The sequence below is a fragment of the Ammodytes marinus genome (assembly GCF_949987685.1).
Source record: "Ammodytes marinus genome assembly, chromosome: 7".
NCBI classification, from domain to species: Eukaryota; Metazoa; Chordata; class Actinopteri; order Uranoscopiformes; family Ammodytidae; genus Ammodytes; species Ammodytes marinus.
In genome coordinates, this window is record NC_137211.1 from 17,193,077 (window position 1) to 17,309,152 (window position 116,076).

Consider the following 116,076-nt stretch of genomic DNA (forward strand, 5'->3'; position numbering starts at 1 on the left):
TTTATATTATTGCTGTGCAAAGCTGTCTTCTAATCTTTAATTCGAACCAAACATTTCAGAATTCAGCGCCTCCTCGTCCTCCATGTTAGTAGAGGTAACACTTGTCGCTTGTAGCTTATACTGTTGCATCCTAGAACGTAAATTGTGTGTAATGGCAGCTCATGACTGTTTACCGCAGGGAATCAGCTGTTTTGTCCAGGATTTTTTTCCTCCCGTGCACAACTTGTTGAATTGACTATAGTTCATTTTTGAAGTTTGTCAAGTTTCACTCTACCATGACTCACTTCAAGCCCGTATGATTTACGAAACAGAAGGGACAGGGAAATACAAGGCTTTGAATAGGACCATATGGCTGAATGAGAGTTCACAGAGAGACATTGTCAGGGTTTAGATGGTTTAAACCCCTGAGCCATGACCGTGATCTGGGCTGCCATTGAGAGTGGAAAAAAGACCCTCTGCGTTTGTCTCTCTCTCGCTGCTGTTTATGCTTCTGTTGTTTGCCTCTGACTGTCAATCTGTCACTGTGACTGCGAATGTGGAGGAATCAGCCAGGGCTCCCCCTTGACCCTGCCAAAACCCTTTATCACCCATCCATCAATATATCTGTCCCTTCATCCATCGTTCTATCCATCCATCCATCAAGCCAGCCATTCCTTCACGTTTCTCCCACCGGGTTTCGAATGTTTCTCTCTTCACTTTCATTGAGCACCTCCCTCCACCCCCCTCCACTCTGGTCGCCACAGAAACGGCTGATTCAGTAAGGGTGGGTGGGTGCCTCAGCGCTCTTGCTGCTCTGCCCCATGCGGTGCTTTCACAGTACATTTCTGCTTCTGTGCTGCTTTTATGGCACTGACATGTTGACAGGTGCAGGTGGCTCAGTCAAATGTTATTCAATCGTATCAACTATACAAAGGCTTTTAGTTGGGTTCCCTCAAAGGACATGTTCCGTATTTAGAGTAGCAGAGTTATTTATGTTCAGTTTTTCTTCTGACAATGGTGCAAACAACAGGGAACCTCTTCAGTGCCCACTGACAAATCTCTGGTGCTGAGAGATTTCTGGTAAAGGTTTACTGTACAGACTTAATTTAGGTTTTTGACGAAAATGCCGTTGTCTTGACTGGACTATTAAATAGGTGTTGGCTTGATCCTTAGACATTAAGAGTCTATCTTTGCTTAACTATATATGACACTTGGGTCAGAGCCACACTGTGTGTTTAGAGACTACACCGAGGTGATTAATAATTTAATATACCATGACCAAGTCATTTAATAATAGATATGCTATGACCTTTCTCTTACATAAGGGTGGGGAAGCAGAATTAGAGTGACGGTGTACAGGGGTTGGAAGAATAGAAAGAACTGAAAAGACCATTCTTGGATAAATTACCCCCTTCTCAACCATGCATTACAGTCCACCTCCCACTCCAAAAAATAGTGGGCGCCAGAAAAAAAGATTTGCATCTGTTTTTACAGAAGATTGGATTTTTTTTTTGGGGGGGGGGGGGGGGGGGTTTATCCATTTTGTTGCATTTTCTTTAGGACACCTCTGGTTGCCATGGTGATGGTTTGTACAGTAGCTTTAAACAAACACCACCTTTTAGAAAGGCTTACGAGCAGGAAATGAAACCTGTGCTGCACCGCAGTCAATCCCAAGTAAGACCCCATGAGCTCGTCCTGCAGTGACTGATTAAATTAAAGTGGGAATTTGTATTAGCTGAGGAGGCACTGGTGAGGAACATCTCAGTCTAAATTGTAGATCAAAAACACATTATAGATCAAAGACTATATATATATATATATATATATATATATATATATATATATATATATATATATATCTATATATATAAGTCGTTGATCCATAATGTCTTTCAATGGCATGCTATCTTTAACAAATAAGCAGTTGTAAAAAGATACATGCAGTTGATGTACTCGACCATTCATTTGTTTAAACAGAAATTTAGAGTAGGGTCAAAGTAAACAATATTGATATTATTGACTTGCTCAAAACATATCTGATTTCATCTTATTTAAGGACAATGTATTCGATAATGTGTGCTCTCTTTGTTTTGATTTTATAAAAAGAAAATTTGTGAACATGAAGCTATAAATGTAGGCAGGCTGCAGTGGTTGTTGTACCCTGCAGTGTTCAGCCATTACATTCAGCGATGACGCAGCCCTAGACTCATACAGCACACTGCAGACTCGTCACAAGACACAGCCAGAACAAAGACACACTGTCATCTAAGAGAAAAATGCAACATGGAAGATGACACAAAAGTAGCCTTCTCACTGTATGCACTACAGGACTGTACACTGTGAGAGAGTGCGACTCTGAGTGGCTCCCACAGCTGTTGGACAGTGTCTTCAAATACAGCTGGACGCCTCAGGTGGGACACTCTGAGATAACTCTGGGGTCAGTGTGTATATACCTCGACTATTCCCAAAATCATATAAACATGTGAAGTTGCAAATTAGGAGTAGGAGTTCACGGATAACTACAACAATAACATCAGGCACTTTGAAGAGATTTCAGCCTTATACTTGATGTTTCAACAAGACTCTAACAAAACCGCAAAGGTAAGTTTATAAAAGATGGATCAGACACGAGGGCACATGATTTGGGGAAAATATCTCATCAAGATTTATCTGACGAATATTGCGATTGGAATAACGATATATAAGTTTGTTTTCAAGTTGAGAGAGAGAGACTAACCAATCGTAAGATGCAGCCTAGGGGCGAAAACGCTGAAGCCTGGTCCATTGAATTAGTCAGGTAATATTTACATCTTTGTGGTCAATATGTATAGGAAAATATGGTGTTTGCAGAAAGCTAATCTTCAACTCAAAGTCGTCATTTTGTGTAACATGGTGTATTGTAAATTCTAGCTCTGTCCACTTTTTTCCTACATTCCACTTATAGAAGTGGGATGGCAACTTGACTGAAGCATGTGCGGTTAGGAACCAGGTACTCTGTTTTGATGGGAGTTACCTCAGGGTACCAGGGTAACTATTAGTTTGTACTAAACTGTATTAGAGCATTATTAGTGTCATTGGACTTTTTGGCCATACACTCTTCAGCAGAGACCATTTTTCTATACTACAAATGTTACATTGGGATGAAGTTGTAAAACTAAGTAGTAACAGTAGTAGTAATAGTAGGTGTTTCAATTCCAGACCTGGTTGTGAAGAAAGAAAGAAAATTAGCTATGGAATTCACGACTCATCAAAATCATTCTCTTCTGCTTTGGTGAGCAGATTAATGACCATATAGGGCATTTCTTCCTTTTATTGAATTTGCTCTATAACAATCAGCAACCACCAAGATAGATTTTTCCAATAAGCTCTCTCTGTCTTTTAACTGAACTGCTCTGGTGAAGGATTTCTCTAATAAATGTGTATTTAAATGAATAATGAGTGCTGATAACTCCTTTGTTAATCTTGGCTGTGGAACATAGAGTCAAGCTCTTTTATAATGTGTGCGGTTCAGATGGCCTGATTTGATTTCCACATGGAGTGAAAGGTGAATGTTTGGTCTCCAACTGGTTGTTATCACAATCAAGCTCCTGTTGAAGTGGATCCTGTTTGATTCCCTGCGGGGTGGCTCCTGATGAATAATGTTGTCTCCCAAGTGCCATATCACAGACCCATTAATTGGTGAGAATGATCCAATCATTAACTTGCTCATCAAGGCATATTGCAGCCCTGAGACCACTGTGACTCGAACGTTGCAAACTTGTGTAATTGTTGCCAAACCAGGGTCGTGGTCCTGTCTGCAACATTATTCATTACCTCAACGTCCTGACTCACTTTGGTTCTTTAAAGATTCCCTGGCACTTAGTGTAAGGGTGTTCCTGCGCTAACCTCGCTGTTCCGGGCCAAAAATTCCCATCTGGACCCACTCTTCCTGCCATCTGCTGCTCTTCTCTCTTATTGGCCAATCTCTTTGACAGCTGTGAGGCCTCTTGTCAAAATGGCCCCGGCACACTTTTTCTTGGACGAAAAAGAAGAAAGGAAGGATAGAGGAGGAGGCCACGGAGGGATGGCTGTTTACAAAGATCAGGATTTACACTTTGGCACTGTGGCTCTGTGCGTCTCAGCAATTTACAACCAATCTCTGTGTGGCCGAGAAATTGCTGACTTGCTTACAACAGGGATCACTCATAGAACAATATGCAGTTTATGCTTACTCAGATAAAGACTGAATCAGAAGTGCCTGAAATTAAAAGTAACATCAAGAGAGGAGAGAGGTGTGAATTAGTCTGTCGTAGTGCAGGTGTATAGATTATTGTCAGGGGACACAGCCTGGCGAAAACGCTGTGGCTGGTGTTGGTGTTGATTCCCTGTGCCTGTTTGGCCTCAAACACTGATTTATTTGAGGAAAGTTAACTTTAGGGGAATCATCTGTGTTGCTGCTGTGCCCTGAGGTTTAGTACTCACTCTATCCTCATACTAATGGCATCATTACTGGGCTTCTGAAATAGCATTTTCCTCACCAAAATGTGCAAGCACGCAGGAAAACACACACACACACACACACACAGTGCATCACACATTCAGATGTACACACACATACTCAAAGATGTGCATAAATTACCTAAGAAAACCATGCTTTATCAGATAATGTAAGAAATGTGTGGATATATTTAATATTACAAATGACATGAACTATTTAAACCAAGAGAACTGAGATTTCACCATCTGTTAACATAAGCAAAATGTTCAAAATAACTACCTGCTAAATTGGGAATCCTTCCACTTTTGAAGTGACGTTATTTTGTAAGACGTTTCACAGCTGCATCACATATATTTCTTAATATAGTCAAGGTGCTTGTAGCTTGTATGGTCTTGATAAGATACAATAAACAATCAATCAAGCAGACTTTATTTCTATAGCACTACTTGAACAATAAAATAACACTTTTTAATGCAATATAATTATTCTATATAACATCTGGAAGGTGTGTGCCCGTTATCCAAATCAAAATGAAATGTAGCCTACCAATTGGAAATATGGCGCTGGCAGACCTGAATCAGGTCACAGAGAAACAAAGGGACAAGGATGAATAAATAAGCAGCTGGAAAGAACTGAGCGTCACCTGTCGACCTGGATCCAAATCAAGCAAGGATCTTTGCGCCTCGTATGTGCAGCATTATGAGCTGGATACTATCAAACCGTATCAAACACATGCTTAAACTTTCTGTTGTCTCCTGTTCTTAGTAGAGCATTTTAAACGGCACGCTGCAACGTGGAAGATGAAGGGGAGGAGTTTGGCGACAATCTGTTGCTAGCGCGATACTCATTGTCTATATCCGGTTAGCCAGACTATGAAATAATCAAAATTTCAACTATTCAAAATATAGTTGTTTGTTTCAAATACTCATAGATGCGAGGGCAAATGGATGGAATTCAAAATCCAAGCGGCCCTCGCAAATTCCTTGTTTGTGTGAATTTACCTGCATAAACCTTTTCTGAAGTGCCACAGGGATGTGAAAAGAATGAGAGTGGGACTGTACCGTAACAGCGCAGAAAAACATTTGGGCACTTGTATGTGTGTATGTGTCAGTCTGTCCTTTGAATAACTAGCCAACCCTTCATCTGGGGCCGTATTCACAAAACATTTTAAGGCTAAGAGTAGGTCCTAACGTGCTGATTTAGGAGTAACTCTCAAAAATAAGGGGCGTTTCACTCCTAATTTTAGGACTCCTAACTTTTTAAGATAAGTGTAATTCACAAAGCATTTTAGCGCTAAAACTAGCTCCTAAATCTATGAAAAGCTAGGAGTCCTCGAGAGGACTCCTAAGTCACTAAGAGTAAATCACAGACACTCATTTGATGGTGTTTTGGAGAGATTTAATGCTAGTGAGCTTTACAAAAGGTACCTTAATAGCTGTAAGGGTTTAATGATCTTAGTAAAGCTATGTTTAGAAAGTATAGACACATTTATATTTATTATATTTATATAAAAAATTATGTATTAAGTTCCTTTTCCTGCAGTTGCTTTGGGTTTACTATGCACTGAAAGTTACTGTTGGTGTCACGTTTGGGTTTAATTTGTTACTAGAGTAGGCCCATATGTGGCGCTTCCAACTCCTCCATTCCACAGGTCCGCTACTGTATAGTTGCGTGTCTCGCCTTTTTCCTTCCGCATGCACTTTACGATTTCGCCAGTTGTTGTTTCTAAATTGCGAATTTCCTGGTTTGTCGCTGTCTGACTATTGCGGCATAGTCCGCCGTTGAGGGAAATACAGTGAGAGTGCATGGCGTGCAGCTGTTCAATGAGGATATTTTTTCCGATTCAAATCATTGTAACATTTTAAATTAATAGACCTATGTGGCGCTATTGTAGGTTAATTGTGAACGAATGTGTGGGAAACCCTGCAGTATCTTGGTTTCATGTTAAATCAGTGTCACTTGTCATTAATTGTATATAAAAACTCTTCACTTTAATACAGCGACACGGTATGGATATCTCCACAGTGTTTCTATCATAAACTCACTCTTAGCGCTCATTCCCTCTCAGCCAATCACTGTGGGCATAGAAGGTATGAACATGACATCATCCATAGCAACAGGGTCAACACCGCCCTCTATTCTCAGTTTAGGAGTTCCTCCCATTCCTTAGTAAAAGTTGATCTTATCAGCTTTGTGAATAGGTTTTAAGAAATTACTCCTTACTAAGAACTTTTAGTGCTCCTTAGGAGTACTCTTAGCGCTAAGATAAAATGTTTTGTGAATACGGCCCCTGATCTACATCACACTTGACGGGTGAATTGCTAAGGACACAAGGGAGTGCAGTGCAGAGTGTGAAGTTGTTTGGATCAGCATTTCTGTAGACAACTGCAAAAAATTACTCTAGCCAGACATTGTGATAGGATAGTGCCCTGCTATACCATAACAGCTCGCATGGATGAGCATCTTGTGATCAAAGCGGCATCACAGGCACATGAAAATAGGACTAGATGAAAGGTTCACCAAAGTTGTAACAATCCCTCCTAAAGGGGACATGGATTTCCATTGCACATTTCATGGTGACCAATATAGAAGTTGGTGAGATCCTTCACTTGAAACCACAACTGTCGGTCGTATGGTGGCACAAGAGGAAAATGGATTATAGATTATGAAATGGAAAAATGATAAAAAAAATACTTCATCAATCGAGTAGATGACATGTAAAGTTTTTTCAGTCTGGACCAATACTTCCATCCTAAGAGCGTTCCCAAAAAGTTTTCCAAACCACTCTGCCAAGAGTTATCCTTTCTTTCGGGGAAAGTGTTGGAGCGATTTCTGGTGATAATTTAAGTTGAATTAATATCCTAACGAGGCATTGTCTTTATTTATGTAAATGGTTTGTCGCAACACCCCAGAGATGATTTACAAAAGGGCAACAATGCCTGCTTGATCCATTTAATCTTACATCCCCATGACGCTGCAGTGGAATTACTTTGTAGACCAAATTCCTCTTATGAGAACTCTGCATCACTCTAAACGGCTTTGACGAGATGAGAATATGACGCACACAAAGCTGTTAACTATTACACCTCCTTTGAGAAAACCACACACACACACAGTCAAATACTTCTAACCAACAGATCCTCTCCATCGCTGCACCACCTGCCTCTCATCAACCCCCTCAGCAAGCAGACTAAGATCTCTGTTAATCCACTTGTCTTAACCCATTGCATACCAACTACAGGGCTCATGAGTATAGAAAGGTTCTCGCAGCCTATGCACTCTAGGGCTGGCTCGAATACCATTTTTCAGGCTTCGAATATTCGTTGGTTTTTCCGAGCGAATATTCGAACATTCGTTCCAGAAAAACACACCATCAAAAACAACATAAAAAAAAAAAAAAAAAATATAGCCTATTAAAAAAAATGTTTTTTAATTTTTTTTTTTTAAAACGTTAATAATCCCTATATACTCCCTGGAACCAATTTTGACAGTATCTGCATATTTTGTTGAAGATTTACGCGCTCGGAGGTGAAGTAATGGATGCGCTATGACACTTAGTGATGTAATATCCTCCTAAATGAGCAATACTACTACTACTACTACTACTACAATATTACTAACTTTTATATCCAAATATAAAATTATTTGATGACATTATATTGCAGTACTAGCTTCTTGCAAAAAAAAAATTTGAAAAAAAAAAATTAAAAAAAAAAAAAAAAAAAAAAAAAAAAAAAAAACGAAGCTCCGAATACTAATTTAAGCTCCGAATACTAATTTTCCGAACGAGTATCCGAATATTCGAATAATTCGGGCCAGCCCTAATGCACTCCCTGTATGCCTCTCCCTCTTTCACACATAGGTATTATATTGTTTTTTTTCCTCTATAAAGGACATAGGTTAGTGGACTTTGTAAAGTCAGGCACATTGAGAATATATCCATTAGTGTATGTATAGTACTATTGTACAAATTTTAGCTCTCAACTTCTCCATTTTATGCTACATTCTTATTCTACTCTACATCTCAGAGGGAAATATTACACTTTTTTATCTGACTACAATAGTTAGTTAGTTAGTTAGTTAGTTAGTTAGTTAGTTAGTTAGTTAGTTAGTTACCGGTATTTGTGTTCTGTCTGGGCAGCCGCCTGAACTATACAACTCTGCGGGATTCTTCCAAACTGACCACTGTATAGATATAAAGTCCCATGCACGCCCATCTACAAACCAATGAATGTCCAGTGGGTTGATTCATATTTCACTTGAAAGCAAAGAATAGAAAAAAGTCTAAATGAATGCAAATTTGTGTCTCTACACCATAATTCATCCCTTGACACCTCAGATGTAGTTGTTGATCTTTTGGAGGGGCCTGACTCTCAGTTGGGAACCACTGGACTCAACAACTTTAATAAGGAAAATTCACCTCGACAAGTATTACCCATCAAATAATGTTATATATGATGATGTATTAGTCAAAGTGTTACTTTAAGTGCATTGCTATGGTAACTTTACTTAAGTGAACGACGTAATTGGAGATCAGTGTCTGAAAACATCCCTAAACTATGACTATAATTGGGTCCTTTTTATTGATTCTTTGCCCGCTCCACAGGCAGGGGAATTTACAAAGGTGGGAGAGTTATGGGAGTAATTTTTCTGGCGACCAGATGACCACCAGGGGAGACCCAGGACCAAAGGTAATTGAATTTCAGGTTTCCCTATTCTGGGCCTGCTGTACGGTGTCATGCATGGCCTGCATAGAGTGTCATAACGAGCAGGCCCTAAATCTTCCAAGAGTGACAATGCAGAAGCTAGCTAAGAACCACGTACCCTTTAACAGGTGTGATTAATAGCAATTGTTGGTGCGATTTTTTTTTATGTATACTATATATATAGGGGAGAGTGGCCTAAGTTGTGCCACTTTTTACTCAAAGTGACTTTAAAGTGAGGCCTTGACAGTAAAGTCCCCAACTCAAATATATACATATATTTCAGGGTGTTGTGCATACCTGGCAATAAAAACTTTGGATCTGGAATAAACTGTTGAAGAAATATAGCTTTCGGAAAAAAAAGTTGTCTTGTGGCACAACTTGCCCCCGGTGTGGTGTAAGTTGTGCCATTGGAGAAAATACCATGGGGTAAATTGTGCCATTGATATATATCTCATAAACTGTAATGCAAGACAAATCCATTTGACAATCACTTATTTAAGGTTTATTTAAAGTAAATAAAGTAAATATTTTACAAAGATTGAAGGTCAATTTTCTTAAACAAGGCCTAGCAGAGGTGGTTTTGCCTGCAAAGCTAACAATGACAAAGTCACCATCATCATCTTTCTGGACATCTGAACTCTTGTCAGTGTTGTCGTTGGAATTGAGATGTCAGTCTCTTCTGAGCTACTGTAGACAATCACTTTCTTTTGGTGACCAGCGTATACAGCCATGCCAATGGCACAACTCTCAGAAAGGTACTTTGCACTAGCTGCTCCGCCCTTGTAGAACCAACTGCCACCTGGCATATGCGATTCCCTCTCCATTTCTGCCTTTAAATCATGGCTCAAAACCTATATGTACACCCTGGTTTTTCCTCCCCATTAACTATCTTACCTCTGCACTACTATCTTTGTTCATATGTGGATGTCTGGGCTTTATGTCTTTTATTTTGGTTATTGTTATTTTACCTACTGAATGCACTATGTAAAGCACTCTGGACAGTGCAAACTGTTATAAATTTGCTTTTATAAATACATTTTACTTACTTACTTACTTATAACTCATGTGTCAAATGTTTTCAAACGTGTCTATAATTGTTCAGACACAGTAATCAAAAAACCTTGATCATGGAAATTTTACTTTGAAAGGCAAAAAACAGTTTTTTTATCTTAAATGTGCTTATATCTTATTCCAAGTTTCTCCCTTCTTTACAGGGTGAGTTTAATGGATGGCTCTTCTGAAATATGTGGTCACATTTCCAATTTCTTCTATGGTTTTCTAGAAACAAGGGGTGGCACAACTTGCCCACCGGCACAACTTTGGCCACTCTCCCCTACAGTATGTAAGAATGGACCTCGTGTGGATTTTTGCCCAGGACAGCTGCAGTTGAATTTGTAACCTTGCAACTTCAAGGATGATTGTTTTCCATTTGTAGTTCAGTCAGAACACAGATTTCTCCCCTTGGATCCCTTGTCTCCACACGTCCATTTTTATCCTTTTATCCTTTTTCTGTTGCTCTACATTATCTCCTTCTCACTTTCTGTCTTTTTATCCCCCCAAATCTTTCTCCAGGATCTACCCTCTATTAAGCTACTTAATATATTTATTTCTATTTTCTAGCTTGGTAGCAGCACTTATCAAATAATGAGTGGATGTCATAATTGCTCCTTTTATTTCACCTTGGCTCAGCCTACCTCTCTCTCTCTCTCTCTCTCTCTCTCTCTCTCTCTCTCTCTCTCTCTCTCTCTCTCTCTATCTCAAACACACACACAGACTCACGCACACAGTCGTCATCCCTGGTGCTGTGCCGTAACCCATTTAGGTGTGACATCTTGTCATTGCCCTTCAGCTGCAGACACTCATTGCTAATGGCCAGCCCATTTTTCTCATTAGTTAATTATGTTTTGTGATAAAGTCTACAGTGTTGAGCTGTTAGCTAAATGGCTTTCAGGCTAATGGTAACGGATCACCTCTGTACACAGACCAAAATTGGCCCTTTTTTTCTCTTTTTTCTTGTTGCATTGTCATGGCCATCGATTGCTCATGTCTGCATTCTTCACTTAGCCCCACATTTCTTGGTGAACTCTTTCCACAGCATCCTACTGCAGGGTGACTGAGGTCAGAGGGCATTACATAGTCTATATGTAAGCATGCACTCACCGGTAGCTGCTGAGTATCATTTTCCTCTCAGCTTGTTTTCCTGTGAGGCAGGTGTAAATGTTTCACAGATTTTAGTCTGTCCATAGGGAAATCCAGCAGCAACTACAGACTGTAACATAAAATTCGTTCCTTTCAGAAACTGTATCTGGCTTTGACTAAATCTATTAAGATCTGATCGATTTGTCCCATCTTATTGTCTGCCTCCTTTGTACTGTCACAGTCAATTTATTTGTCTTTGTTCGCTTTTGAAACGACTCTGGCGTGAGTCATTGCTTGTCCATTGTTGATTTAGTCGCTGCACAAAAGCTCTGGTTTTCAAAAAAGGCTTCAACTATGACGGAGGGTATCAAATGAATCAAGCCTTCAGTTGTTACTCTTTCCACTCTTTTGAATTTTGGGTTGGTACACAACCCTAAATTGTCAGTATGTGATTCATTAAAGCTCCCATATTATACACTTTTCGTACTATTATACACCATATTATATGGTCTTAGTGGTCCCTAATACGTTTTTCTTTAATTGTTTGCTGAAAAAAACTTTCAGATAATTTATTGTACTATGCTGATGTTCAGCTAATCTCACAATGGCCTATTTTTTAAAAAGAGCTGCAGCTCCCCTCGTAAATATACAATCTTTGAGCTGCCCCTGTCCGGAAGCGAAGCCAGATACGCCTCGCCCTCTGTCTGTCAGGGCCGTGGACCAATAAGTAATAGGGGTGTGGGCTGCACAGTGGAAGCTTCTGGCTTTCCAGTTTGTGAGGTCAGAAACTGGGAGAATTCTGACTGGAGTATATTGAGGGGGAGGGGTGGGGGTTTCAGAAAAGGGGAAAGTGAGAAAAGGAGAGATTGTTATTTTTTTTATATTTTGGCAGTCTCTAGGCACACCGTGGACGCATGGATATGTTGGAACACATTTGAAAAGTGCATTTAGCATAATATGGGACCTTTAAAGTCAAGGCTTCAGTGGCAAACAGATTGATGGTGGATTTTCCACAGTACAGTTTTATTTCAGTGCAAATTGAGATACATATCCTGTGCTCTTTTTCTAGGTCACAATGCTGGCTGAACTCGTGGTTTTGAAGCTGTATTTAAAACATCACCAAGCCCAATTCAAACTTGGATCCATCTGCTGTTCATTAGAAAATGGCGTGAATACTTAGGAAGAGATTTGCTCCGTTATACGATGTACCACTCTTAATACTCAATCATGCTACCTACAATCAATGCTGCAATACCAATACCGTGCAGGATCAGTGCCTCAGACAGCTCGACTGCAGACTGAACACCAAAAGGCGTCAACTTTGTATGCACAGCACTTAATACATACATGGAGACCAGTACATGCTTCCCATATGGCAGCATCCACACATTTATCAGCCCTACAGCGTTTGAGGCCAGTTTGCCGTCAATAAGATCGAAATTATGGAAATATATTTAGATTTATAACATAATGTCTAGAGAGAGTGGAGAGATTTTGAAATTCGCACAGAGCTGTCACATTGTAGCCTAGCTGGTATCAGTCATTGGCATCAGACAAATACCAAATTTTTCATGTAAGTTCCTCTCAGGATCATACAGAATTTGCACTGCAGTATTGTATCGTGCTAACTGCACATGCATTAAAGCCACTACGAGTAACATGGCACGTTGGCGTCCCCTTTGGACAAAAGCGGTAGTATTTTTACGACGCCCGCTGTCGCAAAGCTGTTTTCTAGCTCGTGCCAGGCGTGCAAGTGTGAACTGAGAAGGGCGCAATATAGTGCATGTCCGTGTGTTGAAAGTGTGAGGACTCTTTTCGGCTCCGTGAGAGTGGTTTTGACACTGCATCAACTAATGCCAGTCAGTGCTACACACACCTGATTACAATGAGTTGATGCAGCAGCGTCACCTAACTACTCTCTCTCACGGAGCTGAAAGAGTACGTGTCCTCACAAAAAGCGAGTGAACGAGAGACGGCAGTTAGTATGGATCACGATGAGGTAATGTGTTTGTGTTGTTGATGTAAATAATGACTATTTCAGATAATGGTTATCTGATGATGGTGAAGCAAAGCAAACTTTGTGTTAGTACCAACCGCTCATTCATTTAGGAGTAAACACTGCAGTCTAGTTTCGCTCTCGTGAAATTGTATACACGTTGCTTGGCAACGCCCTCGTCCCGCCCGTAGCCTATATCACTCTCCCTTTTAGCTTTTCTTCATTGCATTCTCTTTTTTTTGTTTGATGGTTCAGCCCCGTTATCAGTCATTATGACGACAAATAACTGGCTCAAACAAGGCTCCCGCTCCCCTTCCCTCACCTGGGGAGGGATAGGCTTCTCAAATCGCGTTGCAGCGCCACACTGAAATCTGCGACCAATACGGATATGTGACCATAGAGCCTGCACGAGCGAACCGAAAATCGGACTGGGTGTGCGACCAGACCGAAAGCATTTTATGATTATCAGAGGAAACATGGCTGTTTAAAAGATATTTAAATGTTACTCGTAGCCGCTTTAATTTAGTTTTTTAGAGTTTATCAAAGAGGCAGACTGTCCTCCAAAAGAAAAATGTCAGCATCAGTCATTTCAGTAAGTGCCTTAAAAAACAGCATTTGTTTTTGTTCGAGTGACAAAGCCATCTAGCAGCCAAACAAATTACGACAGGACAAAGGAGGAATCAGGTGAAGCGACAAAGTCTGCTTAGAGAAAAGGTCGGGCTGGATGGCTGAGTCAACATGTAAATGTGTTTTGTTGTTTAAATTAGGAGAGAAAACCCCACATGTTACCTTATTTACAATAAGTGGACGAAAGGAGGAAGTCATTTGAGTCAAATATGCACCAGTTTTAGAGCCATTAGGTAACTCAAATGGTTCATAAGAACATAATGTAGACCTTTCTCAACAGGTTAAACTGCAAAACATAAACATGAAAACATAGTGCTTTACTTCGACCATAAAACAAGGCAATGACTTTGCCATTGCTCAAACCCTGGAATTTTGTCGAAATAATGGAGCAATCTGTCCAAACAAGAAGCAATTTAATGAGGTTCAAGCCCTTTTCCCTCACAGCATCAAGATGGCTTAGGAATGCTACAGTACGCCGAGGCTTTCAGTGCTATAACTGATAAAGTGTTGTTGCATCACAGGAAAAAAGATCGGCCCTATGTGTTCAACTCCTCTCTGCTGTGATGTTTCATGTGAAGAGAGCAGTGGGAGGACGTGTAAAAATGCATAGCAACAGCCTCTTTCTTTCCTGTTCCCTCTCTCTTTCTTTCACACACACTTGCACCACATAGGCCCTTAAACACACACGCGTATACATGTGCACACACAGTCAAATGAATACACGCCTGCACAGATATGGCACACATGTACCCCCAAAACACACAGGGCTCCGTGGAATAATAATGGCCTCATATTAAAGATCACACCCTCAGGCAAATGATGTAAATGTTGTCACACAACAGGAATTAGCCGGAGTTTGTGAATCACCAGCCACAGTCGAGGGAAAAGAAGCGGCACCGCTGCCCGCCCCATCTGCCCTCCTTACACAGGTCATAGGATCGGTCTGGAAACTGAAACTGCTGTGTGTGTGTCTCTCTGTTGCCATTTTGGTCCCTCCTGAGGCAGCTCACTGCCCCCTCAGCCTTGCCTGTCATCATACCTGATCACGCCTGTCTGTCAAGATCATTTGAAAAAGAAATTACACCAACGATGGGGAAAGTCTTAGGAACTCAGGCAGATACCCATTCCCCTCACAGAGATTCAGGATGGTGCCTGACTGTGCAGCGGCGTTGAGTGCGATTTGCCAGTTGAAACCCTGCAATTCTATTTCAGGCCATCCCACACACTGTGGGAGAGGAGCAAAAAATGTGTCACCATTTAATTACAGCTTTTTCAGGCCCTTTTGAAATTGTGTGCGTCTGTAGGTAAGACATTCCTACTTTGGATTTCAGGAGCACACCTCCAGCAATTATCCCATCAGGGACATAGACAGTAGTGTGTGTGGGGTCCCTATATGCGTGTCCTTTAATTGGTTTGATTTAAGCAATTTTGGTTCATTTGCCTGTACTTTTGGTATCCATAGCTTCTGCATGTGAAAAATGTGTCCTACCAGCTTTTTGATGAAAACATGACGTGAGACGACCAATTTGAGTGTGTGCTATGTTCCCAATTATATCACCAGTAATGTTACCCACACTGAGCGTTTCCTCAGTCTGTTCTGCCAGCTGAACCGCAGAGCTCTATTCCTATAGGGTCAACCCCTTTCAATTAATTTCTTGTTAGTCCTGATCCAAATAAGCTGCGGTAAGAATTTAATCCTCATAACTGGATTATGAGCTGATTGTTGCTACAAGAGAGCGTGTTTGTTATTGAAATGAGGGGTTACATAATTCTGGATCTGATGGTGCCTTGACAGCCAATCAGAATTGACCACTTTCATGAACATGTGTCTTGCTGTGAGAATCTGAATCTTGTTTTTTGATTTCCAGCTTCAAATGGTAGACGAGATCTAACAGCGTATTGGCTGTTTTTCATGAGTGTCCTTGATAAAGAGTTTCTTCCCAGACCTCTGAGCCATTTAACACACAAACACACACACACCTCTCTTTCTGTCCACTTTAAGAATAAATAAAAACAAGATGGAGGAATGAAGGACATTGAAATCGCTTGATATATTGTAATTTGAAAATAAAAAATCCATTTCTTCTTCAAAGTGAGAACTTCACTTATTTTATCTTCCATCCTCCTGTAAAACATGATACATGCACACATATAAACTGCTTTGTCGTCTCCTGCATTTGTATTCATTAAGACAAACTAATAATAATTTCCTGTGGTGTCTCTTGTTCTGTAGCTATTCTATCGTTTAGTTTTTTCTTTTCATTACTCATGAAATGTCTGAGAGTTGGGTTACTGTATTTAGTCCACCCCTTCGACTCAATGGCGACCGTCTCCTGTGCCATTAACCTGTAGAGAAGGTTATGCTGTGCCCTGCTGCGTGAGATAATGCTACCGTTGTTGGGGCATAGAAAGGCACTTTGATTGGGAGGTGTGTGTGTGTGTGTGTGTGTGTGTGTGTCACTCTATAACCCTTTATTATTAATCAGGGATTACTGTGAGTTCAGCAGGGGAGGGGAAATGGGTTGACATTTAAGGCTGAAGTCCAGAAGGGCAGGCTCAGCTTTAGTGGAGCAGTAGGTTACTGTTTCACTCCTGCCCACAATGCTTTGTTTTTCTCACTGTGAACAAACATCCCAATGATTTGTGAATGGACATCACGTCATGGCTTATTACAAAAGGAATATCATCCATTCTTGTTACCTCGAGATTTGTCACATCACTTTCTGTTTGTGGTTGGCGGTATGTATTGAACAAGCTTTGCCCAGAATGTCCATCCAAAACTGTACCCGCTGAACCATTTGAAAGCCAATTGCATCTGAAAGAGGATATTCAGATTTCAAATATCTGTTGTCCTGTAAAATTGATCAGTCTATGTACTGTATGTAAGTGATAAGCGATATGAGCTAAAAAAAATGAGATGGAAAATGGATTTCAGGGCATATCAGTGTAATCAATCGGTTTGTTTTATAAAAGCAGAACTATAATCTGATATATATCCATATCCTCTTGTTCCACTTCTCAACACCTCAAAGCTTTATTTGTCAAAGTGAAAAGCATAATTAGCATTACCATTTTGAAGTGCTCTTAGAATAAGGGACACAAATAGGAGCATGTTTAAATACAAAGGTAATCATTTATGCACTCTAAAAAAAAATCGTTTTCAAACTTGTATACTTGGATTGCAATGACTTAGAACTATTTCCTAAATGACTGAGTAAATGAATGTGGCCTGGCTAAAGAGGACACAAAGGACAATACATTACTGGACATTAAAAACTTCCACTTGGATTTTTCAGTGATTGACCTTTTATGTGCTTTGTTGTATCATGTGTATTCGTCTGCAACTTAATGTTGGGAGCCTACGTTTAACCTCTACATACACACACATTGTTGCATAGTGAGCAGAAAATGTATTTTGGTATAAAGAAATCCTCAAACCCACCCAACTGTGCTCTGGCTTTAATATTCCATCGGATGTGCGGAGTCTGTGAGAAAGTGGTGCTTCTGAAAGTGGTAAAGTGCTGCCATTACTATCACAGGCCAGTGAGTAACATGTTTTTGAATCCGTTCCATCTGATGTTACAGTAGTTGCTTCCTAGTTGAGTTAACATTTTAACAGCAAGCATACAACAATCCTCAACGTTTGTAGTTTGTGACGTTGCTGAATTAGCATTAAGCTAAGCAAAGGATGATAAATTACTGTGTGTTGGAACAATTATGCAACAGAGGGTTTGTTTACAGTGAAATACAGTAAATGCCTACATACAGCTCTGAGATTAGGGGAAAATCAACAACCCGTTGTGACTATTTTAGTATCCACTTTAGTTCCGGTTTTTGTTTATGAAAGCAGACGCAGGAGTGAATACATTTAATATAGTAAAATGGTGTTTTGCAATTAAAAGCCGCCTGTACTATTAAATCACATACAAAGCACTAGTTGACTAGAAATATAAATGAAAAGCCTAATAAGCACGTCTGCTTTATCTCCATTGTTGTGTTGTGTGAGAGGAGGAATTGTAAATGTAAAGCACCAGGAAAATGTTAAGCGAAAGACATAATAAATACTGCTGCCATACAGTATACTATATAGTGGTAATGGATCGGGAGAGGGAACGCCGGCTTTGTATTGGTTTTGCTGTCATGGAGAGCCTATCGGTGGTTTTGATTGGTATCTTTCTCACTGTGAACAGTTAATAGAGCCTTGGTCAGGCTCTGTGCTTCAGCCGAGCACCTCCTCTCATGTCAGCTTTTACATAAATAAGAGCTTTTTCTCTCCATCACTGCCTCTCCTTCTCTTTTCTCTCATGCATGCCCACACAGAGGCACATGAGGATGGGAGGAGGGAGGAGGGCGGTGGGTGAAGCATGACACGTGAAAAAGGAAAATTGTTGCTCTTAACACTGCATCCACAGCCCTCTTTATCTATTGTTTCTCAATATTTCTGTATCTCTCCTTCTGTTTCCAGATACCGTATGTATTCAAGATGATTTTCTTGGACTGAAATCTGAGCTGAGCCTCCTCTCTTTGTTCTCTGAATTATGATATGAAATATGATCTTCTCTCCTTCGGCACAGAGATGTTGATTATTAATCTCGGTTCATTTATGTGTAAATTAAGACACTGCTAATTGGATCTAACTGAAGGAGAGGCAAATTATGGGAAAACGAAATTCAGATGTTGGTTTATGATCTGCAAAACATGTTGTGCCTAAAGCATGTAGGCCTACATTATCTATTAACACTGCCATTGTGTGTAAGAAAATGACACTAAAAGGAAGAATCCTTCCCTGACGCAGATGCTGCTTGAGAGAAAAAACGTATTGCCGGTCTCTGTCTGCTTGTGTCTCATTGTCATCAATAAAATTATACATTTCTTCAGACGCTAGTAAATGGATGTTGTTCAAGACTTTGCACACCAATCGGTTGCCACGGCAACTTCCAACTGACCTACAGTTGGCTGACTGCTGCCTCACAGAGGTATGCTTTGGACGAGTTGTCTTCCTCTCCTACTAGTCACTGCACTGTGCTAAAATTGTCATCATCCTTGTCAGAGGAGTCATCTTATAAGTTTATATTCCCAGAATGAAGCTAATATTTGATTGTGATAATTTAAGAGGTTTCAAGTAGGCACAGATGAATGAAATACACTGACCTAAAAAGCGAGGTGCTCTGAAAGCAGCAGGGCCCCCTTCAAAAAGGGTGAGAGAGAGATAAAACACTGTGTCTATAAAAATACTCTTTCCCGTTGGAAGTCACCATGTTTTATTGTTATTCAACATTACAAAGCAGATTTAATTACGCTTTTTTTGACACTGTCAAAATGAAAACAGATCTCTACAAAGTGATCTTAATTATTCATAGCCTACACGTACAGAATACATTTGTCACCCAATTTCAGAGTACTCCCTGGTGCAGCAAGAATCTTTTTGAAACCATAAAATTAAAAACTCAGGTGATGGATACCAGAAAATTGATAATTTACTGGACATCCATTTTAAGTCCAGTTAAATCAATAATTAGAAAAAAAATGTGGCACAGTCGTAACATGCACAAGCAGAATGTGACAGTGCAACAAGGGGACGATTGAGGGAGACCACCGAGAGACAGTTAACCGGGCGCTCCGCCAGTGGTTTTATGGGAGAGTAAAAAAAGGAGAGACACACTCACTTTAACACTAAACTGTAATCCAATAAATCTTATATATAAAACGTATTATTGTCAATCCAGACTTTGGATGTTGAATCAGTGTGGGAATGTGACAAGACATGAGCAGAGCATTAGCATAGTCAGTCAATATTCACATTTTGCTGTAATCATTTTGATGGGATTATTCTTGCCCACACTATGACCCCATCAATCATCGTCACATCACAATGAAAACTTGCTCAAAATAAAAAAATACAAGAAGATTTTCGTCTCCTGAAGGGACGTATCAAATAACTCTCGCTAGGTAATGACATGTGAGCCACAAAGGGGCACCCAGAAAGACACCTTTATATGCTAAAGATGCTAATTAGGACATGGTTTAAAGGTCGAATATTGAAAAGCAAATGGAAGAAATGCCAAGATAGATATTTCGGCTTCATGTTCAGCAGAGATTCAGCAGCTTTTTATTCCAGCTCATCAGTCCTCGAGGTGGTTTCACCGATGTGTTTCTCCTATATCTTGTTGTAAGTATATTGATTTGTTGGAAAGAGTATAATCTCTTTGTCCTGCAAGGTACATGATTGCCCTCGTCTGCTGTAGACCTTTGCCCACTGTTGATAACAAGACCCTGGACTTTCTCAGTTGGGCTCAATAATACCAAGCTCACCCCTTAGGTTTTTCAACATCTTACATTCTGATAAAGAAATATATTTAGTTGAGGGCGTTAGATAAAATAATTTAATTAATGTCATTGAAGTAGTGCCCCAGTCCTTCCCCTACCCTTTATTTTTATAACATAATTAAGGAACATTCAAACATGAATTAACATCAATGGAGCAAAGTCTTCTTTGGACTTAAAACATTTCACATTTAAGAATACTATCATGGTTTAAAGGAAGAAAACTGGTACATACTTTACTATAAAATACTAATACTAGGGCCACAATTATGTTCTGTTAAGATGTTTTGACTAAAACATATTATTGTGGCTGCATGAACAATCATTTTCTTTCAGGAAGTCAAACAAACAAAAATGTAGAGAGCCCTGAAGTGTTTCTTTTGTCCCCGAATATATTCTCACTTCTTTCTGAAACATGAATTAGCCAAAAGTATGCCTCCTCCAGGAATCAGAAGTTCACAAGTTGTCTCTTCTCTCAATCAAGTTGCTGGGGAAGAACAGAGGAGTGTGTTATGACATACGACTGGGCCGGGCGAGTGTGTATTGCATCAAAGAGTCACACACTTATCTTCTTCTGAGACTACTTATTACATTGAATTGATTTGACACTAATGCTGTGTCTTTTTTTAACATGCACAGTGGAAACTTACAGTACATCTTAATAAGTAGGGTGAGAAGGGACTGTTACTCGAAGCACTGGTGCAACACAGCGATTCCCTCGGCTAAACAATGTGTGTGAAGGGGACTGGCGTGATTTCACTTCCAACACAACAACCAATCTACTACTTGAGTATTTTGTATTACTAGATTTTGTAGGTAATCTATCGTACTAAACACATAACAAAGAAAGTAGTGGACTCCTGCAGGTGGAACTTGTTACATTAACTAGGGTTCAATTTCATTGAAGTGACCCTCTACATGTACCAATACCATGTCCCCAGCCATTATAGCTGCGATTTGTTACACATGGGACTTTGTGTCAAAATGTCTTCCATGAAAAAGGCCTAAAGAAAACCGAACTTCATGGCCATACACCTTCATTAATCATTAATCATACATTTATTCAATTGAATCCACTCTGACAGTAAGGAATATTCACACCTTCTTTCCTGGAGTTGAGTTGAGAATGAGATTTTCTCTGTGGGTAGAAGCAGCTTGAGCTTAGCACAAACACTGGAAGCAGTAGGGGAAACAGCTCCACCAAATGCACCATTCCAACATCTAGCAGTCGTATGTACACATTTTAACTTGAGTATTCAACACTTGTAAACAAGGAAAACAAGAAGTTGTTGCATAACGAGCAGTGCACATATACAGACTGTAGCCACTTCTTAATGAACAACAACTGGGTCAGTGAGAAAAAGTATTTTCACACTTGTCTATATCTGAACCCAACCTTGCTGATACCTAATTTTGTCTAGCTTGTTAGCGTGCAAGATCCAAAATGCAAATAGGGGAATTTTGGAGCTGCTGAAGTCATATTTTTGCTCTTTAAAAAGGATGCTATTTTTCCGCTTTATTTCTTTCTTTATGCTATGCAAGGCTAAACAAATCTCTTTACTAAGTGTTCAGTACTTACATGAACTTATCTTCAACACTAAATCCTTAAGCCGGACTGAACATACTGAAGTAGTTGACATTTAGGGAAATAAGTAGTTTATTCTTGGCCAGGCGCAGTAACTTTCTTAGAGTCATATCTTCACTGTGAAATAGGGCTGTAGGATCTGTGGACAATTTTTCATCGCAACTTACATTTTTCTGACAGAAATTGCAACTTCAATTTGATTTGTGATATCATTTTCTAAAGTCAAGCTTCAGTTCAATATTCAGTAAGTCGCTGAGTCGGTGAGTGTTAATAGATATTATTTCTTTAGCAAAATAGTGTGTTGCTTTTGTTGCCTCTCTGAGCCAAGCCCTTTAATACGGAGTACTAGTCGCATACTAGACTCTGAAATAGTAGTTTGATTACTAGACTGGGCTGGTGTCATAATTGCAATTTACTTTTTGGCTCCCTAAACTGCTCAATGTTACTTCATGCCATTTTTCTGCAACCAGAATGTAACATTTTCCTTGTACTTCTGCTGTTTGTTGGTTGATTTCAATATGATATTGATTAATCGTTCAGCACCTGTTTTTTAAGAGATGTGTTTGGAGGATTTTGGTGACTTTTGACATGAGGTTTCTGTTTCCTGGTTTTTGGTCTTTATGCTAAGCTAAGTTAACCAGCTGCTCGCTGTAGTATCATATTTCACGTACAGAGATGAGTGCAATCAATCTTCCCATCTAGCTAGTTCTCCAACTAAATAGAACGATACAAATCAGCAAAATGGTCATTAAAGGCATACTATGCGAACTCCAGCGAACGTTTGTTTATACTAACCGTGGCAGTAGATATTCAGATATTTCCCAAAATATTTGACGAATAAATCAACACATCGGGTGAACTTTATCACCATTAAAACTATGCATTTAAAAACAATGCCAGCATCCTTAGAACTCAAACGGATTGACTGTGAAATGTATATCAATGCTAGAATGAACATTAGATTTCAGTTTTCAGTTAGTTCCTTCAGCAGCTCACTGATCTGATTTCATATTGCCAACACATATTACTTTTGAACTGATGTCTAGGCGGCGCAACAGGCTACTACAGGTTTCTCAGCATGCAGGCCCACTCTCACTCAGCCTCCCTACACTAATGACGAACCGCTTCGGGCCAGGCTAGAGGCGTAAGGTTACATACCTGTGATCACTCCTCACAAAGGAATCAGCAGCACCCATCTTAGAGAGATAAACAGTACTCAGCTCTACTTGGATGGAGGCTGACTCACTGGCTCATTCTGTGGAAATGTCTGCTGTTTCTTGGGCACTGCTTAAGCTCTGTTTTGTCTGTGAATTCTTATCTGCTGTTGAAAATGGTGTTGCTGTCTGAAACTGCCCGAAAAAGACCTGTCTCGTGGGTTATGAGAAATCATTTTGGATCCGAAATGTCAAGGCCTGTTCACACGTTCTCACCGACTATCGCACAGTTATGTTTTTGTCAGTGGATTGCTCCGACCTTGATACATGACCTACAGATACAGAGAAAGCGTCTCAACTGATATCTTAGTTTTCTCTCCTGGCATCTCCACATTGGTCAGATTGTGCTCTGGTAACGTTTCACAACATCAGCAAGTTCAATAGTTATTACAGATTATGAAAATGTATATTTATATTAGATTCTGACATTGTTAGAAACCATTTTAATTTCCTTTCCATTTTGCTCCGATTGACTCTAATATCTCTGCACTCAACAGCATTCAAAATAACAAGATGTGAGATGCAAACATAACTCATTATTGTTCTTGTTGTTGGCTGACTAGATATTGTAGTTGCCTGTGAAATTAGTTGGATTACGGCTTCATACTTCAGTGGTGGGGGCCATACCTGGTTCAGTTAATTATTCATGTGTTAGTGCTGTGTGCAGCTGTTCCTCTCTCAAACAGTAAGGAAGAGGAGAGGACAGGGTTGATCTCAGATTGAATGCAGAAGCAGCGATCTCTGCTGATAATGTAAAAAGTGCAAAATTATATATATATTTTTTTCTTATTATTATTAAGTGCTTTGATTGCATTTAGGCTGGTAAAAACCATTCCTATTTTCAAGCTCAGGGGATGTTGATAGTGTCCGTCGGTCCACCGCTTCGGTCCAGACTAATATCTTAATTGCTATTGAGTGGATTGACATGACATTTTGTGAAGACATTTCTGTTTCACGGGTTGAATTGAATTCTATGATCCCTTGAACCTTTCTTCTATCACTATTTATCAAGTCAAAATTTCATTCAGTTTTCCAATGCTTTTTATGACTAATGTTAGCATGCCAGGACACTGAACTACGGTGCGTGTTGACATTAGCATTTTGCTCAATGCTGTACCTGCAACTACTATATACCGTTTCACAGAGCTTTTAACATGGACTGTAAAATGTTTTAAAAGTGTATCTTGTTTTGACACACCTTGCCTGATTTTACGGATCTGTACTATTGCTGGTTTTCTCGCTGTTAAATTTAAAAGTATGGTTCATAACATTCCTTTTTTATGTAGACCTGGCACATATAATGTTTACCACTGGGTAATCAAAATCTGCAAATTCAACCTTGAATATGGTTAGGAAGAATACTTAGCCTTGCATTGCTATCTCATGTTTTTTCTTTCTTTGCCTAATCTCCTATTCTTTTTTTAGTTAAATTTCCCTTCACTACATCCTTCTCACTCTTTTTTCTGTTTTTCTCCACAGGAATAGCTGTGTCCACTGAAGCAGTTTGTGTAGAGGAGCATGTTGTGACAGCCATGTCTCTGGAGATGGAGAAGACCATCACCAAGCTGATGTACGACTTCCAGAGGAACTCCACCTCTGATGATGACTCTGGATGTGCACTAGAGGAATACGTCTGGGTCCCCCCTGGCCTCAGTCCTGAGCAGGTACACGAGCTTCCAGTCACGGATATTCAACTCGCACATTACTCGACACCCCTTTCACGCACAAGTGTTTTATTAACTAATGGGTTTTTTTCCAGCATAGCCAGAGACCATATCAATGTGAACAGATTTGGTCATAACAATGCAATTATTTGGACGATAAAGTATCCATGGCACTGTCCTTGTTATTATCCTCAGATAAAGAATTAACTCAATCTTAAATCATTATTGTTTTGAAATCCTCTTCATGCTGTTTTAGTCTCTTTGGCTGGGAGGGCTGGGGGGAAAGGGAAGGGCAGGGATGACATACAAATCACTGGGACATCACTGTCAGGCGTTTCATAGAGGAATAATTGCAAGGAGATTTTTCAATTGTCAGTGTTTAAGCTGAAACGTTGTAGGAACCAAGTTCACGGTGAGGCAGAATGACAACCATGAACCATGATGAAAAGGAACCACAGAATGATTAGCTGATTGCATTGTCTGAAGAACAGATGTGAAGCAATGAATGAATTAAGCAAGTGTTGTCTGTATTAATCTGTAATCAAAATATGCAAATTTTGTATATGATGTACAGGGTAGCGTTTATCCAGGTTGAGGTCACATTTCTCATGAAGCAATAAGGAAAAATATGACAGAAACATGTTACTTAAGAACTCTTAACCTATCGTCATTGCTCCAATTATTGACGCTTTTAGTATGCTAAGCCTCAATATGTTTTGTATTGTAATGTATCTTTGCAAATTTAAACCCAGAGGAATTAGAGTTATTTGAGTCAGTGAAGGTTTGCATGAAACTAATTGGAAATATGTGGGAATGTGTTTATGCATCCAGGTTCCATAATTCTCTGTCTGCACTCATTTGCAGTTTAAGTGCCTTTTAATTGCATGCATGACCAAGCTAATGCAATCGATGGTGCACATCCAGAGGAAGATATTTCTACATATTTCTTTTAATTGTTGTCAGTTGTTTTCATGAGTTTCTACATGGGTTAAAGACAGCTCTGTTCAAATATATTGAATATAAATAAAGTGTCTATGTTTAGCCAGGGCAGAACTCTCATGCAACAGGCCTCCCAGGGCTCTGTTAACAGTTGACAGGTCAGGCTGATAACAGTTATTTTCTCCAGTCAGCCATCTTGACAGGATGCTGAAAGAGGCTGAAGCCTTTCTCATCCAACACGGAGTCCAGGCAATTGTAGCCACTTGTTTTTAATGGACGTGCTTGTAATGATTTTTAAGCTTGTCACTTCAGTTTTGTCACATCTCGATGAAATTGATGTGACAGACATTTTTTCAGGGAAAATCATAGTTTCTCGTAGTACGTTTCATTGAGCTGTCATAACACATAATCTTGACTTCATTGCCTTCAACAAAAGGTTAATCGAATCAGGATTTTCTATTTGATTAATTAATTAATTGAATCAATTGATAATGAAAATAACGTGAAGTTGTATGCTAATTCAGTTCCCCATGTATGAGTTAAAAAACACAGAAGAGCTGTTGAGGAAAGCTTGATGTGTTGACAAGTAGGCAACAGAGGGAAATGAAAATGAATATTCAGTGATGTGCTAGTAGTTGTCCTTTTTAGCTTAAAACGTGTCTCCTCTCTTTATTTAAAGGATCAGATTCTAGAGAAAAGTTTGTCACTTCAAATTACCCTTACTTTCAATTCTACATAAGCCTTAGTGTCACCCTCCATGACGTAGAACAAACCAGTGTATGGGTCACTGAGAATCTGAGGGGAAGCACTCAGAGGCATCTTCCTTGGCCTCTCACTCTCCACCCCACTGATTATGTAAATGTGCAACTTTGCAAAATAGATCTTAATGCTGCACTGAGCACTAGACCACTTTTAGTCAAATGCTGTTTTGCCAAAAATCAGAGACAAGTGACAAGATTGCTTCATCTTTTGATTGCTTACTTCAGCAATCAAGGTTTTTCTCTATTTCATCACCGGTGCTCATGCAAATGGGTACAAAGTCCTACTGCATCATGAATTGTATCTGCAATACCATTATGGGTAACTGAGATCTCCTTTAAGAACTTTGAATGATACTAGTTGATGACATTGTAAAGAATATGATGCTGTTCAAGGTTGTCTGCGGCAGCAGGACCCAGCTCATTGTGCCATACATTTTAAATTCCAGATACTAATTTCCAAGGGCAGCGAGGATGGAAGGCAAAGCCAAAAAAAACAAATTATATTGGCATGTAGACCACGATAGATTAATTTAAAATGCCAGGTTAACCTGGTGGAGATTTGTGTATCTGGGGTTGCATTTTTGAGATAATTTTGGCTGTGATTGTCCCCTAGCCATAAAATTTGGTAAGGAGGTGTGTTTTACAATGAAGTTGGGATATTCTGAGTTTCATCCATATCTACTTAATTTTGACTGTGTGAGATGTTTTTGTTACACTGGGACCGTTAACTACACGATTTGTACCATTGACTTCCATTATAATGACATTTTTTGACCCCCCCCCCCCCCCCCTTAAAATTAAAGTGAAAAATAATTTTGACTGTAATTTCCCATTTCTCTGTAGTAAACTTGATAAACTTACGTAAAAACAAGGTCAATAAAAAAAATGCCCCATTTTAGCCCCCCCCCCCCCACTAACCTCTATGGTGACCCTTTACAACAAATTGGCATCCTTGTATAATTCATGGCTGCAAACCAATAAAAAAAATAAAAAAATACAATAAAATGGTTTTGATGTGTAGTTAGTGAACACATCTTTTAGTCAGAATGGTTGAAGTGAAAAAATATTTTCCAGGAGTCAGTCTGTGTGAACTCAAATCACATAAACTGAAATCCTTGTGTAAAAAGATGCCATTTCGTAAACTCATAAAAAGCCATAAAACCAGTATTTTTGATTCCTTGGCAATGGCAAGATAAAATCAGAATTTATATAATTTTTTGCATTAATTTTGAAGGTAAGGCATCACATTTTAGGTTTTAACTAATTTCTAGTTGATTTATTCATTTCATATGGTCTCAAACCGAGGAACAAACATGCCAAATGACACAAACGAGAAAAAAATTGAAATTTTCATATTTTCTGTCAAACTTCAGGATTACTAGCCACTGTGACAAAAAATCTAAAGAAAAATGTCAAAGGTGTTCTGATATGGATAGTATGGACTAATGTCTGCATGTCCATGACAAAATAAGATCGTGTGTGTATGTGTGTGTGTGTGGGGGGGTGTGTGTGTTTGCATGTGTCATACGATATTAGGGCTGCAAATCTGTACCCCTTGTAATTTCTCTCCTCTCATACACACACACAAGCACACTTTCACACACACACACATGCACTTACACATGCACACACACACACACAGACACATACACACACACTCACACACTAAAAAAAAAAAAAAAAAAAGCTGTTATTTTGTAGTTTTAGTGAATGGTTTTCATCATAAAAATTCATATTTTGATGATAAAAGAGGTGATAAAATGGGTAAATTTTACTATTCTCTTTCATTTTACCCAATTGCATTGTGTTTTCTGCAGTAATATGGGAAATCAGAGGCAAAAAAAATTTTCACTTTAATTTAAAGGCGGGTTGCCAAAAAGTTTTGTTATAATGTAAGTCAATGGTAGAAATCTAACTTTTTTTATTCAATTTGACATTATACAAAAAGTAATAATGCCCCAAATTCAATTTTCTCACCTATTGTTCAGATGGGTGAGCCGGTGATACTAATGATAATCAAAGTTAAAAAAAATATTTGAATATTGAATTTTAGTGTATTTTTCAAAAAAGCGGTTGGTGGTATATGATCGAAATTGGCATCTAAAGGGTTCATTTTTAATTGCGATTAATTAAATCATGACATAGATTGAACAGCAACCCCTTCATGAAAAATATGGAAAAAGAAATTGTGAAAAAATATTGATCTTTCATCATTTTAATGCAATTTAAAGGTCAAAATACACAAAATGTATTTAACGGTCCCAGTGTAACTTTTTTATTCAATCTGACATTAAACAAAAAGTAATAATGCACCAAATTCAATTTTCTCACCTATTGTTCAGATGGGTGAGCCGGTGATACTAATAATAATCAAAGTTAAAAAAAAGATTTGAATATTGAATTTTTGTGTATTTTTCATTAAAGCGGTTGGTGGTATATGATCAAAACTGGCATCTAAAGGGTTAATTTTTAATTGTGATTAATGAAATAATGACACAGATTGAACAACAACCCCTTCGTGAAAAATATGGAAAAAAAAATTGTGAAAAAATATTGATCTTTCATAATTTTAATGCAATTTAAAGGTCAAAATACACAAAATGTACTTAACGGTCCCAGTGTAACTTTTTTATTCAATCTGACATTAAACAAAAAGTAATAATGCACCAAATATAATTTTCTCACCTATCATTCAGATGGGTGAGCCGGTGATACTAATAATAATCAAAGTTTAATAAAAAAGTTGAATATTGAATTTTAGTGTATTTTTCAAAAAAGCGGTTGGTGGTATATGATCGAAATTGGCATCTAAAGGGTTAATTTTTATTTGTGATTTATTAAATAACGGTCCCAGTGTAACTTTTTTTTAATAGGGCATAAGGGTTAATTTTGGGGGGGGGATGTCAGAATGAATTATTTAAATAATAATAATAAGGTAAATTAAGTAAACTAGCCACCTTTAACTCAGCATAATGGAAACATAATGATGTATTTAGTGCTATGTAATTTATCTGTATACATAATATGTGGCAGATCAATATTTTTGTTTTAATAATGGATCACATATCTAGGCCTATTTGTATGTAAAAGGTTCTCTCTTGCTGTTTTAATCAGCGCGGTTTTCTGCAGCAGCAGGCAGCATTTTTCAGTGGGAAAGCTTTAATAAACCAACTGTAAAAGATGTGCCCAACACCAAAAGGCAGAAGGAAAAGGTAAGTGGAGCATTTAGAGCCAGATGTTAATTATGGGATTGGTGGAGACCAAAAAGTGAGCTGAAAGGAAAATAAAGGTAGCCAGAAGCACAACAATGAATGCTTTCTAACAAGTTCACCATATCATCTTTATGTCAATGTTGTTTACAGTTTATTTTAATTTATTCCAAGTGGCCGAACAATCAGTTGGTTTAATCTAATCTGGTGTTTGTTTCAGGTGCATCAGTATTATAACTCCTTACCAGAAGAGAAGGTCCCCTATATAAACAGCCCTGGAGAGCAATATCGCATTAAACAACTTCTTCATCAGTTGCCACCACATGACAATGAGGTAATCACGCAGTATATTTCAAATGTATTCAATTGATCTTGTTTATGTATTAACTTCCAGTAGGTTTTTATGGTTAAGCCTAATAATGAACCACATTGCTCAGGTGCGTTATTGTAACGCGCTGGATGAGGAGGAGAAACGAGAGCTGAAGATCTTCAGCAATCAACGGAAAAAGGACAGCTTGGGCAGAGGCAATGTACGTCCATTCCCTCTTACCATCACTGGGGCCATCTGTGACAAGGTAAAACAACAACCAACCTGTCCTTCCTTTTGCCCTCTCATCATCAATTTGACTCATTGAAAATGCCAATGGCCAAACAAACAACTATTAAGGCTTTTTTCGGTCTAAAGGAGTAACATTTTCTGTTCTGTCGGTGTAATTCAGCCCACGTTTTTCATATTTAAAAAAATAGAATGATGAAGCACATAGTATAAAGAAGAAAACATTTCTCTCTTGAAAAGACAATAGTAACTTCAAGTGCCATTTTCCCCGATCTCCGTATCTTAATTTCTATGTTTCCCCACCCCTATTTTGTCTCCCCTGTCCTCTCGTCTATTTTCTTTTCCTTTGAGTCTTTGCTCTCCTTTTCTACCCTTCCTTCTTTTCCCCTCTCCTACAGTGCGGTGGTCAAATAAATGGCGGGGACCTTGTGGTTTTTGCTGCGAGGGCAGGTCATGGAAAATGCTGGCACCCTCATTGCTTTGTCTGCAGCATGTGTGAGGAACTATTGGTGGATCTCATCTACTTCTACCAGGATGGCAAAATCCACTGTGGCCGGCACCATGCCGAGAGGATGAAACCCCGCTGCTGTGCCTGTGATGAGGTGCGCTTATCTGGGCCTGGAGCCCTTCAGGGTTGGAAATGGCAGAATGGTTCATAGCTTAGAGACTTAAATGTGGTTGAATCTGGTCTGTAGAGAAAAGTTGTCTCAGTAAGCCTGTTTGTTTTCTAACTATAATGTGTGCCAAGCAGGCCTGGGATTACAATAATAATAACCACCTTCTGCACTCATTGAAGCTGGTAGTATTTGTTTATTTTAATTATGATAGAAAGCATAAGTCCAGGTGTCAGTTTTTATTCATCCAGTTTGGCATTTTTATTGAACTATTTATTTGATTTTTATCACATTAATCAGATAATCAAATGGTCTGATGACACACCAAAATGTATGCAAGCTGGTAATATTGGAGGATAGTAAAAAAAAAGTGTACAACATATTCAAGGGCATTGGTTACCAACCTGGAGTGACTCCTTTGTGGGAGAGGTTGAAGAGATGATGAACATGGTAGTAAAGACTAAATATAGTTCTCCTTCACAAACCAATACTTGTTTTTTTCAGACTTTTCTTCTCACAACAACTCACCAACATCAACATGTTTCAGGGTGTAAGAAGAAGACATTCCTTAATTGTAATGGTGCATGGGGCAAAGAGAGTGAGAACCACATAGTGTTCTGAAAATGATAATGTGCCAATGATGGAGCCATGGGGTACCCCGTACATCATTGTATTAATAAAGATGGGCTAAAGCTGTAAAACTAGTTTAAAAGCAGTGAAAACCCATCAATTATTTTACATTAATTCTTGACCTCCTTTCAAAGTCATATAATCTCTGTGGAATATGCTTGCTGAATGTGTCACACAGATAATCTTTGCTGATGAATGCACTGAGGCCGAGGGCAGGCACTGGCACATGAAGCACTTCCGTTGCTATGAGTGTGCGAACACCCTCGGCGGCCAGCGCTACATTATGAAGGATGGACGGCCACACTGCTGCAACTGCTTCGAGTCCCTTTATGCAGAGTACTGTGACGCATGTGGAGAACACATAGGTACATGGTTCCTGCTTTTTCTTATTGGTGCTTTATGAACTCGAGCATATATGAACTGCTACCAAAACTAGGGCTGTCAAATTAACGCGTTAATTTCGATTAATTAATCACAGAAAAATTAACGTAGATTAATCGCACTTCTATAATGCCCTTTGACCCGGTGCAAAAGTGGTGCGCAGCTGCACCGAGCTGCACCTGTAGCTTGCATACACAGCCCGCACGGGTGAAAGGGAGAAAAGTAAAGAGAGAAGCAGGGGAAAGGGCGGGGCCGAGGGCTATGGACGGTTTATGGGATGCTTCGGGCAAATAAGCATGAAGGTAGGAAGACATCTTACTTTATTCTCTGCAGTGTCTGTGCATTATTGATTTAGTGGGTGCAACAATGTAGGTTCAAAAGTATCGCTCAATCTTCCTCCGTGTGTCTCAATTTTGTTTGCTAGCTGTCTCGTCTCCCGCGTAAACGGACACCCGCCCCGTGTGTGTGTGTGTGTGTGTGTGTGTGTGTGTGTGTGTGTGTGTGTGTGTGTGTGTGTGTGTGTGTGTGTGTGTGTGTGTGTGTGTGTGTGTGTGTGTGTGTGTGTGTGTGTGTGTGTGTGTGTGTGTGTGTGTGTGTGTGTGTATGTCAATATTTTTGCCTATGAGTACGACGATGGTGAATGAATCGGCATAGGCATCTGTGGCAGTGCAGCGCTGTCTGTTGTGGAGACAGAAGTTACGAGAGACGGAGAGAGAGAGAGAGAGAGAGAAACAAACTGTACTAGCAGGCTATACAGCTATTTATAAACAGGTATAAAAGTGTCATAAAAGTATGCGGTTAATTTAGATTAATTATCACAGAGCCTGTAATTAATTTGATAAATTTTTTTAATCGCTTGTCAGCCCTAACCAAAACACATGGATGTATTTTTCATGTAAGAAACAAGTCATTTAGGTTGCGTTCCGAATCGCATACTCATTCTTTTTTATATTCTACATACTACATCCGACGATAAAAATAATCTAGTTAGGATGCAGTAGGCATACTATTGGGACATACTATACTCTCTTATTTCATCATAACATTGCGCCTTGATCTTGCCTCTTGCTTTTATATCCGTCGCATCCCCGTTTGTTTTCATATGGAGGCTTCGTCGATGTGACGTCACTTCACGTGCGCAATGGATTGTGGGTCAGAATCGCCCAAATAGGATGCAGTTTTCAACACTAACAATCTTGGCCGCATGAAGTAGGACATCCGGGTACTTCTAACCATCCTAAATCTGGCCACAAGAATCGGGACATCCTAAATCTTTTTTCTACATACTATATAGTAGAAAGTATGCGATTCGGAACGCAACCGTATTGTAAGTGTGGGTGCTATAAGCCCTCTGAGCCTTGTGTGCCACAGCTGTGGAGAGGTGGAGTCAGAGCAGTGAGATGTGGATGGTTATTATTATCATCCCAAGCTCCAGTAACAGTAAAAGATAGTGTTTCAGAGGATGCTCCCATGTTGTATCCAGATGGGGAATGTTAAAGATGATTACTTCCTCTAGCTCGGGAGCTTGGCTGGTGAAATGTGTTTGTGTTATCTTTCAAATCAAGTGATCATGCATGGGTACAGCATCACAAATGTTTTCCCAAAGGAAGAAAGCTGTGTTATATTAAATGTTTCTCTCCATTCGAGCACAAAGAGGCATACATATATATATTTATTTATTTATTTATTTATTTTTTATTTTTTTGAGTTTGACCTAATGGCTAATGGCTCAAATCAGATTGGGCTGTGTTCATAAGGTGCACAGATATATACAGTATCTCACAAAAGTGAGTACACCCCTTACATTTCTTCACATTTTTCTTTATATCTTTCCATGGGACAACACTGAAGAAATGACACTTTGATACAATGTAAAGTAGTCAGTGTACAGCTTGTATAACAGTGTAAATTTACTGTCCCCTCAAAATAACTCGACACACAGCCATTAATGTCTAAACTGCTGGCAACAAAAGTGAGTACACCCCTTAGAAAAAATTTACAAATCGGGCCCAAAGTGTAAATATTTTGTGTGGCCACCATTATTTTCCAGCACTGCCTTAACCCTCTTGGGCATGTAGTTCACTAGAGCTTCACAGGTTGCAACTGGAACCCTCTTCCACCCATTTATGACAGCATCACAGAGCTGGTGGATATTAAAGACCTTGCGCTCCTCCACCTTCTGTTTGAGGATGCCCCAAAGATGCTCAATAGGGTTTAGGTCTGGAGACATGCTTGGCCAGGCCATAACCTTTACCCTCAGCTTTTTTAGCAAGCCACTGGTCATCTTGGAGGTGTGTTTGGGGTCGTTATCATGTTGCAATACCACCCTGCGGCCCAGTTTACGAAGGTTGAGTGCACGTGGTCAGCGTCGTACACAGAGGTTGGCTTTGGAAAATAGACGTATGAGTGCTGCCAGCATTGCTGAAGGGCTTGAAGGGGTGGGGGGTCAACCTGTCAGTGCTCAGACCATACGCCGCACTCTGCATCATACTGGTCTGCATGGCTGTCATCCCAGAAGGAAGCCTATTCTAAAGATGATGCACAAGAAACCCCACAAAAAGTTTTGCTGAAGACAAACAGACTACGGCTTACTTACTTAACAGACATGGATTACTGCAACCATGTCCTGTGGTCTGATGAGACCAAAATACATTTATTTGGTTCAGATGGTGTTAAGAGTGTGGAGCGGCAACCAGGTGAGGAGTACAAAGACAAGTGTGTCTTGCCTAGAGTCAAGCATGGTGTTTGGAGTGTCATGGTCTGGGGCTGCATGAGTGCTGCCAGCACTGGGGATCTACAGTTCATTGAATTCTAACATGTACTGTGACATACTGAAGCAGAGCATGATCCCCTCCCTTCATAAACTGGGCCGCAGGGCAGTACTGCAACATGATAACGACCCCAAACACACCTCCGAACGACCACTGGCTTGCTAAAGAAGCTGAGGGTAAAGGTTATGGACTGGCCAAGCATGTCTCCAGTCTTAAACCCTATTGAGCATCTTTGGGGCATCCTCAAACGGGAGATGGAGGAGCGCAAGGACTCTAATATCCACCAGCTCCTTGATGTCGTCATGAATGGGTAGAAGAGGGTTCCAGTTGCAACCTGTGAAGCTCTAGTGAACTACATGCCCAAGAGGGTTAAGGCAGTGATAGAAAATAATGATGGCAAAACAAAATATTGACACTTTGGGCCCAATTTGGACATTTTTTCTTAGGGGTGTACTCACTTTTGTTGCCAACAGTTTAGACATTAATGGCTGTGTGTCGAGTTATTTTGAGGGGACAGTAAATTTACACTGTTATACAAGCTGTACACTGACTACTTGACATTGTCTCAAAGTGTCATTTATTCAGTGTTGTCGCATGGAAAGATATAATGAAATATTTGAAGAAATGTTAGGGGTGTACTCACTTTTGTGAGATACTGTATATATATATATATATATATATATATATAAATATATATATCCCCAATCCTGTATTTACAAACAATATTGTTTCAGGTATGTTATGTTAAGTCTATGTTTTTCCAATCTTACCAAAGGCATTGACCAAGGCCAGATGACGTATGATGGACAACACTGGCACGCAACTGAGGAATGCTTTTGCTGTGCCCGTTGCAAGCGCTCTCTGCTTGGCCGCCCCTTTCTACCAAAGCAGGGGCAGATCTTCTGCTCACGGTCCTGCAGCACCGGACAGGTGGGAAACCCTAAAATACTCTAACGATATACATGAATTCTTAGATAAAATAGGGGAAATCCATACATATATTAAACAATATTACTTTTTATGCAACCAATCAGGATCCAGATGAGTCTGACTCCTCAGATTCGGCCTTCCAAAGCGCTCGTTCCCGTGAATCCCGCCACAGCACCAAGATTGGGAAAAAGGAGCGTAGGAATGTGGAGCAGGATCGGCGTAGTGCAGAGGCCCGCCAGTCAGCTCCTCCCCCCATGCCTGACCGTCTGTCTGCAGACAGTGATCCGCTCTCCGGTCAAATGGACCGTTTAAGCCTCTCGTCCAGCCAGACCCCGAGCAGGACACCTAACCGCACACCCAGTCGCACTCCGAGCCGTGCCCCGAGCCTTAACCAGGTGTGGATGAGCCGCGACGACCCCTACGTCCCTGCTGCCTATGAGGGACCCCAGCTGGAACCCTCCCCGACTCCAGCACCTACACATCTGCTGGCTCAGTGTAACCTCAGACAGGGCTACAATCCCAATGCAAGCGCTCATCCTCCAGCTCAGAGTCCTGCCATCACAGGGAAGAGGCCTGATTCTTGGGGGAAGGAACCAGGCAATGCCAAGAGGACCCCTATGGCTGCTATGAGGGGGCAATCTTTCAATGACAACTGGACCCAACACAACCAGGATGAGTTCAGGCCCAACAAGCTACGCACCCAGATGAGCTTCAATGAGATGTCCAGCCAGAACCACGGCTTCTCTGACAAGAGGAGCATCAGCTTGCATGGATTCCAGAGAGAAGGCAGACCGCCACTGACCAGGAGGAACCCCATCAATGCCATGAGCTTCAATGAGCCCCTCACTCCTCTAGAGCAGACTCCTCGTGGATCCATGGACTCTCTCACTATCTCCAATGCTACAGGTATTATACAGTCTACAGTTATGTAAATGATAGAATATCATATTATGGCAAGTTACATAAAAATGTGACATGTGATTTATGGTTTTTACAGGTCACTCGCTGGATGGGGTCAGTAAGCGACAAGAGCATTTGTCTAGGTTCTCCATGCCCGACCTAAGTAAAGACTCAGGTGTGAATGTGTCTGAAAAGAGCAACATCGGAACCCTCAGCTCCTCAGTCCAGTTCCACAGCACAGAGTCGCTGTCCTCTTCTCGCCCCTGCAACAATAACATGTACACGCCGCTGGGAGTCGGCTACCCTCTTCAGTACTGGGACGGCCCGCAGCCACAGGGCTACAACAGCCAAGGTCGTGTTGGGGTGATGGGCAGCAATGGGAACCTGCGGATGGCTCCGATGAGCGACAGAATGCCTCGCCGGCGCATCAATGGGCAGGAGCCCGCGTCGTCGCAGCAACAGCAGCCTCAACCAAGACGACGCAAACACCACCGCGGGAACCACGGTAACGGGCAGCACCGCAGTGGCCGCCACCACAAACGCTCTCGCCGCTCCCGCTCTGACAATGCCCTGCATCTGGTGGCCGACCGGCCGGCACAAATGGTAGAGCTGCCCTACCGTCGCGTCCAGGAGGATTACGATCGCTTCCCCTCCGGCAATGCTGCTCGGGAGCTGTTCGGCCAGGAGCCCGGCGGAGGGTACAGACAGCAGCCCCAGCGGCCCTGCCCCCGTACCACCTCTGATCTCACCCTGCATAATGCTGGCTGGCAGCCTGTGAGCCTGGGTGGGCCACACTGGGGCGAAGGACATGTGGAGGCCACCGACCCCTGGTGCTCCAGCTGCTCCTCTTCCTCCGAGTCTGAGGGAGAAGAGGCTTACTTCCTGGGCGAGCCAATCCCTCGACCCGTGCAGCTCTGCTACATCAACAACGAGGAGCTGCGCCATCGCTACAGCCCCTCTGGAGTAGGCGGCCATCACAGACCTCTGCACGGACCAATTCATGGCCAGCTGCACACCCGCCAAAGGAGGAAGAGCAAAAACTGCATCATTTCCTAGATTTAGAGCAAAGAGATGGTGAGGGATGATCAGGAGAGTGAAAGTAAGAGAGAGAGAGATAGGGAGAGAGGTTAGGAGACTGTTAAAGCAAGAGAGAGGTGGAACAGAGGACGTGGGAAGGTGAGAGTGAGAACGTTGACAGTGAGAGTGAATTACCGTTTGTGTGTGTGTGTGTGTGTGTGTGTGTGTGTGTGTGTGTGTGTGTGTGTGTGTGTGTGTGTGTGTGTGTGTGTGTGTGTGTGTGTGTGTGTGTGTGTGTGTGTGTGTGTGTGTGTGTGTGTGTGTGTGTGTGTGTGTGTGTGTGTGTGTGTGTGTGTGTTGGGGTTGAAGAGAAAAGGCCTATTTTTTGTGCTTGTAAGCTTACACAACTCTCCACTGGGTAGCGTTTGTGTACACCTACACAGGATGATCTAATCATATGAGGAAGCTCAGTTGGCTTACACAATAGAAATGTTTACAATGATTGAGATCAACTCCTCTGATGGTACAAGGAAGCACTGATGAATTTGACTACTAAATATAATGTGGTCAAGGTAAATAACATGTTTGTGGGTGCCCATGTGTGTGTTCATGTTTCAGGAGATTGAATAATTCCTTTACAGATTGAAAGGGGAAGTGGAACTGGTCAAACTGCAGTGATAAGACTGTCCATGTCATGCAGATCAGTGATGAAACTTCTATTTTATTTGGACAAACCAGATATCGTGTTGGGATAGCTTAAGTTAAGTGCTAGATTCCAAGCTATGTCATTGTTTACCTCAGTGGAATCCAAATGCTGCTGGATTATGGTGTTGGTTCACTAGCCCTGTTCTCACCTTGTACAAATAGTTAGTTTAACTTTGTGCTCTGCATAGCCAGCTCTCCATGCTTTACCAAGGACAGAGTGCCAGACAGCCTCTGCTCCTTGACCATTCAGGCACAGTAACGTCAGGTATGGTCCCGTTTTCTCTTCTGCTACATGCTTTGTTTTTTGGGAGTTACTTATAGATGATTAAGAATGATAATAATAATGCTACCAATAATAATAATAATAATGCAAATAATAATTATGATAATATTAAAAATAATACCTGTTAAGTGTATATATAGTAATAAACTTAATAAAGTAATGGATGTAGTAATGTAAATGTTATGTACATATGGTCTTAAATATTTATATATTTTGTAACTAAAGAATCATTATTTGTATAACATGTAGACATAGGGAGACTTGCATGTCAATTTGTTGTTGTCTCATTGAAAATAAAGTCACTTATAATCTATAAATTGTACTGATTGGTAAGTGAAACATAGGCTGTGCTCCAGATCCAATAATGTATTCTATTTCTAAGTAAAGTTTAAGTATGTAAATGCGTTAGGTAAAGTGACCAAAATAAAATAAACCAAAAGGCACCATTACTTTGAACACACTATGCATTATGATTAAGGAAAATATAATACTGAAAATCTGACAAATATTACCAGTGTTTTGATTTGCGATAATATTGAATTAGGTGGCTCAGAAAATGTTAACTGCATTAATATACACAATGTCTTTATCAAGGCAGAGTGTATGGCCTTTTTTGCATCACTGTGCCTTTGTGAGCCCTTTTCTTAGGGAGGAACAATCGCAAATGACGGAAAAAGTTATTTTTTTCTTTTCTAGACTGGGCTTGAGTATCACTACCTTTACTAGTATCGACTCTATTGCCATGCACTTGTCATCGTACGTTTTCAAGTGCTGATATTTTTGTGGGCGTTGCCTTGTGATCTGGTGACTGTTCCACAACAGTCCTTACACAATATCTTCTTTTGTTGCACATTGGACATCTCAAACCAAGCAAAATGGAGAATCTGCTCACCGGTGCAAAAAATGGTGCAAAAAATGACTAAACGCAAGTACAGCTGAGGCTAAACCCTAAACAACACTGTGTGGTCTTGTCGCCTAGTGACCCATGAATACATATCCTGCTACTGGATTTTGTCTTAGAATTGCAGCCATGAATAAATCACTGACAATATTTAACCACACAATTTATATGTTGTAAACAAAATTAAAATATCAAAAAGGTAACGATCATAAATTAGGCCGTCAGATGCCAAACAAACATTTTGGACTTCTTCAAAAGGACACTTAATACAAAACAATCAAGAGTATTTTGTTTTTTACTTCACATTCTCAAAATTAGAAGCAGTATCAAACGTCCAAATCACGTTCAAAGTTTTCTTCTAATTTTTCCTCACCATGAGGCCGAGCCCAGAAGGGGACTTTGTCCAAGCAGCAGACATTAATGTGCGAGCTTATTGCTTCATCTGAAAAAAACAAAAGCAGTGTTCAATCAACTGGAATACAATTATCAACAACTATTAACAGAAGGATCAACGCTAAGAACAAGGAAGGTGTGTCTGATTAGTGAGACAGCTCCCTGGAATCGTAGTCCTCAATAAACTTCTCCATGGCCTCCACACAGCGCTTGCCAATGTCTCGTAGGTTCTCTTGCAGCGAGGACTGGATGGGAACCTCCAAGGACTGATCCTTTGCTATCAGCATCTTTGCTACGAGGCCGAACATGTCACATTCCTCATAGTACACCTGGAAAACACATACACACATCTTTGGTTTTAGGGCAAATAGCTCCAAGAGCGTTGTGCATGGATATAGACAAACAAAAAGAGATAGCAGAAGAGTATAAGGGGGAAAGGAAGACAGCACAACAAATAAGTGGGAAGTCTGGGCATGTTTTCACAATGACCACTGAATGGATTTTCAAGCCGAAGAGAAGCTCACATACAAACTGTTGATAAGTATTGTTTAAAGAGCTGGTGGACATTTTTGTATCAGCTTCTAGTTGCCAGAATGCCTTTTCTCATAATGCCTCGATAATTCTGCAAACATGGCGATATGAGAAAAGGAGCAAGGGGCCATCTTTTACATCAAGTGGGTGTCAAACACACGTGCAAATGATAAGTAGAGCCGCATGTGATGTCACATTGAGGATGGTATTAAAGAACATGTTGGAGCCTCTCGTGATGGAGTTGACCCTGGATAAACAGCCTCACTTCATGTTTTTGCTCGATTATAAATCAAAAGAATAAAACCATCAATGACATGCAACAGGCGATGAATAAGACCTTCTTTGTCGGGCAACGGCAAAGAGAAGATGACACTCAAGTTGCCTTGGGCTCAGGGTATCAAAGCTAATGTTTAGACTACAGAAAACATATTTTCCTCATGTGTCATGGCCCCCAGCCCTTGCCAAGATATGTCACTGTCTTTAATCATATTAGCTTCTCTCTCATATCTCCTCTATCTGTTTAGAACTAACCGCCCTTCTCAGGAAGTGTGAGTACGTCTGTGTAAATGATGAAGCTCCTCTACCTCATCGATCTCTTTCCTCTTCTGTTGGATGGCTCGGTCTCGTGCCACTGCCGGGCTGACAGTTGAAGGGATCTCCCGGTCTCTGCTTCGCTCCCTTTCGCTGCTCCTGGTCCCCTTTGGATCTCTCTCCCTGCTTTGGTTCCTTTCGCTGTGACCGGTCTGCAAAAAAACAAGAAAGAAAAGACAAGAGTTGGCCTGTAGTAATAGGACAGATGGTCAAAGACATGGGCACAAACACGCAACGACGACTGAGCTGCTTATGACTAAAGTGAAGTTCCATATGTCTTTTAACACTGATGCAAGGGAATTATATGAGCTAAGAAATTGAATACGATCTAATTGAAAAACATGACAAATCAAAAAGGGGTGTTAAATAGCAAAAGTAAAAGCGGTACCACTGTCAAATAAGTCAATTTACAAAGGATTGGTATATTGTAGCAAAAGTGTTTTTATTATTTGTACACATAACGTGTTAGGGATCATCTGATGAACTCAAATAATTATCACCAAATTGCAGTTCCTCTTAGCTCTAAAATGGATCATCTTTCAGCTCATTGTTTTGGTTCACTCTCGCTGCTTTCAGTGTTGTTTCTGAATGAAACAGTGAAAAACACACTGTACACTACCTGCCAGTGATGCCGGTAACGCGTTACTTGGTACTAAGTTACTAAGTAAAAAGAGGCCCGATGCCGGCCTCTTTTTTCAGTAACGAGTAATCTAACGCGTTACTATCTCCAAACCAGTAATCAGATTAAAGATACCATACTTTTCGGACTATAAGCCGCGACTTTTTCCCAATTTTTCGACCCTGTTATTACACAGCACAGTATATGTTCTGTAGCTACTAGGGATGGGCGTTAGTAATCGAGTACTCTTCGTTTCAAATGAACTCGATTGGTGGATGAGGAAAATCGTTTTTTTTTTTTTTTTTTATGTTTGTAGCCTTAAGGCCGGCCGGCGGGCCGCCCCTATTTTAAAATGTTATATACGTGTACAAAAAGTTGAACAAAATTAAATATTTTGATGCAAGTGCAATAAACTGAGCGTTGTGTCAAAAAGCAAATGCAAATAACTGCCACCTCCGTGCCACCGCAGCGCAGCAGCCTGTGTTCTCCACAGCACCGCGGAGCTGAACACGGTCTCTCCTTTCTCCAGAACATTGTCAGGAATATAACTGTCCAATTATTTCAAAGCAAATGATAAAATTACGTTTATAAAAAGGGGAGATGACACCTGTTACTCTCAGTTAGTAATGAGTAGCCTAGACTCCAGGTGAGCATGCAAGGTGCTCTCCGCTTGGAAAGAAAAGTAAAGAAGAAGCAAGGCTTACTTCAGGCACATTCGCTCCGAGCCAACAACAGTTAAGAAGCCTTCAATAGGGAATATGGGGATAAGATTAAAAAACCGACCGGTGTAACGTTCCGTTAATGAGGAATTAGTCGCGGTAATTAATCACGGACACGGAGTGAGCATTACGCGGTTGGATCTGACCGCGTAATGCTCACTCCGTTGAATCTGCTTTGGTGAGTTATTTATATGTATTTAAATTGTAGGGCAATCATTTAATATTATTTGCTGCCCTTCTTATTTTAAATGGTGACTTAGGCTATTTTTTTGTTACAACTACAGCCCATGCTTTTTTTCTCCCCAACGCAGACCTACTCGATCGGATTAAATTATGACCCGTCTATTTAATTACTTTCAGTGAGGAAAATGTGTTTTAAACTTGTGGGAATAAATCCTTAATATCATATGGCAACTGTGACTGTTTGACAATAAGCATTGAGCGCTTTATTGTGGTGAACCGTTGTTCTGCAGACAGATGCGTTGCGTTCTAAAAATAGAAAAAAGTCTAACGGGGAATCGATTGATCCTCGAGGAATGCAAGCAATCACACGAGTAGTGAAAACACTCGTGCCCATCCCTAGTAGCCATTGCACTAAATGGTAACACTTGAATACGTTATGCAAATATGCAACTTGTTTGTTGAAATGTTAATAAATGGGAGCTTCCTCAAGCAGCCATCTCTTTCCCGACAATCCCCTATGTGCACAAATTCTTACATATGGTAATTAAACATTATAACACCTGCGGCTTATAGTCCAGTGCGGCTTATAGTGCGGAAAATACGGTACTCATCAAAGTCACTGTGCGTTACTTTTTCTGTCATTTTCCTTAGTAAAACATTTTACATAACTGCACAAATGACTGCGATTTAATGTAAATAAATGTGCGCGCAAGTGTCTCTAAACGCTCCAACTGCGGAGTAAGGAATAACTAGTAATCAGATTACTTTTTCAAAGTAACTGTGGCAACATTGCGACCTGCCCAGTGTAGACGGACACAGCTGGAAACTATCTGCGAACTAAGAGGTTCATATGGCTGCTTTAAGAGCCATGTATTTCCCTCAGGAGCTGGAAGGTGAACGATGAATAGCCTATTAGTGGCAGCCCTTATTTCTACCATGTATGGTATATTGCATAACCGAAAATGGCATTTCATCCAAAATATCTTAATCTTCAAATGTGTTTATTTGCGACCAATTGTCAGAAAGCTCTCTTAAAAATCATATCACAATAACAATGTTCTGACTATTTTTGAAAGAAAATGTGATGAGGAAAATTTTTTCATGATAAAATGGAAAAGGAGAAGAGGAATAGCAAAGCATGTTTTCTGCTCGAGAACTTACAGTGAACTGCATGTCCTTGTCTCTGCTGGAATTAGACCTTGGTAAGAAAGGCCTAGTTGCTGGAAAACAGACAAACCACAAGGTCAACACAACAACATGGGAATTTATCAGTACTATCTGACACAAACGGATACATGTTACAGAGCCTCTTTCTTGTATTTACAATACCTATAGGCAGATACAGTATCAATGCTTCCTAATTGTTTTTTTCAAGTATCGCTAAAAAGCAATAAATGTTAAGACAGAATCTGCTATATTTGGGAATTGTGCCTCTCACATGTTGGACTGCAGCATTCTACAAGATACTTTTGTTGTGGCTCATTATATACTGCTAGCTAGTATTTCTCTCCATCTCTCACTCTCATATACACACAAATAAGGTATGAGTCACCAACATCGCACCATCACTCAGGCACACAAAAAAACATGTTCCACACTCACACATGCACACACACACACCTCCACAGTGCTGCAGTGTGCACACACATACAGTTGACTGAGTGCAAGAGAAGATAAAAGCATACAGTAACCAACGACTCAGTCGGTAGAAAAACAACATGCCATACCGCTTCATAACAGGAAAATAAGATCAACAAAAACACAGACTTCACAGTTAGTTTAAACAAATTAATTTTATTTCAATACTCTTCCGACTCCCAATTGATGAGGTTATTCACCACTATCTAATGCATCTACCTGTCACTAAATTACACACTACATGAGCCCTCTACTCTTTAATGGCTGGCCTACTCTTAATAACACTGTGAGAGCGCTGGCATAATCCACCTATTGTATCCAGGAAAGGCTCCTTAGTGATCTACATTATGTAACACTGATGTGTTGCTACCAGAGTGTGACTAACCACCAGATACCACGATGAGCAAATGCCCTTTCTAATGCAAAGTGTTGGTGAAAATGTGCATGCGTCTGCCTCTGCTTGCTCTCGCTGCCACCCAATGGTTGTTCAATAAAGTGCACGAAGATGCCGTATACATAGCTTGTAAAGCACATAATTTAAATATGCTGTACATGAGTGTTTACACAAAGAAGGTTGCAGCTTTACATCAACATTGTATTGCGTTTATAATGTATGTTAATGTAACTGACAGCTTTTCAGGCTGTGGTCTGAATTAAACTGTATCACAGTGTTCATGTTTCTCTGTCGAAGCATGTTAACATTCAGGATGTGTGCCAGTCTTACCATTATTGAGTTTTGGAGGTGAACACCCTTCAGCGCTCTCTCTCGACTTCTCTCGCTCTCGCTCCCTCTCCCTCGGTTCATTGTGGTGAATTTTAGGATGGAAATACTCTTTCCGGTGGAAGTTTGCCCGTGGGTTAAAGTGGTGGTACTTATGGTTACTAAAGCCAGGTTTGTAGTATGAGTGGTGGGGGTGGTCGTCCCTTCTAAAACTGCATGACGGGAGAGAGGTGGTGGGGGGAAAATTCAATTCAATTTCATTATCAATATCAATATGTTGCAGGTAAAGAGTTCCCTTCTCTCCCCCAGTCAATCTTACCTGGGTCTGTAGAATCGCGCTCCGAACATGGGTTTGTGGGAGCTGGTCAGCCACGCCCTCGGCCTGGATGGACTTCGCACTCTCCTGATCACCCTCTTCTCATCCTGAACAGACAGGGGTCAACAAATTATATCAGCACATTGTATCATCACTTAAAAAAGTGGTCACATTGAGCCGAAACATCTGAGAACAGAAGCTATACCTGAGAGGCAGACGCAGGGCTGTCCGCGGGCCTCTTGTCAACGGGCTCAGCACTGTGCTCCTTGTGACGCAACACAGGGCCCTAAATGAGGAAAGCACACTGTTAAACAGGCATTATGCTCCTGCAGGTACAGGCAGTGTCTGATATTTTCAGTGGATAAGAACAATCCTTTGCAACTATTTATATGATCAATTCAAATCCTTTTTTTAGACATTGTTTAAGCAAAATCAGCATACACACCACAATGTTCCAGCTTTCCTGTTTGTCAGACAAATCAAAAATAGTATTTTCACTTTGTCATTTTTTCTTACATTTGATAAACTAAATGAAAAGGAGATTGAGCAACAATGGGACCTGTGTCTGTTAAAAGAGTTTGATTGATTGTCAGAGTTGCAGCCCAAAGAAAAATACAAATAATGCTGACACATTGTTATTGTCTGTATAGCCTAGTCCTCAAAAGAACACCGAATTTTCATACCGTAAGTAAGGTGTGGTAATATGCAAAACTAGCCTAGCCTAGGCTGAACCACTGTCCTGTGTGTGCTGCTTACTGATAAAGCACCACACGTCGGTCACTGTTAGCCTAGATCTGTATAGTGTGTGTGTGTGTGTGTGTGTGTGTGTGTGTGTGTGTGTGTGTGTGTGTGTGTGTGTGTGTGTGTGTGTGTGTGTGTGTGTGTGTGTGTGTGTGTGTGTGTGTGTGTGTGTGTGTGTGTGTGTGTGTGTGTGTGTGTGTGTGTGTGTGTGTGTGTGTGTGTGTGTGTGTGTGTGTGTGTGTGTGTGTGTGTGTGTGTCATCAGAAGTAGCAGCTACTCAATGCGTTTGAATATACTGTCCTTTTTCATCATATTTTATGATAATGTAAAAGTTCTTGTAGGCTAGTTAATCATTCCGCTGAATCGAAAGTAGGCTAAACTAGATATGTTTGACACCTGACCTTCGCTCTGTCACATGGAGTTGATAGTTGATTCCAGCAAATCTGTTTTTTGTTTTGTTTGTCTAATACCTTGCTTTGATGGGTGTCCTGCGGCGATGTGTGATCCATTTCCGTCTCTGTGCAGCGTGGTTTGTTCTGTTTGACTTTAGTTATCTCCCTCTTACGAGTCCAACAGACCAGGAAGCGCGTGCGAACTATCGAATAACTCTCTTGGGAGCATCCGAAGAGGGAAATCTTTACATTGTTTGTATCTGTCACTGTTGCCTCCCTGTACCGATATGTTCTTTAAAGTTTAGCCCTGGATATGTAGCCTAATGCTGTGCACAGACAGCCTTCAGTTCCCTCTAGTCCAAGCAGCAGGAAAAAAAACAACCCAACTTCGGTTTCACTTCCCTTTTCTACGGTCACCCAATCAGGTTCAGCCGGCGATCAAAAAGCCTTACCAAAAACGAGAAAAGATTTTCAAGCTTTCTCACTGTAACGCGCAGGCGCACCGTGTCACCAGCTGTCACCTGCTTTTTACACCTTTGCTTTACAGTCAAGTCGAGTCAAGACGGTCGCGACAGCACATGAGTGTGGTTTGACCAAATGATGGCGCACTTCGTCGACAATTGGGAGTAGGCTAAAGGAACTGAAAAGTAGGGGAGAGTGGTTCATGTGTAAATTCTTTTTGCAATAATAGCCTACAGTCTAGGGACCATCATCAAACCCCAGTTTGTAAACATTTGGTTCTGTTTTACAATAGGTCTAGCCTACTTCCATTATTTTGAAACGGCCTTACCAATGCTGAATTTTTTAGTGCACTATGGAAAATACTGTATGCCTATAAATAATTTCCTTATTAAGGGTCATTTGTTCACATGGACTATGATAGTCTTTCAGAGGTGATACAATTCAGACAATAGGCCTACTGTATGTTTTCCAACATTTTAGATTACAATGCACTAAAGGACTTTTGTCTTCTCTCCAAAGCTTGAAGTCCCCTTCAATTTCATATAATAAGCACACTCAAATAATTTAAATAAGAAAATGTCACCCAAACATTAACAGAGTATCCTTCTTTATACATCAGTTCCACTTTGCTCTAAACATCATAAATATATAACCTTTTTTACTAATCCACAACTTTAGGCTACATCTTGCTCATGGCTCTGTTCCAAAGTCAAAATAGAGCCAAAGACAATTCTGTAGCTCTGGCCTTTTAATCATCGGGTGCTGATCATTTAGGGGAAGTTAAGTGATTAAACTAACATTTGAACACAGTTTTGTAGATGACAGATGTTTGCGATGCAGCATTTCAGCAGTGAGACTTAATGGTGCAGTTTATTTACATGTGTTTACAGTATATAGCAAGAGTTTGTGTTAAACCAGATATAAATTGTCGGTAAAGTCAACTCTTTAGTGTGAATAAAAAAATCCAGAGTCTGCTTTAATTCCAGTGACTCTCAGGTGGAACCTGAAGAGAAAAACATTTTTGTTTTCCAGGTGCGACGAATGACACTGTGAGTACAAAGAAAAGCTGAGGTCATCACATACTGACATCCCTCCCATAGCTTAAGTGTTCCTCACTCCACCCACCGACTACACCTGTTACACCCTCCTCCCACAGAGAGAGAGAGAGAGAGAGAGAGAGAGAGAGAGAAAGTATTATTAAAACCAGGCTACTCTAAAATGAGTTTATTCTTGTACTCTCTCTTTCCAGCCGGTGTAAGAATCAAAACATTCAACAGAGGCCCCTTTGGCAAGGTAATCCTGAAACAAACATACAATAGTGAATCTTCCATGTATTTGTATGTTTGAAGACTCCCTGTTCTGCTCTTTCTGCTGTTTGTGTTGAGGGGTTGAGAACTTGTCGGAGCAGTTTTTGTTTCTTGTCGGGTCAGTTTTTTACTAATTGTCCCGTGTGAATGTTGGGCTGTCCCTTTTGGATATGCCACGAGGCATGAAGGAGAGTTCTGCTGAGATTAGAATGTAGTTTTATTGGTTTAATTTAGTAAAAGAAAAAGAAAAGAAAAAAAGAGGCCAGGGGGCATAATTAGATGCAAAGAAAGCCTTAAACTTACATGTGCAATGCAGCTGTTCTCACTTATGCCCAGTTGTGTTAAAGGTATTTTCTCTGGTATTGCATACCTCTTAGGACGGGGACAAAATGTAACAACTCAGGGTAGGGCAACAAAATATGATGTACACAGAAGGTTGTCACCTTTTAAGTCTCAGTTGTCTTTAGTACGTCTTCTTTGAATGTGTTTATTTTACTTTGTGACAAAGGATTTTTCTTCACAGTATCACCCCTGAAATCATCAATGCATCATTCAACACCCTGAGTGCCAGCTAAGTTTAAAGTACGAGTTTGACTGCAACGAAAAGACATGAGGTAAGTGTAAACTTCCTTGTAGCATCCTTAAAGGATGAGGCTGCAAGTATTCTCAATTGTTGCTATTGTCAACAAATGGCATGAAAAGTACCAAAACCAACTACATGTCTTAGCTTGTCTATTAATACTTCCCTATCCTGTCTGTGTTGCTGAGCACTTGGCTCATTAATGAAGATGTCAGTCTTTATAAAAAAGGGCAAATACACTCAGCTGTCAGTTTATTAGTTGCACCTAGCCAAAACAAGCACAGTCAACAAAGCTGCAACAAATCATACCTTCATCAAGGTTGAAATGATTGTGCACTTGAACATTGCAACAGAAAGTTGTTTTTGTTGTTTCTACCAGCGTACAACAAAACAGTTGAGTCCACGGATCTCTAAAGCAGTACAGTTAATCTGTATTTAAACCTTAGTGATGGTTAGCTTTATTTCAGGACTTGTATTAGTCTGTTACTTTCTTTTCTCGTCATTTCTGAACTGCTTGGTTTTATTTTAGAAAATGTTATTCAAACTTGAGTAAAGAGTTCAATATCTTGGACTATTTCACAGCTTGTGGGTAGCCTATTTATGACAGCATGATGATATAAATACAATGCCCATGTTCATTGTAATGGAGGACAATATCAACCTGTGCAACTGTGTGGCTCATTTGATTGGTTTTTGGAAAATAGTTTTTGGAGATTTATGGCAAGATGAAATAAGCGATGTCAAGCTTTGGCTACAATTCATTGTTGGTTTTTGGTCTTTTAATTTGTTGACGATGAGAACAAGTTACAATACCACCAGACTTATCCTTACTGTCAGAGTGCATCGATAGCCTTGAGATGCGTTAATGTAATGCGCTCATGTTTCCCCAAGGGTGCAAACTACCTCAAGAGCTCAAATTCGACAGGAGTTTGGGCTTCGATGCCAGACACTTGCAGCAAATAACACCAAGGGCTTTAAGCAGGAGTTTGAGGTAACTATTCTGTTTTATTTAATAATCGAACTTGAATAAGATGTTTGGTTATTTAAGCTAGAAGTGTTTTTCATGTGTGCTTATGTCTTTGACTCTGTGAAGGAGCTAAATTATGTCGGCAAAGACCTCCCCACCAGAGCGGGGGACATGGAGGCCAACAAAGAAAAGAACAGATACCCCTACATATTGCCATGTAAGTCATAGTAGGACAGCATCACAGCAAGTACGTTTGGAAATGTACGAGTCAGCTCTAATTTCCTGACTTTGTGTTGCTACAGATGACCACTGTAGGGTGAGGCTGTCCGTTCAAAACTCCAATCCACACTCTGACTACATCAACGCAAATTTTGTGCCTGTAAGAACTCATTCACTTCCTCAGCCAAATGTATATTGTCTTCCTGCTTTACCACCGCTGCATCCATCAGGCCATTGTTAATGACTGTGCGTCTGCATCAAGGGCGGAGGATCAGAAAGAGACTTCATCTGCACCCAGGGTCCTTTGCAGAACACAATGGCAGACTTCTGGAGGATGGTGTGGGAACAAAACGTCAGGATAATTGTCATGGTGACGGCTCTGAGACACAAGGACATAGTAATAAAGACATATTCAGTTTTCGTGTGTGTGTGTGTGTCAGTGTCAGCTGCATAATAATCTATATTTTCCTTTTATTTTCCTATTTGAAAGGAATTGTTAGTTATTTTGGAGAAATTAGCTGCATTATTTTTTTATTGCCTAAAGTTAGAGGAGAAGATTGATCCAACTTCAATGTCTGTGACTGAATTTTATCTAAGCTTAAATACTGAAAATTTGGGGGAAGCGGCTAGCCTGGATCGAAACTTTCTAACTAATTCTAATTGCCCAAGTGAACAACATGTGTCAAGTCTAGGTACGAATTCTGACTCTTGTCCATCTGAATCCAAGAAACTCAAACTGTTCCTTTTAATAAGGAAAGCAAATTCCTTATGATTCCTTACATGTATGTGTGCAGGTGATGTGTGATAAGTACTGGCCACTGGAGCAAGGGAAGGTTTATCATGGACTGATCCAAGTGACGACAGTGAGTCGCAAACAAGGTCCAGATTATTTTATGACCACCATTAACCTCAGACAGGTGAGCAAAAACATACATCTATCCTCCATGTTGACTGACCGAACACATAATTAAAGAAAGTCTTTGTGGTTGGAATTAAAGCAAACTGTTTTTGTTTCAGAGGGACTGTCCAACGGACAGGATAATCACACACTACTACTACCCAACCTGGCCTGATCGCGGAGTCCCAGACTCATCTTCCCTCTGTGTCTTTACTGAGCTAGTGCGGCAGCATTTGGGAGCTATTCCTCGCCTGGGGCCGGTCGTGGTGCACTGCAGGTCAGACCTTTGACCTACAGTAGGCCTTACCTTACCTTACTTCCATGTCTAGACAGCCATTACTAGGTTATGTCAAAGATGTGTCCCCTTTAACGTTTTCAATCAGATGACACTTGAGAAAGCTTTGTTCATGTGTTTTAGTGCTGGTGTTGGTCGATCAGGGACATTTGTGACGTTGCTGTGGCTGATGCAGCTGTGTACAAGGGGCATCCGGCCTGATATCCGGGCTGCTGTGGAGGACCTACGGCTACATCGAATGTGGATGGTCCAGACTCTGGTCAGTCTGACACTCACTTTGAATGGTGGAAGAAGTATTGAGATGTTACTTTATAGAACAACAAACAATAAGAAAGCCCTCAATTTAAAGTAAAAGTTTTGCATTATAGCCTACATTTTAATATTTAATTTCCAAATTATTAGCATAAAATGTACTGCGAGCAAAGGTAAAATAACTTGTAATGCAAAATTTCAACTGAAAATTATTACTGATAAAATTAAGATTAAGCAGCATTTTAACTTAACAAATGTTTTACTTTATGTAGGCTACTCCTGGGAAGTTTAATCCACAGTATAAAAGTGGTAGATATTTTATATTTCATAAACTGGTATGTTTTGTGTAAAACATATTTATAGCTATCGGATAAATATAGTGGAATAAATAGTGAAACATATTTCTATAAAAGTAAGAAATACTCCAATATAGAACAAGTTTCTCAAATTGCCGTACAATGCTTTAGGAAATGCACTTTCTTTCCACCACTGCTCATCTTCACAGGATCATCAGACATTTTTTAAATTTGATAATACATAAAATAAAATATATTTAGTTAACTTAACCATGTTCCTATTTAGACTGTTGTATCAAAGTGTACTTTTACTATTTGGTATAAATGTGATGTTAAACCATCCTCATTCCCTTGTGTTTCTACTCAGGAGCAGTACATATTTGTTCATCAGTGTCTTCTACAGTGGCTCAGTGGAGGAGGCTCAGCAGGGTGAGGATCAAGAAAATAAGCTCCCAGTGTGCACCACTGCACTCCAAATTCAATTTGGGCACAGGCAGCGCATTATTAGTCATGGTAATGTATTCTGACAATTTAATTAGGCGTCTTCTCTTTCCCAGCATCCAACAAACTCAAGGAGCCAGTTCAAATATTAACCAGCGCGTTCAGGATCAACCCCACAGCTCGTCAGCAGGGAGGAGGGGACATAACCATCGTAGACGGACACATCCACCTGATCAACCACAGACCACAATGCAGCAGCGTTTACACCCTGGGAACCTGCTGAGAAGGTTACTGCCTACCTCATCACCCTTTAATCCAGGCTAACACACTTCCTGAACTCACATACAGCGTAGCTGTTTAATAAAACAAGCAAGAGGAAGGAGAAGAACTTCAGAACTGTATGTTCTGTACGATGACAGGCCCGCAGGCAGAAAACTGGCCTGACAACATGCAAATACCTGCTGGAAGAGAAACCACACGCAGCAGTTCGTATTACAAGGGGGATATATTAAGGCAAGAACCTGCTGTTCAGGTCAGACCTGCCCCACCACTTGAATTACTGACAATGAGCTTCATAAAAACAATGAGTAAGCTGCAGTTATGCATGCAGTTAAATACTGAGGCTGCACAAATGCAAATCCCAGTCAGGTCAAACTCAGCTACCAAATATATTTGGATGATTCATTGTTTTTTGTAACTTTGTTTGCCTCCATTACTGATGAAGTGATGTTGCGAGATGACATTTATTTTCATTTATGAAAAAATAAATGCAGGATGCATGTGCAGAATTGATAGCAGACTTGCTAGAAAGGCAGACACATGGTATAGTGGCTGTACAAAAAAGGTCATGTTTCAAAAACACACAGGCACTGCCATTCTCCTCAGATGACTGAAACCCTTTACAGTACATGAAGGAGCTATGAGTATTATACATTATAGAACATTACGGGCTAACCCAATTTTTAGAGTCTTTCATGTTGTGTAAATAAACATGTACGATACAATATATTCCTCTCTGGGTGAGTTTTGGGGGGTTGATGGTCAGAAAAGACAGAATGGAGGATCCAGCATACTTCACCCCACCTTTTGCCACGTCTCCATCCCTCGACAAGTGCTAGTGGCTGCAGTTGGGAGTGGCGACGCTATATTGCAACAAAGTCCATGTCCTGACTCGATTAAATGCCGAGTTAATCCGACCAAGTAGCATTCACTAACAAGCGTGTCATCTCCACAGTTCAGGTGTGTTCCGTGTGCCGACTCAGCTCAAGACAGACAAGAGTGAAATACAAAGAAGGGGGGTGGGGGGCGACTTCACAAAACTTGAAAATGAGCCTTAACACTACGCTTGGCTAATTAATGCAGTCTTGATACCACTGAGGTATTCATTGTATTTAACCGTGGCCAAGGCATATGATGAGAAAAAAGAGCAACAAAGAGGGACGTCTATGAAAAGCAGCATAGCGCATCACCGGTGAAAATATATACGACGTATATTACAGATTAAAACAAAAGGGAAAGGGATATTAACAATTGTTCTGGACTATTCGTACAAAGAATAAACTGTTAAAATAACATTTAAATTAAGATTAGACACTACATCCTTTGGCCAAACAAAAATAACTTGGTGGTAAAGTTGAGAGACTGTCAAATTATTAGACAAATTATGATCCGCATTGGTTGTCTGTGTATTTACAGTCCGTGTGTGTGTGTGTGTGTGTGTGTGTGTGTGTGTGTGTGTGTGTGTGTGTAAGATATGCTGACACATAATATAAACATATACATGCCACCCTTTAAGACCACAAGAGGGTGTGAGAGAATAGAAAACTACGGATAATGAGCAATCGAAGGCTGGGTGACGGGAAAGAGGAAGAGTCTAGTCAATTTATGCTTCTCCTCCAGTGCAACTAGTGCACGCTCTCCGACATGGAAATTACTTCCTGGATTTCGCGGACGGCGAGGATGCGGGCGAGCATCTGCTCCAGCTGTTCTTTTGTGATTGGTTGAGTTGAGTACCAGATGGGGCTGTTTGGAGCCACCACGGGCTCGGGAGTCAGGTAGAAGGTGTCGTTGCGACCTTTAGCGCTCTGCGGACTGACAAAAAAAACACAGCGTGAGCACATTTTCAGGATGTCAAAGTAACAGTTTTAGTCCAACTCTGAAAAAAACACAATTGAATTAAATACTCTTCTACAAATGAGTGAGAGGATTGGTGGAAAAGTGTGTTCTCATATCAAATTTGTGTCAGAATGAACGATGCCCTTTACTTCCTACTATTCACATCAACCAATGGCAACTAATTAGCTTCCATGAATGGCCTTGGTCTTTGATTTATGGTGTGTTTTTATTGTTTAATTATTTGCCTTTATTCGTGGGCATAATGTTAAGACGCAGAAAACACAAAAATCCTTCAGTTTTGTTGAGGAGAAAAATAGTGTGTCCTTGTTTGTCAGTTGCCTAGCAACAGTGGTTCACAATTTAGACCACTTGGACACAGTGCACCTTTTTTCAAACGCATCCCATGCCAATAATATAAAAACACAAGTTATATTTAGAACATAATTGATAAACCCAACCTTGGGCAAAGTGAAATACACTGCATGATGGCACAAAGAGGCATTTTACCTTATTTGCAGACAAATTAAAGCCACTATGAGTAACGTCGAAATACACTGCACGTTGGCGTCCCCTTTGGACAAAAGTAATTTTACGACGCCCGCTGTCGCAGAGCTGTTTTCTAGCTCGTGCCAGGCGTGAGTGTGAACTGAGAAGGGCGCAATATAGTGCATGTCCGTGTGTTGAAAGTGTGAGGACTCTTTTCGGCTCCGTGAGAGTGGTTTTGACACTGCATCAACTAATGCCAGTCAGTGCTACACACACCTGATTGCAAAGAGTTGATGCAGCAGCGTCACCTAACTACTCTCTCTCACGGAGCTGAAAGATTACGTGTCCTCACAGAAAGTGAATGAACGAGAGACGGCAGTTAGTATGGATCACAATGAGGTAATGTGTTTGTGTTGTTGATAATGACTATTTTAGATGATGGTTATCTGATGATGGTGAAGCAAAGCAAACTTTGTTAGTACCAACCGCTCATTCATTTAGGAATAAACACTGCAGTCTAGTTCGCTCTCGTGAAATTGTATACACGTTGCTTGGCAACGCCCTCGTCCCGCCCGTAGCCTATATCACTCTCCCTTTTAGCTTTTCTTCATTGCATTCTCTTTTTTTTCTTTGATGGTTCAGCCCCGTTATCAGTCATTATGACGAAAAATAACTCAAACAAGGCTCCCGCTCCCCTTCCCTCACCTGGAGGGATAGGCTTTTCAAATCGCGTTGCTGCTCCACACTGAAATCTGCGACCAATACGGATATGTGACCATAGAGTATGGGCAGAGATTTGTGTCAGTAGAACTTGAATTCGAATTGATAGAACTTGAATTTGAATTGATCAACTTGAATAGGAATTGATCAACCTGCATTTGAATTATTGATACTTGAATTCGAATTTATACACTTGAATATGAATTATCCATTTGAATTTGAATTAATTGTACTTGAATCTGAATTTTATTTACTTGAATCTGAATCAGTTAATATTCCAAATGACTTTCAAATAAAAATTCAAAATTCAAGTTTTCAAATTCAAGTAGAAAAAATTCAAGTAGAAAAAATTCAAGTAGAAAAAATTCAAGTAGAAAAAATTCAAGTAGAAAAAATTCAAGTAAAAATGTGCACATCCGGTTTCTTTGAGGAAGAGCAATCGAGTGCAGATCTCTGATCCTAGGCTACAGCGTCTGGCCGGTGACCGTTATTTAACGTTCAGGAAATATAAAGTCATACATTAATTTGTTTAATCATCGTCTGTGTTTTTGACCTCTTGTTTTATAATCAGACGTGTCAGATGAATCGACACATTTATTGTGATTTTTTATTATTCTTCTGCAGCTGCAGTTGGTGCTGAAAATAAATTGCAAACTGCGCACTTACAGATGCCACCTCAGGCTTAATATTCACCATTTGCTTAGCTCTATTGATAATAATAAAGAGAAGCTTTATTTAAACACTGTCCGTGACGGTGGTGATTGATTCATTGTAACTTTGTTTGCTAGATAGAATCTCACAGAGGGAAGCGGCTGTCTCCCCTCACATTATGCCTACATGTTCTCTATAGGCACGCAGTCAGTCTTGCGACACAGCGCTGTGTTCTAATTAAAACCCGACAGGAATAAGTTGGCTACAATTGCCCCGCACGGCCGCCGAATAGTCGAATCTCTGGACTGAAAAGGCAGATGTGGTGGGGGGCGGCCGCTTGTAGGTTCGCTCGGTCGAGAAGGCGACTGCGCCGGGCATCACTGAGCTTCTCCCCGCGGGGAGAGTCAGCGAGTCGGGCAGGGCTGGAGCGGCTCTGCCCCCAGCTACGGCGCATGAACCACCGGGGAACATAGGACCCTTTTTTGGAAAAACGGGGAACATAGGACCCTTTTTTTAAAAAGGCAGTTGTACTGCCATGCAAGCCGCACATAGAGGCTTGGCGAGCCGCGCTATGAGTAACGCTGCTATAAACGATGCCCTTTGAAACCCAATAGGTCTAGGCCTAATTTATTTCAACTGTTCGAGATCTGACAACTGTACGTGCAGTCATGCATAAACACTTAGGCTACAATAAATAGGCGTGAAGATAAATACCTAACAATAGGCTATTAGAATTAGGCTACTAAGTGAAATGAGTGATGACAGTCAGATAGGCTAGTGGAGACTGACAGCTGAGTGCTGTCTGATAAGCCGGACAGAGAGCGTCGGAGGAATCCTCCGTCTCTAAACATGTGAAAAAATTAATAAATAATCAATTAGCTTATCTATAAATAAGTTTGCCATGTTACTGTTTATTGTATTTAGGATTTTAGCTCATTTGGACGCTGTTTGACCGTCTGTTTTCATTGATATAGCTTATTGGCGATATTATAACTACTTTAAGTTTCATTACTGAAACGTGATTAGTGTTCTAAAAGATACTTCGATTATAAAACAAGAGGTCAAAAACACAGACGATGATTAAACAAATTAATGTATGACTTTATATTTCCTGAACGTTAAATAACGGTCACCGGCCAGACGCTGTAGCCTAGGATCAGAGATCTGCACTCGATTGCTCTTCCTCAAAGAAACCGGATGTGCACATTTTTACTTGAATTTTTTCAACTTGAATTTTTTCTACTTGAATTTTTTCTACTTGAATTTTTTCTACTTGAATTTTTTCTACTTGAATTTGAAAACTTGAATTTTGAATTTTTATTTGAAAGTCATTTGGAATATTAACTGATTCAGATTCAAGTAAATAAAATTCAGATTCAAGTACAATTAATTCAAATTCAAATGGATAATTCATATTCAAGTGTATAAATTCGAATTCAAGTATCAATAATTCAAATGCAGGTTGATCAATTCCTATTCAAGTCGATCAATTCAAATTCAAGTTCTATCAATTCGATTTCAAGTTCTACTGACACAAATCTCTGCCCATAATAGAGCCTGCACGAGTGAACCGAAAATCGGACTGGGTGTGCGACCAGACCAAAAGCAGTAATAAAAACTATATAAAAACGTCTTTCTTTGCACTGATGGTCTCGTTTGCTGTTAAAGGTAATTTATGATTATCAGAGGAAACATGAGGCTGTTTAAAAGATATTTAAATGTTACTCGTAGCCGCTATAATGTGCTCCCTATTGTTTAATGTTTACCATTTGAAGAGGTAGAAATCGTAGAGCTTGATGGGGCATCGCAGCGGGTTTTCAGGGTCCTCCATCTGCTCTGAGTACATGTCATCAGTGACTGTGCAAACAAATATGACAAGATGTAAGTGTTATTTATCCTGAAATAGTAGATGTTTGTTTTGTTGATGAGTTTTCCAAATAATAATAATACTAAATAAATAAAGGGTGTTTTCCTGTCAGACTGTTACCTTTCTGTCCTATGAACCTCTCAGTTGACTTTAGATATCGAATGCTGGTGCTTTTGTCTTTGGGGTTGTTGGGACTCTTCCTGGTGTGTCTCAGCACCTTAGAAAAGGCCACTTTTAGATGCTGATCGACTGTTCTCAGCTGGAAATACCTGTTCAAAAGACATACAGTTTATACATTGACTGATCTGATCAGTGTGTCGATTGGTAGCCAAAGCTCTGTAAGAGAAAACCAGCACAACTCACTTGGTGTTGAAGAACATTAAAGTTGTTAGCAGCGTTGAGGGAGAATGAGCGCCCAGCTGTTTACCTTCCCACAGCATCTCCTCTGTAACATGACTGGGGATAATATAACCTGGTAGAAGGGGTAAAGAGCAGAGTATGGTGACCATGACAGTTTATTAAATTGGGTAAACAACATTTATAAGGAATCAAATCATCACTTGCGCCGTAAACACACTGGACATGGAAGCGCCACAAAGCGTGCAAAACGCTCCGAAAATCATTTGGTTGGCAACACTGGGAGCGAATTTCACAGTGCCACTCGACTCAAAAAGGGCTTGTCTTACCATGCGTTAGTAACAACCTCGTTAATTTACAATTTGTGTTTGTATTTTTAATTACTGTGCATGTTTCTCCACACCCATGGCATCTAGTTTTGATATTTTTTTAACAAGTTATTTTTTCTCACCGTTTCCTAGTTCCTGCTTCAATTAACACATAAAAACCTAAATAACGTGTTTGTTTGTCCAGTTTAAATGGGGTCTCTGGCCAATTCGAATGCAGCTTGTGGAGAAAATAGAGCAGATGCAGCGTGAGGAGTGCTGCGCGGCTTGTCCGGTGTGGCTGGTCAGATCTGTCGAGAGGGGTGCCGAAGTGAAACTGCCTGAGCTTCAAAGCGCTTTGCTTCACTTCCGTGTCCAGTGTGTTTCCTTCGTTAGTGTTTAATCAATGGCAATAGGGCCTTTGAGCTGATCATTACACAGCCATGACTTTGCTGTTCTCCAGCATTATAGCAGACAGTCAGCAGCTTCAATTCATATTTACAACGACAATGTGTTAGCAAGTAAAAGGAGATTTTCATTTTGTACTCATTTGCAGATTTGGCTCTGAGGAATTACTGTTAATCAAAACCATTTTAGATAATGTATTCTTATTGCGGAGCTATCAAACTAATTTAACACATTTTAATATTAGCTTGTGATGGGCTAAACTTCCACAAATGTAAATATCAGATTGTATTCAGCACAATGTATCAGAGATAAAAGTTTGTAAATTAAAATTAAAATTTAAGGAGGAACATGCTTTGGAAGTCTACAGGTTTGGAAAACAACTTTTGTCCACACCTAGCGGATGAACAGATGGTCTCCAAGGCTCCAAGATCTGGTGCAGACTGTGAGCGAAGCGAGTGTAGTACTGATCCGAGAATACGTCATCAACGCGACCATTATCAAACAGATACTGCAGTGAAAAAGAAAGATGCGGTCAGTCAGTCTTTGAATTAAGTCACAACAACAGAGATGGAATGCAGGTCGAATGGAGAGTCTCTAGTTGTCTGCATAGTGTGAGCTTACCTTTTGTATGCATAGAAATACATAGTAGAGGACATCAGAATCATAAGACTCTCCTTCCAACCCCCGAGCATCTGTTGTCATCAAAGAGAGGCCCATGCAGAGCTCGGCTACCGCACAGGACACCAAGTCCTCCTGGAAACGCAGTGCCTGGCGCCCTAAAAGCCACACACAAACAGATACATATCACTGACTGGTCCGATAGATAGACACAGAGAAGATCAAATAATGGCAAAACATATGTACGTCAACAACAAAATATTGCTTTTGACGCTGTAATCAATATCGCACTTACGGCCAATTGGGGCCAGTTTATTGCTGTCAGATTTTTCCAATTCCAAGTTTTTCCGCTGAGCCCAAATCCGCCACACTTCCAGTCCCTCCTCTGGCTTCAGTGTGGCCGGCAGAAGCAGCTCCTGCACCTGCACTTGGTGCTGGCCTTGGCCATCAACCTCTGTTACCACTGTATGACCCTGCACAGACACAAACAAGGTTACCTCAAGCAATCCAGAAATACAGCAGGTAATCTGACCATGTATCAAAGACCATGACAAAGACAACTAATGTTATTACCTGCAGCTGTCCGTCCTGCCCTGTCAGCCCATGTGTGTGCAGCACCTGCTGCTGTGGATCCCATATTAGTGACTGTGTTGCGTTTGGATATCCCTGCACAGCTACTGGGATGTGGATGTTTCCGTTCATGAGCTGGGCGGGGAACAGCGTGTTTGCAGACAGCGTGTGCACCACTTCTTCTTGGCCCCCCATTACTCCAGAGCTAGTGATGCTTGAAACGGCCTGCGCTGTTTGACTCTGACTGCCGACGTTTTTCAGCTTGTCGCTGTCAACTGTGACATGAGTCGGCATGGTGGTCATTGTCGTAGTGTTTGCCCCAGACACCTGGACCGTTCCATAGGCCTCCTGGGGGATGGCGATGTGCGTGACCTGCTCTCGACCACCGGAGCCGGCAGGAGCGGAGTAGACGGGGATTGTCCAGGTTTCCCCCGTGGGGCTGGTGATGGTGCCCGTAGCGCTGTACAGGTGGGAGCTGTCCACGGTGAGGAGGTCCGGCCGCAGGGACACGTAGCTCTGCTGCTGGCCCTGGCCCTGAGGGATAGCCAGGACGGTGGCTACCTGCTGACCGGGCAGGGCGTAGGACACGGTGATGGGCATGTCCACCTTTCTCTTCTTGGCCGGCTGGAGGACCCCTGCTCCCTGTGACGTGGTTCCCAGTATCCTCCTCTCCATGCCTTCCTGCTGCTGCGTGGGAGAGAGGGCCCCCACCGTCTGGATTTGGATCTGCTGTCCTCCTGCAACGGCTGCCACCAACTGGGCTTGCAGCTGAAACACACAGGGAGGGAGGGATGATCATTTGTAACTAAATTCAGATTCAGAAGAAGGCTTGACATGCAATAAATGGTAGCCTATGCCCTGTGACATGCATTCGCTCTCTGCATGTCAATATATTTGGCCAACCAGATGTGGCCTACAAGAAGATGTTTTGCTTATGTGAACAATAAAATGATTACAAAATAAAACCATGTTGTTCAAATGGAAATTTCTTTTTTTTTAGTGTCTACATAGGCTACTTATGCCTCGTTTCCACCGAGTAGAGCGGGTCGGATCGGAGCGGAGCGGTTCGGTCCGGGTAGTTTGGCTTTTCATTTGCCAACAGTTGGGTAGGGTACGGTTTAAGCGCACCTAACCGCTCTGAGCCGCTCCTAATCTCAGTACTCCTCCGTAGGGGTACTAGCCGCCTGAAAGGGTGCCTAAAAGGCGGAGCAACACACTGCCGTCATTTGATTGGTCGAAAGAATCATTTCCGCCATGTGTAGTCATCTCGGCAAGAGTGAAGATAGTCTTGTGTTTTGGCGAAAATGTGAGCACAGCTCTGTTTATTGTGTGGTGTTTTTCCTCGTCAATAAATTAATCAGTTGGTTACACCGTGTCCCATAGTCACGTAGCTGCCGCAGCCAGCACTGTTCGCTCACTGTCTCTATGAGTTGCGCCGAGCCGTCTCTGTGTGTTTACGCCATAGATAGTAGGCTAGTAAATACACGCTCACAACAACACGGGGGGAATAAATAAAGAAGCGGCTGGTTTGAATCATTTCCGCCGTGTGTAGTCACCTCGGCTAGAGTGAAGAGAGTTTTGGCGAAAATGAGAGCGCAGCACTGTTTATTGTGTGGTGTTTTTCCTCGTCATTAAATTAATCAGTTGGCTACACTGTGTCCCACTGCTACGATGTCACGTAGCTACCGCAGCCAGCGCTGTTCGCTCACTGTTGCACCGAGCCGTCTCTGTGCTCACAACAACACAGGGGGAATAAATAAAGAAGCGGTTGGTTTGACCAAGCAAAAACAAGAGACCACAGTTGTTCCACAGCCTGATAGTTTGACCCACATTCTGGCGGCGGCTATCGCAGTCCAGCCTAAACCCCGCCCTACCAGTAAGGGTAGGGTCGGCGGTGGAAACAACACCGAGATTCTTAAAAGTGAGCTGTCCCGCTCTGAGCCGCTCTGAGCCGCTCCGATCCGACCCGCTCTACTCGGTGGAAACGAGGCATTAGTGTCTGGGGTCTATCTGGGCAGTGAACTCGTAGCAGAGAGACATTAACACTGTAAGAATGTTGTTTTTTTATCGCAGGCTATAACATGATTGCAATATTTGCCAATGTTATCGCATGTTTTCCTGATATCCTGCAGCCTTACTCTCACCAACATCAAGATTTGCTAATCCGCCATGATGTTCAGTGTGTGTCTATGCCAAAGCGTACCTGTTGGTGCTGCTCCTCCGTAAGTTCCCCAGGTTGAATTAGCTGTGCGGTAGTCACACCTTGAAGCTGTTGATGGGAGCCAGAGGGCAATTGGAGGACATGACCCAGCATCTGAGCATGCTGCTGGCCCCCGATCTGAACCTGAAAATAGAGACAATAGTCCAGATTTAGTGGATCAACCAGGTTAAGTGATAAATATAACAGAGTTAGAATCAAAAGAGGTTCAAACCTGCACTATCTCATGCTCTGTATTCTGTTGCACAGACTGCTGCTGAGACGCCGACTCCTGCATTTGTTGCTGCTGCGGCTGGACCTGCACCTGAACCTGCCAGTGGAAAATATTGTCTGTCAGAGAGATTAATTTCAAAGAGAGACCTCTTTAAAGCTATAGTGCGTTACTTCTGTTGCCCCCATGAGGAATACAGAGGAATTACAACAACACTGTTGGCGCATCTACATAAGGTCAGCCTTTGGTGATCGCATGGATTTGATTCCTTCTGCTATATCTCCAGGGTTTATTTTTAGCAGTAAAAATCAACAACAGAAAAAGTTTGTAGGCAATTATTAAGCTCCTGCGCCAGTGTACCGGGCGACACTAGTTTTTAAAACGCAGCCATACTGAGTAATAAAGAGAGTTTTGTGGAGTAGATTGGCTTAATCGACCTTGTGTTAACTCATTTGGCAATGGCTTGAATAACCTATATTCAGTTATATGAAAAAGTTAGGCACTATAGCTTTAACAGATGGCGTGAGATGATTCAGTTCACCGACTTACCGGACAAGCCAGTTCCAGCAATGACCCTGCCACCTCCGTGCTGTCTGTGTAGATGCAGTTGGCCTCTTGTTGGTAGACCATAGTGGTGGTGGTGGTCGTAGTATCTCCGCTTTGCTGGCTGAACTCCTGCAGGGCGTCTGGACCCTTGCTGGCCAAGGACTCCAGGAACTCCTTCATGCGATGCTGAGGGATGCTCCGAGCTTTCTGCCTCACGAGCTCCTCATAGGAGCCCGAACCATCCAGAGAGTTATTCATTGCTGCTGAAAATGTCGTCTTCTTCTTCTAGGGGGGGATCTGAGGAATGATGAGATTACTTTGAGATTGTTTTGCATGCACACATTATCCACATTTTCTCTGTATGTATCGATAACGAGTAGCTCGAAAACACATAAATAACACTGTGAAAACGTTTTCAAATAAGAAAAAGACATGGTGTTTTAAGTTACAATGAAAGCACAATAAGCGCTGCGGTGACATCATTGAAACTTTTGTTGATCAGCAGATGACTGTCCAGTTGCAACACAGACGGATGGTAATACGAAAGGGTTAATTCTAGATGAGTGAGTACGAGCAGGGACAAAAGCGCGGCCACTTTCCAAATCCGATGTAGTCTTCAGAGCAGCGGTGAAAAGCGCTGCATAATGAAACCGTGCCAGTTTAACACATTGATTGTGTGCAAGGTGTAATGGCTATAATAGCTAATATATCCGCTGATTACACAACAAGCTACGTTAGCCAGGTACACGGCTAATTAGCCGCGTGTTGTTTGCAAATACTGGTGCGTTCCAGACACGTCGCATGTGGAAAATTATCCAGTCGTAATGTCCGATTTCCGACCTCAAAATCGGGGTAAATGGATGTGCTCCGGTTCACTAGCAGGAACTCCGACTTTAAACGGCGTTATAGTCGTATTTTCCAAGGAGGTAGGAAAAAATACGACTTCCCAGTTGTCTGGAACGCACCCCCAGCATCCGTAGCTGTGTTTGCCGGTGTAACGATTGCGTGCAAAAACAACAACAACGCAAAAGCAACGCAGCATGAAAAGAAAGAAAAGCAAACTGGAGTAACCCTTGTCTCCAGTCGGTAACGTTGCACGGACTACATTTTTTCTGTTATCTCCAGAGCTAGCATGCTAACTTTAGCATGCGCGTTAGCTACCTCTTGCTCTCTCGGGCCGAGCCGCCCACAAGCACTCCTCTTTCAACGGACAGAGAAGCGAGCCGCTTCTGACGTTTATCTGCAGGTTATTTATTCTTTATTTTTTCGTTATTTTAGTTGGATGGCTTTCTGTAGTTTTTTTTTTCTTTTTCTAAACCACTCATATTTCGCTGGGCGCCATCTTACAACAGCTCCGCTAGACCAATAAGCGAGCGAGTTGGACCTATGACGTGCTGTCGCGTTATTGATATCGCGATAGCTGATGCTTGTAGGACAGTTCGTTAAAGGCGACACACACGGGCAAAGTAGCCTGCAAGATCAGGTAGATGCCAGTCCTCCTTAAAACCCGGTTTTGCTAGACAGACGCTCCTAGTGGTTCACTGGCTTCTGATTCTTTTAAGGTGGTCCTGAAGAGATGCTATGAATATCTGGATGGTACTCGGAAAGCTTTGGGCTGCTGAGGGTTAATTCCCACTCAATATACTTCAGCGTGGTCTTCATGTGTATACAGCATAGATAGCATATAAAACACTGCTTTCCGTTTGGATCCGATATTTACAACTTTGAATGGCTCTTTCTTTATTTTTATACATTTCGTTGTTTCAATTATCAATATTGGGAATATCACTACTTAAAAGATATCCCTCCCTTTTCTTAATTGGACAATGGAACATTTAATTGACTTTACAGAACTTTGAGTTTGTTTTGTGCATTGTTGTGCGTGTATCATTTTAAAAAGGGTAAAGTGGTGAAGGTATATCTTTCTAATTCATATTAATAGCAATAAGATATCCAGGCTAGTTTGCAATCTAAAAAAAAAACATGCAATTTAGTTGTTTTTGCACCAATGCATAGATTCATTTTTGACCAGTACTTGTCCAATATCATTTATCCTTTCAATATTTGACTGATTGCAGATGCAGATAATATCACTTAACAAAAAAGTCAAGTAAGCCACAGAAAGCAATGTTGAAAAATATATTAATTATTTCCTTGGAAATTTTACATTATCCATTTATTTAAATAACATAATTTGACTGGGTTCAAAAGGTATTACTTGTCTGAGTGAAATCATCAGTGAATATCTCTACCAGTTAGGTAATCACACACATAACCAATTACCATCAACCACCCCTAGTTTTAGGATTGTGTTAGGACTTTAAGGTATTAACAAAGACATTGCAGTTTTAAGTTGTATTATTTATTCTTGTCTCCTATCAAAAAGGACCCATTTGCACCATTCGGAGTCTTAGAAAAAAACATGGTGTTTGGCATTAATTTGCCACTTTTGTAAGTCATGTTTGGCATTTGAGAGCATCCCCTACGTGTAAGACCAGCTTAGAGCAGATATTGAGATAACATACCAGAGGAACTTTTTGAACAATGAACACAGTTGCATACATTGAACAACTAGGAAACACGGTAATTTCAGATCATCTTAGCTGAGGTAAAACTAGGATGCCTAAGTAAAGTTATACTGCAGTATTTTTTTGAAGTCTAATCTTTTAGTCAGTCTCAGCCTAAGCAGTCAGAGCTCTTGCTGATATTACACAGTAATTGATGCAAACAACTTGGACATGTATCTGGGCTCATGGGAAGCAGCAAGTGTGGCTTGATCTCAGTCAATCAGATCTTCCCAGGGTCTTCCTTGAGGGTGACCGTTCTGTTGAAGACAAGCTGTGGGGAAAAGAAAGATTACGTTAACCCTAAAACTTTCTTATAGGAGCTTAATAAGCATGTGTAATAAAGAACAGTTTCAGTATAAATAACTTATACTGTACAACAGTACAAGTTGTTTTGTCTTAATGTACCTTGTCTGCGGTGCTGTCGGGGTCCATGGAGAAGTAACCAACTCTCTCAAACTGGAACTTGTCAAACACTTTTGCTCCCTTGACTGAAATATCTACTAAGGCACTGCTGATCTTCTGCAGGGAATTCTAAATGACAAAAAGGACAAATACATGAGACAATCACTAAGCACAATGAAATATATTTCAGTTCATCCAAACAGGCCTTCTGTCAAAGGAGTTCAGAGGTACTCACAGGGTTGATGTCACTGAGGAAGCCATTGGGCACTTCAGATGGATCCTCAGGATGTTTGTGCATGAACCTACAAAGACAGTGAGGAACATTTGATTAAGTGAGTTTTCTACATATGAGTGTTGGTTGAGTATGACAGTAGGTGGTTTCTCTTTGTGACTTACAGTCTTTCATAGAGGCGTACTTCGCACACCAGCGGCTCACTGACCCAGTGGATGAAGGCCTTTGGTTTCTCTGCAGACTCAGAACTGCTACAGTTCACTTCCAGTTCTACCACTTTACCCTGAGCATCCTGAGAGACAAGGTGGAGGTCAGCAGGGCATGTTGTAAGGCGGTAGGTAAAAAGACAGTATTTTACATAGCTCTGGTAAACTATCAAACATAACTTTGACTTCATTAAATGGGAAATGGACAGGGGGCATAATTTCTAGTCCTGCCTGATTCTCTCCACACCTGGAGAAAAACATCTTTGAATCATCTGTAGTCTTACCTTGATGATCTTCTGGACTGAGATGACATACCCAGCATGCCTTAGACCTACAGGCTGTTCTGGGGTCAGGCGCTTGTAGCCCTTTTCCATCACCTGAAAAAGCAGTTATCATCATTATCTCCTGTCAATAATCCAAACAAATTTACAAAAACGGTAAGGCAGAGGTATTTATTTAGTTTTTTTCTCTCTTACCTCTCTGAAGTCACTTTGTTCGATGAAGACTGTGCGCGTTAATGGAACCGTGTGGCTGCCCTTGGCCTCAATGGCAGGAAAGTTTGGTACTCGTATTTCTGACTGAAACAGAAGAGGAGGACATCAGGATGACTAAGCGCCCACGATGTTAAATATCATGTCAAAGACGGAACAAGAGAAGAGGAGAGAAGTTTAATGTATAATTTCTGCGTAAATTGGGTTTAAAACCTTTGAGTTCTCTGGAAGGTTAGTTATGGTGACTTTGAGTGGTTCCAGCACGGCCATGGCTCTGGGCGCTGTGTCGTTCAGCACGTCCCTCACACATGACTCCAGAAGGTGGGGCTCCATCGTTGTCTGGGATACTGTGACTCCAACCTGCCAGCAGAGGAATCATTATATTACACAGCAGCTGCATCCTTATACATGCATTAGGGAATTCAATACCGAATGTTCATCCATCTATTCTGCATACCCGTGCGCAAAAGTTGTTAATTGCCACTGATGGGAAACCTCTTCTCCTAAGCGCAGTCAAAGTGAAGAGTCGGGGATCATCCCAGTCGCTGTAATAAAGAAAGATTTCCTCTACAGTTACAAAGACAGCTCAAAAGGACTTGTGATAAAGACTGTAATATTGTAATGTTATTCAAATGAATAACTAATAGAATGGCAACTTGGCAAAAATAAATGCTATTTCACCTGACAACGTTGCTCTCTACCAGTTTGATGATTTTCCTTTTGGACACAACAGTGTAGGTGAGGTTTAGGCGCCCATATTCCCACTGAACGGGGCAATACACATCCAGAGCGTTACACAGCCAGAAATATGATGAACGCCTGTCACAGAAACAAAGAGAACCAAAAAAGGTTTGCGTTTGTATTTCTCCAAGAAAATAGGACACAGCTGAACTACAAAAGATCAACAAAGAAGTTGCGTATACCTGGCCTGGAACTCTTTGGTACACAGTGAGTGTGTGATATTTTCAATAGAGTCACACAGACAGTGGGTATAGTCATAAGTAGGATAGATGCACCTGCAGAGAAATATAAGAAGCAAGTGTAAGTACAAGACAGCTTGTTGTGATACGGATATTGTATAGAAATTAAACTAAAAAAGTAAAACAGTTCAGGTTTTCATACCATTCATCTCCTGTCCGATGATGCGTCGTGTATTTGATTCGGTATGCCACGGGGTCCATCTTCCCATCCTCCATGACCATCTTCATCCTAAGTGTAGCCTCTCCTTCTGCAAACAGGCCCTTCTTCATCCTCTCAAACAACACCAGGGACTCCTCAATGGGCCGCTCCCTCCAGGGTGATGGAGGAACGTTATGGCCCTTCAGTTCCTCTCCTTTCTGGTGGCACACATACGCATGACCCCTGAAGAAAGGCAAGGGGGGGGGGGTGTTCAAACACCATCCACTGGCTTGTGAAAAACTGGCCAACACGTACACATAGCTGCTATGCTCACCTGCGAACCAGATCCACAGCGAGGTCGTAGAGTTGCTGAAAGTTGTCCGATGCGTGTGTGACAGCGTAAGGTTCGTAGCCTGTGTAATACAGAATCATTGATCAGAAACTATCTTTATGATGGTAGAGTTTACCAGACAACACGAGCAACAAATCAAAGTGCTGTAAATGATCAGGTTTCAAACTCACCAAGCCACTCCACCATGTCCTTAATAGCAGTGAAGTATTTCTCCTCTTCTTTCTCTGGATTGGTGTCATCGTACCTCAAGAAACAAATTCCGTTGTTTGCCTACAGGAAGAGACAAGGTTTAGAGGAAACAGCTGAACGAAAGATGAGCTTAATATGAGGTAGTGATAAAGGACAGAAGGAGCCGTACCTTTGCATAGCCAAAATTGAAGTTAATGGCTTTGGCATGTCCAATATGTAGGATGCCGTTGGGCTCAGGAGGAAAACGAGTACGGATCTAAACGGAAATTCAAAAGGTTAAAACATCTATATACATATATAATTTACAGAATCAAGTGTTTCTTCTGCATGGTAAAGTGTGTACCTGTGCCCCAGTGATCTCGAGGTGCTTTTTAAGCAAGTTCATTGTGTTTGGTGTGACCACGTAGCCCTCAGTTTTATAGTTCTCACCTGGATGATGGAAGGATGAAAAAACAAAGTGAGAAAATTATTTGAATTTTTTTTACATCAAGCATGAAGCTAAAAAGAACAACCGGTGTAAGTAGAACTTGGCATAGAGCCATAGACCATACTTGACCATATAAAAAAGTAAAACATTTACAAGTCAAGATTATCCTGGCTTTAATAATGGGAGGCCATACCTTCAACCATGGTGACAGGTTAAGCATTTAGAAATGATTGGAAGGATGAGGGATTATCACCAGACACAATTTAAATGAAATAATGAAATCAACATGGGAGGTAATTTTTTATTTTTTTAAATCACTTATGTGAAAGTATTCCCGATAATCCCGATTATGGAAATTGGCAATAAAAAGCTATTCCTCCCATCATGAACGTGATCTTATTGTTCAGGTGACCACTTCTCACCTGGTTTATGGAACTTCAGTGCCTCTCCTCTGAGCTGCTCCATTAGCGACTTTCCCTCTCCAGTCATCACATCACCTAAACAACCAACACACAGTCTTTAAAAAAAATAAACAATACATTTGACAAGAACAAACCATTTATTTGACTGCTGTCCAACGTCTACTTCGCCTGCAGCTTACCATTCATTGCCACCTCTTCTTTCTTCGCCTTTGCCTTATTCTCTGGGACTTTAGCTTTCTGGGGCTGCAAAATGATTAAATATTAATCGCAGATGAATTAAAACCATCAAAATGCAGTGTACAATTACAGGAATTGTTATACATATTGAGAGAAAAAAAGTTGTTTGCGTTCTAGCAGACAAGATAAATAAGGAGATTAATACCACTCTTCATTTAAATACAATATCAAACAGTAAGTATGAAGCTACAACTACCAAAGTGTCCAACTATTCATAGAAACAAGGTGAGGTGTGTTACCTTGGCTTTCTTCTCCAGGTCAGCCTCCGTCTTGGGTCCTAAGAGGTGGAGGACCTTTAAGACAAAAACCAGAATTAGCTATGTTAAACAGCGGAATAACAACCCCAGAGACTTATATTCAATCAAAACAATGGACATCCGACTTTTAACAATATTCTCTTTTCCAAAAACACACCTGCAAGTCCACTTCATTTTTGATGACCTTTCCGTCGGCCCATTTCAGAGCAGAGCGCGCCTCTCCTGCGACAGACACAAAAAGGCTCAGTGAGACATTCTGTTCGCCTCCGTTGGGATTAAATGGGCTTCAAAAATATCAAACTAATTAAGCGTGAGGTCATACCCATCAGTAGTCCCATGTTGAAGTGGTACCTCTCCTTACACAGCTGTTCCTTGTGCTTCTTGAGTACCGTCTCGACCTGCGCGACATTCCACTGTCACTGAACACACCGTGACCACTGAAGCTTGTAAAATACATACACAAACATGTCTGGGCAATGTGAGCTCAAGCACTTACTGCATCTTCAACCTGCTCCGGTGTTGTTACCACACCCACTCCACATGTTGCATCAAACTCCTTCTGGTTGATGGGGTCCTGAGGATGGCTCTTCACAAAGTCCAGTGCAGCTGTGAAAAAAAAAAAAGATTGTGTGAGATCAGTGATAGCTGATAGGTAAGTAATTGCAATTTATACACTTAATACAATTTTAAAAAAGCTTTTGATTGGGATCTATTTGTAAATCACCCATTGGAAAAAGATCATTAAATGTCTTTACATTTTGTTCATGGTCACTCAGGTTTGGTTACAGCCAGTCAGGTTGAAACAAGGGTGGAGCCATGGTGGTAACGTGTAAAAAAAAATCCAGAAATTACCTGCCAGCTGTAGCTCTGTACAGATTTTACTCTGAGCTATGGTGTCTGAAAGGAATGCAAGGCGTTTGGTGTCTTTAAGGCGAGAGACCATGCTATAAAGCAGTGTCCCCATGGCTTTGTCCATCCCTGACGCCCCATGGACATGCTGGACCTGTTGGAAGCAAATGTGAAATAGTCTGTCACTACTTCTAAATTGCAGCCTTGCACACTTACTTTTATGTATAGTGGAGCTGTTTCAGTGTATTGTAACTGTATATTGTGAATCACAACATAGTTATAATATGTTGTATGCTATTTGTGAGCCCCTAACATAAAAGCATATCATTATGTGATTGAAAAATCAAGTTTAAAAAAATTAGAAAAGCCCAGAATAATTATTTTTCTACTAAAAATGTTGAAGCCCTATGTGTCAAGAGCATAGATAGTATAAAAAGAGCTGCTGGACTTATAGCTAGAGCATACAGTGATACTATTACTACTATTACAGTTGGCTTTATCTTGGTCTGCAAACAACCAGAAACATTCAAAGTGCAGGGAACCCTGCCACAACTAAAACTCAAAAGCTATAATGACATAAGTAGGCAGAACTGAAAGTGGATACAACATGTTAGACAAGCTATGACTTTCAGTCACATTTCACAGCTGACTTTCCGCCTCGCGGTCTACCAGAGGGTCGTACCTGAGTAATAGCGTCCCTCAGCGAAGAGCTCAGCGCCTCATTCTTCAGTGTTTCTTTCGCTTTCTGCTCACTGAGTCCAATGGAAGTGAAAAGTGTCAACGTATCCGCCATTTTCCCACCGTGTTCACCGGCTTTATTCGCTACCACACAGACACGCCACCGAGACCTCGGTGCACGATTTCCCTGCTGGTAAAAATAGGAAGGCCGACTTCCTGGATGACGTTGACCAATCGCGAAAGAGCTTGAATGAAGTTGCAGCCTACTACGCTCGAGAGAGCCAATCAGCAACTGTGTTGACATCAGCTAGTGAGGGGCTACCGGAATCTGTGTAATGTTGCGTCAGGTTGACATTTAATCAGTTTAGGATAATTATTTACATGAAATTGGGACTGACATAACTTCGTATTAATATTAGATAACAGTTCAAATTTTAATGAGCGTTAAGACTGCTTTCTTCGAAAACTTTTCTTCTCAAATATGCATATAGCTTTTCAACGCTGTGTAAGGTCTTTGTTGCCCATCATTATCGAACCAAGCTCAAACAACTCTGCGAAAGTTATTACAGCGGCTGCCGTAAGTTCACTCGCACAGTGAAATTGTTACTCCGCGTAAAATCACTTTAAATGAATTTATAGGCCATTTATAGGGGTTTGTGGCACCCCAACTGGATCGCACCATGGCTTTTATACCACAGGTGCACTGGGTTAATTCGTTTTTTTTTACCTCTAAATAGTCAGTAAGGTAGCCTAACTGCTAACGTTAAAACAGTTATGGCTATACACGTCGTGTTGTCATCGGGGGCAAAGATGTGGAGATCTCTGGCCTGTGCAAAGTCAGAGCTGCGTCTGGATCTCACTCTCGCCTGTGGACAATCTTTCCGGTAGGTTTGTTTGTTTGGTCAGACGGTGGAGCCTGTGTGTGTCAGCATCACGATCAACAGGACCTACCCCACTGTCTTTTGTATTAACATATTTAACCCACAGCTGGAGAGAAACTGCAGAGGGCCACTGGACCGGAGTGATGGGAGGGCGAGTTTGGACTCTGACTCAGACAGATGATACGGTTTGGTACCACGTTTACAAAAACCAAGACGTCCATGGGGTGGGGGGTGAGAGGAGGAGAGGTGGTGCTTCTCTCCAGACTGTCAAAAGGCCAGAGAAGAGATTCAAAGGAGCTTTGAAGAAGGAAGAAGAGGAGCTGGTGGCGGTGACTGATGAGAAGGAAGAGGAGATGCTGAGAGATTACTTCCAGCTGGGTGTCAAGCTGGAGGACCTGTATAAAGACTGGGGTGCAGCAGACCCCCACTTCAAGCGCATTGCAGACATCTTCACCGGTAAACATTTGTGTTTGTGCCTACATGAATTCAATTGTTATTACACAGTAAGTAAGTACTAGACTAAGCCTATATATTTGTTTTATGAAATGTTGTCTTTTTTGTTTCTCCTCAGGTGTGAGAATGCTGCGCCAGGACCCCATTGAATGCCTGTTTTCCTTCATTTGCACCTCTAACAACCATATCTCTCGTATCCAGGGCATGGTGGAGAGGCTGTGTCAGGCGCTGGGCGCCCCACTGTGCCAACTGGATCAAACCTCATACCACAACTTTCCCTCCCTGTCTGCGCTCGCAGGTGCTATTTCTAACACCCCTGTTTACAATCTTTGAAGAACATTGGTATCAGTTATGCAGGGTTAACAACTGGGTCAGGACCCTGGGTTCTCTTGGGTACCCAACAATGTCATTTGTCCCTTCACTTTTGTCACAGTTCAGTGGTATAATGGTAGAAAAAACAAGCACAAGGCTTGATTTGCATTCTGCATATTCAATGCAACAATACAGTATGTCCAACTTCATTCACTGGCTCCAGGTTTCATGACAGATAGGTCACATTACCCTGTCTTTTTTGCGTATTCTTTCAAGTGCGTAAATAATTTCATGCGGCCGTACAATGAGAAATTGAGACATTTAACAATGTAGAAAAAAAGGATATGCTTTTGACACGTGGAGAGTCATGTTCACTTGCTATTTTAAGGGGTTAGTAGATTGGAATTTACTTAACTTTCAAATCACAAAAGTTCTACATGTTAATTTTCCTGTATTTTTCTGCCCTGCACATTGTCAGACAACAGCGTAGAGGCGTGTCTCAGGGATCTCGGTTTTGGATACAGAGCTCGGTTCCTTCAGCAGAGTGCGAAGCAGATTTTGGACACCCACGGGTTCCAGTGGCTTGAAGGACTACGCAGTGTCCCATACCCGCAGGCCCGTGAAGCCCTTCGAACTCTCCCTGGTGTGGGCACCAAGGTAGAGTGGAGAAGAAAAACTTGTTTGCCTTTTATATTTTCCTGAAATGAAGTTAACTTGTAATAGTACCTTGTGATTGAGGCTATGGGTCTGCCTGTAGGTGGCAGACTGTGCGTGTCTGATGTCCCTGGATAAAGCAGAGGCCGTGCCCATAGACACACATGTGTGGCAGATTGCTAAACGTGACTACAACTATGCTTCTGGCAACGGACCAAAGAGCATCACGGATAAACTTCACCGAGACCTTGGTTAGTATTCGTACATCTATCATCATTGTTAACACAGAATTATGGTAACGTTGAATTTTGTAATACAATTTCCAATGTAATATCTGTACACAGGGGATTTTTTCAGAAAACTGTGGGGTCCTTATGCTGGTTGGGCACAGTCGGTGAGTTTTACCATTCGGTATCCGTCATGTCTCTTCGATCCTGTTCGATATAACCACAGTGTATTTGCCTGATTTCAGGTGTTGTTCTGTGCTGACCTCAAGAAGTTTCAAAAGCTCAAAGAAATGCCACATCTGAAGCAGCCGCGCAAAGAGGACAACAGTGAGGAAGAAACAAGGCTAGTGGGCAAGAAAATAAAAATCAAGACAGAGGAAATTGGAAAGGTGAAGAACCCGAAAACCAAGTCAGCGTCTAACAAGAGAGCAAAGATGTCAGACTAGAATGAGAGTGTTATGAGATAAACACACGCCTTACAATACCCCACATTAATCCACATACTATGAAAATTGTTTATGAGTCAGGAACATGATATGAAAACAAATTATTTTTGAGAATTTTTTCAGGGTTTTCAATTTCACATGTTCATGTTTACTATCTCCCATACGTTTATATGAATTTACTACTACTGAACAAATGCTGCATACTGTTTTTCGTACAATAAAGACAACATCACTGATTTGCTATTTTTCTGTCTATGTATTTTGAGAGAAAATATCCTTATTAGCACATTCGGCCATATAACCTTCACTGTCCTATTGGCTCTTTCCTCTGCTAAATTTCGCCAGGAGAGGCCTCTGGTGTCAGTATGCATTGGGAGATACTGAGCTGTGGGGTAATAGTGGTCCGTTTGCTTAAGCCAGCCATTTCTTTACAATTATTATATGATGATAATTTTCACTATTTCCCTGGGGAAAAACACTTTCTGTCATGCCCACTGGTTCCAGTTACACCATGTGCCAACGCGTCATGGCATCTGTATGCGTGTCAGAAAAGGTCACGGGACAGCAAAATGGTGTGCTGTGTTTCTTCAGTGCATTCCCTGCATCAAAATAGTATGTCTGTCTGTTGGTCTGTGAAGTGCCATGGTGTCTGTATGTGTATCTATAGGCATTAGTTGACTGTGTCAGCTGGTCTTTTTATAGCAGGGATTGCACTTATCTGCTGTCACTTCTTGGGGACAGCATGACTGTCTCTGGTGACCATTTGGACAAGTGTTTATTTTTTTAACTTACTGTCCCTTTAAGGAAATGACCTAGCAATATTGTAGTTTTTTGAGAGAAATCATTCCAAAATGTGGCAACAATAAGTGATTATCAATCCTTTTGTATAGCCCTAATTTGAGAGGAGAATTTTCTGGCATTTTGCAAGTGATCAGGTGCATCATGCATTTAGTTGTTTGCTTGTGTGTGCATCCGTGCATGTTTGTGTGTCTTTATGCGCTTGCCTTCCTTACATCAATAGCGTTGTTTATTTGTGGAAGTGTGTTCAGCCATGTGTGTGTTAATGAATATGTGAGTCAGCTATCATCTCCACTCCAATGGAGCTGGACAGAAGCTGGGACTCAGCTTTAGGGCAGATTCACTGTGAAGACATGACTAAAAATAGAGTTGACAGAACAGGACAAAATATGGTTTTATAAAAAATAAAAATTAATCGGGGAGAAGCCAAAGTATGCTGGAGTTGTGGATGAGAAAAAGCAATGTGCGCATGCTTGTTGACATACAAAAGACTAAAACGGCACAATGGTGGCCTGTGCATTATGTAAGATATGTGTCTCAGCTTGTGTTGTGCCCTCCAGAGTTGTTCAGTTCAAAGAACAACTCTCATCTTGTTTACTTTCTCTAAAGAGGGCGTCATTTTGTACTGTAGGCACCAGGGGGTGCCACTTTTGGAGCTCCATCAAAAGGTAAAGGCGTCTGTTCATTTTCCAGATGTGCAGCAGCAAGATGACATTTGAAATTAAATTGGTTTCTTTATGAGTGCCATACGGTGCCATGATGTGAGAGTTGGTTTTGTGTAGTTAAGTTAGAGAGGTGGGGAGTAGGGACCTTAAGAAGTGTGCGATAAAATTGCATACAATTTATTCAACTTAATATACTGTCGATTTTGTTAAATGTCATTATATCGTGAATTTCCTGGAAAACCTTTTTTATAGATTAACTTGTATGTTCATGTAAACAGACTAGTATTAATTTGTTTGTACCTTGACATGTTTCGACTACTTCCTGCAGTCTTCTTCAGAAGCGTCAGCTGTTGCTGTGACGCGTGTTGTGTCAGCTGATGTTATAGACAACCAGCCGTCCCGCCAGAAGAGGCAGGACGGCTGGTCCTCTGCTGTCCGTCCGTTCTATGGAGAACTGCATCCCAGGTGTGGGACAGCATGTATGTCCCCTCGTCCCGGTTTACTGTTCCTTGGGTGGGCCCGTTTCCTGATCTCCACTGCCTCCCTGATCCAACGTTGGAACTTGTTGCTCTCTGTCCCTATGACCTTTGCCCCTTCCCAGTCCATGGGATGGCTGATTTTAGACTCTCCTGCTCCGCTTTTTCTTATCTTTATAGATTTAACAAACAGGTGGGTATTTGTGTTTTGGCTAATGCCTCACAAACAAAGTTATACCATCACTATAGATAGATAGATAGATAGATAGATAGATAGATAGATAGATAGATAGATAGATAGATAGATAGATAGATAGATAGATAGATAGATAGATAGATAGATAGATAGATAGATAGATAGATAGATAGATAGATAGATAGATGGATAGATCAATATATGGATAGATATAATGATTGATAGAAATGGTTATTCATATAGGTCAGGGGTCCCCAAACTTTTTTCACTGAGGGCCACATACAGAAAAATCTACGAAGGGCCGGGCCACTTTGCAAAAATAACACATTTATCAGGACATGTAGCTGCTCTGATGTTTAGTTTCATAGTGTCTTCGTAAATTGTAATCCTTCTTCACGGCAACACTTTCCTTGCACATTAAACAGACACATTTCCCCTCTTGTTTATATGGCAATGTTACACCCAGTGTTTTCTGCCTTTGCGTCCAATGTCCAGCAGGATGAAAATAGTATCCAGCCGAGGTCCCGACCCTCCTAGGGGGATCCGGGGGTATGCCCCCCTGGGAGATTTTTTAAAGTTTTTAAAGCGAAATGCATGAATCTGGTGCACTTTGAGAGGGAAATTAAGAGGCTAAATCTGAAGAATTTTGTATGGAAAAAAAATGGAGACACTGTGTCAGATGAATTAGAAGCTATTTGAGAAGGACGCATGGATTTTCCATAATAATATTAATTTAAAATAAAATATTACGCAGGGTCCTCTGGGATGGGCTTGTTGCTCATTTTCTTTTATGGGACATATTTCTCTGTAATATAATGAGTGCATTTAAATTATTTAAAAATTAAAAGCGCCATATTACATTATATTTTTAAAATGTGCCACGGGCCAATCAATCAGTGTTTGACACCCCTGCACTAGTGGGTTAACTAAGAAATGCAAAAAAAAAAAAAAATTCAAAGGGCCATATTACATTATCTTTTTAAAATCGGCCGCGGGCCAATAAAAAGCGGGCCGCATTTGGCCCGCGGGCCGTAGTTTGGGGACCCCTGATATAGGTGCTTCATTGGAATTGCATAGATGAGAATTGGGGATAACTATACAGTAAATCTACCCTTAGTGGACACTTAATTAGAAATAACAGTATACATGTTGCCATTCTGTTATAGGTAACCATATATTTTAAAGGAATAAACGTTATTAAATATCTAAATTTATTTTATTAATTTATTATGACGGGCTCTATGTGGATTTCTCTCCCCTCTTAGCCCCTAAAATGGCTCTACTCTGTCTGCTATTTAAAATGATTATTATTCCAGCCTAGTAACAGATGTATCACATGACCGTATCTGATACAATTCCAAAGATGGACCGAATCTAAGGAGAATTGTGTTGATTCATCTTAGATGTGGCGAAACTCAACGCTGCTGGAGGAAGCTGTGGGGCAGCCTTAGGGATGGGGGGGAGGGAGGGGGGTTTGGGGTGAGGCGATCCCCACATGGAAGTCTGTCTTTGGGGCCCAGTGTTGGGGAGATTATTCTTTGGTGTCTAGACAACCATAGGGTGAGGGGAGAAGCCAAAGAGAGGAAAGACTAGAGCACAGAGCTGGCAGAGGTATTTCAGACCATAAGCTTTTTTGACTCATGTGTGTGGATGGACATTAGCATATTATGAAGGTCTTGGCTGTTCTTATTTGAAAGAAGATTATTTTTTGGAGAAAATTCATACTTTCCACCATCTGATAGGACTCCGCTCTTGGCTGGCTGTGATTTAAGGTTCAATACCTCATAGATTAGTAAGAGGAAACAGTTCTGTCTGCTACCAGAGTTAAATTTCAAAGCCCCTACTAGGATCAATTGCCAAGGGGAATGTATTCACCACATTCCTGGACAAAGATGGTATAGAAACACTCTCTACCAGTATAATGTGGGTGTCGGATAGCACAACTTCCATGTTTGGTTTTGGTGGATATCAATGTCAGTGCAGCTAACTTCCCTCCATTTTAAGAATTTGCTCATTTAGTGACCCAATTTAAATACTCACCCGCCCTCTCACTGTATTTAAAGCCTGCTAAAAACGCGCCTTATGAATCAAGAGCTGTCAGTCAAAGGCATTTCATGTAGTTCCTGGGTTGACCGGCTGCCATTTAGGTTGAGTGTATGACATGTTGACACACTAGATTGGGTTATTTTATTCTCGGTTACAAGGAAATTCTTTACTTAATTTCAGGGGAAAGTCAAATGTTAAAATCGTTTAAAAAAACTGTGTTTACCCTTGAGAAGGAGGGCCACACCTGCTGAGGCCGCTCTGTGTGATCATTTAATACTTTAAACTGAGGGTTTGGGCACTTGCCTTAAGTCTCATTCGGATTCAGGTCTGGGCTTTCAGTTTGAAAGAGAATGCTCTACTTTTAATTGGTTAAGCCACATTAGACCACCAAAGCTCAAATATATCACTTTTCCTCTTTTTTCCACATTCAGAGTAGAGGCTGTCTGCAAGAGGAAAGACTCCTTAGTGCCTTTGTATATTTATTTATTGTTTGCAGATGTCCGATGTATCTGGTACAACAGATTACGATAATCTTATTACATCAGCAACATAACTGGATAACGATGATATGATTAACAATGCATGAAGGATGTGAGCCCATTCCACACAAACACGCACACACACAAACAGTCTGCATGTGCTAATCATATATTAGCCTAGATGACTGACATCTCTTGCAATAACTTGACCTATAAGCATCCATTCCCTTTCTGTTTTATTTGATCACTTTTCCCTATATAGAATATTAATCACATGTTTAATAATGTGATAGCCATTGTACTGTGTAGCTGCTCCTCCTGTCCAAGCCCTTCAGTGTCTCTCCAGCCAGCTCAGTAGTAATGTAATGGCATTAGGACAATCCTCTGAGCTGGTTATTTTAGGACTCATCTGCACTGTGCAAACAATCTTATTAAAATGACAGAGCAATAATGATATGGAGTGAGATGGTTGCAGCTGGTAACCAGACTAATGTGTAGTTGTTGCTCTCATCCTGTCTGCATATTGGGGGCTCAAACATGGGTGCGGAGCTGCAGTCTAAAACAGCATGTCCAAACTGGAGTATTGTGCGTGTTGTGTAAAAGACAGAGACAATCAGATGGGATCAAGGGGAGGCATGGTGCCAAGTTGCAGCATGAGGAAATGGTATCATCTCGCCTGCTCCCTTTTACGAACCCTGGTTGGAGGACAGGAGACGAGGAGTGGGGTGTAGAGTTTCGTGCACAGCTCTGTTTGAACTGATCAGTGTCCTCGCTGCTGCTGCTGCTGCACCACCACATGCCAGAAACATGTCAGGTGCTTTTTGATCCTCCTCACCTGTCCCCAAATGACACTGCATGGCCACTTTAACAACCTATAGTTTACGTCACAGTTTCCTTCTATAATCTGTGGAAAATAACCCAGAATGTATAGTGGCGCTGCATGCTGTGTGATGATGTCAATGCCAGTGTCGTCATTGGGCACCGTCCATAGAGCACAGCTAGCTGCTTTCTTAAAGGTATGAGGCATTAAGGTGCTCGCCTAGTCAAGTGCGTGCCGGTCTGCTTACGTAACACACGAGCAAGGCGGCCGGAAGGTCTTTAGTAGGAAGACATAGTAGAATCGTGTTGATCCGCTTGAGGGGAAAAAAAATAAGAGGGAGGGAGCGATGTGGAGTGAGAGATGGAGCAGTTAGGAGGGGGCGTTCATCTCCTCACTAGCTCGTGGCGAGAGAGGCAGTGGTACAAGGCTGCTGAACGCAACCTCTCTGTTTGTCATCAGAGGACCGTTTTCCCCTCCACCAGCGGCAACTAATCAGTAAACCCGGACTAACGTTACACCTAACTTGGTATGTCCTACTAGTCCTCATATCTTGCCGCAGAGGACGCCATCTGAGGGGACAGATCTCCAGGTAGGCTATATTTTATGGTGGCTGCTATGCGGCGATACTTTGCGCAGTGATCCACGCGTGACGTAGCCTTTTACCTGTGCCGTTGCTCACGTTTACAGGCTTTAAGTATGATGAGAACCATAGGCTACTATACCTTATGATGAGAACCCGGGGCTTTTGTTTTAGCCTACCTGCGCATGTCCACCTGTAGGCTTCCTGCGTGTTGCTTAGACATATACACACAGTCTATTAAGCCACGGGCAGGAAGCGTTGATATTGGTAGCCTAATTAAGAGTTTATAAATGTCCCCATCGCGAGGAGTGGTAGTCGCGAAACCATAAAGCGCAGTCTTCATGTCGGACAGATTCGTCGTACTGCTTTCCGTACAAATTACGTCAGCATGTGTTTTTAAGAAGCGTTTAATCTCCCTCTCTACTTGCTTTCCCGTATCTTTACGGTTAGCAGTTTACACGCCCACATTTGTAACTAATTAGCTAGCAGACAGTTAGCTACTTACAGACAGCAATAATTTTACCTAGCCAGAGGAGAATGCACAACGGCAAGTGCTCTATTATTGATGTAGCTATCGTAGACTATAGTTTTCATTTTACGTGAAAAGTGGACGGACCGTTTTAGTCCGATAGGCCTTTGTTACAACTCCATCGCAAGGAGCTAGGCCTAATAAAACTAATCTAGTTTGTAGGCTAGCCCATTCAAACTTCTACAGCGTCTCGTGTTTCATTCATTCATTTGCATGGGGAACCGAAATGCCCATAATATCACGGAGGGAAAAAAAGCCACGACTGTCCAGAAAGTGGAAAAAAATAGGCTACACTTTGGTGAACAGCAACAAGTGGGGTAGCCTACTATTTCTCCCTAAGCCCACTGATGGCAGGTGCGCTACATTTGTGGGTGTGTTTACGAACGGTATGTTTACGACGGTTGTCGTAACCCTTGACATACAAACATAGGTGCTGCGGCACGTTGAGCCTATCTAGATTCACCTGTTTCTCATCACCTGAACTGCATCCAGCGGAGGGAGGGGAGAAGAGCTGCTCTACAGTGCTAGGCTACTGGATGGATCTTGAATCGTATAATAGGTCCATTCATGTAACGCAGAGAAGAAAAAAAATGCAATATCCGATTAATGGATAATGGATAGGATTTATAGGCCTAGGCTATAGCTTTACGATTGTAAAGCAGAGCTCATCAGAGAATTACTGACTGTGTTGTTGTGTCCTACATAGAAATAGGCCTACGTGGAGATTTGAAAGTGAAATAGAGTAAAACTGGGATGAACCATGACTGCATGTCTAAGTCTCGTAGACTTAAGTGTTTAATGGCTATATGCCTATTCATCCATCTTTGGACCAGACACTTTTAAACTGGCAGTAGACAGTTGCCTATAGATATACTTTCCAGATAACAGCAGACATTACGCACTACCTAGAACACACAGTCCTAAACTGTCACAATAGTGGAAAATAAAGCATAAATCGACACCTTGGTATGTCAATAGGCTATCACAAACCCCTAGACACTTGTATGGCACTGGATCTGGCTAGGAAATGCATGTTCCTTTTTCAAAGTTGTAAATATTCACCCAGATAATACTTTATTTTTTTATATACACAAAATCTGTTTGCAAATTGAGTGATTACCACACAAAACACCACCTAACAGAGCACTCACTTTATTGCATCCAGATGTAGTGTAAGAGTCATGGGTTTGAAGTGGAGCTGTGGTTAACTCCCTGCAGCAGGCAAAAGGTTAAGATTCGGGATACCGAAATCTCTTTTCCCGAAAGTGTTTTTTTGGCTGGACGGCACGTGGTTACGCAGTTGACCTAAACCAGTCACTGGAGTTGCTATCTCTCAGGGTGGGTTTCTGGGAATGTGTTAGTGTGAAAATCGAAGTGCTCATGCACTCAATGTATGCTCTTTCATCTTATCTGAGTCTACAATGTGAGCTCTGGTTAACTTTCTTTCCATGAGCACCTATCGAATGTCAACATTCATAGCCTGTTTTTACCCCTGAGTACAGAGGGCTGTGTGTGTGTGTGTGTGTGTGTGTGTGTGTGTGTGTGTGTGTGTGTGTGTGTGTGTGTGTGTGTGTGTGTGTGTGTGATGCAGTCCAAGTACCTCATCCATTGAGACTGACCCTCAGCCTTTGATCTGTTGCTCGCATGAAGGCGGAACACCAGTCAAAGATGTTGTGGGGCTCAGCACTTTAAGATGGGCATCCTCTTCAACTGGGGATCAAAAGGATCCACAATTTGTTCTGGAGCCTCCTCTCTTCATATATCTTGACCTCGCTGTGTGGTCGTTTGCTCCGCTGAAAGTTTTGACCCCCACTCTCCCCACACAGGCAAGGGAGTGCCAAGAGAGAGGCATCTTTAACATACTTTGGTTTGTCTTAGGGGCTAAATGGACAGCTTTGGACAAAGGGTCAAAGTCAGTTGACCTTGCCTTGAAAAACTTCCTGTCAAATCTATTATGCATGTGGAGAGCTCATGTTATGATTATTGTATCTCCTCCTGATACATTAATCAGTTTTATTTCAACCGAATTGTTGATTGGCTGTTCTATCAAATCATTTGAATGTGGTAGTAGCTGTAATTGAAGAAAGCCAGACAATATTGTGGAGAGCTGTTTGCAACTTTGAAAATCCATATGTTGTTCCAAGGTGTGGAATTTTTAACGGTCAAACCACCCCCACTACCCACATACCAAGTTAACCACACTTACTCCCCCTCCCCTTTCTCTCTCTGTCTCATGTACACACGAATTGACGTACATACAGTGCTTCACAGTCTCACCTTTCCCCCTGCATGGCGCAGTACAAACAAGTTATACATCTGTATGGCAAGCAATTCTTCATCATCTGTTGGACTGGGGAACAGGGAACCTTGGCTGGTTTATTCCAGTTTTCCTTTCTCCCTTTCCTCTATGTCAATTTGTACTACCCACCCCGTCTTTGCCCCTCTGTGGAGCTATCTGATTATATGAGTAAACAATATTAAAATTCTGACCAGGCATTCAATGCAGTTTTTCAGTATTTCAGTTTCTGTATTTTTCTTTGGACACATTCGGCCAATGAGGTTTGATACCCAGCCCTGATTGAGACAAGTGTACATTGGACCAGTCTTTAAGACACAGATCCTTCTGTCCACAAACATACATGTGTCTGCCCTTGGAACTATTCACTCAAATTAATGGAAATCCTGCACCGCCAGACTGTCTGGAATCTGGCAAAACGAGAGAACATTAGCAAGAAAGGGAGATTTTCCAAAAACTTCACTGCCCACCCCCCTCCCTCCAACCGGTTACTTATGTAAAGTAAAGGCAATAGTTAGTCATTTTAATTTAGCAGAGAGATGACATCACAACGATGACTTCAACGATTAACAGATTAGTAACAGCTGCTGTTGTACTGAGTCATTTGAGATTGTATAACCAGCAGTTCTATACTGTGGGCAAGGAGTTTATAGAAATCTTCAGATTGTTGCTTGCAGCTGTACTATTGGAAATTATCCACGGGCATTTCCTGCTTTGTATAATGAACGTATTGTGCGAGAGAGAGTGACGACATCTACACAACATGCACATCCCACTGAAAATGAAATACTGAGTGATGTGTCTCTCGGCCCCCGAGGGTCTTAAAGATAAAAATAGTCTGACTGGCCGTGCACCCATCTGCCTTGTTCTCCCCCTGGAGAGTCACAGAGGGAATGTGCGGTCTTATTTAGTGATGGTGTGTGTCTGTATTTTACTCAGTAATGAAGGGGATGTAGTACGAGCTAATCTGGTCTCTGTAGTTTGGTTAAAAATGAAATTCAAACAACACATGGTTGCCTTTTCCTGACCTATAATTCAGACTGCTTAGAGGAGCTGCCAATCAGCTACAATTTGCATTAGCTCAATGGAAACTTGTAGTCAATTTGTCTAAACCCAGTCAAGAAAATACATTTTTGGGGGGACCAGTGCTGTGTGTTTATGTGTGTGTGGCTGTGTGTTTGTGCTTAAGGCCCACATGTGCAGATGAGATTCATTCTGACAGCATTTCAAATACAGCTGCAGATTGTCTCTCTCCTTTCACTTAAGCTTATTTGAGACTCATTAATCTGTACAACCTACCTTCATACACATCCATCCAAAGGCTGACGCATTCAGGATTACTTTGGATGATAGATACTACTGGTATGTTTACTAGAAGCAATTCCTTAATAGTCAGTTTGTTTATCTTCGGTTGCCAGTTAACCTCGGGGGGACAGCAGGCTCGGTTTCGCCGCATGCCTCCCTTGTCAAGCTGCCCAAATAGTAATTCTGAACCACAACAAACCTGTTAATCCTGAAAAATAGTTTCCCTGTGACTCGTCCTCTTCTTCCCAAATATTCTGCTTCTTAAATTACTTCCGTCAGTTCTATCCACTAACTATCTCTCTACATCCTCCATTTCCCTATACCCACCAGAGACTGCTTCACCACCATCACCATTCCTCCACCACCTTCTCCTCTGTCTTCTTCACTCTTTTGCCTTTTCTCTGAGTGAGCGTACTCATCTTCTTTTTCAATCTTCGGTAATGTATTTCCCTATCCTCAGGGCCCTCATTCAACCCTCACCTCAGAACATTTGGACTGTGTTGAAATAAAGTTAGATGTGGGACTAGAGAAAAAGAAAGAAAGGGGGGGAAAAAACAGCGATTAATCAGAGGCTGTATTGGCCAACAGCCGACTAGACTGAGAGCAGAATAGGTGGTGGGGAGAGGGAGGAAAATAAACATTGAGGCTACTGTGAGTGGGTGGGGATTGAGATATACTACTACCACTTCTATTACTGTTCTCTCGGACAATTTTTCTCTGAAGCTAGTCTTGAGTAAAACGACCAACACAGTTAAAAAACGCCACAAGCTAAGACTGTATTTGCTGTACACTGGTCTAAAAGTTTCTCACATACCTAGCTCTCTGACTTCCTGCTTGGTGGCTGACCCCTTGTACACACACAGACACACACACACACACACACACACACACACACACACACACACACACACACACACACACACACACACACACACACACACACACACACACACACTTAAACAGGTATTTTCCATATACTCACACAGATTACGCATGTCTTACATATGTGCCCATGAGCACGACATGCACATGCCAACCATGGTGTGCAGCTGCAGGCATTTCTCAAGAGACATTGCAGCTGTACGTATATGGGCCCTAGGTCTAGGTGAGTCATAAGCAGCAGAATGTGTTCTCCAGTATGCACTGTTTTTTTGTGTGCCTTTTCTTCCTAATGTTTCATCTTAAATTTCAGTAGGATCCTGACAGTCTCCCCCAAGGTTATCTGCCACTGTGAGTCATAGGTGTGAAGAAGGAAGAATTATGTTAGTCAGACGCTCAAAATGTTAAAAAAGGGAAAAAAGGGTGTTATTTGATAACAAGTGCATATTGAATGGATGCAACTAGCAGCTGTTTAACTAGATGACGCTTAGGATTGTGTAATCCTCAGGGGCTGGGGGGTTTGTCCGTGTCACTGGGCTCTCTGAGCCTTACCATACTATGAGTTACAGCTGTCAACTCCTGGCATCCACGTCCCACTGCTTGGAACAAAAACTGAAGACATTTGACAAGAAATAAACTGATGTTCATCCAAAGAACATTTTATGGCAGAGATAGAGAGGAAAGAAGTGTCCATCTGCCACTGAATAAACCATCTGTGACTCCTTTTTGGCTTCATCATTTTGATGGTGCAATGTGTTATATAACATACAAGCGGAACTCTTGCCTTTGTGTGTGTGTGTGCGCGTACGTGTGTGCGCGTGCTTGTGTGCGCATGCATGCGTGCGTGACGCCATACGCTCCATCATTCTGAAACAATACACCTTACCACACCCTTTGTGACCGCTGGTGTCATGCTGCTTAAAAAACCTTGAGGGAGTTTCATTTACCTGCCCTCTGAATCAGCACAGGCTACATCACACTACATCATTACTAATTTTTCCTGAGGATTTAAATCAATTTAAATAATTAAATGATCAACTACCCAGAGTAATTCTTGTGGTTTTGATTGTGTGTGTTTTTATGACCTGTTTTTCCTCTGTCAACAGAGGCACAGTGAAAGGATGGTGTGACACGTACAGACAGTCAGAGGGACCAGTCACTGTTCACCGCTCTGCACAGACCATGGCTCCCATGAACGTCCTTTTCCTGGGTTTCATCCTGTCCCTCCAGCATCCTTCATATGCCCAGAGTATCATTGGCACCTCCTCCTCTTTCTCCCATTTGGACTCGCCTGTTAATGCTTCACCTCAACCAACAAAGCACACTACCAGATTCTGGCCTTCTCTGTCTCCTAGAGGGCGAACTGATGTCCCTGTCAGGGCTTCAGACCGGGATAGACTGACAGCTACCACTGCAGTGCTACAAGGGCGACAAATGCCCGGTCCAACTGCACAGTCCAGTCCTTCTTTTATATCCACCCTTTTCACACAGAACCTCAACAGCAGGCAAGTTTTAACTCAACCAACTGCCTCCCGGCCACGGACTGATACAGCCAGCATAGCATTTAAAAGGGATTCTGCAAAGGGGGGTGATAAAACAAAAGGCTCGACTCCACCTCTGCCCACTTTGCCCTCCTCTGCCGTCCCTCAGTCTGCAGGCGAGAGGCTGGTGATAGCAGGATATCCAGAGGAGGACACAGAGAATGATGATTTGCAAGGGTTGGGATCAGGTAGTGTTCCTACAGTGATGCTTGTGGAGGAATCACCGGCTCCTCAGCCAACGGTTGGTGATGTCATGGCACAGTATCGGCCCCAGGCACAGACCGCAGTAACTAAAATTTCTGATGTAGAAACACTACGGCCAGACAGTCAGAGTGTGAAGCCTCACCTGTTTGTGCTCACGACAGTCAGCAAAATCTCGACGACGCCACTGACCGATACAAAAGCCACTCTGTCCCCAGTGGTAACACAGGCGACTCGGACCACAGTGTTAACAGGTGGGTCACATAACATAAGAATGAATGCTCCACGAGAGTAAGGTGCTGTTGAGATCACAATATTAACATCATGTCACAAATGTGTCTGTTCTGACATTTTTTAGGTGAACTGACGGAAACAGCTCCTTCCACCGTCAGAGTTACTCCAAAGCTGGCTCCTGCTGCTGGCACATATCCCCAAACAACAACTACCACCACTGGCTCTGTCGACAAAAAGTCCCAGACTGAAGGAAAACCAGCTACAGCCCAAAGCAGTTCACACTCAAACACCGTGACACAGCAAGTTACAGCCACATCTACCACTAGTATGTTTACTACTACACATGAGGTGGTGAGAACAGCCTCCAAAACAGCAAATCAACCCAACAACACAGCACAACTGGGAAGAAATACAGCTAACACAACTGTTCAGTCCTCAAGGACAGGTAAGAAATGAGGGTCCTATGCTCTGTATTTGACTGCCCTTGATCCTTTGATAATGTAAAATGGAATTACTTGTGCAGCTGGGACTTATTTTATTGGAAGAATCTAGAAAATGGCTTCAAAGGAGGGAGAAAGCTTTTCCATGGAAAGTGGGGGTGGTGGTAATTGTGTGGGGTAGACACAGCGAGCAAAGAAAGTATGAGCAGCAGGCAAGAGAGAAGGTTGAAGAGGGGACGAGTGGAATCGCAGCTACGCAAAGAGATAGTCAAGAGGAAAGTGGGGTCTGAGAAGGGGACTGTCGGTAATACAGATGAGAGAGTTGATGGGGTGGGTGAAATTGTGGTAGAAGAAAGGTACAGGCACTGAAATGCAGGCAGTGGGGATGTTAATGAAAACCAGATGCACAGAGAAATGGATGAAGGGAGGGGAGTTGACGAAAAAGGAAAAAGTATGACACATGGGACACATGCGCCAGTCTCTTAGATACCATTAGAACAGGATATTTATTTTTTAGTTAATTCCAACATGTGCACTGGACATACTGTATAAAGCAGTGTAAGCATTGTGTATGTGTGTGTGTGTGTGTGTGTTAAAGAGAAAAACTCATGGTAGGGTTAGGTTTAAGTGTATCCAGCTGTGAAATGTGATCGGCACATCTGGATGTGTCTGGATCTTGCTCATGTAAAAAAGAAAAACAGAAAAAAAGTTTGAGGTAAGGAAGTAAAACATACCTTTACATAAATAAAGAAATGTGTGTGTGATCTGCATTGAGTGCGAGTTTAAAAGTGAAATGTGTGTGTGTGTGTGTGTGTGTGTGTGTGATAGGAGAGACGGAGGGAGGGAGAGACGTCCAGGAAGTGAAACACATGTTGGAGTGAGTCATTAGTCAGCTAAATAGGTGTCTTCTACGGGGTGAGGAGTGGGCTTATAGTTCTCCCAGGCGCTGATGATTGGAGTGTTTTACCACTGTTCCACCTTATAGGTATAAAGTGTACATGTGTGCAAAATGATTCCTTAGAAATAAATTCTACATAGGTACACTTCAGCTAAAACTGTTGCCTATCAGCCACAGAGTCATTACATTCTATGTGTTTTTCCTGTCTTCCTAAACATATCTACATAATAATACTTATATTTTTGATATTTTTGAATAGCGCTCACTCAGTTGTTGTTCTGTTGTTTTCTACAATGTGTGCTTTACCGCTGAGTAGTTCTCAAAACACTCGGTGATGAATGGCCCTATGATTGAGTGTTTCCAGGGTAGAGCAGGAAAATAAGGTGGAGTACCTTGAACAAACAGAAGTATGCGTGTGCATGAGAAAATGAGAACGGGAGTGACAGAGAGATAATGAGATGCAACATTGTCAAGGTGTTGCCTCATCCCCTGAGGTAGTATTGTTTGTATAATAATGCAAATCTAAACACAAGAATTGTCCTCGTTTATGGACATGTTGTGACGCTGTTTTTGGGTTACGCCATGAAGATGATCTTATTTCTATACATAATCTAATCCAATTAAGACACGTAATTATTAATCGGTTATCCCTAGCAGCTTTGCTCAGCATGATGTTACAGTATATTTATGGAAATACGTAATGTTGATGATGTGCTAGCATGGGATTTACATGGGATCATACTGACATTTTTGGATGTTATGATGCTATTTCAATTGTATTATATGGGTAAATACCTTTTCCACACAGTTTTCTTTATTCTATATGTTGATGAAATTGACATAACATTACAATACATGATCACTGTTCTCCTCACCCTGTATGCTCTTATTAGCTGATATAACTGCAGTGGTATATGTCTTACACCATGTGAATTTGTACGTGCACAAAGGGACACTGTCTGGGTTTAAGGTCTGTTATTTTCATACAAAGCCATGTTTTGCATTCTTACAGATGATGGGTATCACCACAATAACCCGATGCTCTCACAGCAGATGTAAATGGAACCCTTTGCAAATTTAATACGATTTTAAAAATAGACATTATTGAGAGAGTACAAGTTGGCTAATTTATGTATTATTTTTGGACCCCAGGACAATGTTTCTCTGCAGGAATAATTAAGGTATAAAAACTAACTGAGAGAACCAAATTGTTCTAGCTCATAACTTTGATGGTGAGCTACACCCCTCTAGTGGTTCTAAGATAGTATTCTTTGTACTTTCATAGTACTGTTTTGCTTTCAGATAAATGGCATTTACTGTACAAAGGCATTAATATTTTGTTTGTATATGTTCATAAATAAAAAATAAAAAACTTTTTCTTCTTTTTTTAGGGACCTCTTCCTTCCTTGCCACTGGTGTTGTACCTGTCTACCGAAACCGCTCCATTTTCCTAGGACATCCTCACCAAGCTCCCCACTCTACTTCTAATCCAGCCCCCTCTCGCACCCCTAATGTTACACTTATCTACTGGGGTGACCTGAGCCGGACGCTGGCTTTTGCCTGGGAGCTGCATGTCTACGGCTCAGCAAGCCTCTTCCTCTTACTGTTTGCTGGAGCTGCTCTTGGCCTCACCCTGTCCCCTGGTGCAAACTGTCCTCATCGCGGGGCTCTTGCACTAGCCAATGCTCTATTGTTTCTGGCCGGAGGCCTTAGGGCAGCTCTCTTTCTAATTGATCCTTATGGCACACGGAAATTCCTCCCTCGCCCCGCAGTTACGGCTCTCTACAACTTGCCTCTACACTTGCTGGTGTGGACACAAGCTGCCCTGGCATTGTTGGCAATGAAGGTAGCAGGATTGCCTCTGCTGCCTCCAACCCTGGAGCGTCCTCCTCTGCTGGCTGTGTTAGCTGTGTTGCAGTGTACCCTGCTGTTGGCGGCTGATCTTCTTTCCTCGGCCCTGTCCCCTGTTGTGCCCATCACCCTACAGGTCCTGTCCCTGTGCTGGGGTCTGGCTCTCTGTCTGGGCTTCCTCTGCTATATCTTCCCACGTATACGGTGCCCTCCCATTCCCCACCCTGGAGTCCCTGAAGAGGCCAGGCGTAAGGCATGGACAGGGAGCAGGAAGATGGGGGTGATCCTGGTGAGAGTGCTGGCAGTGTGTGCAGTTCTGGGGGCACTGTGCTGTGGGCTGCATGTTCATGCCACCTTATGGCTCTATGGAGTGCTAGGGGACTGGACACGCTTCAACTGGGGATGGTGGCTTGTGCACTTTTGGGCCCGGCTCCTGGAGCTGGCCTGGGGTTTCTCCCTCCTACTCCTGGGTTCCTGGGTGTTTTGGAGGCCTCAAGGGTGCCGGGGAGGGGATGAAGGTGGAGCAGATGGCAGAGCAGCAGGAGACCTGCCGTCCCCTGGCCAATCTACAAGCTCAAGTCAAAGACATACATGCTGGTCCAAGATAGTCCAGAGCCTGAGGGGGAAGCCCTGTAGAAAGTCAGACAGTAATGGGGTGGGAGGAGGAGGACCAGGGGAGGTGCCTAACAACTGGGCTGGCCAGGAGCGTCCCGGAGCCGACATCAGCAAGAGTCTGATCAGGAACCAGAACCATGAGCAGAACACTGCCCAGCCACGGTGTGTCAAGGACAGCAACCAGGGACGCAACCATAGGGGCCACTCTGCAGAACGAGGCGTATCTGATGGCTCCACAGGCTCCCTGCTGAGACTGCAAGCGCTGGGCCAGCCTCCACAGCGCTCAGTGAGTGGCAGTCTGGATATGGACAGGGACACTACCCTGTCTCTTTACGAGTTTGATCTGCGGCCTCCATCTCCCATTGACCTGACCCGCAGCATTGACGAGGCTTTGCACAGGGAACACCTGTTTGTAGGGAGCTTGTTTCATCCTATGAACCAAACCTCACAGTCCCCCTCTATAGGCTCAGGGGTCAGCCAGGGGCCCTGGCTCCGCAGGAACAGTGACCCTCAGATGCTTTCTGATAGCAGCGACGCGCAAACAGAGTCTTCCATGCCACTGGGGGGAAGTGTCCTCAGCAGTGTGCCAAGCAGGCAGGTGACTGCTCCACCAACACCCTCCCACCAGGGTCACAGGTGGGCTGGAAGTGTCCCTTCCTCCGTGTCCTGCCCGGTGTCACTTCGTCCCTCCAGAACATCAACAGGGCATCTGGGGGAGGATGGAGTGGACGACACACGGCCGTTCATCACCCCGGACTCAGAGAGGGTGCGAGGCAAGGGTGGGAGGCCAGTGGGGTCGCGCAGTTATCTGGATGTCAACCGACATGATGACTCTGCCAGTGTCAGCAGTGAAATTATTGATCTATGAACTAAATATTTGGCATGAGGACCAATGACCGTACATCAAACACATCCACTAATCAAATACAGTTCCTAACCAAGACTTATATATTGGCAAAGTGTGATGATTGAACTGCCTTTAAAATATTTTGAGAGGGAAAATAATTAAGAGTCTCTGGGTGATAACCTTAAACACACCACCCAGTTGCCCCTTTCTTTGTCCAGTTGAACAAATTTGTTTGTGGAACAGATGTGGTACCTTTTACTCTGGGAGTGAAACTTGGATATATAGCACACAGATAAACAACACAACACTATCCTAACTCTTTCCATCTCTTTCTGACACATTATCGCCCTCTCTCTTGTCCTGTTATTTTCCTCAAACACAGCTGCATAACACTGGTACAGCCTCAAATAAACTGGGGCCATATACATTTAAACAAGTCCTAAGATGGGCTCTTCAGCAGATTCCTGTTAGTGATTGGTGTTAAAAGTATAATGGTGACACATTTCATCTTCCCAACATCAACAAAACAAAGGTTTAGATGATCAACTCCCTATTTGGGAACAGCACCAATGATAGTTTCAATATGTTTGGAGGGTTAAAGACGAATGTCTCTTATCATATGTCGGTCCTATTTCTCTTGTTTCTGGGCGAAAAAAGCTGCATATCAACAATGTTAAATTGCATTTCTTTCATGAATTTATTTGCTGTCTTCCATATTTCAATTTGCTTTGTGATGTAAAGATGTGCCATGCATAACCTTATTTGGTTCTGTGCTATTTTTATGGTTAACTCTCTCTAGCGTCTTAGCAGTATCATAGTGAGTCAGCTATGGATTACTACTTCTTAGCTCTGAACAAGCTTCTGCTGTTGTTGTTGCCCAGTCTGCCTTGTATGTTAATGTGATCCTGGTTACAAAAAGAGACAGGCGGTAAACAACAGCTAGAGACATGAAGACGCATGCTTAAATGTGAAAGTGTTGCTTACCTCAAAATATTGTTCTTATTTTGACAAAGCTTTTGCTATCAATAATTATGTACGATTAAAGCCTCTGACTGCATTTTTATTTAATTTAATTTTTTACAGAATTTGACGAAGAATATGAATCATAATCATGATACTATCAGTTGCATCAAATCAATTATGAAGGTTTGATATGTTAACAAATGACATGCTACACAGCTTTGCAGGGCTGCACCCCACAAGACTGGCTTTGCTTGAACCTCAGATCTCTTATACTAGACATAACTTAAAAACAGAGCACTTACCGTAACTGTAAGCCTGAGCACTAGACTGAAGTATTTTACTACTCAAGAGGAAAATATCTTTCAATATATGATGTATAAGCAACAATGTAAATAATGTTATTTTTGATGATGTTCATGAATAAAGGTGTATTTGAAACATAGTTGTAGTTGTTACTGTGAAAGACAATCTAAAGTGGTATGTGTCTGAGCTGTGCATATATGCTATTATGGCTTCTGATTGTGGCCTGTTAAGGACTTTTAGAGCAGTACCTGTGATACCTGACTGACTGCAGAGTTTATGTCAATGGTTTTCTGGGCTGTGCTCAGGATTGTAATGATGCATATTTTGCAAAATGAATGGCCATGGAAAATGCCCAGTGGTTCTCTGGTATTACATTTAAAAAAAAAATACATTTCCACATGAGATTTGTCTAAGAAAAATGTATTACAAAATAATTTTCTATTATGAATACTTTATGACACATTTTAAGATGTGACATTAGTCCAATGTGGAAAAACATAATTTTCAGTGATGTAAGATGCTTTACTTTTTTAGTATTTTTAGTACAATGGCCTTGTGTTGTTGTCTACATTCCGATGAACCCAAAAAATGCTGCTGTGTTGGTACTTGGTACTCGCTGTTACCTCTTTTACCTCATGACCGGGTGGTATCCAACACCCTTAATGTTATATCTTCCATAAAGCAGGTCGTGCCATAAAAATAAGATCAATGTGCTTCTTCCAGTCTGCAGCCATAGAGTTAAAGTACAGTGTTAGATTAATATGTTCATTTCTCTCATGGAACTTTTGTTCTTGTATTTCTTGCTACATTTCATGTCTGGATTCAAATAAAAACAAGAAAACTACTGCCGTTTATTATTTAATTATTTAAATGTATTTCACAATGGTAAGAATTAGTAGCCTGGTCCTACCAGACCATTGTACTACATTTCGGGAAATCAAAATTGAGCGGAAGAAGGTAGGTGGGCGGTGCCAGGCTAAAGAATTAGAGCAATCAGTGAAAGAACAAATTGATCAGTGTTTTAACTACATCAAACTGTTCATTCTGTTGAATAGTGAAATTATATTTCCAATCAGCAACTTTACCAGAAAAAAACAACCACTATGAGACAACAAATCACAGGTGATATATACAAATGTTCCTCTGTCATGGCTGGCCCAGTCTATGGGCTGGCCTCACTGACTAGTATATATCCAGACTAAAGTAACTTCAGACCTACACATACAAATGTCTGGGGTTATCATTGATTCATTTGCAACAATATACCTTTTGCAGTCTATTCCCAGAAGGGTATGGGGGAAAACTGAAATGGCAGGCGTCTCATTTTAGACTACGTGATTAAGGGATTACTACCCGAGAGTATGGGGCTGAATTACTAAACCTAGAACAATATTTTCAAAATAAACTATAAATATGTCATCATTAATAGACTATACTATCTTATTGACAGCGTAGTAATAAAATATATTTTTTTAAACATCCAGACACTTTATTACACAATTAATTATTCTTGTATAGCTATAGGCCTATCGAGCCTACATTTAATCTAAAGCAACCTAATTTAGTCTCATTTGCTAGCTGGTGTTTTTATGATGGTTAGTGATGGTTAAGAAAGCACTTGAACACATTGTTTTTCAACAGATGCAGCTTCAGGCTCAGGATCCCTGTCCCTATCTCCATCCCCTAATGAACCAACTCCACTCCTAGCCTACTAGTACAGGCATTTTGTGAGAAAATATGGGTGGACCTCTCAAAAATTGCAACAGAAACCATTTCAACTGTTTTTGACTCATGAATATGTAATTAATAACATACTAAAAGTCTTAAGGAATCCAAGTGGTGGAAAGTTATGTTCTAAGGGGTTTCTTAACCATACCTTTATGTCAATTTTCAGCTTCCCAAAGTACTGTTTTATGGTAGAGGGGATATGTGCAAAATTGTTAATCTTTTCAGAAAAGCTTGAAACTTGGTACACTTATACAGTTTGGGGCTCTGAACATTTTCAGATATTAAGCCATTGCAAAATTGAATCATGGTTGCCATGGAGACCATTTTACTTTCCGCCATAGCCTAATTATACACGTTTCATCATAACTCCTGAACCAAACATAATACCACATAACTAGTGATGTCTAACTCTATGTTTTCATGGTCAGGGATTACTATGATACCACATACAACATCAGAAACAGTGAAGGTCAGTAGTTAAGGGTGAATCCAATGTTAATTTTTATTTATTTATACATTCTTTTCTGATATCCACACAAATCGTTCATTACTGTCCAAATCAACCGACAACTTTGTTTAACAAGAGATATGGTACAATGCATGTGCAAATAAATGATTAACTATGAAGTCATAATATTCATTTGATTTAACTTTCTTGCCATAAATGTATTAAACGTTTTCAAGATAACACTGTCAAGTTATTTTTGGGTAACTTTTGCCTTTATTAGTTAGAGAGAGAGATCAGAACCATATGACCCGACAGCAGACCTGGAACTCATATGGAAAACTGCCATCCTGTTTGTCTCACAAAGGCCAGCATGGTCTAGTATGATGCAATTTGCACAGCATGGCAATCACCCGGGGTAAACATCCTTTGTGTTTACCCCATTGGTTGATATGAGACGTAGTGACCCTACATGCATCTACTCCGCATGTAAGTTCCTATGTGAACATGCCCACTGCCACAATTCCACCCCAATCATCACATTTTATCAACCACTGGTGGAAGGCCTTTTCTTATGAAAGCAGCTGAGCCAGAGGTTAGTGACTTGGGGGCTTCCACACTGATATGAGTTGTTGGGGTCCATTGGGCATGTTATGGTTGATGCTGGGAAGAGGAAGTGATAATGATTTTCTATGCAGCCATTGTGCACATTATGACAGGGAAGATGTTTGGATGGGATTTGCATTGAAAGAGTCCTGTCTGATTCTGCCTGATGCACTTGTTGTAACTCCCCATTAGCTGCAAGGAGATCCAAAATACTATGATGAAGAGATGTCATCAGCAGATGATACCTGCTGGAGATCGTTTATAAAACTCTGGTGTCAATTAAGTTGCTGCAATATATGCAAAGCTGATAGACGATGTCTGCAGAGAAGGCTAGCCATTCTGATGTGATTCTCAGAATAAGATGACTTCTCAAATGCAAAACTGAATCCTTAAAATCCATTGGTAGACATATTTTGCAAGTTTCTGAGAATTGGGAACTTCACCTTGAAACAATATCAGAAATGCTTCCTTTCATGGCAGTATCAGGGCATAATCTCTACACAAAATCAGCTCACATCTACAGTATGTGCAGACAGGGCCGCCCATAAGGGGTAGAAAGTGTGAAAGCTTTCTAGGGCCCAGCCACTTTGGAAGCCCATGGTCTTTGGAAGCCAAGAACCTACCTAGATAACCTTTATTTTTAGATTTTTAGATATTTATGTCAATATCTATTCAAAGTTGGGTGTTTACACAGAGCCGCGGCTCCAATTAAGGCCATTTAAAAAGCAGTAGAAAAGCTACTTGTGTTTGGGTGTGGATGTGAAAAGTATTTGGACCCCATGAAAAAACAGGTTGGGTACCTTTTGTAGTTCTTCTACATTCTTATAAACAGGACAGGCTAGTTACTCTGTCATTGTCCTGAGTCTACAAACAGGTTTAAATTCTCTCTCCCCATAACGTACATTTTTGTGAAAAAGAATTTCCCTTTGGGGACTATAACTTCTAAAGGCTTGGACATAAGTCTTGAGGTTGACACGACCAGCCAGGTCTGACCAGTTTTTCAGAAACCTGGCCAATTGACCAACCAGCCGAGTGATACCACAATGAAGCTGACGAGCAGCATCATCCTGTTTTAATCATTGTAACCACCAAGGTCCTGCTTTCTGTATTGTTTCTAAAAATAAAAAATGAAAATAGACCTTAAAAAGTTCTTAATGCAAAGAAAGATACAAGGCACAAAGAAGTTGGAAATAACTGAAGGAACAGATTTGTGCTCAAAGATTAAGAACTTTTTTGTAATGATTTCAGTAATGTTTTCAGTAATTTTGCAGTGATGAGAGCAGAATGAACTAAGCCTAAATGTTGCAACCAAATATAGGCCAACTTTATAGTTTTGAAGGGTAGGTTGGTTTGGTTATTCATGTAGAGAACCGCCTTTTTTTTCTTTTTTGTGTGAAGAATTTGTTGTTGATGTTAATTTTAAGCGTTATTTATTTCAACAATAACACCAAAATATTTCAAATAATTTATTGGCATGTGCAGAAATACAAAAGAGTGCAATATTTGGTGCAGTCAATTAGTGTAAATGTATCTTATACCAGAGTAGCATAGAAAACGTGCAAATTGTGAAAAAACTTTTAGATCGCTTTAGTGGATACTAAAGAAGAACAATGTCTCTGTGTGAACTGATTATTTTGTAGAGATCTGCTGATCTGTTAAACAATTGTGTGAGTGGGTATTCAAAATAAATTGGTAGGTGTGCTGGGCTAAGTCAGAAATGTACGTGCTACTATTGTAAAATAATAAGCCCTTGCTCCCCCAACTGTCCCTGCAAGTCCCTGGTTGATAAGATAGTTATTCTCTCTACAAATACATGTATGTGTTTTTTTTTAAGATATTTTTTGGGCATTGTTATGCTTTATTGATAGTGCAGAGAGACAGAGGTGAAATGGGGCAGAGAGGGGAGTGACATGCAGAGAACGACTGCGGGCTGGAATCGAACCCGGATCTGCTGCTGGGCCCGGCCCGGGGGGGGGGACGCCCTACCAACTGAGCTAAGGGCGCCCAACCTTAACTGTTTCTGATGTTGTGTGGTATCATAGTAATCCCTGACCATGAAAACATAGGGTTAGACATCACTAGTTATGTGGTATTATGTTTGGTTCAGGAGTTATGATGAACAATGCATAATTAGGCTATGGCGGAAAGTAAAATGGTCGCCATGGCAACCATGATTCGATTTTGCAATGGCTTAATATCTGAAAATGTTCAGAGCCCCAAACTGTATAAGTGTACCAAGTTTCAAGCTTTTCTGAAAAGGTTAACAATTTTGCACATATCCCCTCTACCATAAAACAGTACTTTAGGAAGCTGAAAATTGACATAAAGGTATGGTTAAGAAACCCCTTAGAAAATAACTTTCCACCACTTGGATTCCTTAAGACTTTTAGTATGTTATGTATTACATATTCATGAGTCAAAAACAGTTGGAATGGTTTCTGTTGCAATTTTTGACAGGTCAGGTTATATAATGCCTGGACTATACTTGAAGAACAATGTGAGCACTCAGCAGCATTGTGTTGACTGATTTGTCTGTAGGCATCTGAAGGCATCTTCACCAGTATCTGATTCTTTAACTGAAATTAAAATAGGATTTTTACCGATTTATTTGCTTATTTATATCTATCTTATAACATTTGTCAATATCACTGGATAATTGTCCTCCAATGATTAGAATCAATCAGTGATCAATCTATCATTTACAATCACTTATTAAATTAATCACAGTTAAGGACTCTTCGTTTTGCCTCTAAACTGCAGTACGAAACTGCAATGCCGGATTCTTCATTTTCTGTTTGCAGACCTTATCAAACTGTTCATCCTGGGCCACAGTGAAATGGTTCTTCCAGTCACCAACTTTCCCTGGAGAAGCAAAAAGAATAATTCTGGTCATTTCTAAAAAATCAGCGACAAAGGGATTTGAGCACATTTTGGCGATAACAGAATTTAGTAGGTCACTACCTTTTCTCATGAAAGGTGACACGTTCTGATTCATACTTTGGACATTGGAATGGTTGATCATTTTGTTTTGTTTCATATTGTCAAACTTCACTCCAGTTGAGACTATTTCCTTTTCCTCAGCTGAAGGAGACAAACCAAGGAAGGAACAGAGTCGGTCTATTTCACGTCCAGAGTCCTGCAGAAAATGTGAGAAACTCTGTTAGCTTGAGTCACATTAGAATATGCTCATGAAGGGCGCCCTTAGCCCGCGGTCGTTCTCTGCATGTCACTCCCCTCTCTGCCCCATTTCAACTCTGTCTCTACACTATCAATAAAGCATAAAAATTCCCAAAAAAAAATATGCTCATGGCTTGCCAGAAATAGATGATATATTTGGTGTTTGATACCACTCCCATATGTGTTCAGTACATTTGAAACAAGCTTCATATTGACTGTACAAACATGAGCGTGGTATAGATAATATAACTTTCCTCAAAAATGCAAATAATAATTTATCTAAGAAATGTCAAACAAATCTATTGAGCAACCAACGGAATTGAAAACATTCCTGAACAGCAAAAACACAATATACATTTTCTTTGAAAGCAGTGTAAACATTTTCAAACATCAGTGTTTAGTAAAGGCAAGTTTGCTGATGTAAAAGGGTCATGACAATTATTGAAGGGAAACAGCTCACCTCGATCAGATCTTCGTAGAACATGTAGTGAAGTTTTGAATGAGTCTGTTTCTTCTCCCACCAGCCGTTCACGTGGTCATACCATGATCCAAACAGCACTGAAACCAAAGAACAATGTATGAGAAATAAAGGAAATCAGATGATAGTGGGCTTTCTTTATAGTAAACATCTTTTGAACTCGCCTTTGCCCTCATTGAATTTCTGTAGAAAGGTGTTCCAGTCACCTGGTTCTGGATGCCCATTGTTCATGCGGCCAAAGTGGAAATAAGACACTACATTGTCCTTGGCATTACGAGCCACATACACTATCTACACAAGGAGAAAACACAAGAAATTATATTCTATCTGCACAATAGTTATAAGGGGTTCATAACTCACTTCTTTCAAAGAATAAATACTGTATATGCATGGATTTTACCCGGCAGTTCTGCTCCCAGAAGGACTTGGGTATGAACTGCACTGGTAAATGAGTTTTAATGAGACGAGGAGTGGTGGGAAGCTGGTCCGCCAAGTCTGTGCCTTTTGTACATAGAAGCATTAGTCAGTAACTGATTACATCCATAGTTTGACTTGTTTCCACACCAACATTAAAAAACTTGACCAACAGTAACGTTGTAAAGTTATACAATATCTTTAAATGGCCTGGTGGCCAGAAACACATAACTCCAAGTAAATAAATTAAGGTTTACAGCAATCACTCTTTAAATTGATATAGCAAACTTTTTTAGCAAACTGTTGCCTATTGACAAATCCAGCAGCCCTTTTCCCTTTGTCATCGCATGACTGTACCTCTGGGCAGAGAAGATTTGCCGAACTCCAGAAACGGCACCCTCTGGTTAAGAGGAATGGACTGACGCTCTGGACATGTCTCCCCAAAATGCAGGAGCTCCAGTATGTAAGACACCCAAGTGGTTCCTGAGATTAAAACACAAATGATGGTCAATAGGCTGGACGTATAAAACAAACTAATTCATATCATTTAATAAACATGAAAGGATATAGATAAAAGTATAGATTTTCCCGGATGTGCCAATGCTTGATTTTAATGCATATCTATTCATGCTTCACATACTTTTTTGCCGCTTTAAGAATCAAAAACTAGTACCATGCATAGATACATAGATACATACATACATAGATACATACATACATAGATACATACATACATACATACATACATACATACATACATACATACATACATACATACACACACACACACACACACACACACACACACACACACACACACACACACACACACACACACACACACACACACACACACACACACACACACACACACACACACACACACACACACACACACACAGACATCTTCCTTTAAAGTTAGATGCGTCCACATTTTGATATTTTTACACACACAACCCCACCTGCTTTAGGATAAGTAGCTATAAGGATGTCATCTGGTCTCGCTTTGAAGTTCTGTACGTTGTCCCAGTTGTCAGTGAAGTGTTTGGTCATGGAGACTCCATGAAAGTCAAACAGTGTTGGCCGAGTTGGCTGCTCCATCTGCGAGAATGTCTTATTTTATATGTAGAATATCAATGTGACACTTTGAATATTGTCCATGCTACCAGGACTGACACAAACACTAAAACAAATTAGTCTTTAATCATTTTGTCCTGTTCAGATATGAAATGATCAAATTGTAACCTAGCCAGTACAATATAGAGTCATGATTCAGTAATGTTGTGGTGTTTTGCATCCAAGAGAAAAATAAATAAAGCAGAGCCTGGCACAACAGGAGTGAAAATGAGCATTATTAGGCCCTTACTTAAACAAAATTCCCAAAATTATAACATCTCCTTTTCTGACTCAAACTGAAAAGAATACACTGAAATACACAAAAGAACAATGATAGCTCAACATCAACACTTACAGTAAATAAAATAAATGTAACCCTTTATTATTATTAAGTATAAAAAAAGGCAGATTCATTTCTTACAATGATTTAGAGGCTTCTTTGTTGCACTAAAAAAAGTGTATGACTGGTTCACTCCTGTCAACTCAAATAGGGTCCAGATTGGGAATGAGGTGCCTGCATTCCTGTTTGAATTATAACTTTCTAGTGCAGCATATATCTAAAACATAAATATTTTAAACCCGACCATCTCCCTTTTTGTGAATATTTAAGTTCAAAGTAGCTTACTGCACACTCACACTGCAGAGTAGGTGTTTTTCAAATCAGTGGTTGGTCCAGATCACCCACACTGAGACGGTAAAGTTGGTGTGAAACATTAAATGGGGCTTGTACTTCCTGAAATGAATGTAGGCGGGTAAATACTGTTCCCATGGGAGATTTTATCAGCTTTGAGTCTGACTGGTCAAATATAGAACACATAGGTCCAAAGAAAGTCAGATTAAATCAGGCCACACCAAATCAAATGAAAAAACATTCCATTTGTTTGTCTAATCAGTTTGATATTAAAACACAAAATTATATAATAGAAGGTGTGACTGATTGATATTTTAGTTCTTTATTTTATATTTATATTGTCAAAAGTATTCATTTATGAACCCCAGTTTAAAAAAGGAGCATTACTAAACTGAAGTCTTTTTTCTCTGTGTCTGATATGATGAATGTTACCACCACATTAATCTCCTCAAGGTTAGATTTCTGCAACTCACTGTACCTGGGTGTTGGCCAGTCCTCTTTGTCTCGCTTGCAGCTTGTGCAGAATGCTGCAGCAAGACTTTTAATCTTGGTACCATAAAAAGAGACAGCATTACACAGGTAGAATCCCTGCACAGCATCAAGATTGTTTTTTGCAAAAACCTTTAGTGATAATAATCAAGATCCATTATTACAAATCTTACACACACACACACACACACAGGTCTGTTGTTTATATGGATTTGGGACTAAAGCTGCATACAGTATGTGAAAAAGTAATAAAACCACTAGGGAGCAGCAAAAAGCTTTAATAAATGGCTGGCACTATCTTGTGGTGCTAATCATCATTTCTAAAAAGCTGAGCATTATGAAAATGACTCAAGTAATGAGCATGCAGAATAACATTTAACAATGTATAATACATAACATTTATCTATTACACTTTTTAATATTCAATCTTTCAAATACAACATACAAATACAGTACGAACAGTACAAATTAGCTTATTTTTTATTGCAAATATAATATATTTGATATAGGCCTACAATGCAATGTACATTGTGTATACAGTTGCTGATATTTTCCTCAACATCTCTTTACTGATTTTTATCACAGTTTGTAAATGTGTGTGGATAATATGGTTTATGTGATACGCAAAGCTAAATTATTGGCTACATTCTTTTCACACACACACACACACACACACACACACACACACACACACACACACACACACACACACACACACACACACACACACACACACACACACACACACACACACACACACACACACACACACACACACACACACACACACACACACACACACACACACACACACACACACACACACACACACACACACACACACACACACACACACACACACACACACATTCTCTTATGACAGAAGTAACAGAAACTCTCCACACCTTTGCTACTACATTAGAGGCATCTACAATTTGAATGTCATGTCATGGACCAATCTCTACACAGCCTGTCCAGTCCTGTTCAAATGTCAGTGCGGAACTGAAGTAGAGGATCCTTCATCTTTTTCTTGTAGTCTTCATCAAACTCTTCATTCTGGGCCACAGTGAAATGGTTCCTCCAGTCACCAACCTTCCCTGTAGAACCACAAAGATTCAGCCGGGTCTCTAAGTGGAACTTGGAGATCGGAATTTGTTTCATTTTATAGCCTACATACGTACATACAGTACACACACACACACACACACACACACACACACACACACACACACACACACACACACACACACACACACACACACACACACACACACACACACACACACACACACACACACACACACACACACACACACACACACACACACACACACACACACACACACACACACACACACACACACACACACACACACACACACACACACACACACACACACACACATAGTTCTTTATCTGCTTACCTTTTCTCATGAACGGTGAAATTTTGAAATCCATGGCTCCAACGGTAGAGTAGTTGGCCATGTCGTCCTTTTTCATTGAATCGAACTGGACTTTGCTTTCAACTATTTCCTTTTCCTCGACTGAAGGAGACAAACCAAGAAAGGAGCAGAGTTTGTCTATTTCCCGTCCGGTATCCTGGAAACACAGTGTTCAACTGTCATCTTTGTGCCATTACCAGCTAGAGGATAGCTAGCGGATAGCTATAGAAAAGTAGACTCAATAAGAAGAGATTCATAAAATAAAACAAAGCACCTCAGCCAGATCTTCATAGAACATGTAATGGAGGTTGGAATAGGTCTGCTTCTTCTTCCACCAGCCGTTCACATGGTCATACCAGGGTCCAAACACCACTACAATGACATGCAAGTCTTTCAGTAGTGTTTAGCGGAACACTGTCCAGCTCTGTTCAAATGTATTCTCTTTTATGATAGTAATATTCACACATACTTTTCCCCTCCATGAATCTATGGAGATAGCTATTCCAGTCCCCAGGCTCCGGCTGACACATGTTCATGCGGTCAAAGTGAAAATAGGACACCATATTGTCTTTGGCATTGCGGCCCACGTAGACTATCTACAAAAGAAAAAAAGATATATTTGAATTATCTGAGGAACAACATCACGAGCCATAGTATGCTTTTTCTTCGTTAGTTGTAGTTAATGGAGGTAGACATCTCTCAACTACTTCTGCTTCTCTTTCTCATCACCTCTTCAGATCAGTCTTTAATTTTAATATGAGTCGTTAATGCTGCTGAAATAACTTTGTCCTTTATATTCCGGCATTGATAACACACAAACTACTGACCTTGCAGTTTTGTTCCCAAAAGGACTTTGGCACAAACTGGACCGGAAAATGAGTTTTAATTAGACGAGGAGAGGTGGGGAGATTGTCCGCCAAGTCTTTGCCTAAATGAAGAGGAGAAGATTGAGTGAGCAAAACCGTCATCCTCTAAAGCAGGGGTCTCCAAACTTTTTTCACTGAGGGCCACATACAGAAAAATCTACGAAGGGCCGGGCCACTTTGCAAAAATAACACATTTATCAGGACATGTAGCTGCTCTGATGTTTAGTTTCATAGTGTCTTCGTAAATTGTAATCCTTCTTCACGGCAACACTTTCCTTGCACATTAAACAGACACATTTCCCCTCTTGTTTATATGCCAATGATACACCCAGTGTTTTCTGCCTTTGCGTCCAATGTCCAGCAGGGTGAAAATAGTATCCAGCCGAGGTCCCGACCCTCCTAGGGGGGTCCGGGGGTATGCCCCCCCGGGAGATTTTTTAAAGTGAAATGCATGAATCTGGTGCACTTTGAGAGGGAAATTAAGAGGCTAAATCTGAAGAATTTTGTATGAAAAAAAATGGAGACACTGTGTCAGATGAATTAGAAACTATTGGAGAAGGACACATGGATTTTCCATAATAATATTAATTTAAAATAAAATATTATGCAGGGTCCTCTGGGATGGGCTTGTTGCTCATTTTCTTTTATGGGACATATTTCTCTGTAATATAATGAGTGCATTTAAATTATTTAAAAATTAAAAGCGCCATATTACATTATATTTTTAAAATGTACCACGGGCCAATCAATCAGTGTTTGACACCCCTGCACTAGTGGGTTAACTAAGAAATGCAAAAAAAAAAAAAAATTCAAAGGGCCATATTACATTATATTTTTAAAATCGGCCGCGGGCCAATAAAAAGCGGGCCGCGGGCCGTAGTTTGGAGACTCCTGCTCTAAAGCGTTAAAGTGTGACAGACAGACAGACAGACAGACAGACAGACAGTGTGTTAAATACAGTGTCTTGTTAGAAACATGACTCTAATTAAAGGCATTTGAAGCTTTCAAACACAATGATACAATTCATCAAAATTTAAGCAAAAGGTAGAAAATCGCCCATGTTATAGTGAAGGTAAAAAACGATTTTTTGTATCTTAATGAGGAAAGTTTGTAAAAGAATATGTTTGGTCATCTGCCCAACCTGATCCAAAAGAAGGGAAGTCCATCTCCAAGAAAGGCACCCTTCCATAGATCGGGATGGATGTCTGACGCTCTGGGTCTGTCTTACCAAAATACAGCAGGTCAAGAATGAGGGAAACCCATGTGGTACCTGAAAAGAAATACAGAGATAACAATGGTCCGAGGCAATCCCCTCTGTACACATCTTTTATGAGCTATAAAATATTAACTAACTGATCATGTGTGTGGGCTGACCTGCTTTGGGGTAAGTTGCGATAAGGATATCATCTGGCCTGGCCTGGAAGTTTTGAACGTTGTCCCAGTTGTCTGTGAAATAGGAGATCATGGAGACTCCATGGAAATCAAACAGCTCTACTCGAGGGGCTGACTTCATCTTAAAGAATCAAGACATATGATAACTGAGTAAGAGAAATGAAACTGCAGCAATTTGGCGTTGAGGAGGGAAGAATGCAAACAACATTGGTCACAGTTAGTTTCAGAAAGTCAAGTCAGATTGTTTTAAAAAGTAACTTGTGTAAGTTTTCTTAGAGGCAGCAGAAAACATGTTGAAAATACAAAGCTGTTGAGCATGCATATTGAAAATTCACTCTACAAATCCATGCTCATTAGCTTGTTACATTACATGACATTACATGTGTTAACCAGTAATGACTGAAAGTAAAACTAAATGTATCTCCTTACCAAAAAAGATGAATCTAAAGACATACTTTGCCCGGCTCAACAGATGTGTGGAACAACTGCTGGATTCTCTGCAGTATTTCTGACACTTTTCTCTTCTCCTGCTGTAATTTTTCCCTGACAAGTGAACTATTTCACTTCCTTTCGCTTCTCGTTGCGCAACACTGTTTCTATTGTAACTGAACACTCAGTCCCAGGCGGGATAGGAAAGTCAAGCTCCTCCCTGTCCCACCAGATTTCCCTTCCCTCTGAAGTCAGTATGGAATGGTCAGTATGATTACATTGACATTCTTGGGTGGGTTTCAACAGGAAAGAACAATAGATGAGTCTCACGATCAACAATCCTCAAATACAGGGTACACTCCAATACCTTGATTTTTTTTAACCATTACAAAGTGAAAGTAGTGTTTGTTATTTACAACCATGTGTGCACATTCAAACATGGCCAGCCACTTGGGAATTATCTACAAAGTTAGAGGTTAAACTCAAAACACATGCCATTCTTTCGAGTTTTGGTTTCATAGTCTCTCAGTATCTGTTAAACCAACCCAATAAATAAAGTCTGACTAGTTCCACTTTGTTTTGCCCCCCAACAAAATAACTAAAAACTGTTATATTTATAATATTCATGTACTGTATTCCTGTAACCATCTGGTTCCTGCTCTTCAGAAACCACCAAGCTAGCCTATATATCTTTCTCTGAATTTGATTCAAGGCTTTATTGGCATTGCATTTGACGTGCAACTGAAATCACATGGACATCAACACTAGACATCAGAACAAATAGATAACAACAACATAAAAGAAATAAAGGAAAAAATACTTAGGATGAACTTTTTTTGCAACACAAACTAATGTATAACATATTAAGATAAAATAAAACTGTATTGTCTGTTCACATGGGAAATGTTTAACATCACATGCTCCTACAATCTAGAACAACATAAAAAATACATTTGACATGAAAAACAATATCTGCACAATATGTGTCATGCACACACAAAGACATGATTCAAACCTCTTCAAAAATTCCATGTGGAGAAGTTTACTTGTCTGTGGATAGTAAGGCAGTGAAATAAAACAATCAAATGAAATAAATGAAATATCCGTACATTTCCAAAGGTTATATTAGAACAGAAGAGAAAAAGGATCCATACGATTTAGTTTAGTTTATAAGAAAAATACTGCACCTTGTGATTTCCAGGTTATAACTCCGTGTTCAAAAGTAAGTTTAGTTAACAAAAATGCTGCAATACACCCCTGATTTCCTGATCACCCTAGAAACAAACTTAAAAGAAGGAAGTTCATTTCAGTCCACTCAGTAAGTGTCAGGAGCTTCTCCCTCTGCCCTGTTAACAGCACTAATTGCTGCCGCTCCACTCTGCTCAGCCACACCTGTATCCACTCCTGCCCTAATTAACCGGCCAGCTGCACTGCATTCCCTGCTCATTACCCTCTGTATATAAACCCTGGTTTTCAGTCACTCCTTGTCGGATCGTCTGCTAACCAGCACCAGTTACTCTGCCTGTTTCCTTACGCTTCTGACTCCTATCTGCAATACCGGACCTGCTCTTCTCGTTCTCTGAACATGCTCATACACTCCCTTTCCCCCAATCCTTTAATAAACTGTTGAACGTGACGCTATTGTGGTCCTCGTCTTGTTTGGGTCTGACAGAACGATCCGACCAAACATGGACCCAGCGCACGTCTCACCCAGCATGGAACTCGACAACCCTGGACAACCCGCCGCCATGCAGCGCCTGGAACATACAGAGAGTAAGGTTTACCGCATGACAGATGACGTCGCCTCTCTGCTCCAGTTCAGCCAGCAGCAGCAACAACAGATTCAGCAGCAGCAACAACAACTTGCCATGGTTATCCAACTTCTCACCAACCTTACTCCTCCGTCAGCTTCAGCCAGTCTGCCCACCGGCCCAGCTCCCGTGTCCTCTGCCCCGGTCACTGCCGCCGCAGTTGTTGCCTTCCCCGAACCCAAGATTGGCAATCCTGAGCGGTTCAATGGTGATCCAACTCAGGTACGAGCATTCCTGACGAGCTGCCGTGTCCAGTTTAGCCTGCAACCCCGAACCTTTGCCACTGAGGGGGCTAAAGTAGGTTATGTGATCACTCACCTGACGGGACGGGCTCGACTGTGGGGAACGGCTGAGTTCGAGCGCCAGACCCCTGCATGTGCTGCCTTCAACCTGTTCGCCGAGGAGATGCTTAAGGTCTTCGACTTGGGATCCACGGCAGCTGAGGCATCACAGACCCTGATGAGTATTCGCCAAGGCAGAAGGACCGTGGCGGATTACTCCATCGATTTTCGTACAGTGGCAAGTCGGAGCCCCTGGAACATGGAGGCGTTGGTGGTTGCGTTCCTCCACAGCCTAGCGGACTACATAAAGGATGAGTTAGTTTCCCATGATCAACCCTCCACCCTCGATGAAGCCATGGCTCTGGCTGTCCGCATCGACCGCAGGATCCAGGCCCGTCGTCGAGAGGGGGGGCGCAGCAGTCCATCCACCAGCACACGGAGCAGCTCGACCGCTCTCCCGTCTTCCTCTGCCACACCATCTTACCAGCCAGACCAGCCTGAACCGATGGAAATCGGCCGCGCCTCACTAACCCCTGCAGAGCGACAGCGACGCATCACCTCTAACCTGTGTCTGTACTGTGGCGGTGATGGGCATCGTGCCGCCACCTGTCCAGTAAAAAGCCGGAGCTCACCGGATGTAGGAGGAATCCGGCTGGGTTCATCGAACATTCGGTCCTCCACCAATAGTAAAACCCTGATCCAAGTCTGTCTTTACCTGTCTGATACAACCCACACTCTGGCAGCCCTGGTGGACTCTGGTGCAGAAGCAAACATTATGGACACAGAACTTGCTCGTCAGCTGGGCTTGGGAAGCCACCGCTTGTCCGCTCCCGTGCCAGCCCGGGCCCTGGACGGTCACATACTTGGCACAGTTACCAGCATCACAGCTCCCATCTCAATGTTGGTGTCAGGCAACCACCAAGAGACCATCCGCTTCCACCTACTCTGCTCCCCGGGCCAACCCTTAATCCTGGGTCACCCATGGCTCCGTCTCCACAATCCTCACCTCGACTGGGCCTCCGGAACTGTCAAAGAGTGGGGAGATGACTGCCACCTGACCTGTTTGCGTGCTGCCTCGCTGCCCACCAACTCTATACCCCCCAGCACTGCCCCTGACATTTCTAACCTTCCTGAATGCTACCATGGTCTCCGGCAAGTGTTCAATAAGACCAAAGCCACATCTCTGCCCCCACACCGTCCGTACGACTGCGCCATTGACCTTCTTCCTGGATCTACTCCACCTAAGGGTCACCTCTACTCACTGTCTCCTCCAGAAAGAAAGGCCATGGAGGATTACATCAGGGACTCCTTAGCAGCTGGTATCATCCGCCCGTCTTCTTCTCCTGCTGGTGCCGGGTTCTTCTTCGTGGGAAAGAAAGACGGTTCTCTTCGGCCCTGCATTGATTACCGAGGTCTGAACGACATCACTGTGAAGAACCGGTATCCTCTGCCCTTACTCACCTCTGCTTTTGAGCTGCTTCAGGGATCCACAATTTTCACCAAGCTGGACCTTCGTAATGCGTACCACCTAGTGCGCATACGAGAAGGCGACGAGTGGAAAACAGCATTCAACACCCACACCGGCCACTACGAGTATCTGGTCATGCCATTTGGCCTCACCAACGCACCAGCGGTATTCCAGGCTCTGGTGAATGATGTGTTGCGGGACATGCTGAATAAATTCGTCTTTGTGTACCTGGACGACATCTTGATTTTCTCCAGAACCCTGTCTGAACACACTCGTCATGTCCAACTGGTCCTCCGTCGTCTCCTGGAGAACTCCCTCTATGTCAAAGCTGAGAAGTGCGAATTCCATGTTCAGTCTGTGTCATTCCTGGGATACATCGTGGCTGAGGGAAATATCCAGATGGACCCCGCAAAGGTCTCGGCAGTTTCTTCCTGGCCAGTTCCGGAGAATAGGAAGAAGTTGCAACAATTCCTTGGCTTTGCCAATTTCTACAGGAAATTCATCCGGAACTACAGCACCGTCGCCGCTCCCTTCACCACTCTGACCAGTACCAAACATCCCTTTGTCTGGACCCCAGAGGCTAACAAAACCTTCCAGACCCTCAAGGCCCGCTTCACCACGGCACCCATCCTCCTGATGCCGGATGCAGACAGACAGTTCATCGTCGAGGTGGATGCCTCGGACATGGGAGTCGGGGCCATACTTTCTCAACGGGCAGAGGAGGACAACAAAGTGCACCCCTGTGCATTCTTTTCCCGCCGGCTTTCGCCTACAGAGCGCAATTATGACATTGGAAACCGTGAGCTTTTGGCCGTCAAGCTTGCCCTGGAGGAGTGGCGTCACTGGCTGGAGGGGTCCACGGTGCCGTTCCTGGTCTGGACAGATCACAAAAACCTCGAATACATCCGCACTGCCAAGCGCGTCAACTCCAGACAATCCCGCTGGGCCTTGTTTTTCACCAGGTTCAACTTCACCCTGTCATACCGCCCAGGTTCACGTAATACCAAGCCGGATGCTCTTTCCCGCCAGTTCCAGAAGGAGGACGCCCTTTCCCAGGAACCTGCCCCCATCCTGCCTGATCCCTGTATCATAGCTGCTTTGACTTGGGATGTCGAGGAAGAGGTTCAAGAGGCAATCCGTGACCATCCCGGCCCCAGTGCATGCCCTGATGACCGTCTCTTCGTCCCTGAGAACTTAAGATCCCGGGTCATACAGTGGGGACACAACTCCCGCCTTGCCTGCCATCCGGGTTCAGCCCGCACTTGCCATCTCCTTGCCCAGCGCTTTTGGTGGCCCTCCTTGAGAAGGGACGTCAGAGAATTTGTCCGTGCTTGTCCCACCTGCAACCAGAACAAATCCTCCAATCAGCCACCCGCTGGATTACTCCAGCCTCTGCCGGTGCCCTCACGACCCTGGTCCCACGTTTCCCTGGACTTTGTAACAGGCCTGCCCCCATCGGATGGTATGACTGTCATTCTCACTGTGGTTGACCGGTTCAGCAAGATGGCGCACTTCATTCCCCTCCCGAAACTGCCATCTGCTAGAGAGACAGCCCAGAGTGTTGTAGATCATGTCTTCCGTCTACACGGGCTGCCCAAGGACGTGGTCTCAGACCGAGGCCCACAATTCACCTCTACATTCTGGAAGGAGTTCTGCCATCTTCTAGGGGCCACAGTAAGTCTCACATCTGGGTTTCATCCCCAGTCCAATGGTCAGTCAGAGCGGGCGAACCAGGAACTGGAGAAGGCGCTCCGTTGCATGGCTTCCCGTAAGCCCCAGACTTGGGCGCAACAATTGACATGGGTAGAGTACGCCCACAACTCCCTCACCTGTTCTGCCACCGGTATGTCTCCATTCCAGTGTGTATATGGCTACCAGCCCCCTCTGTTCCCCAGTCAGGAAGGAAAGGTTTCCTGCCCGTCTGCCCTCGCCCATGCTCGCCGGTGCCGCCGCACCTGGTCACAAGCCCGTGCCACACTACTCAAGTCAGTAACCAGCTATGCCACTGGGGGCTGTCAGCCAAGGACCTGCCGCTGAGGGTGGAATCACGTAAGCTAGCACCTCGGTTCCTCGGCCCATTCCCTATCCAGAGGATCATCAGTCCTACCGCAGTCCGGCTCCAGTTGCCAGCTTCCATGAAGGTGCACCCCACTTTCCATGTTTCAAAAATCAAACCAGTGCATGTAAGCCCACTGGTCCCAGCGGCCCCTCCTCCTCCTCCTCCTCGCCTCATTGACGGTGGGCTGGTGTACACCGTTCGACGCCTGCTTCAGTCCAGACGGAGGGGTAGGGGCCTCCAGTATCTCGTCGACTGGGAGGGCTATGGGCCTGAAGAGAGAATCTGGGTGCCGTCCAGTCGAATTGTGGACCGGACTCTTATCGCCGACTTCCACCGTCTGCACCCGGACCAGCCTGCTATCCGTCGGGGTCGTCCTAAGGGGTCCCGTCGCTCCTCCTGCCCAGTTCCTGACCCTGCCCTGGCCCCTGATGGTCCCTCTCAGGCCCCCTCGGAGGATGAGGCCAGGGAATCTGACCGCTCAGAGGAGTTCTGACCCTCCGCCCGCCCTGTTTGACGTTTTTTGGGGACTTCTGGGGCCGTCCCTTAAGGGGGGGGTTCTGTCAGGAGCTTCTCCCTCTGCCCTGTTAACAGCACTAATTGCTGCCGCTCCACTCTGCTCAGCCACACCTGTATCCACTCCTGCCCTAATTAACCGGCCAGCTGCACTGCATTCCCTGCTCATTACCCTCTGTATATAAACCCTGGCTTTCAGTTACTCCTTGTCGGATCGTCTGCTAACCAGCACCAGTTACTCTGCCTGTTTCCTTACGCTTCTGACTCCTATCTGCAATACCGGACCTGCTCTTCTCGTTCTCTGAACATGCTCATACACTCCCTTTCCCCCAATCCTTTAATAAACTGTTGAACGTGACGCTATTGTGGTCCTCGTCTTGTTTGGGTCTGACAGTAAGAAAAGTCCGTAGCCTAACCCTGCCCGAAGTTTAAGCCAAGAAGAAAAAGGGCAAAATGTATTTAACATTTTATATTTCCATAAACAGCTGTCACTTAAATGCAGTCCTCCACCCTCTTATGTCTCAAAACCTTTACCAAATGTTAGGCGAGCATTTCTTTTGAGGACCAGTATTCATGTTTGTGCATGCAAAGCACTCATTATGTAACCTGTCTTCAGGTGGACGTCATAAATCCACTGACAAGCGACACCAATAGCCCAGATCTAACCTTTGATTCCTTCTTTCAGAGAGGAGCAAATAATCTGCAGATCCACAGTTATAATAACACTGTAGTACTGCTTAACTACACTTAATGGCTTGATTGGCACATTTTCGTCATCCCTGTTTCACTACCTCCACTAGTGTTATGTGTACCTGACACTCTCTGTCTCAGAAGCTTAGAACAGCATGTTCTGACCTAATGCACCTTTCACTGTCCTTGAATCCTGCTCTCGCAGAAGCAAAGAACACTCAGACCTGATGCAACAATCAACTACTAAGTATTGTTGAGGTACTTGCACTGCACTTGTGCACATCCGTTTTATGCCATTATACCATAATTTCCTCCACTATAGAATCTGTGGTTCAATAGGTTGAGCGGGTCATCCACAGATCACAGTGTTGGTCTCCAACTCCTCCTATATCCTCCAAGTCAAAGTGTCTTTGGTCAAGGCTGAAAGCAAGATAAAAGCGTGTAAAGTACTAAAAAAGCAAAGATTACAAAAACATTACAAAAAATGTAATGGGCTTCAAATATTTGCAGCAAAGCTTCTTTTTGTCTTCTTCTTTCCTATCCTGTTTTTTTTTTATATTCCAACACCTCAGATTTTTCTTGTGGCCCTTTGGAGGAGACCAGACCCTTGATAGAGAACCACTGGACTTAACTGTAACCTAAAGTATTTCACAGTGAATAGCTACTACAAAATGCTGCTTACAAACGGCTGCATTATTTTTAACAATTCGATTATAAAGCCTAATATGTCAAAATACATAATCCACAGGAACCAATTATTATTTTACATTTATCCAATAATACGTAGGCTATGTAACTGTAATTCTGCCTAAGTGGATTTATGAATTAAATTAGCCAAAGATATGTTTTTGGTGAAACAATGACATATGGTTAGTCCACCAGAGAGCACTAACGAGATTCTTTGAAGTACAATGACCAGCGGAGTTTATATTTTAGTAAAGACGGATCCTTATCACAAATGGTGTATGTTAAAGTGAAAGTATAGGCCTATATAAAGGCCGATATAGTTTAATCAAATAGTTTTATCTGCGACAAGTCGACCACATTTTTTTTTGTGAGTTGAAATTAAAACAATTCTGAATTGCAAAATAAATGGATCTCGAGTTGAGATTCTATACTATTTTCAATGTCAATAATAAACCATAGATAGTATAATAAACTCACTAGTACAGTGGTTCTCAAAGTGCGGCCCGCGGGCCGCATATCTGGCGGCCCGCGGCCTGCATTGAATTATGAATAATAAAAAAAAAAAAAAAAAAAAAAATTATATACAGGTCCTTCTCATATAATTAGCATATTGTGATAAAGTTGATTATTTTCCATAATGTAATGATAATAATTGAACTTTCATATATTTTAGATTCATTGCACACCAACTGAAATATTTCAGGTCTTTTGTTGTTTTAATACTGATGATTTTGGCATACAGCTCATGAAAACCCCAAATTCCTATCTCAAAAAATTAGCACATCATGAAAAGGTACTCTAAACGAGCTCTTAACCTAATCATCTGAATCAACTAATTAACTCTAAACACCTGCAAAAGATTCCTGAGGCTTTTAAAAACTCCCAGCCTGGTTCATTACTCAAAACCGCAATCATGGGTAAGACTGCCGACCTGACTGCTGTCCAGAAGGCCATCATTGACACCCTCAAGCAAGAAGGTAAGACACAGAAAGAAATTTCTGAGCGAATAGGCTGTTCCCAGAGTGCTGTATCAAGGCACCTCAGTGGGAAGTCTGTGGGAAGGAAAAAGTGTGGCAGAAAACGCTGCACAACCAGAAGAGGTGACCGGACCCTGAGGAGGATTGTGGAGAAGGGCCGATTCCAGACCTTGGGGGACCTGCGGAAGCCGTGGACTGAGTCTGGAGTAGAAACATCCAGAGCCACCGTGCACAGGCGTGTGCAGGAAATGGGCTACAGGTGCCGCATTCCCCAGGTCAAGCCACTTTTGAACCAGAAACAGCGGCAGAAGCGCCTGACCTGGGCTACAGAGAAGCAGCACTGGACTGTTGCTCAGTGGTCCAAAGTACTTTTTTCGGATGAAAGCAAATTTTGCATGTCATTCGGAAATCAAGGTGCCAGAGTCTGGAGGAAGACTGGGGAGAAGGAAATGCCAAAATGCCTGAAGTCCAGTGTCAAGTACCCACAGTCAGTGATGGTCTGGGGTGCCATGTCAGCTGCTGGTGTTGGTCCACTGTGTTTTATCAAAGGCAGGGTCAATGCAGCTAGCTATCAGGAGATTTTGGAGCACTTCATGCTTCCATCTGCTGAAAAGCTTTATGGAGATGAAGATTTAATTTTTCAACAAGACCTGGCACCTGCTCACAGTGCCAAAACCACTGGTAAATGGTTTACTGACCATGGTATTACTGTGCTCAATTGGCCTGCCAACTCTCCTGACCTGAACCCCATAGAGAATCTGTGGGATATTGTGAAGAGGAAGTTGAGAAACACCAGACCCAACACTGTGGATGAGCTTAAGGCCGCTATCGAAGCATCCTGGGCCTCCATAACACCTCAGCAGTGCCACAGGCTGATTGCCTCCATGCCACGCCGCATTGAAGCAGTCATTTCTGCGAAAGGATTCCCGACCAAGTATTGAGTGCATAACTGAACATAATTATTTGAAGGTTGACTTTTTTGTATTAAAAACACTTTTCTTTTATTGGTCGGATGAAATATGCAAATTTTTTGAGATAGGGATTTTTGGTTTTTCTTAACTTTTTTGCCAAAA

The 116,076-nt window shown here is 41.7% G+C and overlaps 9 protein-coding genes across 15 annotated transcripts; 4 read left to right on the top strand and 5 right to left on the bottom strand.

The window, feature by feature from the left end:
• Positions 1-24,579: 24,579 nt before the first annotated feature.
• Positions 24,580-37,458, top strand: LOC307253151 (prickle-like protein 2; the record flags this gene model as incomplete). Its single annotated transcript, XM_080031042.1, has 8 exons — positions 24,580-24,711; positions 29,841-29,954; positions 30,058-30,195; positions 30,575-30,778; positions 31,599-31,785; positions 35,348-35,502; positions 35,607-36,408; positions 36,500-37,458. The coding sequence occupies 8 exons, from the start codon at positions 24,580-24,582 to the stop codon at positions 37,456-37,458; spliced, it is 2,691 nt and encodes an 896-aa protein (XP_079887168.1).
• A 2,000-nt stretch (positions 37,459-39,458) lies between these two features.
• Positions 39,459-46,587, bottom strand: LOC307253165 (uncharacterized protein). The gene is made up of 7 exons (XM_080031063.1): positions 46,231-46,587; positions 45,225-45,305; positions 45,023-45,126; positions 44,707-44,915; positions 43,506-43,564; positions 40,817-40,975; positions 39,459-40,030 (listed from the first exon to the last, which is right to left on the bottom strand). The coding sequence occupies exons 1-7, from the start codon at positions 46,267-46,269 to the stop codon at positions 39,848-39,850; spliced, it is 834 nt and encodes a 277-aa protein (XP_079887189.1). The 5' UTR covers positions 46,270-46,587; the 3' UTR covers positions 39,459-39,847.
• Positions 46,588-47,795: 1,208 nt separating this feature from the next.
• On the top strand, positions 47,796-52,875 carry LOC307253161 (receptor-type tyrosine-protein phosphatase V-like). 5 transcript variants are annotated; one of them, XM_080031055.1, is made up of 11 exons: positions 47,796-47,907; positions 48,445-48,535; positions 49,393-49,492; positions 49,595-49,685; positions 49,771-49,847; positions 49,950-50,084; positions 50,482-50,604; positions 50,705-50,862; positions 51,004-51,139; positions 51,796-51,857; positions 51,986-52,875. In XM_080031055.1, exons 2-11 carry the CDS (start codon positions 48,531-48,533, stop codon positions 52,191-52,193), a joined length of 1,095 nt encoding a protein of 364 aa, XP_079887181.1. In that variant the 5' UTR covers positions 47,796-47,907; positions 48,445-48,530; the 3' UTR covers positions 52,194-52,875. The 5 variants fall into 5 exon arrangements, with proteins under 5 accessions (XP_079887181.1, XP_079887184.1, XP_079887185.1 ...); XM_080031058.1 differs by having other exon boundaries at positions 49,950-50,057; XM_080031057.1 differs by lacking the exon at positions 47,796-47,907 and adding an exon at positions 48,107-48,356.
• Positions 52,876-53,015: 140 nt separating this feature from the next.
• On the bottom strand, positions 53,016-64,289 carry LOC307253154 (transcriptional regulator QRICH1-like). The gene is made up of 12 exons (XM_080031045.1): positions 64,103-64,289; positions 62,945-63,238; positions 62,399-62,494; positions 62,170-62,310; positions 59,970-60,734; positions 59,692-59,869; positions 59,400-59,554; positions 59,172-59,286; positions 58,072-58,180; positions 57,829-57,977; positions 57,608-57,698; positions 53,016-53,960 (listed from the first exon to the last, which is right to left on the bottom strand). The coding sequence occupies exons 2-12, from the start codon at positions 63,197-63,199 to the stop codon at positions 53,774-53,776; spliced, it is 2,241 nt and encodes a 746-aa protein (XP_079887171.1). The 5' UTR covers positions 63,200-63,238; positions 64,103-64,289; the 3' UTR covers positions 53,016-53,773.
• A 979-nt stretch (positions 64,290-65,268) lies between these two features.
• Positions 65,269-71,554, bottom strand: qars1 (glutaminyl-tRNA synthetase 1). Its single transcript, XM_080031044.1, has 23 exons — positions 71,374-71,554; positions 70,695-70,845; positions 70,339-70,448; positions 70,165-70,240; positions 70,000-70,064; positions 69,825-69,878; positions 69,528-69,591; positions 69,349-69,423; positions 68,843-68,928; positions 68,669-68,755; positions 68,481-68,580; positions 68,293-68,371; positions 67,962-68,201; positions 67,763-67,855; positions 67,521-67,658; positions 67,297-67,384; positions 67,053-67,199; positions 66,825-66,926; positions 66,633-66,725; positions 66,307-66,434; positions 66,146-66,212; positions 65,914-66,039; positions 65,269-65,779 (listed from the first exon to the last, which is right to left on the bottom strand). The coding sequence occupies exons 1-23, from the start codon at positions 71,482-71,484 to the stop codon at positions 65,729-65,731; spliced, it is 2,331 nt and encodes a 776-aa protein (XP_079887170.1). The 5' UTR covers positions 71,485-71,554; the 3' UTR covers positions 65,269-65,728.
• A 185-nt stretch (positions 71,555-71,739) lies between these two features.
• ogg1 (8-oxoguanine DNA glycosylase) lies at positions 71,740-74,578 on the top strand. 2 transcript variants are annotated; one of them, XM_080031052.1, is made up of 7 exons: positions 71,740-72,253; positions 72,357-72,706; positions 72,822-73,001; positions 73,494-73,672; positions 73,773-73,920; positions 74,014-74,063; positions 74,142-74,578. In XM_080031052.1, the coding sequence occupies exons 1-7, from the start codon at positions 72,144-72,146 to the stop codon at positions 74,340-74,342; spliced, it is 1,218 nt and encodes a 405-aa protein (XP_079887178.1). In that variant the 5' UTR covers positions 71,740-72,143; the 3' UTR covers positions 74,343-74,578. The 2 variants fall into 2 exon arrangements, with proteins under 2 accessions (XP_079887178.1, XP_079887179.1); XM_080031053.1 differs by having other exon boundaries at positions 74,027-74,063; positions 74,142-74,334.
• Positions 74,579-80,006: 5,428 nt separating this feature from the next.
• On the top strand, positions 80,007-93,443 carry LOC307253150 (uncharacterized protein). Of its 2 annotated transcripts, none has more exons than XM_080031041.1 (4): positions 80,007-80,018; positions 86,518-87,407; positions 87,512-87,832; positions 90,117-93,443. In XM_080031041.1, the coding sequence occupies exons 2-4, from the start codon at positions 86,594-86,596 to the stop codon at positions 92,057-92,059; spliced, it is 3,078 nt and encodes a 1,025-aa protein (XP_079887167.1). In that variant the 5' UTR covers positions 80,007-80,018; positions 86,518-86,593; the 3' UTR covers positions 92,060-93,443. The 2 variants fall into 2 exon arrangements, with proteins under 2 accessions (XP_079887167.1, XP_079887166.1); XM_080031040.1 differs by lacking the exon at positions 80,007-80,018 and adding an exon at positions 80,213-80,411.
• Positions 93,444-98,832: 5,389 nt separating this feature from the next.
• LOC307253167 (cytosolic sulfotransferase 2-like) lies at positions 98,833-101,253 on the bottom strand (the record flags this gene model as incomplete). The annotated part of the gene is made up of 7 exons (XM_080031065.1): positions 98,833-98,945; positions 99,045-99,219; positions 99,721-99,818; positions 99,903-100,029; positions 100,139-100,239; positions 100,510-100,635; positions 101,115-101,253. 7 exons carry the CDS (start codon positions 101,251-101,253, stop codon positions 98,833-98,835), a joined length of 879 nt encoding a protein of 292 aa, XP_079887191.1.
• Positions 101,254-102,756: 1,503 nt separating this feature from the next.
• On the bottom strand, positions 102,757-106,654 carry LOC307253164 (cytosolic sulfotransferase 3-like). The gene is made up of 8 exons (XM_080031062.1): positions 106,518-106,654; positions 106,071-106,209; positions 105,838-105,966; positions 104,658-104,758; positions 104,300-104,426; positions 104,105-104,202; positions 103,813-103,987; positions 102,757-103,485 (listed from the first exon to the last, which is right to left on the bottom strand). The coding sequence occupies exons 1-8, from the start codon at positions 106,539-106,541 to the stop codon at positions 103,373-103,375; spliced, it is 906 nt and encodes a 301-aa protein (XP_079887188.1). The 5' UTR covers positions 106,542-106,654; the 3' UTR covers positions 102,757-103,372.
• Positions 106,655-116,076: the final 9,422 nt, after the last annotated feature.

Bases quoted from the DNA above. Each gene is read 5' to 3' on its own strand.
- LOC307253161 (XM_080031055.1), top strand. The intron at 49,686-49,770 runs GTAAGTCATAGT...GTGTTGCTACAG, and splicing joins ATACCCCTACATATTGCCAT to ATGACCACTGTAGGGTGAGG. The intron at 50,085-50,481 runs GTAATAAAGACA...GTATGTGTGCAG, and splicing joins CTCTGAGACACAAGGACATA to GTGATGTGTGATAAGTACTG.
- LOC307253165 (XM_080031063.1), bottom strand. From the start codon at position 46,269: ATGGATCACACATCGCCGCAGGACACCCATCAAAGCAAG. The intron at 44,916-45,022 runs GTAAGATTGACT...CCCGTCATGCAG, and splicing joins GCGCGATTCTACAGACCCAG to TTTTAGAAGGGACGACCACC. The intron at 43,565-44,706 runs GTAAGACTGGCA...TCTGTTTTCCAG, and splicing joins ACCTCCAAAACTCAATAATG to CAACTAGGCCTTTCTTACCA.
- LOC307253164 (XM_080031062.1), bottom strand. From the start codon at position 106,541: ATGTCTTTAGATTCATCTTTTTTG. The intron at 106,210-106,517 runs GTAAGGAGATAC...TGATTCTTTAAG, and splicing joins CTTTAGATTCATCTTTTTTG to ATGAAGTCAGCCCCTCGAGT. The intron at 104,427-104,657 runs GTCAGTAGTTTG...TTTCTTTTGTAG, and splicing joins TTTGGGAACAAAACTGCAAG to ATAGTCTACGTGGGCCGCAA.
- LOC307253154 (XM_080031045.1), bottom strand. From the start codon at position 63,199: ATGAATAACTCTCTGGATGGTTCGGGCTCCTATGAGGAGCTCGTGAGG. The intron at 60,735-62,169 runs GTACGCTTTGGC...TGTGTGTTTCAG, and splicing joins CGGAGGAGCAGCACCAACAG to CTGCAAGCCCAGTTGGTGGC. The intron at 59,287-59,399 runs GTAAGCTCACAC...TTTTCACTGCAG, and splicing joins TATTTCTATGCATACAAAAG to TATCTGTTTGATAATGGTCG.
- qars1 (XM_080031044.1), bottom strand. From the start codon at position 71,484: ATGGCGGATACGTTGACACTTTTCACTTCCATTGGACTCAGTGAGCAG. The intron at 68,581-68,668 runs GTACGGCTCCTT...CTCTTCCTGTAG, and splicing joins TCAATTTTGGCTATGCAAAG to GCAAACAACGGAATTTGTTT. The intron at 66,435-66,632 runs GTAAGACTACAG...CTTGTCTCTCAG, and splicing joins CAGTCCAGAAGATCATCAAG to GATGCTCAGGGTAAAGTGGT.
- ogg1 (XM_080031052.1), top strand. From the start codon at position 72,144: ATGGCTATACACGTCGTGTTGTCATCGGGGGCAAAGATGTGGAGATCT. The intron at 73,921-74,013 runs GTTAGTATTCGT...ATCTGTACACAG, and splicing joins TAAACTTCACCGAGACCTTG to GGGATTTTTTCAGAAAACTG. The intron at 74,064-74,141 runs GTGAGTTTTACC...GCCTGATTTCAG, and splicing joins ATGCTGGTTGGGCACAGTCG to GTGTTGTTCTGTGCTGACCT.
- LOC307253150 (XM_080031041.1), top strand. From the start codon at position 86,594: ATGGCTCCCATGAACGTCCTTTTCCTGGGTTTCATCCTGTCCCTCCAG. The intron at 87,408-87,511 runs GTGGGTCACATA...GACATTTTTTAG, and splicing joins TCGGACCACAGTGTTAACAG to GTGAACTGACGGAAACAGCT. The intron at 87,833-90,116 runs GTAAGAAATGAG...TTCTTTTTTTAG, and splicing joins TGTTCAGTCCTCAAGGACAG to GGACCTCTTCCTTCCTTGCC.